Source organism: Hippichthys cyanospilos, chromosome 14 (genome assembly GCF_059441005.1).
Source record: "Hippichthys cyanospilos isolate Australia breed blue-spotted pipefish chromosome 14, RoL_Hcya_1.0, whole genome shotgun sequence".
Classification (NCBI taxonomy): domain Eukaryota; kingdom Metazoa; phylum Chordata; class Actinopteri; order Syngnathiformes; family Syngnathidae; genus Hippichthys; species Hippichthys cyanospilos.
This window is the reverse complement of record NC_142382.1, coordinates 12,002,380-12,124,275: the sequence shown is the minus strand read 5'-3', so window position 1 is coordinate 12,124,275 and position 121,896 is coordinate 12,002,380. Positions and strand designations below refer to the sequence as shown.

Genomic DNA, 121,896 nt, shown 5'->3' with positions numbered 1-121,896 from the left:
AGCACAGCTAGGGGAACCAATCAATCAAGAATTATGGCTGAGTTGTAGAGGATAAAATACATATCTTACTAAACAAAATGAACATTTATAGCTAGATTATGCACATTTGACTGATATTTATCGTGGACCAGTATTTTCTTTGCAGGTGAGCTAACACAAATTCAGCCGAGGAACAAATATTTCCCCTACAGTAGCCGACTAATATTTTATGGCCTAAACAAAAAACTGAGCACACTGAAAATGGTATAAAAAAAAAAGTTCAAGTTTATTTGAATATATCTCTATCGTACACATATTTAGATCATAAGAAAACACTGACAATAATGGTTTTAAAAAAATGCAGTCGGGAGTTTCATTAAGTGAGGTAACTGCGTATTCAAGCATGAACTCATCATCTATGAGCTGAATTTCCATTACGTGGAACAACTGCAGCAGAGTACTTCATCATAACGTCCGCTGTAACTGTGGAGGAGAGAAGATGCGTTAATAGAAGTATGAACATTTTCAATCAATTACTAAAATAACACACACACTTAAGCTGTAACAAATAGGCCATTGTCTGATTTTTTTTTTAATTGAGCTGCAATGTAAAACTTGGAGGTGATTTACTTTTAAGTAGGCTCTAAATTGACTGCAAAATAGGATTACAATGCTGGATAGCTGGCCCTCGTCTGTGTCAAATGGTAAAAGTAAAAACAACAACAAAAACCTATTTTCATCTTCTTTTTTTTAAATTGGGAAAAAAGGAAAAAGGTAGAAAGTAACGAAATATAATTCTTAATCATATGTTAGAAGAACGACACTTGGCGATTCATAAATGAAACGCTATTTCTTGGTTGAGTTGAGTTTTGATTCCAATCAGGACATCCTGGCATATATGGTCACAAAATCAGCCTATAACCTTCAGTGACAATGCTGATGGCACACTTCACAATCTCAAACAAAATGGGACTCACTCCATGACGGTGCAGACAGAACAGCAGAGGCTTGAGCAGTTGGAACACTGCCTGGTGCAGGAGGAGCAAGCAAGTCGCTCGCACTGCGAACAACAAGTCCGGCACGATGTTCTCTTCTGACAAACGCAGCAGCCAGCTGGAGGCGGACCTGGAAAAGGCAACAATAGCTTATTTGATTGTAAAGAGTCCATTCAAGTTCCACACTCTCACGGGGTCACAAGTGATCTGGATTGCTCAACATCTTTTTTTTTTTTTTTAATCATCTCTAAAAATCAATTTTCTGCAGCACTAGTGCTCATTAGGAGAACTTAAGAAAATGCTGTATGTTTTTGAACTATAGGGAAGATACACCATGGACTGGTTGGCAAGCAGGGTTATCCTTGTTTTTCTTTCTCATTTAAGATTAAGTTTTTATTTGGTTTTGACTTTGTTTTAACCTATGATTTCAATTCGTTTTAGGGATGGTTCATTGCGTTATTTAACTTATGAACATTGAGATGCCGTGTTTTATTACTCATCACAAAAAGCCCACAAAGACAAAAACAAGGATACTGTCACTTTTCCGTTTTTGCTATTGTTTCCCCACCCCCTTTCATTTTAGTTTTCATTATTTTGCTCGTTGGCGGCTCAGTGGCACAGCTTTTAGTACGTTCACTTGTTGAGTGAAAATGATGTCACAGTTGCTCAGGCAAAAAGCACCTAAGATGGGTAAAAGTGGACTTTGCTACTGAAAGGTTCAATAACATGGTATTTTTAAGTGTTTCACTGCTAAATATATGCATATATATGATGGAATCTTAGCTTTGGCCCATTGGAAATGAAATTTCTTACAAATTAAGAAAATAAGGATTTCTAACCAGAAAGTAAAATGGCTTAATCGCTGGAAACCCTGTCTCTTACAGTGTGGCTGCCGCACCCGCATCAAGAAGTTTTTCAACATGTTTGACCAAACATGATGAATAATCGTGATTAATAATCCTGATTTCAATAGCGACCAAAATAATTGTGATTTTTTTTTTGGACATAATCGTGCAGCCCTAGCACGGGAGGTTTGGGGCAGTGTTGAGGCAGTACGAGGGCCATCTATTGTGATAATGCCTCACAAAAGTTATGTTTATCTGTTCAAGTGGGGCGTGGTGAGAGCAGAATAAGCAACGATTTAGTCAAAATGCATCAATGAAGGAAAATAACACCTCTGAGGTTTTAAGGATGAGAAATTAACATTTTTACACGGTTTAAAGCGTGGAGGTTGAATTTCCAGGATACGGGCCCTTTAATTCATATCCCACAAATGCACTGTTATTTGGATTGCTGTGTTTGGAGTAGTGGCGCGCTGAACATATTGTAAAATCATTTTATTACTTGAATCCCCCTTTAAGATCCGCTTTAAAAAACTTTTTTAAAGTTTGCTTGCTTTATTGGCAAATGCGCCTATTTGATTCATACTAATGTGAGTGCTGCACCAGCGATAAACCCCACCCCACGTCACAATAGAGAACATAACGAACTCACCTTGTGTCTTGGATGCTTTCGTCAGTCTTCCATCAATTCCTATCAAAGTCTGTCCTCTTAGAAGAGTCTGTCCAGATGGCTGAGGGTCGCTAGTCTTCTCTTCGACAGACCAGAGTTTGTCCACCACAGCTTTGGCGCCATTAAAAAGCAAGTTTTTGGTCTTTTCTGTGAAAAGGGCGAAAGGAGATGAGACGTAAACATCTCTCAACCGGGTGGGATAGCTTTTTTTCAGACCGCTAGGGGGACTGAATTTACTACAACTACATTGCCGATTTTATTTCGGTTAAAAGATGGGAAATTGCTCACGTGACAGCATCGCCGATTGTCTTTGTATGTAAAAATGCAATTGCCACAGCCTCGTGTGATAAAGTTCACAAACATTTCAAAGTTAGCAACTTAGCACAACAACGAGGCTAACTAGCTAAGGTCGAACCGCATCAACACGTACTCACCGTATATTTCTTTCTTATATTTATTCCCCAACACGCTGGAATTACTCAGCTCATGCTGCCTAACATGTATTTTATACTGGGACGAGAAGGTTTCCGTAAAAGGGTATGCTCGCTTCGGCATGTTAGCAGCAGCAAAGTCCAAAACAACCAGAGTATCGCTGCTGTGTTGTACCACACTTGGGAAGTTGCGGGAAAAATGCTCCGTAGAAGAAAGCAGCCAATTGGACGCAGGATATATTGTCACGGGAAATGTAAAGAACCAACCAGAGGACTTGTAAATATCACGTGACTGAATATTACTTGCGGCTGTGCTGCATTCACGATACATGAAGGTGTTGGTATTTACAGGTTTGCCAGAGAAATTGAATGTCAGACGGCATGTTAGCAGCAGCAAAGTCCAAAACAGCCAGAGTATCGCTGCTGTGTTGTGCCACACTTGGGAAGTTGCGGGAAAAATACTCCGTAGAAGAAAGCAGCCAATTGGACGCAAGATATGTTGTCACGGGAAATGTAAAGAACCAACCAGAGTACTTGTAAATATCACGTGACTGAATATTAATTGCGGCTGTGCTGCATTCACGATACATGAAGGTGTTGGTATTTACAGGTTTGCCAGAGAAATTGAATACCAGACGTCATGGTAAAAACAGTAAAACAACAAATACAACCTTACGCTACAACTCTTGCTTCCATAAGAGTAAAGGGAAAAATAAGCTCGGATTCTGAAATGTAATAAGGTAAAAAAGTAAAACCTAAAATTGACTCATCGTTATTCTTCTAAAACATGTTTTGATTTGGCACAACACATTTGCTTTGTCATTAAACAGAACCTAAACTCACGAGTCAGAACTTTGTGTTAAAAAATATTCATTTGACTATATTGTAATATAAAACAATACAATCAACCGCATGGCTGGTTTTGTTGATTTAAGGGTGGAATATTTGTTATATCCAGTACCAGAAAAACAAGCAAATAAAGACCATAACAAAGCATAAACTTATGTAATATTTATTAATACCTGGTGATGAATAGATCACATTTAGAGCTAAAATGCCACATGATCTGTGCAATTGTAAATGAGGAGCAAGGGCTTTTCTCACTAAAACATCTGGATCATGCACTCCCTGGATTTTCCAACGCCGACCCACTTGACTGTTGGGAGTAAGAGAGAGAGAGAGAAAGTGGCACATGTAAACTCACTGACATCACTTTACTGCAAGGTAAAATGTGAATTTGAAGTAAACCTACTGGGAACGCCAATGTGGTTCTCAATGAAGCGGATGTAGTTTTGTGCCTTAACTGGAAGGTCACTCCACTTACGCGCTGCAGATGTATCTGTCTTCCACCCAGGGAAGGTCTCATACTCAACCTCTACTTTATGCAAAACATCCATGTTTGCTAGGAATCAAATACACATAATACGACTAAATCACTGACATCGATGTCACCTGCCCGTTCATCACTTCAACCAACCAAATCACCTGGAAAATGTGGAATTCTTTTTCCATTAAGTTTGTAAGCAATTCCTACTTTAATTTCCTCCAACACATCCAGAATGTCAAGTTTTGTCAAAGCAATGCTGCGGAAAAGTTGAAAAGAATTGAAGTGAAGAAAACAATGTTAAATCATGATTAACATTTTGCAGGGAAAATAAAAGTAAGAACCAACAATCCCACTCCACATAATGACTGTTTAAGAACACTCACGCAGTAAAGCCATTGATCATGTGTGCGTATCGGACGATGACAAGATCCAACCAGCCGCAACGCCGCTTCCTCCCTGTGGTCACACCCACCTCATGACCCCTTGTCTGCAGCAGTTCTCCGACTGCCTACAAAAAAGCATTAGACCATATATATGCACTGAGACCGTGACTGAGACCTTATAAGACCAATAGCATATCGGCGTTTCTGTCACATGTGAGAATAGTTATCTTTGTTGATGCAGCAAAGCGAAAAAAAATAGTGCGGACACACTGACCGGCATGTTGGATTGTTCGTAAGACGAAAGGTTTGTGCTTAAGAGGGGGACAAAAAACGCGGTCCACGTTCATAAGATGAAAAATTTGTAAAACAGGAAGTTTGTAAACTGGGGGCCCACTGTATACGCTTTACACAGGGAAAATAGCCTACAATGGAACATTAATGGGGAATAAGTTTAAACATTGCATCTCATGATATGTTCCCACAGTAGTAGTAATATAAGTGTTGGTAACTCAAAATGTATTCTGGACGTGACCTCTGGCCCTAAATTTATCCTCTTTGTGACCTGCATGAGAGCTGAAGTGTCAGTCATTCAGTTAACACCTCACATGCCCACTGGGCCAGCTGCCCGTGTCCAAGGCACATGGTCAGATTTAAAATCAGGTTTAAAGTGAGTATGTTACATAATCTATACAGCTAGACAAGGTCCACAGTACTGATTTTGCAGCATTTAATCGAAACACGATGTGGGGAAAAAACTCATATGTATTTTAATGTTCTTGTAGTGTGTGGTGTACTTGAGTGTACTGTACTCATAAAAATATGCCCACTGCCAATGAGTCCAAGTATGTCGATGCCTCATGACATTGAGACTGGATGTCCAAAAAGTTACTATGCATTTTCTTTTTACAATTTTACGATAGCAATTGGACACAGTGGTTGGAAACTCATTTTTACATAATTGAATAACTTGTGAAATGCAGTTATAAACACACAACGCAACCAACTCCTTTTTGTGTGTGTGTGTTTCAGGTTGGTAATCTTAATTGCCATTGTAAATATTGAACAGGTTAAACATTTACGGTGTGTCTTTTGCAACTCTTTCCTGAGCAAGTCAGTGAGCAAAATTACTCTCAACACACCCATCACCACAAAATAATCACTTAGAATAATCTTTCACGTCAAAGAGTCATGTCTTTGCTGACTTTGATCGCTAGGGAAAGAACATGTTCAAATGTGGCCATATTGTTGGTATATACGGTACTTCAGACTACATTACATCAACATCTTACATTGAGTTGCTCAGTGGGGAAGGCTCCAATTCCCACGCGAGTAGTGTAGGCCTTTGCTACACCAAACACATCACCAATATTCAGTGGAGGGATGCCGAGGCCGGTGCATGCCCCTCCCACAGTGCAGTTTGATGATGTCACGAAGGGATATGTACCTGGAAAAGAGCATTTCTCATTAGAGGTGTAACCAAAAAAAGAAATTCATAAAAGAACCAAGATTCTCATTTACTCTTCAGAATCGATGTAAATGTCAAAATATCTATTTTATACATGAAAAAAAGACAAAAAAAAAAAAAGAAATCCACTTTCTGTTGACTTCCAGAAGTCTGCCAAAGCATTAAACACTCCAAAGGATTTCTGTCTTTGTACAACAAATATCTATAAATGCTGACATATTTCAGGACGAATGATAGAGATGAAATTACTTTGATATTTTACTTAATTGCGATATTACAATCTATCATGTCACTTATGTTTATAATACCTGGTCAAATAACAAGGCTTCTGTTTTTGCGTCATTCTAATGGTTGTTATGTTAATGCATCAAAATAGGGTGGAGGGAGCCAGTTGTGGTCCTTATACTATTTTGTGGAAATAAGAAAATTGAAAATTTACTGTAGTAGCCATAAAAAAAGACACCCTTGTGTCTCCATTTGTCATTGTCTTGCAAAGCAGAATGGAGAAGAACATGAAAATTCTTTGCACATCTATAAGCGGAAATCACTACGAATGAAATCACTCTGAAAATTTGAACATTTTGAATTTAAAATCAAGTGTGTCGAATCGAATCGAGTCCCACACTTAATTATCAGCATCATTTTACAAAAGCAGAAAAAAATGAATTATTTCTACTTGAATAGAGTTTGAAAAATCCTACCAAAGTCAATATCAAGAAGAGCAGCATTGGCCCCTTCAACCAGAATTTTCTTTGGAGATCCATGAAGGGCTTCATACATGTAATAGACTCCATCTCTGACCATGGGTCGCAATCTTTCACCATACTCCTGCAGAGCAAAACATAGCTTGCATTTTGGGAGCAATTCCCAAAATACCAATTGTTACTCTCATTTCTACCCGAAGCCTTTTCAGTTGGTCCTCAACGTCGACTGTCAAGGTTGGATACATGGACTGATACTGGCGGACAAGATTCTTGAATCTGAAGGGAATTCATTTCACCATCATTGAAATAATGGACACGGAAGGAAACGAATGAGGTTGATGTTCTCGTCATACTTGCAAGAGAATTCAGTGAAGTCACCCAGAAGGTCACAGACACGAAGACCCGTGCGTGACGCTTTGCTGGAGTATGCAGGTCCAATACCCTTCTTGGTTGTTCCAATACTAATATAGAAAGGCAGATCAATGAAATATAGATATACTCTTTAATAAAGAAATATACAGCGTCAAACCTTACTTCTTTCCCTCTTGTGCCTGTCTTTCAGTTTCTTGTAACCCGTCGACAACCTGATGGAAATCAAACACTGAGGAAGAAAGACAGGTTCACAAAAAATACATCCAAAAAAAAAAAAACAATTGCACCATACGAACCAAGGTGAGCCCGATCTGAGACAATTAGTCTCTTCTCCCAGCCTTTCAACCCTGATGAATGAGATTAAGTATTAATTATGAGATGTATGTATGTTATACAGCCAGTCATTCTCAGCAGACCAACATGATTCAACGTTCTGCCTTTACAAAGATGCCCAATTATGGTAACACTGCAAAAGAAATGTTCACGCAACACATTGATAAACATGTCTTCAATTTCCATCAGAGTTGGGCAACTTGCATTTTTTTGCTAGTCCGACATTTGCCATTCGTCAGAGTCCCGCCCCCTTTCTGTCATCATTAATTCTTTTTTTTGTTTTGTTTTTGCCCAACCTTCCGCCACCACTGGAGGGCAACATGACTTTTTTTTTTTCTAGTCCATCATTCATTAGGCGCTATTCTATTTCTGTCGGCACTCATACTAATTCTTTCTTCTGTTTTGGTACTTACATTTAAAGTTAACACTATGTCTGTGGTTCTATGGTTACACTGCAGTTGAAACACAACACAGTATATAAGTGTAACACGAAAACAAAGCCAACTAAGGGGTTTAAGCCTAGGCTATAATACACCATCATGTTTAATACAATGTAATTGCAATCATGTCCACTGGACGGCATTAACATACTTTGCATGACTCTGAAATGGTGGATGTCGGTTCTCATTTATAACTGCTTGCCCTTCAATTACAGAAGACAGGTTCACTAACATTTGTCTAAATTTCATCTCACATACACTACAAGTGAAACTAAGTATTGCTGAGGTTGAATTTACGAGGAAAAAAAAACGTTTTTAATTTGTGAATTAAAACTTCTATCTTGCATTTCCTGGCCAAGATCTAATCAGAGAAACAATGCAAATTTGGTCTGCTGTCAACTGAAAATGACATCACATGGGCTCAAGGCACAGGTCACAACCAATCATGGCTCAGCTTGAAAACATCACATTACCAGATCCAGAAAACAGCTGAGCAGTAATCGGGTATTACCTGAGTCTTGAGCACATCTGAGGTCATTTTCAGTCAGCACCAATTTCAAAAGTGTTTGTTTGTAGGTATTGTACATGAGAAATTGTTTTCAAATGAATTATAGACAAAATATTGTTTTGTTTTGTTTGTACTGCTGAAAATGGCTAAGTTCGGTATCCCTTTTAAAAACATGATACCCGCAAATACAGATACACTGCAAACTATAATAAACTCTTGAAATATAGCCTTTGTTAACTTTCAATGACAGCCATTTCAAAGAAAGAGCTTCTGAGTCCCAGCCAATTTCTGACTGATATTGCAGTACAACATGGGCATTTTTCTGAAATTAATTTATGGCAAGTGACTTTAATTTTTGCTTGAATGACACCTCAAACATCTGAACATCCTTTTCTTGTAGAAAATACCACCAATGACAGTGAAAACTGCTTTTAATTGGGTTGATATAAGGTGGCATCATCCAAAAGAGGTACAATGCTAATTGTATTTAGTGTTTTTTCTCCCCAATTTTATTGATCAATTGCGAACTGACCAAACCGTTCTCTTCCCCTTAAAAAAAAAAAAAAAAAAGATGTCAGTTGACATTAACGGCAATCCTCATTACGGTCTCCAGTGATGTGAATTCATGTCAACAGTGCTCAAAGAGTTAATGCAATGACACAATATCTATGTAAAGGCAGAACTTCTGATTGAGTCATACCCTTCTTCTCATTTTTGTCCCCCTCCTCAAACAGGCCAGGCAAATGTATGACCACACCATTACCTACAAGATCAGAGAAACAGAATCAAAGAGGCGACTAATATGACACATTTGTAGTCATACGGTAATTCAATTGTTTCACTTTCTATTTTTACCAATAAGTGAGATGCTTTTGGGATTGATGATTCCACTGGGTAGGAGGTGAAAGTCGTACTCTTTGCCGTCCACCACCACCGTGTGTCCTGCATTGTTGCCCCCCTGAGAATCAAAAGCAGCAAATGCAATAAACCCACTGTTGATGTTCTCACTACCTTGTGCCAATGCAGCTCTTCTGGTGACTACTGTTTTTTTTCTCACCTGTTCATATTAAATTATTTTTGTGGCCATTAATTTTGCTGCGTAAAAGGCACAAAACTACTTCAACTTTAAGCATCACAGTAGTAGCCAGACCTTGATCCAACTGAAAAGGTGCACACCTTTGCAACAAGTTGACTAAATTACATGATGCAATACTTTCGTTGATGTTTGAATCTCAGGCCTGGCCTTCATGTGTTAAATTAGCATATTCTGGCCACGCTTGCATGTTTTTTTTTTTTTTCAAACAGTAAATTTGAGCATTAATGGGTGCTTTGGTTGTGCCCTGTGATTGTCTGGAAGGAGTGGTATTGAAAACTTATTAAAATTTTCTGATATTGGCCTTACATTTACTTTTCATTTTGAGTGTGGCTCTATGCATCACATGATTTTTTTTTCAACAGGTGTGCACTCATAAGAGTATTTTTAGAATATGCTATATGTGCCCCCATGAGTCTACACACAACATCCTGATTAATATTATGGAGTAGGGCTGCAAGTAATGATTTGTTGATTATTTTATCAATTATTCCATGATTTGGTAAGAAAAACCTGGCTTTTCCATCACTTTCTACAAAAACAGCTCATAATTTCAAAGTCATTGGTTTAATTCTTCATAAAAAAGGACAAATATGTTAATTGTTTTTCTAAAGTGAAAGCGTTTGAGTCAACTTTAAAGATAGAAGTCTGCCTACATGGAGGAGTATATTGGAAACTATTTACTGCTGAGAGCCTAAAATTACATAGCTTTGTAAAATTTGGAATAAAAGTAGTCCCACAATGAAATCAATAGAAAAAAGGTGGATTAATCTGATCAACTACTTGCCGATTCACCATTGCAGCTCTATTATGGAATATAAAATAAGCGGCAAAATCCACCTGTTTTTATTCATTTAGGGGCAGCCATTTTGCCAATCATAGCTCATCTTGCGAACATCACATGACCAAACTCAGGACACAGTTCAAGTGTGATGTCACTTTCAGTGGACAGCAAGTGGCAAAATTGCTGCCTCTTGAGAACGCATGCAATTTTAATCAGAATACAGTACCGTGTGTTGAGACTGTTCGGGCTACATACTAGAACATATTGCCAAGAAAAATGTATTTCCCCTTGAACATAGATGACTATCTATATCCACTGTAAACAACATTTAAGACAGTTGTTGACAATCCTTGGACTTTTCCACTTCACATTGAGCCTGCCCGGCCTATTTTAATAACCTTGGCTCAGAAGTTGGTGTCGGGCCCATGTCTGCTCCCCCTTTTGGCTCAAACCTGGCCTTCTCACATATCAAGTCACTCTGAGAATGTGACATGCTCTACAGTACACTTGGTGGGTGCAGGGGAGGGATCTTGCTTCTGCTGTGTGGAGAAAGTACAACGTGCAAGCAACTGTCGGCAGCTTGTCCAGAACTGGGCTGACATCTGATTTCCGACCAGTTGTAGCTCACATGCGAGTCACCTGAAGCCGACTAGTCTGAATGTTATGATAGTAAATCAAGGCACAACATTGCAATTAAATCGAATCTATTTGAAACGGAATAAATTGTTTTTCTGATTTTAGAAATAAAAACGCTTGCAAACGTTGCAGGTGGCTCCACTATAATATGCGAGCGGAACCGCACACTCCCATTTTCAACTTGTCCATTTAGAATTACCTGACATCTGCAGACAACGTCCGCTTCAGTGGCCAGCAGGTCAACCACTTTTCCTTTGCCCTCGTCGCCCCACTGCGCACCCAACACAACAGTCACTTTGTTCCCCAAGTCGTTTCGCGGCCGCTTGAGTCCCGTGGCAGCGGACGGATTCGTGTTTTTGTGCTCTTTGGCCGACCAAGTGAGCGACATGATGGCGGAGGCTTCGGTCTGGCCGTCTCAAGAGGACTAGCAGTCTCCAGGAGTGGGGCATTGCCATATCAGTAGGGCTGGTGACGTCACGGCCACTCATTTGCGCTTGTCTGCTAAACTCAAGCGCTTGGCATACCATGTGCACGCAAAAACAACAGTCAATATACTTTTATTAAAATTAAGCAGTAAAAGTTACAATTGTTTTGGCCGCCATTAACAGTAATAAGATTCAAAATGTTTAAATATCTTGCTTTTTATATCAGTGTCTCAAAACGATCAAAGCGCACATTCACTTTTACATACAAAAACATATAAAGCACATTGTTCAACTTTTAGGTTAGTCAAAAACAATTTACATTAAGTGACTTGTTTACAATTCGAAATGCTGCCAACATGTTTACATCCAAAATGGGGTCAACGTCCTAGCCTCGGATGAGTTCATTTGCTCTTCTTGGTCTAGAAAACAGTCTTCTGTAATCTCCAAAAAATTAAAATTGTCAATATTCTGGAGTCCTGCAAATGTGGTGACATCAACTTTTTCTTTTTCCTCTTGATCTCCTTTTTTTGGTCTCACCTAAAAGGGGAATATAACCAAGAGTGATTAAATACAATCCTTTTATTCTGGGACTTATTCATGTGCAATTGCTTGCTTGAAATGCAAAATATTTCGATCAGACAAAGACAAGTTTACAGGAAGCACATGGCTGTCGTTAGTAGAATAAAAATATCCCCAAGAGCAGCATTAAGAAATGGACAGGAAAATATGGCTGACACAAGAGTGACGGCAGTCATGAGGACTTCATTCAACAAGGACTGTTAACTGGAATGAGAAAGGTTGCTGCATATTTTAATCCATTGGGTTTTTGGTGAGTACAACCCCGCTTTTGTTAATCACAAAATAGATCAATGACTGCATCAGTGCAAGATAAGTGTTAAAAGCTGGACAACAGACAAATGAAATCCAGATCTCGGTTAGACCAACAAATGGTGTGTTTGCCACAAAGTTCGGACGGTGACTGAGTTCATTAGGATGATAGTCCGATTTACAATTTGCCGTCCCACCGCTTGACCTACCTCACTGCAACACACAGCCATTTTTAGGTTTAACGTGTCCTTTCCCACTGTTACCTTGTGTTTTAGAGAGTAAGAACGGAAAACAGAGCAAACAAAATGTCCATGGGTAAACAGAAGCATTATAGACTTGAAATCAAAATCTGCATCCATCGTCTTTAATTAAAACAGGCACATATTGGAAAATTCTCACAATCACCTACTAAAATAATAAAATGTACAAAATAGAATGCAATAAAAAGAAAACAAAAACAAATCTTCCTTGAAGAAATGTCACAAGACTAGCATTCCAAAGATTTTTATTTAAGTTAGAAACTTTACCTGTATTCTTCTTTTTGTTGCGTTTAAAGAAGCTCGGCTTTTTCTTTGGTTCGGGTTTTGACGAAGTCAAATCTTCAATCGCCGATTGCACGTCCTCAGATTCAACTCCGCCCGGGCCATCGTGCGCCAAGATCCTCTCCATCTGAGTCTTGTTGCTTTTTGGGTCTGCGTGCCTGCAGCTCACCACCACGTCCTGTCCGGGCGGTTTAGCGACATGAACATCGAGACCCGCTGCTTGTCCTTCAGCTTCTTGCAAACTAAAACTCATCTTATTACTAGTTGGACACTCCTCAGCGTCCTTTGTATTTCTTTCGGTAGAAGTGTTTCCTGCGAGTTGTACATTCACACCAATGTCCACTGGCTCCTTAGGGGTCAGCTTCTCAGGAAGCAAGCTTGAAGTTTCGTCCGACACAGCCTCTACGAGTTCCGAGTCCGACAACGAGGATGGGCTGAGTACGCTGGTTTCAGTTGAATCTCCAGAAAAGCCGTCTGTGAGGACGCAAGGCTTGGGTTTCACCTCAAGGTCAGTTTGGCGTGCTGCAGTCATTATTGAAGTATGCTCCTCCGACGGCGGCGTTTTCGGGGGTTCCGGTGCATTCGAGGCTGATTCCGCTCCAGTTAGTTGAGCTGAGGACGCCACTTGCGCCAGAGCCTGAGGCGAAGGAGTCTCGTTCGGTGAGCTGGTGAAGCCGTTCGCTTCGCCTGTGCTGGCTTGGTGAGCTTCTGTTGGAAGCGTGTTGGGAGCGGAAACGGTGCAGGCTACTTCGGCGCATTTTTCGCCTGCAGACGTCGCACTTGACCCTGAATGGGGAGATGTTGATAGAATTACTGGAACTGTTTATGAATTAAAAAGATGCTTTACAAAACTTGAACGGGACTGAGTGGAGACCTCTGCCAAGGTTGACTAAAAGTTGAAAGGGAAACAGGGTGGTTCCTTGTTAGCGGGTCTCCTGGGTTTACAGATGGGATTGCAATTTTTTATTTTTACTATTCAGAAATGGTGGTAAATTTCCAATGTCAGATTAACATTTCTTTTGCAGGAAGTGAAGGAAGGAAAGTTTGGGAAACCCTGCTGTGACAAAAAAAAAAAAAAAAAAAAATCTTGCTTTTGCCTTTGGCAGAGGTTATGAGTAAGGATGCATGGCAATACATTTACCAAGCGCGTACATATAAAAGCTAATTCAGGCTGAAGGACATAAGGGCACATGAAAGCAACAAGCCTGTGGCAGTTAGCGGAGCTGAAACTGCGGATGTGGGCCGCAGTCTCTTGTCCTTACCAGATGGGGCTGTATCCCTACTCATTTCACTATGAGGGAGGGTTTCCGTATCGCACCTTGGCCGGGTCTTTCTTAGGCTGAAACCCTTTCTGATGTCTGCAAGCAGATGGTCGATTATGCAGCCGTCGGTCTGCGGCACAAAGCCTTTCTTGACTGAGGGACAGGTAATATTTGGGGGGAAAAAAAAAAAAAAAAATGTCAGCTCAACTTTTTAAAATCATGTAGGAAATTTTTGCAGGCATAACTCACTTATTTTTCCATTCTCTCCCTTCTGTCTCTTGGACTCTTCCTCTGCCAGCTGCTGTTTTCTCTTCTCAGCTTTGGCTGCCTGCTCTTTCCTGGTCTTATTGTCCTGCATTTGTGGAGGAAAAAAAAAAAAAAAAAGGTGTTACTGGCACGTACAAATTGTCCACAGTAGCAAATTCTACTTAGAAAGCAACACATCAAAACATTTCTTTTCACACTTTTAATGACACCAGTATTATCCCCGACCTTCAGCGCCTTGATGAAAAGTTCCCGGAAAGTCTTGATTGTTCCAAAAAGATCTTCGAGCGACAGCTGATTGGCATCTTCACAAAAGTAGACCGCTAGTTCACTCCTTTTCTTGTCAATGTCCACAAATCTTTCACTCAAAGCTTGACACGCCTCCAGATTTTCCTGCAGCACAAAAATGAGGCATGAGACAAGACAAGCTTTCACAAAAAAGTATTACATTAGTTGCAGTATTTCTTGTATTCAATTCAACTCTTTTATTCATTTTATTATGCTGCTCACTAGGTCAAAATGTTTTTAAGTCCAAACAGTGGTAGCTATTGGATTTATGATGCAAATATCAAAGACAAAGATCCTCCAAGGTCTCCTTTTTTCATGGTGCTGGAGGATTGCTATGATTTCCACATTACAGTACCTAAATGAATTGCTTTTGGCTCAGCACAGTAAATTTGCAATGCACATAGCTCGCATCTGGCATTACCACTATTTATTTTGTATAGGGTTAGCATTTGACAGTTTGTACATACAGTACTTTAATTTCAGATTGGAGGAGTCACAAAAACATTGGAAACAGTTTTGATTTGCTGCTGTGGTTCTCTCACAGGGGAAACATGAGATTTTAACAGGAAATCTGAAAACTTTTCATGCAGTTTTATGAACAGTACATACTGTCAAATTCGAAGCAGATTGAAACATGAACAAACTACTAAACTGTCATTTAGTCACTACTTTGCAAAACGTTGTTTGCCTTTATTTTATTAGGCTTTACATTTACACTTTTTCAGGTGTCCAATAAAATATGGATACAGGATACTGTATGTGTAGGATGTCAAGCATCATGCCCTCTTCAAGTGAGGTGGACCAATTTAACAGCCAAGCAAGTACCTTAAATTCCGCTTCCAAAACATGCATGAATCTTACCTCAAGAACCTTTTCATATTGCTCCTTCACTTCTTCAAGAGATTTGGAGACTTTCTTTGATGCTTCATTCAGTCTTTTAAGTAATGCGTTGGCTTCGGACTGAATAGAACTCAGATTCACTCTGTAGTATGAAGAATATTTCGTAAATGGTTATTTTGCAGATTTGTGGGGAAAGTGGTGTTCAAGAACATGAAAAGTTGTACCCTGCGGCTTTTTGGCAGATTTCAATGTCCTCTGGCAGTGCCAATAGCTCTGGGTGGTTTATTTCTGCTTCCTTTCACACAAGTATGTTCGGTTGTTCATACATTTGTGTTATCAGGCAATAGGTTTCATTCTGCGTACCTCTAAAATGTGATGAAGCAATGTAATGCGGCTCTTGTTGGCCTTTGTCTCTGTAAGCTTGAGAAGAGAGCTGATCTTGAATCCCTCTGCGTTTCCTGTGTGGCTTCCCTAGTCGGAAAGTGATTGTTTAAAAAAAAGTTGCGGGAGGGGGTGAGGGCTTAACGAGATATCATTTAGGACAAAATATATGATCGGGGCTCTTACATAATTGAGAAAATTGCCCACGTCGAGAATCAGCCTGCAGAAAGAGGGAATAAGCGCGCTTGTCCTGAGAGCTGAGAACACAGGTTGTCAATTAGTTTTGAGGAAGCTGTACCAGGATGAAAAATAGGGTTAATTCCACACAAAACACAGTAGAAGAGAGGTACACTTACAATGACAGGCCTCCTCCAGCAATTTGACTTTAGGTTGGAGCATGTCCAAGACTGATGCAGTCTCCTCGCATAACAACATGCACTCAATCCTCAACTGATAACTGGAGACAAGCAAGACATTTGATGGCAGACAGACAATTTGGAAGAGATGTAGGTCACATTTGAATGCAGCCAAATTAAAAATCCATCACAAAATTTAATGGGTTCTTCTTTGGCCCATTTGTCGGTAACTAATAAAGTATACAGCTCACATGCACAAACAGTTGGGGAAAGAAGTTACCATTGGACAGCGAGGAGCAATGTGAAGAAACTGTCGACGTTAGCCAGCTTTTCCTTATCACCTTGGAAAGACTTCAAGTTTTCAATCTAGGCGACAAAGGCAACATCACGACTCAGCCATCGGATTTAATTTTCCCAGTGGGCCTTTGAATGACAGCTTTAAATCACTGCGTAGGTATTGACAAACCTCATGCTTCTCTGGCAGAAGCTTCAGGAGCTGTTTTAGCACCTCTACATCAAACCTGCTTCTGTCACCTTTCTGAATCATCATCACAAAGTCCTCATTTGAGCTGGACATAGAACATTTGGAATATTAAGACTGACGCTCGCTGACCACAGTAGGCACACATGAAAAAGCCACTGAGATACATTGTGAAGAGCTGTATAAAATTAATGTTCTTCCAGGCTTGGCATCTTCTCATTCAATGCGATCTCTGTATTTTCTTGACTATTTTCATTGCATACTCTCAATGAATTCACAAAAATGAAAGCATGTTTATATTGTAGTTTGTTCAAAATGGCAAACTCTGGTTACTGCTTTGCGCACCCTTGGCATCCTCTCAATGAGTTTCAAGTCATCCAAAGTTCTTTTTACTTCACCAGGGTTATTTACCTTAGTAGAATTTGTTGCTTGGTCAAAGGGGTTAGGACCATTAATTACGTTGCACACAATTCAAGTTAATACACAGCCAAAAATTGGACAACTACAAATTTTAGTATGTGATAAAACTGCAAATTAAGATAAACCTGGTTTATCAAAAATTAGGACAATTTTGAAAGAACCGCAGAAAATACACAAATTCGATGAGTTAGGTCTGTAACATCAAACATCAAAAATGATAAAATCATCTTCAAATAGATGTTTGCAAATGTTTTTTGATCATTGAAACTCTGAGGATTTAGACAAGTTCTAAATGATTCCCCTATTTTTTGGTCTGAGGGGCAGCAGCAATGAAAAGGTCTATTTTGGAAATTTTCATATATAGTATAGGGTGTATGTACAGTCCAGGTACTGGACATTAAGTAACCAGTACGGCAATCCATTTTCTAGACTACTGCTTATGAACTATAATGTAATTTAATTATTGATTAGGTTGATAACCAATGACCTGTCTAAAACACAGTAAAATTAATCTTGTGTAACTGTACCTCATGAAGCGTCCAATGAGTGTTTAACGTAAAACTGACCAAGATTCTGTGTTGTGTGTCTCACCATTTGAATTGCTTGAGGAAAATGTTAACATTCAGGCTTTTCTTGGGGTCAATGAAAGTAATCTAGAAGCAAATAGAAATAGGTAAATTGGCTGAGAAAATCCGTTTGTTTTGAATTCTCAGTTGCCAAGTGTTGACCGCACACACCTCTTTAGGCTCCTTCTTGACAGGAGCAGCTGCCCCCTTGTCTTTGTGCTCGGTCACCGGGAGACAGAAGAGCTGCTCAATACTGCCGTAGTCGGGCTCGGGGGAAGGCTCTTTCTGAACTGAAGCCCACATGGACTGACCATCTGTGTGCGAATGAGACAAGTGAAGAACCAGTCATGGCAGTTTTAATGTTTGCTCCTCTTTGAGCCTGAGAGAATGGATGTCAGGGAAAAAGATTAGATTTGATGCGACTATTAGATTTTCTATATAGCTTATTGAGTATAGGACTACAGGGAGCTTCATTTAAGCATTCTAAATCATTCAGTTGACTGTGAGAAAGGCATAATATATCTTGGACTGCCTGCCAGTCAATCGCGTGGCACACAGCCGCTCACTCACTGAATCGAGGTTGAACCCACGCCGCCTGTACAGAATTCCAGCCAAATAAACTACTGTACTTGGAACCATCAGTGAACATGTACAGGAGTCGAACGGCACTAGAACATGGGTGATTTGAGGGCGGGGATTGGAATTTACACAAGATTGATCAGATGGATTGGCAGGTATTGTACGTTCAAGCAAAATTAGCGATTGGCTGCATTGTCATAATTTGCCAATGACGTCTTTGATCAGCTCTGCAAAAAAGGACATTACCGTAAACACAATCTTGTTTCTGCTTTGTAAATAAAAAATTAAAAAAAAGATAAATTATATATTAAAAAAATGGGTATAATTTATTTGTCTCTCAATTGTGGGAACATTTAGAGGGAACTTACGCTTGGCTTTTTGGTCAGTACAAAAAAGCAAGATTGTACTTCTGAAAGAAAGCTAACGTTCATCCTGTGATAAGCGTGCCTAGGTTGCACAAAGTATAAAATAAAGTAATGAAAATTGTACTATTGATCTGCAAGTGGATCCAAACAAGAGTTTCATATTTTGTAACCCATTTTTCAAGAACATGAAGGTTTCATTTTCAACAATTTTGAAGGTCAAATGCCCAAGAATTCTGGAATGAAGGTTTATTTCTATGAAACTCGATAGATAGATCCATCCAATCGAATCAGTGATTTTTTTTACCCAGTACTTTTAAAACTCTGATCTGTAAAAACCTAATTGTGCAAAAACTAAACACTTCACTAACATAATGGGCATGCCTCAAATGTTCATTCATCCAGTTGAGAATTGGAACATTGTAGCATGGATGGGCAAATGCCAGCTCATGCCACGGTGACGTAAACTTGCACATAGACGTGATTATGGTCATGATACAGATCAATATATATACAGCAGCTACAAACTGATTCAATTCAAACACACTGCACTCATGTCATACTAGCTTCAAAAGGCATGAAAGAAAGCCCACTCCCTTTGTTCTTACTCACCAGTAACAGATCGGAGTTTCTGCCAGTTGAGCTTTTTCATCCTCAGAGTGGGACATGGGCTCACCTTTGCAGGTTTACCGCATCCCAAAGCATAGCTGCTCTGAGCCACTATCATGCCCAAGGGGGGAGGTGGTGGCGGCATGCCAGGTAAGGCAGGTGGCAGCGGTGGGCCGTTGTTCATACCTGGCAGAGGGGGTGGAGGAGGTGGAGGGGCCACGCCTAAACCACAAGGAAGTGGTGGTGGTGGTGGTACCATCATTCCAGGTAAAGGCGGTGGTGGTGGAGGTCCACCAAATCCACCAGGGGGAGGTGGTGGCGGAGGTGGCGGCGGCGGAGGTGGTGGGCACTGAAGAGCGGGTCCTGTCATATTTGGAGGAAGTGGCAGAGGTGGTGGTGGAGGGGGGGGGACAAAGTGTTTCTGTGGTGATGCTGAGCATTTTTCCAGCTGGTTTTGCTCTTGCTGACTAGTCTGCGAAGCCTTGTTTACTCTGACAGGCTTGCCATCCACTTCTTGAACACCCGCAGTGCACTTGCTCTTTGAGAAGACCAGACGCTCCAGGATCTGCTCTGATGACCCCAACTGAGCTGGAGGGAAAAAAAACACAACAAAAATCACACAAGCAGGATCAAATATCAATAAGAGGGGCAGCCTCTAGCGAGACATTTCCACGGGATGCCCCAGTAAATGCATCATAATGGTGCTGACTCACAGTCCTGGGCCAAAAGTATGGCTCGGTTAGTGACGGCCTCCAGAGCCAGCCAGATATCCGAGCGGCTTGGCCCCAGGAGGAGGAGTGTCTGCAGGATGGACAACAGCTGAAGAGAAGCAGGGGAGCTGCTCACCTGGCATGCATCAACAAGAAATAACACCATTTTTAGATGGGAAAGAGATGATTGTTAAATAGTGATGGACCAAAAAGTGGAACTTAGAACGTCAAGGCTTGAACCACGAAGCAAACCAATTGGATGGAAGGACTCAGAAAATCCATTTCACCATCACTAACAGTTATATGTACCACGACACTCACAATAAATGGAATTATATCAATAAACTATCAAGTCAATTGCACAGAACTCTCACCTTGTTGAAGAGCGTTGTAAAAACCTCCAGGTGATTACTCATATCAATCCCGCCGTACAGTCGCAAGAGCTCCTCCTCATCTTCAGCCATTGCCTCTTCAAAAGCTTCACATTGAATCATCAAGTCTTCATCCTCCTGTTCTCTGCGTGCCACACACAAGTACAGATCAGTAATGGCGGCGCAACACTTCACATTGAAATGTCATTTTAGCTCCCGGCACAACACTTCCCATTGAAATGTCATTTTAACTCCAAATAAATAAATAAGAGGTTGACGAATGACAAGTGAATAAAGTGTCAATGCTCACCTTAATTTTGGTAGAACATCAAGAAGCTGAAGCCCTGCAAAACAAGAAAACACAGCATGTGTCAGAATGTGGCCTTTTTGTTTTTGATTTTTTTTTTTTTTTTTTTTAAACCATGTCCAACATTAGAAGTGAAAAATTGGTATCTGACACTAGAGGATGTCTAACAAAAAGGCACAGGTGCATCGATTATAAAAGAGGCGTGGCCAATCAAATTGCTGATTGGTGGCAGAGCTGGGAGTCATAACAGAATTAGGTGGCTTTGTAAGGCGTTTTCTTCTTTGTCTTTTGATTTCAAAACTCAACAAACACCAGTCTGCTATGGAAATACTTAATTTTTGAGAGTGATTTTGACTTTGTACAACTGAAGCAAAATACATTTGGAAGTGTTTTTGAGTAAAAAGGTCAGTGTCTATCAATATTAATTTGGTAATAATTATTTTTCAAAAACACTGCTAGCTGCTGTCAGTGAAAATGAAATCCCATGTGTCACGGCTCGCCTGTTTTCTGGGTTTGGGCATGTGACGGAGCTGAGTCGTGATTGGCTGTCATTTTCAATGGAATTAATTGTACATAAAAAAAGCTATAAAAATAATTACAATGATTAACAGTTAAATTTGGTATCATTTTAAAATGTAGTGGTATGTAATAAGTTACAACTATTCGCCCAAGTTTTAATACATTGTGAGACAAAATGACCATTAATTTAACCTATTCTTAGATGCATTTTCACTAGAGCTCCTGTATTGTGCTTTGCATTCACTTTTCGCAATGATGCAAGAGCATACAGGAAAGTGACCTCATGCATTGTGTGAACAGCAGGCGGGACCTACCGATAAACTCCTTTCTCATCTTATCTCGCTGCCTCAGGTCGTCGGAGCCAAAAATGAGGGCGTTGATGACACTGAGGAGTGTGACCATGTAAGGAACATTGTCTGTGGCCTGGAGTTCGTTCATGATCACGCTGAAGCGATAGTGACGCGTCTTCACGCCCTGGAGAACAAACCACAGTGGGATTAGTCGACCTTATTATTCCTTGTGGTGTCATCCTTGTGAATGCAACTCGCCACAAGGGGGCGCTGTGTTTCTTTTATTTTTTGGGGTAAATTTTCTTGCCTTGTAATGGTCCAGAGCGTCCAGAGCAAGGTGATGACCTTCTTTTGAGAACATGCTGAGGGCTGCAAGTAGCTCAAACACCTGCTTCTTCACCATGGTATTGGAGGTGTCCAAAGCTGTGGAGCATCATTAGCATATTCAACACACACAAAACATCTATTTTCTCTATGGTGCTTCCTTTTTGGGTGAAGAGCTCAAAATGCCTCAAATGTTTTTAGGTAGCACAAAGTGAACTTTGTTCTTTGAGGATGTGGCAGCAGATAAACATGTTTGTGTTTCTTATCCAAAAATTCCAATAGAGGGAAGAAACTAGAAAGGGGCTTTTGTAATACATTTGTGAAGAAAATTTCAGACAGTGACACAGTGAAAAAAAATGTTCTACTCAATTTTATTTTGTCAAGCGTTGCATGAAATCAGTGGTTCTCAAATGGTTGGTATGGAACTACGAAGAGGGCATTTAGGGGCTATGTGATTAACACATTTCCTGTAGCAGCATCAAATCTAATTTATTTAATGCCTTTTGATGCCGTGAGAAGAATAGGACATTTTTCTTTTCAAATTAAGAGCAAATTATTTGGTAAATGAAATAACATATTGCTTGATTCTGTTATATGCAATGCAGCTTTTGGAGAAAATGTTTATGGAAAAAATGTTTATGGAAAAAAATGATGAGAACCACTGAAGAACACTATACATCAACTAAAATGATATGAATTGATTTATATTAGCTACACTATACGTCTACTCAATTTTAGCTGCGCACAATGAAATAGTCTAGATCCTGACACACTTAATTAGTTGTATAATATACCAAGTAAAAGGATTAAAAATGTGTCTGGAGTCAGCTTCATTCATTTCGTGCAACCACTTGACAAGGTAAGACACAGAAAATTCAATGCAACACTTTTAGGATCAACCTAAAATGCACTGTAACCTTTGCAAGTAAATTTGACCAGCTGTTTTGAACGCACAGCAACTCTTGAGCACTTCAATGCTTTGTGACGTGCTTGCTGTTGTTTAATGAGAAGCTAAACAGCAAAACTGACAACGGGGGTTTCCTCTGACCTTATTGTCCAAAGATTTCTCTATCTACTCAAACCTAATGACAACCTGTGACACGAAGCTCACTAGTCACTTCAATTTCAGAATATCCTGTTGTAAGACTTGCAATGGTGAGGTACTCTTGATCAACTGTTAGGCGTCACCAAAGTCTCATGTCAAAATTAGGAAGAAAGCTGTTAAAATACTAATTCTATGTAGTGTTTTCAAGAGATTGAAAATAATTGAGATTAAATAATCAAGATCTGCAAAGAACTGTACTAAATAATCGATTTTTAATCTCACTTAAAAAATTCTGAGGAAATCCTTAACCAGTTATTTTTTTATTCAATATGTTGGTACATTGTGGCATGAATACATTGGGCCACAAGGCAAAGCAAAAGATTCATATTCAACAAAAAAGTATCTTCAGTCATTTATGTTCTTTAAAAGACTGCAACCATTTACATAGCTTCTGCTGTATTTGAGATTATCCCCAAATGCTAACTGCAACCATTAGTTTCGATCATCACGAGGAATGGTGATTTCTTTTGTCAAAAGACAATTAGAGAATAACATTGACAAAACATTGGCCAGCCTATCCTTCGCAGACTTACTCAAACGTGGGGCATTCTCGTGATTAGTTTGGCAAAGAGCTTTGCTATGGCTTGCTACATTAAAGCTGCTTCTGTGATCAGCAAGCTCCTGCTTACAAAAAACAAACTATACTTTTATCAAAAGTGCCCTTAAGGTGTTTGAAGTCAAATTTTCCCCTCATCAGACCAAGAACTCTAACTTGCTCATCTATTTTCACATCATCCTTCTGCTCCTGAACTTCCCCTCTCACCCTCAAACACAAAAACAGACAATCACTGTCCACTTCAGTGTGATTGACTTTTGTTTTCGTACCCAATGCAGGAAAATTGATATAATCATCATAAAGAAATCACATCGAGATTAAAATTAGGCGAACATAATTTAAAACCATTTTATTCAAGACTGTAATTATTGATTACAATTAATCTGTTATTTCTATACTCCTAACTCAATACTGACCAAGAAATGTATTTGTCCATTCACAGATTAAAAACCTGTTGGGAAATTTGCTGCTCAGCCTCTTGTTAGTAAACAGGAAGTTGTGAAAAAAGTGCCCCAAAAACCTGTAACAGTTACTCATGTACATTTCAGGAGAGGTTCCATTAAGTTACCCAGAAAGGTTAATGTACATTTTATGTTTATCTGCCATTTACACTGAAATCGTAATACTCCTTACTGTTTTATGAGAATGCTAACAAAGACTACAAAATGAAATGTGTATTGCACAATACGTATTTCACTATATAAAAACGTAATGTTTTTGGGAACCTTGGGAGAGCTTGCGGATGTATCCCTCGTTCTCAATGATGAAGTGGATCCCAGCTGAAGCATTCATGACAGCGCGGACACAGTTGACGCAGGTGAGCTGCAGGAGGGCGTCTGCGATGCGGGAGCAACCTCGTCCCGAAAGGCGGTCCAGGGCCTCCAATAAGAGATCCAGCCCGCTCAGTTCCAGGAACTGGACCATCCATGTCTGGTCGCTTCTGTCCAGGCGGCGCTTCAGACCGGAATAGTTGACCACAGTGGGAACCTGGAGCAATCTGATACAGAGCTCCGGATCGGCATTCTCCAAATTGGCTTCGTGTTGAGTGTCCGAGTCCTGTGATGAGCCCAGGCGTCCTCGAACTGCCGCCCACTTTTTCTTTACCTCTGATATTCCTGATATCATTTTTGTAGCACCTGTGAAAAAAAAGGGTCATTATATCATCAATTCTGCCAAAAATATACAGTATACGGTCACAGCAGAATTAATTTTGAAGTCCACAAAATTGTCAGAGAGAAGAATGAATCCAAAGTATAAAAAAGCTCCATTGTGTAACAAATATGACGACTCAAAACACACACAGCCAACACAACAAAGGATTTCATCATGGGTCAAAAGTGGAAGGTTTTCAGTTGTCCATGTCAATCACCGGACCTTAACCTAAAAGAGCAAGCATTTTTTTTGATCTCTTAGAGACTGAAAGGAGAAAGCCATGGTAACCAAGAATTAAAGTAGGCTGCAGTAAAGGCCTGGAAAAGTACGGTATTTCAAATTGAGAATAAAAGTCAGGTTACAATAGTTGATTCGATTAATACTTAATAATTATTCCACCAAATATGAAATGGTATTCACATTAAGTTGCTAGATTAATGCATATTCCAGTACTTGTGCTCACTTGAAAAGTTGGGGGGCTTCAAACTAAAGTTGCTCTGTGCTGAATTGCTCAACACATCTAGATGTAAACTCCACAAATATGTAATCCTTCAGTATACAACAAAAAAAATGAAGGAAGTGGAATGTAATTTCAATGACCGGAGAGGAATGTACTTAAGCTTTCAATGAGGTGAAAAACCCCCCAAAACAAATTGACAAAAATATACAGAAGTATATTGCGACATCCCGGGAAGCGAGCAGACTGAACCAACCTCCGAATCCATCCTTGTTCACACACAGGAATATTACTAAAAAGGTATGATTTCTTCATCTGATTCAATTAAGAGTGCACCAGTCAGAACACGGAAAGGTATTCCATTTGGCTCATTTATTAATTGTGGTCTTTCGGCATATGCGCACGCAATCATAAACTTGGTGGAACACGGATGGTGCGCAGCTTTGGGTGAATATGGCAAAAAGAGCTGGAGCCTCACTACGAGTAGAAAGAAAAAAAAAACTGGCGAGGCATTCACTGACCGCACACAATGTGGCAAAATCTGAAACCCACTTAACTTAACCTGCAACAAATATAGAACAAGAATGAAAACAAGAAAATATGAAGAATTTACAAAGATTAGATTTATTCTGTTGTGCTACAGTTTTTACATTGTCACCAAACTGTTGGTGCGTCCTTTACACGGTAAAATAAAAAATACCAGAATTTGACACTAAAGTTAAGAGAATGTCCTATACACAGGTGCATCCTATATTTGGGGTATTGCGGTAATGATTTTATTTTGTGAAACTGTGCACGGCGTGATAAAGAATGATGCATGCAAACCTACAACCATGAGTTTGCCTGATGGAGGCTTTTCAGAAGATCTGATACACAACAGAAAGACATACTGAAAGACTGACTGATTTGCAGCAGATTTGGTATGATCTGTAACTACAGGATATGCTTTGAGTTGAGTTTACTGCTGCCAAAGGAAGCCGCACCAGTTACACAAGTTACTGAACTATAACCATCACAATTATTATCTTATTGTTCATACTTTTTCCAAACAATTATGTGACGTTTACCTGTGTTCTGTAAAATCTTTAGAACGATTCATTCATTTATTGTTGAAGCATACTAAATTTAATACGAGGTAAATCGACAAAATCTCAACACAATTGTGTGGAAAATAAACTCAGATTAAAAATGAACTCAAATCACTCACTGCCAGCCCCGTTAAAATGATTTGCTTCTATCGCTGTCAGTGGAACCCAAATGGATCTTTGCTATTAAGTCGGCAATGTTCCTCAATAAATTAATTAACTCATTCAATCCCAATCCTTTTTATAGTCATAGACATTCAATCCCAGGGATTTTTTTTCTAAAATTTTTAATTGGTTGGCTAGAGTAAGATCTAAAAAAGATGTAAATAATTACAATTAGTACATAAAAACGGAACATTATTGATTACTTTTAACTTAATGCCGTGGATGAGAATTTTCGCCATGTAAAATATTTAGGTTGTTTGCCAGTGATGACACCACATTTGTTTTGTTTTTTTTAAATGAATGAATGGACCTCCTCTAACTGTTTAGCGCCAAGCGTTCTCGGAAAAGGAAACTTCTAGAGGGCCAGTACATTTAGCATTTTCACTCATCTTTCAAGGCTAACAGAATATTGTGTGCTATGTCTATGTAAATGTCGGTGGTATCATATGAAAGATTGATTTCCGTTCCTTACTTTGAATTGCATGTAGTTAATAGCTATGTTGTATGTTTGGAAATACTGCTATCCAATGGTCGCATTTATCACTACAGGGTGTTAGGTAACCTCCATAAAAAATATATATTTTATGTCAATTTGATTATTTATTATTATTACTATTTGAAAAGATGAGAATTCTCCCCCATGGCACTGAAAGAGTCAATTACACACTAAAATAATCATTTTATTTTGTACCTAAGTACCGGCGGTAATTGATTACCTTAGTACTCATGTAATTGATGACTTAAGTACTTAACTACTTAAAGTCATTGATTAATTTAATGCTTCATTCAGTACAAGCCAATTTTAGAGCATCTTTGAGGCTTCTGGACTATCTGGACTTTTTAAACAATTCATTCTAAAAGCCATTTTAACAATGGCTATTTAAATGTTTATTATCATTTTGCGGCTACTTGTTAAAATGAATGGGAACATGTTTGGAACAATACATGCAATGCATTTCCAAAAATAAATGAAACTACAGTATACAGGAAGTTGCACACAAATGAATCTGAATAAACTGACAAAATACATTACGCCAATGAAAATACACGGTAACTTCCTTAAAATTCACTTAGTTTTGGGAAGTAAATCTTATTTGACATTCAGTGACTTTGTCCACAGAATGTACCCGCTGGTAAGCAGAGCAAAGACGGCAAGCCTGATCACAAAGGAAAAGAGAATAGGAAATGACAGCGTTGCACTCGGTGGGTGTGTAAACAACAATGTCAGCAGTCCAGTCATTTCCAGCAGCTATGCGGACCGTCCCAACTAAATCCTGCATAAAATCTGTCAGCCAAACAAAACTCCCTATAAGGTCTTGTGTCAGTGCACATTTACTTTACAAAGGATCCGTTTCATGAGAAACACTTAAACTGATTACGTCGTGACTATGTTGTAGTGTGAGCATATATTATGCATGCAACATGCTGCTTTCAATGGCATAACCACAGACAGCACAAGTGCCCCTTTTCACCAACCTGACTCTCTGGAGAGCTTCGAAAACATTCCCGTATGAGCAGAATACACATTAAGCCCAAAAAAGGGGAAGGCTCTCAGTAAAATGTCTAAATATATCCCCTCTAAATTGGAGTTGCAATATTTGCTTTTTGCTATTGAATAAAAAATACTTTAGGCGCTGCTGTCTGTCTGCTGTGAATTCCAGACTTGGGAAAGTGGAACGATGAGTATGTACAAACACAATGACTTGCTCTGACTCAGAGTTGACTACTTTGGGTAGCTTGGAAAGAAACATGCTAGCTTTTGCAAAGGCCCATTGTACTTGCTTTTCACTGCCTCTGTGCTTGACACTCACATATTCAAGTTCTACAATGTTACATAGATTGTGCACATCGACTTGACCTTCTGTTTTCACAAGATACAGTGCAGAATAATTCCACTCGTTCCAGCGAGTCAATGTAAAGTGACTCTTGGCTTTTGTCACATCTTCTTGCAAAGGAATGTTTTTCAGCTTAGGCTGTAGATTCCTGTTACGTTACCGTGGCAGCCAGCAGACTCAGGCCTTCTCATTGCGACTGGCATTGAATTCTCCCTTTCCCCAACTTTAACACATCACCCTATCAAACCATTGAAACACTCCCTGTATTTAAACTTCAGATACCTACTAGAAACAAATACAAGTGCTGTATAGCTAGAGCTTAAAATAATGTATGATGACAACCACGCTGGGATGATCTTACGTGAGACATCGTATCGCACCGCATCTTCATTTTTTTTTTACTATTATATTTTTTTTAAAGATAATCAGATGTTGACTTGCTGCTTTGTTATGTACCATTTTTCTACTACTGCACTGAGTGTTCTTCAGCTTGAGATCACAAACTAATGGATAAACATTCTCTCTCTGGATATTGTGATAAGCAGCAGAATTCATGCTTGTATAAATTACATTAAGTCATTCAGAAAAACAAAGATCATCTCACTACCACCACCATGTTTGGCTACTAGTATGATTTATTTTTTTTCTCCATCCTTCAATTTTCAAGAGCCACTTATCCTTACAAAGGTCGTAGTCTTAAATGGATTAAGAAATGGATTATTTAAACGGACAGTGTGTAAGATTCAGGACGTTTTTTCATGAAAAAAATTTAAATAAATGATTGTAAATTTAAAAATTTTGCAAATGAATGAGTTCTTAAAGACTAACAGTACCTTTTAAATATAATCATAGGTCTAGTTATCATTAAATTATATTATATAGGGGGTGGCACTTCTCCGGAGGCGGCCATGTTTGTTATAGCTATGGACAATGCTAAATACAGCACCTCCTGCTGTCCGTAATGAAAAACGGTCTAAATCTTACACACATCCCTTAAAAAAAAAAAATCTAAATTGATGTCTTACATTTGGGATGTAAAAAGACAACCACCTTCCAAAACGTTTACCTTAAGTTAAAGCTGTACTTCTCAGTTATATTTTGCCCCTCCCCTCACTCTAAATCAATGTGCTGATTATTATAATTATAAAAAAAAGAACAAGTATACCTAAACCTGTATCCTTTTTAACATTAACGAAAGAAAAAAAGCAATATAAATCAACTTTCAACAACTGTTCATACTTTTTTACAGCATTTATACTAGTTACAGCTTAATCAAAAACTGAAAAAAAATAACCAAATGTCTCAAAGTGCCTGTAAAAAAAAAAAAAAAAAAATCTTACTTAGTGCAATAACACTTGACATGACAAAAACAAAACCTTTTCTCTGGGGTCATCCGTGCCACTGCCCCACTATTTGAGAAGCACTGAGTTAAGTAAGATGTTCATTTTGGTCAGTAGTGTTTTTGTCCAATGCCTTCCTTTTTGTTGAGTCATGAAAACTGAAAGAAAGCCTGCGGTTCAATTGATGTTGTCATGGGTTGTCCACCTGAATGAGTCGTGACTATGCGGTTGGCGTAATATCTGTAGACTGGCCACCCTTAGGAAGGTTTACCATTGTTTCATGCTTCCTCAATTTGGGGACAAAGATTTTCATTGTGTTTAGCTAACATTTTTAAGCTTTAAGAATGGCCACTACTCCAGCCTGCTTTCCGAACCAGAAAGGCAAATGTCATTTTTTTAATTGTAATGGAAGTTTTCTTCCACAAAACAAATTAAAAATAGCACTCTATTTTGATTTATTCAGAAGAGACTTAATGGAAAATTCATTGTAGGTAAGTCAAAATTAAGTCAAAGTAATTTAGTAAGTAAATTAAGTAAGTCAAAGTAATTATTTCAAGATATCAAAGTCATTTCACACCCATTATTCTTCTTAGTGTCAGATTTCATAGATTGAGAGAAAGTCCACAATGTTTACACATTTGCAGTTAATGTTTAATGCAGATTTTTTTAATGGCAGTATGTTGACATTAGAGACGTGATGTGACGGCAATAGAAACAGAATCGTGAGTAGTAGTAAAGCTAGCTGGTAGAAGCCATCACTGTGAAGGTCAACTTCAAAACAAAAGCAAATTACAAACAAATTACACAGACACCCATGTTAACTTCGCTGCACTTATTTTGAAATTGACCTTCATAGTAGGCCGTTGGCGTGTGACGTGACGTTTTGTCTTTTGCTTGGTGGTGCTTGTCTGACGTACTTACACATAAGTCTACAAGAAGCGTTATTTTATTTAATTTTTTTAATTTATACAATTGATTTTGGAACATCTTATTTGGATTCTCAATCGTAGTAAATGAGTTTTGATTCTTTTGTGTTAACTGATTTTTCTGCACACCTCTAGTCAATACATTTCTCATTTATTCTTCAGTTTCTTCAGCTAGTGGCATTTTATAGAAGCTTTGTGAGCATCTTTTGGTGACTTAGTTTAAAAAACAAGGTCGATTTAATTATTTTGTGGTTGAACAGGTCTGGAGGTAGCCAGACTTGGGTGTGGCAAATGAAAATGAACTCACAGTGCTTTCCAAAAATTATGAGTTCAGTCATATTTTAAAAAGGGAGGGAATGACTTTTTCACACAGGACTAGGTAGGTTTGAAGCTTCTTTTTCTTTAACAAATAAAATCAACCTTTAAAACTAGCACTTTCTGTTTGTTTCAAAGGTGTTTCTAATATGTTTCTCTTTTCATATAGCTATGAAATCATCAATCTATAAGTGATATTTATATAAGTGCTTCTTAAAGTAGTTAAAAAACCCTTCAAGATATTTGTGATGTTCAATCATTTTCTATAGTGCTTGTCCTTATTTGGTGTGAGCAGAGGTTTATCCTATTATATGGTACGTATTGTCCGACTCTACTTGCAAATTGATTGGCTTTATAGCGCATAAAAAAGAGGATTTTTATGGCTGCAAAGTTTGTGTATTGTTACTTATTACATGCACCTAATGACCATGCAACAGTTGCAAGTAAATGCATCCTGTCTGGGCAATTTTTTTAGCAACTTACAAATTTTTTCTAAATGTATTCTAAGTCCAGGGCCGAGGGTGTGTCTGTGCGTCAGTCAGTGGTGCTGGGCAACCACGGAATTCTTCAGAAGGAAGGAAAATGGCTATTCCGGGACAGGAAACCAGATAATCATGCTGGCTTTCGCAGCACATGATCCTATTTCAAAACGACACATTTTGCTGATTATTTATTCCGTAATGAAGACAATTGATATACGAACATTGCTGGGGGAATGAATGAAAAATATTCTTTCTCTTAAATTGTTGATTGAAAGACATTTTCATGTCTGCTTCCAAATGCTCCCACATGCACCTCGAGCAGAGCTGATTCACAGTGTACAGGACAAACCCACTCATGTGTGCTCTGCTTGAGCCTCCTACACAACAGCCCAACTCCACTGTACACAACATTAACACTTAACCATGCACACCCACTGCTTCCTTTCCAATGAAACATATGCAAAGTCCAAGCCTGTAAATACTGTTCCATGCTTCATTTTGCAATGATCAATTTCAATGCTATTATTGTGTAATTACTGTTGGAAATGGTCAAATATCCTGAACAGAAGTGGCGGCTCAACCTTGATGAAATTAAGTCCATTTATGTTTTGCTTTTTATTTTTTTCTTTGATGCTACCATAGCAGGGGACCAGTGATGGAAAAGAGTAAACGTTTAATGAAAACCACAGAATCAGAAATGGAAGTTACTCGGACATAGGAAAGCTTCTGGTCAGTAAAATATGAGCAATATCAATCTTTAGAGGTGAATAATCTTACTATTGATCGATTGACATATTCCTGAAGAGGTTCCATTTTGATTCGTAGGAGTTCAATTTGATTCAATTATTATTATTTTTTTTTTATTCAATTCAATGCAATCCAATTCAATCCAATATTGATTATTGTACAGAGATTTATTGAACATCAAGTACTGGTAATCTTTTGACATTATAAAAAAAATAAAACAACCAAACATTAAAATTAAGGCTGTTCGATAAAAAAAAAAAAAAATCAGACTGATACCACTATTACTATCGCTACAAGTAATTGACTATTGACTAAGTAGTCACCGATCCTGATACAATGCACCAATACCACTTGTACTTTTCGATAAACAAAATTAACATCCAAAAACTGACAGATAATTTAAAGAAAGCCCTACATATTGCAATATAGCAGTTTCCTTAAAAACGTATTACAATTTACTAGTACTATCTTTTAAGATCTCAAAAGTGCAGCTGATATTAGCTGTCATTGCAAGGTCAAGTATTGGCCCAATATCGATACTCAGTATAAGTGTTTACCTGTTCCTAAGTAAATTCTAAATCAAAATCTTCAGAGTCAGTAATTGTCAAATGATTGAGCTCATAGTTGTTCATAAAAGTAACATGCTTAATAATCGCTTAAAGTAACATGCTTAATAATCGCTTAAAGTGACTGTAGAATATAGTGCCATCTATTGGTGAACGATTAGATTAGATTAGATTAGATTAGATTGTAGTGGTGAATGAAGAATGAAGAATGCAATGATTTTGAAGCATGCACACTATAGTGTCTCAGAGAACATGCTTTGCAACACTTTGGCAGATGCAATCAATGTAACATAACATACAGATGATCATATGATTACATAAAAAAAAGAATACTGACATGATAGAAAATATTTTTTTGCATCTAATTAACTTTACTGTGTTTTTAAAATGAATAATTTATTGCTCACCTCTAGATGTTACATATCTGTCCATTGAATCAACTTTGAAATATTTTTTTCAAATTTGAACAGTTTAGAAATCAGATGGCAATATGAACGGATCCTGGTGAGCTATGCGTTCATCTGTAGCTGTAGAATGGAGTGCTTTTATTTAAATATTCAAGTTTCACGCGAGTTCAAAGAGTACTTGCAGTAGAGTTGAGAACATCTGGACCTCATAAAAAAAAAGATATCTACACTCCTCTTCTCCCATCTCGCCTGTTTTTGTGAGCAACTTGCATGTAACAAAGTACTTGAGTGATATTAAAACCTTAAAACATTGCGTACACATAATTAAAACATAATTAACCTCTGTATTCACAAGAAATCCATGCAAACAAACGTGATCCAAATAAAACCCCTCAAGTATATTTTGGCAACAGAACACATTTTTTCTCCACTGTTTTTCCAGCCTTCCACCTCTCCAAGACGGGACAGATTTAAATAGGAAATACTCTCATCCATTGCGAGCATCGCCGACCATATTTGTTCCAAAAGAGCCACTTTATCTGCATTATCGACTGTACCAAACAAGCCAACACATATCCTCACTTTGGGGTGCGCCTTTGCAGAGGACTTGACCAGAGGAATAGTGTCCCGTAGCAAGCGGTGCAAGCAACGACTAAATGATCAAAATCTTAGATGAAACCCCCCCGGCCACCCACCCAAAAAAAAGAGGTTGAGGATGCGGATGATGTCTTACCTGGGTTTGTTCTATAAATACACTTGGAAAAATCGCGTCCGTCTGTGTGTTGAAAAGGGAGGGATACGAGATGACACACACACACACACACCGCTGTTTACATCGTCAAAGACGGTGTATGGATTTTCTTCAAATTAAGCCATTAGGGCGGTGGGAGGTCGACCAAGTCGGCTGGTGAGTGTGTGTGTGTGTTTATGTGGCTTTTAATCGTCACGGCCCTGAGCTCTTTCTCGCTCACTTGTTTAAAAGAGTGACATCAATTTGGAAGTAAACGCGAAATAGCAACATCCGCTCGTGCCTTTCATAATAAAGTATTGACGTTACTTCAACTCCCTCGTGTCTTCACTGGCGCATCAACGTGGTTACATCGCACAACGTTGGTCGGTAAATATTGCCTTAACATAGGCGGATTAGATGCAATTAACACGATGATCAAAAAAAAAAAAATGGAACTGAAAAATACGACTACGCGTTGTCCAGGCCGATTACAGGCGCTGATATGCGGCATTTTGACAAGTGTCAACACCGCCCAGACTTGTATAAAAATATGAAAGTCAATTTTCAAATTTCAGTCATTTAAAATCTTAGTCACTGCTGAATTCTCTGCAGCTTTTGTTCCGTTTATTATTTTTCTTTAAAAAAAAAGTATTAAAATTTAGGAAAACTATATTGTTGATGGGAGGCATGGTAGAATATTGGTTAGCACGCCCACCTCACATGCGGCGGCAGGTCAGGGTTCCGTCCAGGAATTTTCTCTCTGTGTCCGTGTGGGTTTTCTCCAGGCACTACGGGTTTCTCCCACATTCCAAAAATTATAAATGGTTGGTATATTTGACACGCCAAATTGTCTTTCGGTGTGTTTGTTCATCTCTGTGTGCCCTGCGATTGTCTGGCAACCAGCTCAGGGTGTACTCCACTTGCGGCCTAAAGATAGTTGGGATAGGCACCAGCAAGCCACCCTTGTGAGGACAAGCATTTCAAGAAATGGATGGATGGATGCTTATTGTAAAAAACTATGGAGGGTAATTTCCTTGTCTGATTTTTAATTAAACTTTTAAAGACATGCAAATCTGAAAAGTTGTTTCCTCAATGATTTGCAGTTTGAATTAAAACGACAACAATAGCGAGACTTGTATTGGACAGGCTAAATTCTCCTTAAGTGTGATTGGTTGTGTGAAAGGTTGTTTGTCCCTGTGTGCCCTGCAATTGGCTGGCAATCAGTTCAGGGTGTCCCCCGCTTACTGCTTGAAGCCCGCTGGGATAGGCACCAGCAAACCTGTGACCCTTGTAAGGATAAGCGGCTATTATTGGCCTCTGACCACTAATCGAGGTTTAAAAATAAAGCAGTCTTACCTCTAAATCATAAAAGTTTCATTCTGCAGCCCCTTTCAGCTTCCTGCGAAACAATCAAACCAAAAATGAATGCAAGAAACGTCTTTTAATCGTGAACATTCCATTCTTCAGCCATTTCAGCCTCCTGCAAAACAACAAAACGAAAAATGAATGCTGAGTCGATTTTTTAAATGCACTTATAGAGTCACTCAAGGTATTTTGTGTTTTATATGTTGTATTATTTTGAAGGTACTCAAATGCATTAGTTTCCTGCCCTAACCCACTCGCTAGTAAATCTGGAGATGTACAAAACAGTGAAGCGTTTAATGCCTGGTCAGGAGCTGGTCTAGACCGATCTTGTCTGAAGAGAACAGAGAGACATGGCTGCCAAGGGCGCATGCCAAGAGAGAATGTTTTTATTTTCACTATGACAGCAATGAAGATAAGCAAGCTAGAATGAGAAGCAAGTGGTTATTTGAGTATTCTTCTGAGTGGTTAAGACTGTACATTTTGCACAATGCAAAAGCAAACACCCAAAACAATGATTTTTCATTTTAATCTTAGAAATAAAACACTTAGATCAGTTAAAAAAAAAAACAGAATTCTTCAGAGAATGAACATGTAGGAGAACATACAAAACTAACATATGAAGTTTCAAGTCCAGAATCTCAGAATTGTGCAGCAGATTAGCACAGAGCAAAAATCAGAACGATATTCCAGTTATATTTTTGTGGTTCTCTCCTGGTAGAAATTGGATGATTGAAGATGCTTCAAACTGAACTCTTGCAGTGAAAGTAATTGCCTCATTGTGCAGCTGGAGCCGGCAGTGTAATCACAATGAGCGTTTACTCATCTGGAAGAACAAGAGGCCATTATTAGGAAGGACTGATAAACCACAAGTGTAAACACACACATGATTGCTGCAATTCAGGTTTGTGCAATGTTATATAGTTTATCTGCAAACACCATTTACTTAGGAGTTCTGTTAAGCTGAGACAACTGTTCCACCCTCTGTACATTTTGGACAGTGTACATAAGAACTCTACAAAATAACAGCTTGATTCTACCCAAAGGGTGTGTGGTCAAGTGATAATAGAGGATATATTGATGGATGCAGGGCTTCACTTATTTTATCAATGATAAAAGAGGCAGAGTTTGACATTTTACTTTGTTCAGTGAATGCATGAGCTCGTGATCTTTTGTTTTCCAAGTAGCTTTTAGAAAAGAGCAACTCCAACCCGAGTCAGGGCATGTTTGCTGATTCAGATCAGGACAGATCCTGCTGCTACAGGAAGTGTTGCAATAATGGATTAGCCTGGCTACTACGCACCGTCATCAGCGCCATAAAATGGCAGAAGTAAAAAAAAAAAGGTATATTTGTCATAGTTTTTCAGTCATCAGATTCTTGATTGGAATGATTGTGAAAGAGATGCGTGCCACTATATTATTGACGAGTCATATTTCAGACAGAGTTGCTGTTCATGTAGAAATATATTACTTCCGTTGTCCATGTATGTACATTAGTTCGCGTGTCTGCCTCACAGTTGATGGGATGCCCACTTCCTGCATGGAGTTTACACATTCTCGTTATTCTTCCATGGAATTTGACTAGGAACTGGCTTCGTCCTCAATTCCAAATTATTCATGTTTCTTATATTAAAGCATAGTTGTAAAAGTCTAGTCTTCGAAGGCCAGTATCCTCCACGTTTTAATTGCTTCTCTCCTAAACACATTTGGTTCGAATGATTTGGATAATATTCAAGCTTGTGCAGAGCTTGTTGATGAACTAATCATTTTAATCAGGTGTTCTGGGAAGAGGAACCTAGAGGACTTCGGCCCTCTCGGACTGGAGCTTGACACCTGAGTATTAAGGATCAAACATTGTTAAAAGGGGTACTATGGCCATAAATACAATACAAGTTAAAAGTATGGCAACACCTTTGAATTTAAATGGTCTCTAATACATCAAAAGGTCAAGAAATGCAAGCAAATAACTCTTGAAGATGCACTTCATGTCAGAAAGCTAAATCCACAATGTAAAACTGACAAAAAAGAAAGTGCAACACCAAGTGCAGAAGTTATCCAAATGATTCATATGACATTACATGACATGGCCATCCACCTCCATTTTTCATCACCTCGCACCCCACTATTTGAGGAGCACAGATCTATAGTATAATATGGTGGTGGTATTCCATTGTATTTATTCGTTATCCATTTATTTTATTTATTATTATTTATTATAATTATTTATTATTAATAATTGGAGCAGCTCCCAACTTTGTTGTATACCCGTGTAAAATGACAATAAAGGTACACTATTTTATTCTACTTTCCATATAGACCGATGTGAAGACATTATTTTTTTCAATACTGTTAGTCATTCCTTTCGAATTTGAAAATTGGCATCTTTACAGTCGGTCTAAGTTTACCCTTTGTCCACTAGAGAGCGGCCAACCACCAATTTTGGTGAAGCGGATAGAAATCCGAGAGATACTCTATCATTCCGTACCTTATTGGGAAAACATTCTTCCACTCTCCCTTACTTAAAGTCATTGCGAGTATATTTGTGAGTGCGTACATGTGTCAGAATTTGTGTGTGCGTGTGTTTTGCTCACCACAACAAATCGCTATGATACTCAAGTACTGAGAAATTTAATTAATATGTTTGATTCAGTGTTTATGTCTGTGAAATGCAAACAAATCTTTTAAGAACTTCAGATATTATACAACAATGCTTGACGCGAAGCAGCGCCAATAAAAAAACAACATCTCCCAGGGTGCTTTGTATGTTACGTCATTAGAAAGCGACGTGCTTAGCACAACAAATAGCAATTTTTGTCAAACAGGGTGTCCTTTTTACGGCTTTTATTGATATTTCGACATTAATACGGAAAGCAACAGTTGGTAAACATGTCTGGAAACAAGGCAAAGGATATTCTTCAGTTGGACCTTTATGGTTTGCTAGGAATTGAAAACACTGCTACAACGAAGGCGGTACGTTCAGCATGAAAATAGTCCACCGGTTGATAACGTTATACTGAGGAAAGTTATGTGTAACAACGATGAGATATGATTATTTTCAAGGTATTTGTTTGCATAAAATTGGGAAATGGTGCACGAATGAAATAAAGTATAACCATTACAGATAGTTCATGTGTGTTAAGCACTGAACTACACTGTGGACTATATAGTCAGTGTTCCGGTTGTTATGACGGTATACATACATTTTCGTCTCAAAGACTTACCTAGTAAGTAATTAATGAAGAAAGTAAAATCGAACAAAAAACAACGCGTATTACTTTGTGGATGTATTGCGTGTGTTTCATTCAAAAGGCCGCTAGATGGAGATGCTGCACCAGTTTTGGTTGTTCACGTTGACTAGGATAACATTAGACGTCACGTGCTCTTTATATTTTTATTTTTTTACTCTGAAACCAGCTTCCAAAATGAATTGAGTAACTTTTCAATATCAATGCAAATGTATTGCAGATTTACTTGCTGAACATTCTCCTTTTTTTTCATTAATAATTTCAGTTGTAATTTACATTAAGAGCGCATACATTTCTTTAGCCTCCGATTACTTATTTCTCTCTTCATCTTCTTTCACATTCCATAGTGGTAGACTATTATACAGTCAGCCCCTTACTGATCATCTCTCCTCCAAACAACCAACATCTAAAATCCGCAAACTAGATGGCAAATCAACATTGATGCCAACTAAGGAAACCAATCAATTACTTAATTGGGAAAAAAAGTCCCGTCTTTTACACAGGATTGTGTTGCAAGAACTTAGTGGTTGGGGCCAGAATTAAGATTCTGAAACACAGATGAATAGTTATGTGAGGTCTGCTGATTGCTGTGAGGGATGTGACATTTTTGTGGCCAGTACATTCAGTCTGTGGGGCTTCAATGAAGACAGATGTCAGCTGATGGGCAGTTATTTGGCCTGCTGTTCGACCACTGCTATCTGTCATGTTGTGTATCACATAGAAGAGACACAGTTCATCCCAGATCATGTTTCTGTGGGCTTTTTTTTATGGCTTTTAAAGCTATTGCATTGACATAAGAGATTTGCATTCCTCGTATTCTGCTTCCATTTTGTTGTCACTCCTGTCAACTGATGATTACTGTGGTAGCTGGCTCGTTAGTTCTATGATTGGTCAGTGTTTATAATAGTGGGATGTAGCGATGTATAGTATACTTTGTGCCAATGTATATCAACAAGTGTTAGGTCACAATGATCTTACGGAAGAATTAACCTTCCACTAATTACTTGGTGAGATGAAGTCAACATCCACCATGTTACAACAAATGTCTACACACCCCTGTTAAAAGCCAGGTTTTGCAATATAAAAAAAAATCATGTGGCAGAAATAGGTTATTATATTTTTTTTTTCACAAATTATGTGACCTATAACCAGTAGAACTACTCAAAACCAGGTGACTCCGATTCAGATGGATGCAAAACAAGATGGTATTTAAATCATCTATGGTCCATTTTTATATCACGCAATACTGGCGTTCAAATGGTGATGTGTATACTTTTTATATCCACATTATCATGTTGTGGGTTGTCTGTTAAACATGGAAATACCTGGTGTGTTGCATTTAATGGACAGGCCACATCTTTAGAAGATGGATTTATTAACTAAGAGCATCTGACATTACTTATTATTTGCAATAAATGTGTTAAAGCCTGCTTTATGGAGGCCATTTTTTTTTCCTTTTCGTTGTACACATTTTTTTTTATCATACTTTATGTTCTTTCTTCTTATGTACGCACTTCCTTCACAGTCCGATCTCAGTACATATAATTGATGTTGTTTTTCCCAAGCAGAACGTGCTCATAAAAAACAAAAAAAACTTTAGTGCGCTCCAAAAATATTGGAGGCCACAATTGATTTAAAACAGTTTTCCCCCAAAGAAATGTGTGCTCATGACAAATGAGAAAAAATGTCTCTTTTGCCATGACATTGACATATATGGTGCTTAAATTAGAGCTAAAACACACAGCGGTTTTATCTATTACTATGGGTCGCTGTCAACTTGACTGTCAATGAAAAAGCAGTGCTAAGAGTTGTTAGTAGGGGTGGGAATCTTTCACTCTCTCTTGATTCGATTCCGATTTAGGAGCCTTTGATTCAATTCGGAATCGATTTTCGATTCAAAACGATTTTCCATTCAATTCCGCATATGGTATTGCATTGTCTCTTTGGGAGTATTTTTTTCAGCCTCTCTTTTCAGTCTTTATATTTTGTTCCGCAAGCTTTCATTCTCCTCCTTCCTCCTCCCGGTTGTGACTACCAGCTGATGAAGCCTTGTAAATGGTTGAAGCATTGTAATTAAGGCGGCACATTGGACGAGTGGTTAGCCTGTCAGCCTCACAGTTCAGAGTCTCGAGTTCAATTCGAATTCCAGATTTCTCTGGCCTCCCTCTGTGGAGTTAGCATGTTCCTCCCACGTTCCGAAATTATGCACGTTAGGTGTATTTGACACAAAATTTTCCGTAGGTGTGATAAGGTGCATGCATGGTTGTTCATCCCTGCGTGCCTGGCATCGCCTGGCAACCAATTCAGGGTGTCCCCCGACTACTGCCCTTAGACAGCTGGGATAGGCACCAGCAAGTCAGTGACCCTAATGAGGATAAGCAGCTCTAGAAAATAAAAGTGAAAATCCATGTGTTAACTGTATCCAAGAGCTGAATTGTGTTGTGAGCCAATGATAATGATGTGCAACATAGTTGCTGTTGCCAGACTACAATACTGATGATAATCTATTAGCGAAACTGCTCATCTTGTCCAGCTTGCTCCACGTTGTCAAACATCTGCTAGCTTTACAAGAGATGAAGGGACATGTTTTGTCTACAGCACTTGCTGCAGACGAGGATAAGTGTATGACAAAGAGTTGTGAGGATTTGAAAATTTTAACTTGAATTTTTTTAAAATAATATACTGCATATGTATGCAAGTTTTCCTCAAGCTTTAATAAGTTTTTATTTTTTATACGCAAATTGTTTTAACTTGCTCAAAAACAAATATTATTTGAAGACGTTTTTTTTTTAATTTACTGTAAAAATGAACTTTTCCTTCCTTTAATTCGTGATTAAACATGTCTTGTTCCTAACTGTTTCACAAATATTGTTGAATGTACTGCTTTGTTCCACAATTTAGCATTGTTAATTTCACTGAGGTGATGTAGACCGGGCTCTGACCAGCAGCGGCAGTGCTACATGGTTGCCGGTGGTGGCTATGGCAACCCCCACACAGGGGAGAATTTTGATGTCATTTTTCTGCCATTTTTCCATGCATGCAGTATCCTTAGACCCCTTCATGCGACCTACTATAAGTTATTTATATTTAGCCTGTTTAAATTTATATGAGATTTGTTTTAATAAAACCAGGCTTATGTCTCAGAAAATGAAAGCTGCCCTATTAATATATTCTAATTCTATACTTAATTCCCTTTAAAATGATACGTAATATCTGTCAGTAACTCAAAAATTGACAAAAGTTACAGCACTTTGATTGTTAAAATTCCTAGTTATGATAAAAACATGTTTCAAGTATTGGCACATTTATTTTCCAAATGTGCATAGTAACCAATACATAAGGAAAAAGATTCGCTCGAAACTTTCTGGAAGCATTGACTGACCATTGGAGAGTAAATTCCAATTCTGTCATCTGAGATTTGAACACTTAAAAACTGAGGAGGTTTAACATCTCAACGGAGGAAATTGGGCAAAAAATGGTGCTTTGATTTTAAAATGCTATAGCAGGCAAGTTTGAACAAAGTTTAAGTGTTGCTTGATGCCCCCCCCCAAAAAAAAATATATATATATATAAAAAGTTTTTCGTACCATTCCATTTAATTTTCTGAAATGTGCCCTGGCCAAGTGTTTTTCTAGAAATATTGGAACATCAATAAATTACAATTTGATCCAATATTCAAATATCAGTAAATTACATTTTGTTCCGGCTTGAAGTTTATGGGAACACAGAAAATTGGAGGGAGTCGAAAAGGGCAAAGTAGGCTTAGATCAACAATAAGCGCGTGGCACCATTCCCCAGCTTTGCGTGTCAGTTTAGAGCTGTACGAAGTGTTTGCCAAGCATCAAGGCGAAAGCCTCCCTAATGATGACTAGTTTCTCCTTGAGTTATTTATTGTTTGAAGCATACTTCAACAAAATGGGAGCGAGAATAAGAAAAACTTGTGGCTCTGACCATCCGCTTCCAAGTAAAGTCAGCATGAAGAAAAAGCAGTACATTCATGCCAGGGGGCTAAGGTGTGTGTTGTAAATGACTAATGAGAGGTGCTTCACTTGACCTGTAACATATTGGCAAGAGATTGATTGATGCCTAAAGGAACAATTTGAGCATAATTCAGAACAGAGGCAAAGAGTGTAATTAGGACTTGTGCAAAATAGTTAGTTTTAGTCCAGAAAGCTCCAGTGTCACTCCATCATCATCTTTCTTCCCTTATTGGGAGTTACCTTGACCTAAACTAGTCCCAAGGTTGATGATAGACTTTTTAAGCATCATACAACATTTTTTAAAATATTACAATGATTAAGTTTTCATAGCCTCTCAGGTTTTGTCTACCTGCCCGAAGGGGTGACATTCCCATGTTTATTCTACTCTTGTTAAAATGCAGTTGTTCATTAGCAGGGACTTATCGAATGTAATTTAAATAAAATCTTTGACTTGACTTACCTTTTAAGTTGTACATTTATATCATTTATTCAATTTATATATATATATATATATATATATATATATATATATATATATATATATATATATATATATATATATATATATATATATATATATATATATACTGTATAATTGAAAAGCACTGCATTAATGTGTCAGGAGGACAGTAAACTGGATCACCTGTTTATTTTAAAAAACATTACACTCCCTGGTTTTAATCCAAACATCTGAAAGACAAGTTGACTTTTACTTTTTCTGAAACCCGTGCCAAGGTGTACTGTATTATTTGGGTTTGCATTGGTTTTCTTTTTTGTGAAGTTCATACTGTACCTTTTTCAAGCGCTGTTCTTTTCATTTAGATCAAAAAAGCCTATCGACAAAAAGCTCTGAAATGCCATCCAGACAAGAATCCCGACAACCCGAAAGCAGGTAAGTGAATTATCTTTTGTGTGTGTGTGTGTGTGTGTGTGTGTATATATATATATATATATATATATATATATATATATATATATATATATATATATATATGGGAGAGAGGGACATTGTTGGGGTTGGGGCTTGAGAAGAATAATGTAAAAGCAGGGGGTCGGTTTCCCAGAAATGGAAAAGAAGCAGTTTGAAGGCCCTTTACACTTGGACAGTCTTTGTCCCAATCACACGAGACTGCAATCATTCTGGGATGTAAAGAGAGGTCATGCTTGGTTTTGTTTTTTGTTTCTTTTTTTGGTTGTGGGTCATACATGCACCCCCGGCCCTACACCCAAACGTTGTGACAGATTGAGATGCCTCTTGGGCATGGCAGGTCTCTCCCACTTTCATTTCATTGTAGCCTGTGTGTATAGGTAACCTGACCTCTGCTGGCAGGATGATGTTCCTGTTCGTTAGAATTCGCCAATCCCAATTGGGAGTAACCATACTGCCTGGCCAGACCTCCCATGAGAGAATAATTAAGTTTGGCTGTATAGTGCAGTAGCGTTGCATGCTAGGGAGCACTTGAGGCCTTCTTGTGTGCGTGCATGTGTGTGTGTGTCTGTCAGATGACAACTGAGGCGGTGGGGAATATCGCGTGGCAGCGATGATTGCAGCACTGGCCCCTCTAGGCGCGCTAATAGAAGACATGGGGCCCGTGCACTATTCCAGGGTTGTATGCACTTTGAGACATCAAGCGCTAGCCTTTTTTGAAACCTATGCATCACAATTACAAATTGAGCCGTTTATTTTTATTAAACACATCTTGTGGTTTTCAGTGTCGATATTTAGTTTTATTACTTCTATCTCTGCTTTTCTCTAGCGGAGCTCTTCCATCAATTGTCTCAGGCTCTGGAGGTGCTCACTGATGCTGCTGCCAAGGTAATTCCACTGTGTCTCCTTTACCCTTTATGTACAACTTGTGATATGTACACTCTCAAATCATTTATCCTGGCATGTTGGCGTTTTCAGGCCGCCTATGACAAGGTTCGTGCTGCCAAAAAGCAAGCAGAGGAACGGAACCGCAAACTTGATGACAAGAGAAAGAAGATTAAGCTTGGTAGGTTTCCTGTAGAAAATGCCAATTGCAACTGGTTTGTGTTGCAAATCATCACATCATTTGAGTTTGAAATTTTATATGATGTTATTTGTTTGGAACCACATAAATAGGGTTGATTCCCTTTATCTGCGCTTGACAGACCTTGAAGCAAGAGAGCGACAAGCAGAAGCTCAGACCCAAGATGAAGTGCAAATCACAAGAACACTCGAAGAAGAGGTGAGAGAATGATTGGTTTAGGAGAAAGTGTAGAGGATGAAAATACAAATTTCACTTGATACGTTCTGATACGATAGAATAAAAAGATGACTTTGGAGCTTACCTCAGTGTTTTGTTTTGTTTTTCAACTTTTTTAATTCTTATTCATTTGAATGCTTCCAAGGTTTGCAACCTTAAACAGATGCTCCATCCTTTCACGACCATTGCATAATTATTCATCAACCTATCAGGTGATTTTTACATTAGTTTGGAAAGGCGGTGATGAGTGAAAAAGGTGTGCATGCTTCCAGTTTGAGGCATGGTATATGATGCACTATGTCTTCTTGCCTTGGGAGAGAAAAGCTCACCATTAGGGGACGTTATTCTAATTCAGTCAAGTTTTAAAATGTCTGTTTTTTTTTTCAACATACATTACAAAGTTTTTTTTTTTACATATAGCAGCTATATTTCATACTCGGTTATGATTTAAATTTATTATTTGCAATCATGAATGCTGGAATTCTGTTTACACAACTGTAAACTTCATTTGCGGTAATTGTATTATTATTTTGCTTTTTTTGTAAATGTGATATTGACATTGATTTATTGTTGCAAAACGAAATGCCAAGATTCATCTTTTTCCAGCCCTCTAAGTTGCTACATCTTTTTTTATTGTATTGTCTTTTTCCATCAGATTGCTCGTTTAAGGGAGGAGGGTTCCCGACAGCTTGAGGAAGAACAGAGGCTCATCAGAGAGCAGATCCAAAGAGAAAGAGAAGAACAACAGAACACAGGAGACTACAGTCACAGAAGTACTTCCATCTTTGATGTATAACGTGAACAAATGTAATCGTTTGTAAAGTAAACAGAGTTTGAGTTTGCACTAACAAATTCGTTATAGTTTTCATTTGAATGAATCCCTGTAATCAAACTGTCCGTGGAACTGTCAGCATTCACCAGGCAGCCTATAGGTTTGCTACATATTACATACAAAAACAATAACTAGATGTATATGTGAATTTTTTGGCATAGTATCACTAAAATGGACAACTTTTATTGTCTTGGCAGGTAGACATTTTGGCATGTTTGTATAAGAATGTCAAACATCAAACGCACAGACACTCGAACTCGACCTCATGAGCATATTTTTGCACGAAATCTCATGTGTTCCCATGTTAGAGACATGAGAGTGGAAAAAAAGAGTTTAATAAATCAATTGTATGGATGTTTGTGAAGGTAAGGGAAGTTGGGAGTATTGGCCTGAGATAAAACCTCTTTTTGTGGTAGTGCAATTATTCATGCAAAGTCAGCACATCTTCAACTTGCACGCAGTCAGGCCCCCCAAAGTTTGGAGCTGCACTCACTCGCACAAGAGAGGCACTCTGTAGATCACAAGTCTGTGGCATTCGCCATGTGATATCCAAATTTAAACGCCATCCACATACATTAGTCCCCTGCCTTTGTTTTGTTATCTTTTACCTTCTTCAACTATTGCTTTTTTTCTTCTTCCCCCAGACTTGGGATCAGGAAGAAGTTCCAGAAGCAGCTTCACCCCTAAATTGAAGGTAGATTTATTTGAAAGACAAGGCTGTGAAGAGTGGTAAATACATAGGCTTAAGGACATTGGTTAAACTAATCATTGAGCTCTAAGCCCGGTTGCTTGTTGATATCAAAATACATTTTAAACAGTCAAAAGAGAATGTTTATATATCCGCCTAGTGTTGGCCTGAAATATTAACAGAGACTAGGGATTTTAGCTAATGTTTTTAGACTTTAAATCTGGTTTTAAAATTTGATAGCTGTCCAGTGCAAGAGGGAATTCCGTTACATTTTTGTGCTCACTTAGAACAACAAACTGCAGCCCCATAGCGAACAAGTCAGGGCCCATGTTCATGGACATGAAGCATTAGTGCATTGTATTTTTTGCGTACTGGGTTTTTGTTGGAAAGGCTGTGTTTTATATGTGGTCAGATCCAAATTCCTTTATCAGCGTCTCATCCTTGACAACACTTTGAAATCTAAATTCTTTTGTTATTCCCTTTTGATATAGGTTTTGCGATTCAGTGTTAACATTTTTTCAATTGTATATTAAATTTGAGCCCAGTGAGTTTTGAGCTGAAACCTTAGACATCACATCAAGCGAATAGTTGACATTTCACTTTCACCATTATTTTGGGTAAAAAACGCTGCATAAACATTCACATTCCCAGAAATCCAGCTTCTTCTTTGACAGCAAGCAGAGAACTGGAGCTGAATCAATACTTTGTGCTTGCCATTTAAAATAGTGCTTTATTTTGTGATATTTGCTGGGCCATAACACTGTGATTGATTGGAGACGTTACGCAAGATCTGGTTTGAGCAGCACAGGAATTTATGAATATCGTGTCTGGGTTGCAAGCTTTTTGTGAAAGCTACTCTTCTGCAAAGAGGACTTGCCCAATAATCTCTAAAACAACACCATGTAAAATCGTGGGAATCAAGGCTCAATTAAAAATATAGAACTCCTCTCTCTCCCTCAAAAATAAGTTGACCATCATGCAGGTGGATATTCAGCTTTGAAACACTCTGCCATAATACTGTGTATCTACTTCCTGCAGCTCTTGATTGCATGATAACATTTTTTAACACATTTCTTTTTCATTCTTGGTATCATTCACTTGAATCTCCTTTTTTTGTTCTCTTTTCAGTTGAAGTGGAAGTGTAAAAAGGATGACGATACAAATGGCGGCTACTGTCAAGACTTCATTCTTAAACTTCTACAAAAGGTAATAACAGATGACAAATTGCAACACTGATCACACCCTTGATTCAGGGAAAGGGCTGCTGAACCGTTTGCACTTACCTACTCTCTTCACCATACTGAGATTTTTGCATAAAATATTGCAGGAAAAATATGGGTATTTTGCCTCAACAAAATAAAGCATCCATTCACATCAAATTATCTATAGTTTGTGGACTTTACAAAATGTTTTTGATTCTTTTAATCTGTGTCAGTGAAGTGCACCAAGGTATCAAACCTTCTTATAAATATGCACACAATTTGAGCTGCATGACTTTGATTTGTGGATATATTTTTTTTTCTTCTTTTTAAACAAGGCTCATTAAGTTTTGTTGCGGGGAAAGTGCTAAGGGCCATGTTGCAGTGCCCTTTTAAAGTTGTGCACGCATTTGTTCATGCTCCTCTTACCAGGTAATTAAGCCGTGCCAAGAAAGGCATGAGAAAATGTGCTCTTCTCATGCAACGCATGCACCACCTTATGCTTCAATCCCGCATATGGCGATTGCGGGGCATATGCTGGACTCAGGAGAGGTTAGGGCAAGTGTCACTGACGTCAAGCTGCGTGGAAAAAGCCGTATGAATTTCTCCTTAGCACGCACTCAATTAGGATGAACCTAGGTGGGATGGCTGGGTTAGGGTCAAGACTGTGGAAAATGTGGCTGCCTCTTTATGAAGAACTGTAGCCGGAAAAATTTAATGTTTGACATGGCAAGCTGTAGCGAGTGACAGTGAATGGTTTGAGTAAGAGAAATAGCCACCGCTGTGTGGGAAAACAAGCATGGAATGTGGACTTTTTATGTGTATATATATTTTTCTAAGGTCTATGCAAAAAAAAAAATAATTTAGCATTTACAAATATATTGCCTAAAGAAATTAATGTATATGTTTTGCATTAAAAAAACCTCGCTGCACAACCAGAATTAGCAGAAGTGGTGTCATTGTGGTGGTAGTTGTGGGAAGCAATTATCAATAATAATGCCTGCAATCTGGAAATATTTTAATGTGGGAAGCGGAGCCAGTGCTATGCTGATTTGAAATGTATCCAACACACAGAGTTGCGTTTTAACACATCTTATTTAATATGTCACCTGAAAAACTGATACCCCCTCCCACCAAAAAGTAAAACCTTTAAATAAATGTTTTACTTGGTTGAAACTGCTCCTTCACGGCCTTATAAATGATGTCGTATAAAGATGTTTGTTAAAGACAATTTGGATGTACATGACTCCTATTCATTGCAATGGTATGTCATTGGAACTTTGTATCAGCAGATCCTCAAAATCAGGTGACTTGGGCTTTATTTAATTCCATATAGGATTTTTCTTGTTAAGTGTTAAAAAAATGTTTTAAATTTTATGTTCATCTTTTCTCCCGATTGACATTGCTCCCCTCTTCATTTCTTCCTTCTAGTACGGAGATGTTTTGAATGTTATTGTATCAAGTAAGAAGAAAGGAAGCGCTGTTGTTGAATTTGCAACCGTGAGAGCAGCTGTAAGTGCCGGTACATAATTCTCATTCTAGCAGTCCTTATTTTGTATGTTAAAATGATTATCTGATGCCTTTTGCATAAAGACACTTTTTTTTCCACTGGCATTATTACTCCTAGTTCATTAACTTTAACATAGTCTGAATGATCCAAATCACGACACAAAACACTGATGCACCTACAGGAAACCTATAGGAAAAAATCTGTGATGACTCTTGATATTTGGTTAGTAATTTTATGGAAGGTTTCATATTGTTCTCCAACATATACAAATGCAAACCTTCTTATAACATGGACTTTTTGTGTGTGTGTGTGTGGGGGGTGATTCCTGACCACAGCATTTGTTTTTGCTCAAAGTATATTTCTGCCATGTATTTCTGTGTCTATTTTCGATGATAGATATTGTCCATATGTATATTTTATATGTAAAAATCTGCCAATTCTTTTATGTATCTGGAAGTCACAATAACAGTTCATTTTTCCACAATCACCTTAACCTCTGATTATTTTTATTTTGTTATACTTAGGAGCTGGCAGTAAAGAATGAAAGGGGCCTGAGTGAAAATCCATTAAAGATTTTGTGGCTTGAAGGACAGCCAGAAGTTGGTCCTGCATCCAACTTCATGTCTACCCAGGTACAGACGTACAGTAACCTGAAAACGTTGGGATTCTATCCCCTCCTCATAATGTACAAACAGCTATTTATTAGAAATATCTTCTCATGGTACTGCTTCCCAAAAAATACAATTTCTTAAACACTGTCCCCCCCAAAAAAAAAGGTATGTAAACCTTCTGAGACTTTATTTTGTATCATTGGTGCAAAGAGTGCAGCCAGGCATCAGCCTGTCTTCGAACAATATATTTGGTGAAATGATCTTTAGTTTATTTGCTTTAAAGCTGAGAGCCTCTGGGCCAGTGCCGGCGTCAAGGCTCTTGGTCCGCTGTTCATTAGTGATCTTGACCTAGAGGGCCCCAGGAATGTTGTTTTTCACATAGTGACCCAGGGTGTGCACTGTGCTATAATGTTAAGACAGCACGTCACTAAATGGTAGCACTGCACCCCCCACATAGCTCCTGAAATTGATACCCATTTTTGATCATTTAAATGTGAACTTGTGGATTTTAGAAGAAAGGAATGTATGTACTCTGCATTACTTTACTTCATTAAAGGGAGAGTCAACCCCAAAAAAGTATTAATATTATGTACTACAGTATGCGGCCCCACTACTCCAAATGGCAATTAGGATTAATGCCCAATGGCACTCTGATTATATTGTTGTTGTCGAGTATGAATTTAAGAACCAAATAATTGGGTTGAACATGGGCGTCGAGGCGTTCATATAGTGTCAAAATTCATATAGTGATGATAATAATAATAATAATAATAATAATAATAATAATAATACGTCACTTTTATACGGGCGCGTTATTCGACGCTTTATGATGGACACTTTATTCATGCACTCACACATTCATATACTGATGGAAGTAAACTAAGTTGTGTAGCCAAAGCTGCCCCGAGGCAGGCTAACAGAAGCGTGGCTGCCATCTTGCACTTACAGTAATCACCAATCACTGTAGGCAATGTGGATGAGGTGTCTTGCTCAAGGGCACAATTAAACGTGACTCAGACAAATGGCCGTCCCGGAGATGGATAACAAACAGTTCCATTTTGATGCTTAATATACATTCCCCCAACTTAACATTAATCAGAATGCCATGTTTGAACGAGTGGGAGCTCCTAGAACACATTATTGTAAACAATACTTTTGACTTAATTTCCCCTTTAAGCGTTTATGATATATCTTGAGCTTCTTTTTTAATTTTAAAATGTACAGTGTTCACAATTGTTTTAACAAATACTTTTATCAGGATTTTTGCACTTACATATACCAAGAGACCAGAGTGTATCAAATTATTCAACAATTTAAATTACCCCCCCATCTTTTTCATTCTCCAGCTATAACAAATTCAGCTTCACCCTCTCTAGCTTCCTTGCCAAGAGAGTTGTATGCTTTTAGACTGGGAATTGTCACACTAATCTTTTGAAATGTTATTACAGTAACTTAGTTAGCCTTTCAGATACCCAAAGCTGATTGCTTCATAGAGTTAACGCTACACCCGAGACTGAAAACAACACAGTTGTAGGGGGATTTTCAAATTAGTCTTCTCTGGGAAGTGTTCTCAATAAGGAGGCCCCACATGACATAATGTTGATCCACATCTGTTTTAAGGTCAGTGGCCAAAACCTTAGAGGACCTATCTCATTGGATATTATCTGAAATCAGACAATCAGATCCCTCTCGTCTTATTTATCCTGCTATCACCTTTTCACATCAGCCAGCTGCAAACACACAAGGAGAAGCTTTTGTGAGGAATAGCTTCCAGTCCAAATGTAGTGTTCTCTTTAGGGAGCACATGCACCATACACACATACACATTCAGGTTAATACTTCAGACTCACAGCCCAAAAATGAGGCCTAAAAGAGTGCCCTAATTATTATTGCAATGTATTGTTTTTAGTGGCGAACACAGATGACACCTGCTGTTTTTGTCATTGCTGTGTTTGTCCAGAAATCAGATAAGAACCGATTAAACAGATGCATGTTGCTCTCAGGGCGGCTCGATGGCGCAGCGAATAGCACGTCTGCCTCACAGTTAAGGGACCCGAGTTCAAATCAACCTCGTTTTTGCCATCTTGTGTGGAGTTTACATGTTCTGATTGGGTACGAGAATGGTTGTTCGTCTCTGTGTGCCCTGCAATTGGCCGGCAACCAGTTCAGGGTGTCCCCCGCCTACTGCCTGAAGCCAGCTGAGGTAGCCACCAGCAACCCTGTGACCCTTGTGAGGATAAGCGGCTCTAGAAAATGGATGGATGAATGTTGCTGTCGCTTAGTTTTAGTTACTATTGAGATTACAGAGATGAAAATCCTAAAAGGGAAAATTTCCCATTTTGTGTGTAAACATTTCCGTGGTGTACATTTAAAAAAAATATTTCTGGTAAATTGACCAAAGGAAAAAAAAAGTTGTACATATATAAAACAAAGCAATCTAGTTTATTCATTAAAAATAAGCATTTGATTTAGTATCTGAAAAGATGGAGAGAAGCTACAATCCAAAATCATCTTGAACGAAACTATCCCACTTTATTGAATATATGAATAATTATAGATAATTGGTCTCTTACATACCCAAATTGTATTTCAGTGATGTGAGTGAGTGTACAGTAAAACTCCTCTATACCGAAACCTGCATGTGCAAAAATACCTCCCAGTGTGAAAAAATCTTCATGCATTGAAGCCTTTCCATTTTTCTTACTTCGCTCTAAAAGGAAAGTCCCCCTCTTGCATAATACATTTGCCTTGCACTGAAAATTCACGACAGCGAAAACAAGCCTGCAGCACGAGTCTAGCTTTGTTTATTATGCTTGACGCGCCGACACGCGTTTTGCAGCACTTTATACTCTGTGCGGCTTTCCCCCAAAGTCAGATGATATTCTGCCATACTTTAAAGGGGGCAGTAAATGGAGTCTCTGTCTGTCTGTCTGTCTGTCTGTCTGTCTCTGTCTGTCTATCTATCTATCTATCTATCTATCTATCTATCTATCTATCTATCTATCTATCTATCTATCTATCTATCTATCTATCTATCTATCTATCTATCTATCTATCTATCTATCTATCTATCTATCTATCTATCTATCTATCTATCTATCTCTTTGATGGTTTTGTTTTTAACTTCAGATTGTTGATTGCACAACATCTTTTTTTATGTTTACGTACGAGACATGGATTTGCTCTTGTGAAATGTTCCCTGTTGTGAAAATTGTCTGGCTGCAAACATTATTTCGTTGTTGAGGAGTTCTACTGTACTACTGGATATCAAAATTGAAGTGACTCCATCATATAAGATTTATGTTTGTGCATGTCCATGCTTGATTTATTCAGCTAAAAGTGAAGAGGCATTGCTGACTTGTCATGACACAAACCAAATCATCAGCAGATCATCCCCTTTTCTGGGATTGTTGGTTGTTGCGTGAATATGACACCTTTACCAAAATTAGCACTAGAGTCAGGAAGGAATTATCTCCATGTACGTCATCAAGTGTATGCAGTGTCATGCACTGCACAGCCTGACCTAGCACCCCTTTAAATATGAGTGGTGGATATTCACTGCGTTACAGAATAAAGAAAATTCTTTTGACAAACTCATTTCGTATTGGTAATGTGCTGTTGGGTGTCAAACGAAGCAAAACCCTTGTTTATAGGATGAATGCACTGATTTTAATTTGTGTGAAACATACCGATTTAGAGAAAAGATATGTTTGCATTGTTATCAGTTTTGAAAATATATGGTGTAATTTTAGTGTGGTCAAGAGAACAGAATGATTGTGTTAAGAGTCTGTTCTGAATATGTTATGAATTGCTTTAATCCCAACCGTCTTTAACCTGATATAATGTTCTGACATGACTTGACAGACAGCTCAAACAATATCAATTTCGCAACATGGCCATGTGTGTGTGAAACCTGAAATATATTTCAGTAGCATCAAGTTGTGCTGGGAGATGTGAGTACATTAGAAGGACACATCTCTCATTTGCCAAAACAATATTTTCAGTGTTTAGTTCGTCCTTGACAAAATTCATAAATCATAAGAGCTACTTTCAAAGGCATGACTGTGCTTTTGGTATTCTGTGTGACAGCAAGTTGAGATGTTTGGATGGAAAGAAGCAGTACCAGATGTGATTGAGATTTGTGCTGTGCAGGCAATATCATTGCATTTAATTTAGTCAATCATGTGGCTGACCACTTGTTGAGGTACAGTTGTGTGATTCGTCACACTTTACCTCCCCAAATATGACTTCACATGAAGTGCCAAGATTTATTGTATTTGCCTTTTCAAATATAGCTTTACATCATCGGGTGTTAACGTTTCATAGTTCTTTTGTCTGACAAACACACTTTGATTAAAGGGCCCTTGGAACAGACAGGAAATTAAGCCTACATCATTACATGCAAAATGCCATACTAGTAGTTGAGCTTTTTGTAGTACCTTATTTGAACACTGCTGAATGTACAGTGGCAAAAATTGGTCTTAAAATATGATCTGATCATTAAAATCAGAAGAATAAAGAAACAGCCTGCTTGAACTAATACAACCAAAGTACTGCAAATAGAATACTGTATATTCTTACGTTTATTGAAAGTAACTTAACCATGCACAGGACAGGAAGAAAAAGGAACGTCAAGTCTTGGATTTAACAACTTTTTGACCCTCTTTTGGCAGCATTAGCCTCAAATACAGTAAATACAGTTTCCTGTAGTAGCAAATCAAACAATCAATGGTTGAAGTTTAGACAATTCCTCTTTAAAAAAAACTGTTGCAGTTCTGCAAGATTCTTGGGATGTTTGGTGTGAAAGGTTCTCTTGATGTTATGCCACAGCATCTGAGTCGGGTTGAGGTCAACCCTAACCCTACCAAGACAAGCTATCTATAAATTGAGAAAGTTTAGCGCTGTTGTTTCTGCCAAGGAGTAGCCAAGCTATAAAGAATTGCAACAGCGCACATGGGTTTGCGATGCTACCTCAGGACCTGGGCAGCTACCTATCATCAACACAAAATGTATTCACAAGTCAATCAAGATATTTTGCAGAAGAACCTGAGGCCATCTTTCCAACAGTTGAACCCCAAAAGACGATGGGTGTTTCAGCAGGACAACAATCAAAAACGCAGAAGCAAATCAACCACAGAATGTTTTCAGAATAAGAAAATGATCTGGAGTGGCTCAATCAACGTCTTGACCTCAGTGCAGTTGTGATGCTGCGGCATGACCTTAAGAGAGCTACTCATGCCAGACATCCCAGGAATTTTGTTGAACTGCAACAATTTTGTGGAGAGGGATGGTCCAAACATCATCTTGATTGATATGTGTGTCTTATCTGCATCTACAGGAAACAAATGGTTTAGCTTATTGCTGTTTACACTCGAAAAACAGGTGGGTTAAAAATAACCCAGTTATCGAACACAAAAAGACAAACCCAATATTTGGGCGGATTTGACCCATCTGGGGTATTTTGCACAAAACAAGGCCAAACCTGAGTCATTTTGTACAAGACAAAAAAATAACTATAAAACAACCCAGAAGTTGGGTCAAATTGCTCCAAATATTGGGCTGGCCTTTTCTTGACCCAGAGTTTCTTTTTCCTACTTTTTCTATGAACGTTTACTGGATATTTTCATTAAATACATGAAAACATATACTGTAATTGTGTGGTATTGGTTAAAGCAGGGTCTGTTTTCTTATGATTTTGATGTTGACCTATTGTACCGCTGCAGTTTATACTTCTATTTTTAAAAAGTGAAGTGAAGCTCCTTCATTCTGCATCTACGTTTTTTCATTAATTTCTTTAATCATGTCCAAGACGAATTTCTTTACAATTGATTTTGATTGTAAAAGCTACAACAAAGTCTCCTTTTCTGAATGTACTGTTGACAAAGAGTAATTCCGGCCACAAAACAATCAGACTCGGTATTTTAAATATGCATAGCTTTACTTCTCTAAAATACAAAACAGTACATTTCCCGATCCAGAAGTATTTCACAATCTTGTTCCTGATTTCAATATAAAAAAAAAAAAAATCAGGGACAATGACACTCAGATTAAAAAAGAAGCAATCCAAAAGGATACCGTGCAGAAGTACCCACAACTCGACTGTTTCTGTTGGACATGCACAAAATTCCAAGTGCATTTCCTAGCAATGAGACTCTTGTGGTTCGCACATGACCCGTGTGGCACCTTGGTATGTGGCTCATTGTGGCTTTAGCCCCAATTGGATTTCCCATCTTTCCTTCTGCTTTGAAAGATGACTGACTGGAGATGTGCGTATCTTCTCTTCTTCATTCCTTATGTGCCCACATTCACATGTATTCTCTTTCTTTTTCATGTGGGCAAGAGTGTGTCATAATACAAGCATATATTTTTCATGTCAGAGGTTTGTTTTGTCAGAAGGTTGTGCTTAAATCCTCATCAAGACTTTCACAGCTGTAATGGATGTCTCTGGTCCTCTTCCCTCAACACCCCCTGCATGTGTGGAAGTATCACTTTACCTTTTTCCACTTTCTCTCTTGTGTGACATTCACTAGAGTATTGGGGGACTCTGTTTGCAGTTAAGAAAACAGCACACTCAGGTTTTATTTCTACTCTCTGAGGTCTTAGACATGTGGCTGTGCTTGGGATACAGTGAAACCTGCCACTACTGGCACAGACTTTTATTAGAAGCAGAGCTAAGTGTTTGTTTTCACTACATTGAAAGAGAAAGGGGGGTACCTTGGTATACCTTTGAGTGGGGCCTCAGAGATGCGTGCGGAGGAAAAATTGCCCTCTGCACACAACAGATTAGAAGGCACGCCAAGATACCACAGCTTCTTGGGTTCCAGCTGCAGCTTTTCTTTTCAAAACGCTACACTAATTAAGCCTTTACAGTTGTCAAGTATTGTATGATGTGGTTTCGCAAATAATGGCAAAGGGAGTTCACAAAGGTGAAAATAGACTACTCAAAGTTCAGCATGGGTAGTGTCTCCACAATGAGAAATATGAGGCAGACTTTAGTAAATATTTCTTTCTTTAAAAGAAAGAGATGTTCATACTTGCATCTCTGAATATGATTTGCCTACAAGATTACCACTATTCAGGGATGAATGCAGATATTTTCAGCAAATTTATCTCCCATGTTTTGGCTGTTAACATCCTCTTGCCAAGTCACGGTGGGCTTTTTTTAACTACAATGAAGAGATCATGTTATGTCTCAAAAAAGACTGGCGTTTGATTGCCCACTTTTCTCTTTTTCCCACTAGCAATTTCATTCACTGCTGAAGTCTGTCCATCACCTGCAGAACATCGTCCAAAATGGAAGGACCCAAATCAAGGCTAAAAGAAAAGCTACTGTCCTCCTCTTTTTGTTGTTTTTCATTGTTGTCGCCATCTACCGATGTGTCTCCACTCATGTCTGCACTCAGATCGCTCCATCCAACTCTGAAAAACTTGTTGGTAGCAACGTTGTTCCCACTTTCATGGCTGTCCACCAATTCAGTCTCATCTTCCTCATTGTCCAGCAAGGGCATAGAGCTGCATTTCTTTCTCTTCTGACTGGCATTGTCCTGGCAGTCCACAGGCCAGCCAGGGCTCTCCAAACCCTCGTTCTCCATATTCAGACGAGGGGGCTTTGGCGGTGGAGAGCAGGCCATGAAGAGATTTTGCTCACTTTGGGAGCTTTGTAGAAGCATATTGTGTCCTTTTTTTAGGAAAGAAAGGTCTCCAAAGCTGTCTCTTTTGGCGTCATTTCCAATATGGGATATATGTCGGAAGTCGGCCAGTGGTAGACTGATCATATTGACAGAGAGAACCTCTCTGCGCTTTGAGGGCCTGCTTGACCAACGGCCACTTGTTGACTTTCTATGCAAGGATGTTCTAAGTGGCATCTTGTCAGTCTTTTATAAAGTGCGGTGTTTTTATATATCCTTCAAAGATGATCAAAGTCGAAGAACCCTTTTGTATTTCCTTCTTTATTCAACAGTCAACACTTGGAATCCGACATTTTGGAAGCATTGTTGCCCTCTGCAAAGACAAAAAAAATAAATAAATGTCATTATTTCCAATCTAACATTTAATTTATTTAGTACAGTATATGTCAAATATCTTTTATAAATAACTTAATATAATGGTTTGGTTTAGTTAATGCGGGTGCTAATTCTGTTCGTGTTATTGTGCAAGGACCTGTGAAACAAGTGGGCTTTACCCATTTTCTCAAAATGAATTGGCAGCTTTTATGTAGAGGTTGCACCTGCTCCACTTGATTTGGGTTGAATGAAATTCTGAATTTTTTGGCAGCTGTGGGTGTTCTATGTGTGCTTTGAGGCTTTAATTTTAAAATATTTACTTTTCAAACCCTTAAAAGCAGGTGTGGTTATTTGTGTATCTTTCAGCGGAAGTCTGTTTGTCAGCCCAAGACTTCCAGTAAGAGTTGTTTCACAAATTAGTTTCTTGCGTGACTGTGAAGCTCATATTTTTATTTACTGTTCTTTCTGTAATAGCAGCTTGGAACACTATCATGACAAAATTGTTTTCTTCATGAATAATTTAAACTGAGTTCTAAATTCTTCAAGACTATATTAAAAATAACTGTGTTGGTTGCAAACAGCCAAACATGAAGTAAATATTAAGTGTTGAAAGAAAATGAAAAGCCTTTCAGATTTTGTGAGTTATAATTATTGTAATAAGTAAAACCAAACTGAGTGGACCATAGCTGGCGTAAAGATTAGATAATCATGTCAGGGTCTGTGATTTTACGGTCTCCCAAACAGCTTTGCCCACATTAGAGCTGTGTTCGTGACTTGAAACACTCACTTTGTAAATTTGTAAGCCACTATAGCAAACAGACTTTGTTGGCCCATAAAGGTTTTATCGGCACTTGAGTAAGCAGCAGGAGATTGGAGCGCACGGACACAGCAGCATTCCGATCGCAACATGTCAGTTTGGCCAAGGAGGAGATTCAGCCATGCGTTTTTGTCCAGGAAACGCTCCATGTAGCCAAGTTTAAATTAAAGAAGCCCATCAAAGCAGATTGGCCAAGAAACACTCTAAATGATCTCTAAATGCTGCCATAAATGATTCACCTTTAAGATTAGGAATCCAGCCCTTGAAACTATGAGCCGACATTCAACAATAAATTATTCAAAGCGTTTCCTTCCCCAAAAGATTGATTGGGTCTTACCTATGTTCTTGAGCAACAAATGGATATTTGAACTCCACGCCTGCAAACTTGAAACTGCCATGAAACCTGGCTGTGCCTCATACCTGAACACTGAAAAACACAACATGACGGGGCTTGTTCCAGAGTTTCACAGAAGACTTCATCACACAGCCTTGGGACATTCACCAACTTAGATAACATGGGTTTTTCCTCAGTGGCACAACAGTGCTTTTGCCTTAATTTGTATAGCTACCTTTTGCATTCGGTCCATTGAAGCTCTGGTCTTTTCTTCAATAATCCCTCCTTTTGCCAGCTCCCATTTTCTTTGTGGACCTCTTCAGGTGTGTTGCCGTTGAAAGTCTTTGCATGAGTGATAAACCAGGTGAGGTCAGAGTCCAAGCACGTCAATGGCTCCAGGAAGAAGTGCTTTTTTTTTTTTTTAAAGATATCTCTTACTTCGCCTTACACTCATTCTATTCTCTGATAGTTGCCAGGCGTCTGATGATATCCAGGTTTCCAAGTAAGTCGATTGCTTAGTCACCAATGTCACCGTCAGTCCTGCTGGATACTTGCCCGCACCTATTACCTATGGAAGAGGCTGGGCGCAGGGTCAAAGCTACTGATTATTTGACTAATCTGGCATTCGACTGAAGTACACAACTACTGCTCAGTGTGTGATTGCATGACAGAGTGAAAGGGGTGAGAGTGGTTGAATTTGAAAAGTGCAACAAGTTGTGTTTTAGAGGCTGCATGCTGCATAGCGTGTGTGCGCCTTTGTGAAAAGCAGGAAGTCACGGTCAGTGAGCAAACAGGCCAGCTACCCAGAGGAGGAGGTTAACTGATCCCTAATCTCCATGTCATTGTCCCTCTGCTCTGCTGATTTCATGATTTCCTGACTGCCGTAGGTTTGTCTAAAGCCCCTAACCACTCTGCAGGCCCTTCTGCCTGAATGGAGGCCTACAGCGTCAATGCGTAATCAAAGCACAGTATCGCACACAGGCATGTGTGTGCAGGTGGCAATGGTTACACAAGACAGATAAAAGCAAAAGATAACTGGTTACAGTTCTAACAGTCACATCTCCTGACTTTGGAATGCTAAAGTGATATAGGAATGGAAATAGCAGAAAATGACAGGGTATAAGCCACCATTGTTGTTTTCTTGGCAGCTATTGCACCCTTGCGTTTGAATGCCTTTTGAGCTGCTATATTTTTTTCTATTTATTTTATTCAGTTGATTGATTGATTGATTGATTGAAGTTGCCGCCCTGCTATAAAAGTAACATCATGTTTATAAAACTATGAGTTCATCCATATTCAGTGCTTTCCTTTTGTTCAATAATATTAAACATGCAGGCAATGCAAATGGACAAGTGGTATCCTTCACATTGATCTAACAAACAATAGGCGTTGCTCCTCGTGTTCTCTCACTGCACGCTCTTGATGCCAGAACTCCAGATGCAATTTCTCACGCAAATGAAATTATCATAACATTTACTCAGTGATGAAATACAACATTAACTCATTCCCTGCCATTGACAGCTATATATATCCAAGTTAAAATTTTACTGGGCTGACTGTGAATAAATTACTTTCTTCTCCGAAAAGCCCTTTCCTGCAATCACCTAAAGCAGAAACACAAACTTGATTTCATGTTCTCGTCTCGCAATCAGACTGAAGCCACTGTTATTTGAGGTATTTGGGATTGAGATCACATGGCCCCTGACTCACCAAGTATGTGCATAATGTGTTAAGTTTATTGTCATGCTATATTGCCTGTGGGCTGATGCCTTTAGCCGTGACTGTTTTTTTGTGTAAGCCTTCTGATCAAAGCGGCCAGTGTGGTGGATCCAGCAATGCTAGGACTAACCTCTTGGATGGTGTGTCACAGGATAAAACTATTTTCAGAACTTGGTTTGACTTATGTAGGAAACCCAAACTGAGACTTTTCTGCATTTTCTTTTCGCTTGTTTTTGTGTTTCACATTTTTTGTTTTAAATTCTGATAGGCTTATGTCTTGGAAAAAACATTTTTTCTGCTCAAATTAGAGCGACTCAGTTGAGTAGCTGAGTAGTTGCTGGGTTTATGTGATCGTCTTCAAACACATTTTTTCTTGGTAGTTATCTTTTGTAATCTCCTTGCAGTAATTCAGATGAAAAAGATCTCAGTGAGCGTTCGTCATCACTGTTTGTCTCCTGTGAGAGGACTCAAGGCCTGATTTGTTTGACAACGCTCCAAAAGAAACTTCACAGAAAGGAAGTGCGTACATTCTGCAGCATGTGTCGGTCACAAAACCGACTAATCCATCTATTGCCAAAGTCCAGGTTTGGCATTATTGAATGTGAGGGTAAGACTCTACAATGCTTACAGTAGCCTCTAATCAACTCAGCAAAGTTATACAAGAGCGTGGTTTTGGGAAGATGAATAGGCTTAAATTTCGAGCAGTGAGACTCTACCAGAAATGCTGTATTGTGTCTTAATATGCATTGATGGAAACAGGAAAAAAAACCCACAATACTCCATCGCTCTATGGTATTTCATCAAAAACATGTCAGAACAATAATGTAAAATAATTCATTTTAAGTATATCAAAGAGAGAGAGAGATGCTTGACCCAAACGATCCAAAAACGGACTGACAAAGTGGAATGTTCACGCTGCTCGAGGTTAGTCACTCTTTGTCAAGGTGTCAAAAGTCAAATGGACAGGCGGCCAAATGAAGTAAATAACTACAAGTCGAGGGTTGAATTTATCGAATGTTCATTTAAGACCTAATTCAACCTATTGAAAACATAACAAATCTCTACATGATTGGATTGACTGAATAAAGCAGTATTCTCTTATGGCGTTGTCATCCATCCATCCATTTTCTAGAGCGGCTTATCCTCACAGGGGATCACAGGCTTGCTGGTATCCCAGCTGTCTATGGGCACTATGCAGGAGACACCCTGAGCTGGTTGCCAGCCAACTGCAGGACACAGAGGGATGAACAACCATACATGTACCCAATCAGACCGAAATACAATTTTAGAGTGTCTTATACACTTGGCACGCATGTTTTTGGAGTGTGGGAGGAAATCGGAGAGGACTCGTGGGCTCAGGGAGAACCTGCAAACTCCACATAGGAGGGCTGGAGCAAGGTGGATTTGAAATTGCAACGATTACCTTTGAGGCGGACATTCTTCCACCGAGCCGCGCATGTCTCTCAGTAGTTTTTATTATTCAACAGGTGCAAAAGACAAACTTCCTTTTTATAAAAATCCACATCACATGCACAGTGAATGACTGAGGCTGTATTATTCAAGGCACCAGCAGTATGTTTTCTCAGGGAAATGGCAAAAGTAGGCAAAATCTTTCTTCAAATAAATAATATCAGCACTTTTTTAATCAGTCACGTAAGGGAAATATTTTTAAAATGCAATTGAAAAAATTGTGGTAATTTATTATATAAATCACAGTATTTACTGTGCATTTAGGAGAGCTTTTAAGTAAATGGCATGCAGATTGTGCATAATGGATATATTTCCACCGGTTCTGCTCTGTAAACAATAAGATGTCCTTTTAACATGGCAACACAGACTACAGGCACTACTCATTTGTTTATTTGGAACTTGCATTTCATATTTTCTGCCTGACCTCTTTGTCACATCTCCAAGGCAAAGGCTTCATTTTTCCTTGTCCTATAGCCGCTTTTACTTTAGTCGAAAATCTGTTGTAATCAGAGTTTTTCCTGGAAGGCAAAGACGTGAAAGACATAATTTTGCTTTTATAACGATATATTGTTGGCTATTCAGGAAGCCAAACCCCCCACACACTTGCTATTCTGGGATCCCTAAGCCCATCCATCATGAGAAATGCCAGGGCACCAGGAGTTCAGGCCTCTGTTGTCATTTCTCTTCTCAATGTTTGTTTCCTTTGCCCAACAGTTTCCAAACAGCTCTGTCCAATAGCCTCGTCCAATATTATGACCACATGCAACCCTGTGCATACACGTCTGCACGTATGCATTTTTTCCCTTTCTTACTCTTCTCACTGTTACAAAATCTGCAGTCTGCACGCAACAGTGATTACCTCTACTCAATCGTCTTTCACTTGTCACGTCTTTGGGGAAACCACAGACAAGTTACTCTGCAGTGAATATTATATATATATATATATATATATATATATATTATACATTTGGCGGTCATGCTGTGAGGATTTCTTGCATGCCAGACAGACGAGGTAACTATAAATGCACTTGCCACGGGCTCTCCTCGGAAGTGGAACTACTGCAGTAATTATATCGACACTTTGAGGAGCAGACGTGCACCAGAACGTTTGAAATATCTTACCTTGAAACCGTTTATGATAAAATAAAATAAAATTTAAAGTGTAAAAATCTCTGATTATGTACAGATTTGACTTTATTTCAACATCCGGGCTGCTGCTAATATGACCGCAGCTGCACGAGACTTCAAAGTATGGAAAGGGGTAACTGTTCATTTACTGTACAGTGTATAAGGTTTACTCATTTAAGATTTAAGTAAATATGTGTACTGCAGTAATATTTGTCTTAAATAATATGTAAAGCATGAAGACTTTTTAAATATAAAACAATAAAAACAAACAAAAAATACATTTATAATTCATATTTACACATCATATAATATCATATAGTATGTATTTTCGATTCAAAATATGTCACTTTACATGATGCATCTATTTCAAATATGCGTGCTGCATAACTCGTTGTCACATACAATAATGATGTTCATTGAGACCTTGTTCACAGAATATTTCTTGCTTTTGCTGCCTTATCAAAGGCGGTCTTGTACTGGAATTCCATTCAGTAACCAGATGTTCTCAAAACATGCATGTGAATGGTAAAATGCAGGAAGTAGATTTGGACCTTAATCTTTGTGTGGTGTTTGTCTTTCACCAACACAAACACTGTAATCGACCAGACCTTTGGGGGTTTATGTCTGCTGAATTTCATAATGACCGATGATTAATCCTCTACCATTTCCAGAGCTCTGTCTTTAGAAATTCTCATTTTTGCATTACCCCTGCTTGCCTTCCTTTAGTTTAGCACGGCACACACACGCCGTCTCTCCAACGTTTGCATAAATAATCTCTAAATGAGGGTTCACACAACATAAATCATACTCTCCATATCTCTGTGACATGAACAGTACTAGAAAGACACACATGCCACCAGATAAATAGTTCCTTGATTAAATTCAGCCGTGTTCGTTTGAGGCAGAGGAGTATGTGCACACGAAGCTTCCATTTCTTGGAAGTGTTGCCTGCAAATTTCGTTCTTGGCTAAAGGATGATTTTGTTTGTAATTTATCTAATGACTTAAATTAGTAATCTATTGACAAATAAAACCTGAAGAGCTTTGTGTCCTCAAGGTTAGAAAGCTATAACCATGTAATATTTAATCGAACGCACTTACACACAAAGGAATTGACTCTAAAGTTCAGCTTTGTCAACAAGACCTTACGAAACTTAAATCTGTAAGAGATGCTTGAGTCAGGATTTTAAACTTCTGTTTAAAAGACAGCTTGCTACACACAGAGGCCCTTTTGGTTTGTTGTTCTGTGTTCATTCTTGGAAAAAATAGTCTAGAAGCAGTCAGATATCTGATCTGACTAGATTTCAAAACACATTTTTCTATAAGGGAATAATCGTACTATTACTTTACTGACTCTGTCCTCATAAAAACTTAAAAATTAATCTTCTTAACTTTCCTGCATATAAGAAGAAGCACACATCTCTACATATCTAATTAAGTTTGCTACAATCTATGATGATTTGCATTCAGGCAAGGCAATGTAGGTTGTGTTGAAAAAAAAAAAAGGAAAAAATGCCAGCTCTGTTAGTTATGTATCAATATGAGTTGCTAAGTATTCTTCCCACATTCTTCTCTTTGCTTTTTTTAGGTTAATCCTACATGGAGCAAAAACAAACTACACCTTCAGAAACTGTATGAGAGCATTCCGCTATTAAAAAATAAGAATTAAAAGTAGAATATCATTTTATGGGTTAACAGGTTCCTGGTATCATATCATTTGCTGTGATCATTCAGAACAATAGAAAAGGCTGTGTAGTTTAAATTTATATGCATTTTCTTTTATTTTGTGTTTGTTTGTTTGTCTGTTTTTTCTTTGAGGGTCCACAGGGTGACAGTTCTCCCTCCCAGTTAAAAGGTTCTGAGTAGAGATAGACCGGTTATCGCCCGGGCCGATTATCTGTGCCAATATTTGTCATTTTAAAGATTATCGACGTCACCATTTTTCAAATCTGATGGTAGAAGATCACTTTTAGACTGTGTTAACCTCAGGAACCAATCTATTTAAAATTTCAGTGAACAAGAGATTCTGCTGACCTTAGTAACATTGCAGATTTTTCTCTCGTTTGAAATTAAAGCGAAATTTCTGTTATTTAGATGACTCGATTTACTGTTGAGTACTATAGGAAGCTACTGTTAAGTTTTTAGCTTTTTAAGACATATAAATGACCCTGGGACCTCTCTCAACATTTTAAAAGCATTTTACAACAAAGGTAGATGTTGTTTAAAATGTGTTAAAAAAAAAGAAAAAAAATGACATTTTGATGGAGTAAAAAGGTGTAAGTAAGTAAAATGTAAGTAAAAAGGTGTTCAAATAAACAGAAATGTTATAAAGGTAATAATGTTTTTTTTTTATTTATTACTTTGATGCCCCTATCTTCCTCTCTACTAAAAATGAATATCAACTCAAATATTGGTTATCCGTCTCCTTGACTGTAAATATTTCGTATTGGCCCTGAAAACATATGTCTTGCTCTAGTTCTGAGTTTAAATTATTCTTGTGTTTTTTGCACGTTATTCTTCTGCTTAGGTATTCTCGTGCGTCTCCTACTCCTCCTAAAAACATGTATATAATATGTTAATATTGTTTAAATTGTGAATCGGTGTGAATGACTGTCTTTGTACCCCGTGTTTGGCTAACCTGCTTATCACCAAAAGTCATCTGAGATTGGGGGAATGGATGGATAATTAGATTCTGCCAAAATATTCCACAATTTACTACGGTATTTTTTTCAGGCTAGTTCCTTCCTCACTCAAACACTGTATGCACACTGTTCACCACTGCTGATCTAACAACTTGTGTTAGAGGAACAGAGTGGCCACCTGCATCATGAGCTGCCACCTGCTGTGTCTGAGAAGGAGTGTCAGACTATAAGCGTCTATTTGCACACTCTACTGACTCACAGCACAGGAGGTATTCATGATGTCATTCCTGGCCTGGGGTCAGCCTGGTGTGTGCTGTTTTGAGGCCTCGCCATGTGCTGATGTCACAGGGCTAATCTTCAGCTTGAGTCAGTGTGCGTGCGTGTTTGTTTTACTGCCATCCTGCCTCTGCGGTGGCCTTGTTCCCGCCTCCCTTGACTTTGCACAGGCCCCCTTGTTTGTGTTTTGCGGTTTCCTCCTCATTGTGGGCCGCAGCATTATAACAACGCACACATGCATGTATATGTGCACAGCAAGTGTTGCATTAACAGGGTGATGCACTGGCTAAACATGTACGTTGTTAGTTAGCACCGTGGGCAAGGAAACATCATCCATTCTTACAAGAAATGTGTCCCACTGCTCAGAAAAGCCCTAACCGCCCTGGCATGGCCCGGACGTAAAACGACCAGGGGCCTCGTCAGAAAATGATGAAAATCTCCTAACCTTTATGCCACCTTTCAATCACCTTTGTTGGATGATGATGTCAGGTAAAGGAGAGATAACAAGTGTTTCCTTTCCAACAAAGGAAAGGACAGCGCTGATTCATCACATGATGAGAAGTATTGCTGATGTCTTTCTTGCATATATGCAAATAACAAAATATTTTGTTGAGTAACATGAAAGAAGTATCTTAAAAACCAAAATACATCACACCCTAGTGTATATCATACTTATGTACCTACTATACTGTTTATATATAGGGCCTACATAGATACTGTAATTGTTGTTTTTGTGAAGGGTCCCCTGAAGATATTTTTATTGATATTTGAAATTGCCCATATAAAATAAACTATAAAGAGATGTTGAAAACATATAATTATAACCACTAGTTGAAAACGTTTTATTTCTATTTTTTAAACAAAATATTTATGACAACAATACTAATATGTATATTTTTAATCCTTAGTGTGGTACATGCAGAGTATTTCAACAGTCAGTGCCCTGTTGCTTAAAATATTGCTGCTAAGAATGGAACAAGACACAAATCCCACGAGAACAGATATCTCATGAAATTGGTGCCACAAGCATGAGACAAAGTTAGATTTTTGCACATTTTGTAATATAAAATAATGCCTGACATACTTTTCTCAGTTTTCACAATGTTTGAGTTTTCCTGAACATACAAACCAAAATATAAATAATATAACCAAAACCAAAATATCGCCTCCAGGTGATTTGGAGGTAATTGAAGCATCCTGTAATTCCTCCTGTAAGGCTGGAGATATTGAGACTGTGTACGTATTAGGTAAATTAAATATATACATTTTTTATTTATCTGGGTGAAAAACAAATATAAACACAGAAGCCCAAATTCCACAGTTCCACTTAATTTAGAGTGATTTTATAATTATTTTAAAGAGCGTTTTTTGGATAAGGTTTTTGATAACTCTCCCCATTGATAGATTGATTGAGACGAAGTGACGTCAGAACCGCGGAACATACATTTGAGTCAGCCAGGTTTATGCGGTTAATTTATCCTATAAGTCATGGTGAACTCTGGCAACAGAGCACAGTAAAATGCCAGCATTTTTAACTTCCTGAATAGGCGATTGAATGTGATTTCAGAACTACGTTGTGTAGTTTGTATCGAATCGCGATCCGCAACTTTCCTGCCGCATCAGGTTGTGCCGAATTACGTCAGCGATTGTTGCAACATACTTTCTGGTAACAATTCAAAATAAAAGCCTTCATTTTTAAAGACGAACATTGTGTCCATATAATATTTGCTTTGTATGGTATGGTAATGTTTATTTTTTTGTTTCACCAAAATTGACAGCGCTTTCTTCCTAGATCTGTAACAGGCAATGCATTCGTTTGTCTACTTTGGTGCGCAAAAAAACAAAAAACAGCCAAAAGAAAAAGGATCTTATGCTGTGCAGGGACGAGATCTCACAAGATTTGGAAGCCACAAGGTTTCTCGTCCCATCTCTAATTTCTGCCTTTAAAAAAATGTGGGTATTATGATTTTGGAAAAGTTAGCCAGGAGTAATTAAGGTGGCATAAATATTGCATCCAGGCACTCCTCCAAGGCATTTTTAGAATTCTCCTGATCTATCCCCCAAGTACTTCCGGATCATCTCATTAGACTGTATAGGAAAGAAAATGTCCTGTCAAAAATATCAAAATGAAAATTCAAAAAGCCGTCCCGCATCTGTCCTGACTTGCAAGCCACCAAAGCGACCAATAGAGGGCGAGGTGGAGTGCGGCTAGTTTGCCAAAGGGGTCTATGCATTTCCAACAGCTTGCTTGTATACTTGCTAGCGTCCTGTTTAATTTGAGGATGCAAGAGGTATTTAGACTATCTAATGTCGTTTGCGTGATATTTCATAGTTACGTGTCAGACAAGGGCTTGAGCTCACATCGCTGGAATGATAATAGCAGCTTTCCTCAATCCAGGGGCCGCATGGCGAGGGGAGTCGTGGGGAACTTCCCCTCATCGACCCTCTCATCTTCCTCAACACTTACCCTCATTCGCTCAGCACATGGATGCTGGAGTCCCCCGTGATGCTTTCCAGATGCCGTAGTCCAGTGAGCGCATTGACAAAAGCCTAGCTCTCCTTTTTGGATCACTAGAGCTCTCCCCCAGACCTTCATGCACAGACCCACTTGATCTGTCCTGCAGTACAATGTCTCATTAAAGAGACACTTCCTTGGCCCGCCAGACATTCTGGCTATGATCATATGAAAAGAACGGCGTTCTCTGAGGACACTTGGCCTCCAAAGCCTGAAGAGAAATAGTCAATTATGCTCACATTAACAATAATTGCATGTCTTCTGCTATGTAGTCCATCTTTGGGCACTATGGTGTTTCCACTGTTCTGTAAGTGACATCAGTGATCAAATTGTGTTTGCGTCCGTGAGTGAGTGTCGAAATAGACTTGTGACATTTGGTCTTTGTTCAACTCCATTTGATTCGCTCTTAACTAGTGACCATTGTCATTTCTTTTCCCTCTTTCTGGGTCTTTTGGTCACTTTCTGTAAGCCCAAGTCCTGCAAAGCAATCAAGCATAGACTGTTAGAGGCCAGGCCACTGCCAGGCCTAATGCAGTCTGTGTAATGACCTCCGGTAACGGAATTACCCTGTCACACGAGCTCTCCAGGCTGCTGTCTCGTGCATGTTCACTCGGCTTGCTGTCATGGCGATGGTTAGAGGGATGAGAGCATGCGGAATGGTCGTGAAAGCAAACATACAGTGAATGGTGACAGTTATGTCATGTGGTGCCCTGTGATGCTGTTTCCATAAAATAAGTAAATTAATTAAAAAACCTGGTCAAAAACCACCAGTATAACATTTTTGGGGAAGAAATGATAGAATATGATATTTATATCATATGATATTTGTTTATTTATCAGCCAAGTTGCCCCCAACCAATGCAAACCAATCTTGGATAAAAGAAAAAAGAACAAAAAAAAAAAAAAACAAGACTCAAAACGGTGCAGTGACATCCATACATGATTTATTAAACATTGCAACTCCAATTTGTTTAAAAATCCAGAAAATGTAACATTGTGTAACATCATCTTTTTTAATTTCTGGTTGCGAAACATCACAAATGAACTGCACGTCCTTAAAAAAAATTAAGAAAATAGGCATACACCTTTTTTGCAAAGGAGACACTATAACACAAATCAGCAAAACAGTGTTTCATTTTCCAATTAATGTACTCTTAATTTGATAAGAAAAAATGAAACCTTATTAAAATCCCACGTTCCGCTCATGTGCCCTCATGCATCAAAGGGATACTCATAATTCTATTTGAGAACTGCTGCTCTATAAATACAGCCTCATTATATTAGTGTTAAATAAAAAGTTAAAAGTATCAGCTTTTTCTTTGGTTAAAGGGAGTACTGTATGTGTAATTTTTCGCCTGCGCAACTCGAGAATGTTTTGCTTGGATGGCTGGAATTGCCATTTATGATACTTGGCAATAAAGCTGTTGTCACTGATATGGGGCATCTTTTTGACCATATGTGTGTGAATGCTTCATCTCCAGGGCTCCCTGACCAGTGAACGCGACTATGAGAGTGTGGTGATGATGAAGATGAGACAAGCAGCTGAGCGACAGCGGCTTATTGAGCAAATACAAAAGGAGGACGCTGAAGAAGCAGCTGCGTCCTAGCACCAGAGAACCTTGCTCTGCATTGGACCGTAGCCAATAAACAGAACACCTGTTTGAAGGTTTCATTTTTCTTTGTGTTGTTTTGTGCTGAATCAGATAAATAAATAAACATTTATCGACCACAGAAAGTCTATGGTTTTAATTTGCATGCTGTGTTTCTCCCCTAGTGAAGAGAGGGCACTCGTAGGATTCTGTTAAGTCATAACGTCTCAGAGATGACAGGAAGCAGGTATGAAATGTGCAGCACAAAAGTGACGTAGAAAATCTGATCACATATTCTCACGCACCATTGTTAAAAAATCTGACAATGAATACATTAGTTAAATGATTTAATGAGTATACAATCCAGTTGCAGTTCCGTCATTGTTAAAACCTTAATGTACTCCAATGGGTATGAGTTGTCTGGCAACTTTAATGTAGCCAAAATCCTTCTGCTGTGTCATGACTGTGTACTTGTCCAGTAACTCAGTGAAAGCAGCTGAGACACACAGCAATCCAAACCACAATCCGTGTCTATATAGAAGTCATTTCTCCCCCACAAAAAAACATTAAAAAAAAACCCATGGCAACTAATGAAGTTCTAAGGATATTAAATCTTGTCATATCTGTTTATGTTACTAGTATTTAAATGGGTGTCATATTTAACATTTTTACCTTTTATGTTGCATTATGTATTTTATAATTTTTTTTCTTTTAGATTATGTTTCCTCTTTGCACTTCTCACCTAATCATTGCTTGTAAAAATTAAGATTTGCTTTGTTTTGACTAACAGGTCCGCAGAATGACCTTGTCAGCAATATTTTTCATACCGTATATATCAAAGGATACATGGTATAAATTTATGTGTAGTAAATAAGGACATCAGTTATTTATATACAACTGCTCTAAATGGTTAGAGTGCACGAGGTAAATAGTTAAAATTATCAGTGAATATTGGCCATTTGGCCAATTATTGTAGGCTGATGTTTGAAAGACCATAATTGGGTGATTCAATCAGCTGGACAGTGAATCGGTCAGACCCTAAATACAAATTTGCCAGTCAAAACCTTCTGACGCAGAAGTCGTCTGTCGTCCATGACCTAGTAAACCATCATGAAATAGCTTTGTTTTCCATTTTTCAGTTTTTTTTTCCTTTTTTTGGTGTAAATTAGGTCTTGTGGTGGCTTTTTCTGCAGACATTGTGTTATTTTTGACCAACATGGTGGCTTCACAACATTCAACCTCTCCCTGCCACTCCCACCTCTGCTGTGCGGCTTTGTTACACAATGTCCAGCTGTGGAACATGGTCGTGCGGTGGAAGACATCTGCTCTTCTCCTTCAATGCCCTTCATCACATGAGTTTATTTATGAGTATCTTTTTTTTTTAACAGCAGAAAATAAGAAAGGTCCAGGAACACACAACATAAAAAAAAATAGATCTGGTCAAAAGACAACAGAGGAAATGCAATTACCGGAAGCTGATCCATTGCCAAACCTGCTCTTAGCCTGCAGTGGCTCGCATGCGAACCAGGATGGTAGGATGGGCTTGGTGAGTTGCCTTCTTTGTCAGGCTTTACCGGCAAACTCTTTGTGAATCTTTTTTCTCTCTGAAATACTCATACTGCCTCTACTGAAGATGGGAAAATCCTAGATAAGGTAAAGTAAAACTAAATACAATTTGTAATGAAAAAATATTAAACTTACTGTATATAACCATTTACATCAGTAAGAAATGTAATATTTTATATGAATTTGATGTTATACATATTTTTGCATACAATTAATATCTTTAAAAAATGCATTTTACCACATACTATTGATAGAAATTGTTCAAGGCTCATCTGTTTTCTGGGTTGTTACCTGGGCCATCAGTATATGTGATGCCATTTTCCTTCAACAACAAATTGCAAAATGTGTTTTGAAAAGAATGACTTGTACATTAAAAATAATTTTTGATTACACGGTAAAATGGTCAATGAACATTTACTTCCATAGCACGTTCCTTTCTTTTTGACATCAGGAGCAACTGGGGGGTTCATTGTCTTACACAAGGACACTTTGACATGGTCAAGGGATCAACCCCACAACTTCTCGATAGTTTGACGGCCAATCGACCACTGAGCCGCACCGGCCCGCTAAAATATATGTGTAAACAAATAATGTTTTTTTTTTTTTTATAATGCTGATAATAATTGATACATTTAGTATCATTTAGTGTTTCACAATTTTTAATGTTAGCTTTATACTATGGAACTCATGTCGGCCTTTCCTCATTAGAATCTTTAGTGACTTTGACCTTAACAGGTCTTTCATTTTCCGTCCTTTATTCTGCAGATACCCTGCATAATGTTCCTTGATTCTATGTAGTTTGTTCTACACAATTACTCATGCAAGAAGTACACAAAAAACACATGTAAGTTTTTAATCGTAAACAGTTAAGACATCTGCAAAGCATTCACCGATTTTACTTTAAAATTTCAATACAAACTTATTTTGCCGTTTCACATGTTTACATTGGTGGTTTGTACTATCTTTAAATACCCATAGACAGCAAAACTAGCTCACACGTCCTTATTGTCCTGTACATTTTGGTCAAAGTGAAAAGTGAAATGAAATCAAAGGAATTAAACATAATTACAATATGTAGGATCATATATCACTTTTCTAAATTAGTGAAGGATGTATTTACCCTCACACCCAAAGTCTGCTACAGCAGCCTCCATCTCATCCACAACCCTAAATAAGGACAAGCACCATAGAAGATGGATGATTGGATAGATCATTTGGCAGCATTGAAGTTCTTGGCATGTTTCCACATCCACCTATTCTAACACCACTGGATCCTGGATCATCACTGGATCCTTGTGAAGGCACCACACAAGCGTTTGCCCCACCCCCGTCATGGACAGCATGCGGTAGCCGATCTTCTCCAGCTTGTCCAACACCAAGCGAGGAGGCTCGTCCACATGGTACTCGGAACTAAATGAGACAAACACAGTTAAGCAACCGGTACTGTTCGCACATGTGGGACTCTCACTAAACTTTGTTTGGAGGGTTGAATCTTGTTAATTGTCCTGCCGTTTGTTCACTTCCTTCCACACCTTTGTCCATTTCCCAGCAGTGTTTGGATCCGGTTGCCAATGACAACACCTCGCCAAGTCTGTTTCCCATCACACTGATGGCCTTATTCAAAATGTGCAAAGCAGCACTCTTCCCTTCGTAGTGCATAAGCGGTGGATGTGGATGTGCTCCAAAGAGAGCACAGACATGTTTATTGCCATGTTCAAGTTAATGCCGATTCGAGTGAACGGAAATTAAAATAAAAAAGAAAAACACACACAGAATGCCAGCGAGCATAAGACAATAGACTTTATTTTCTTTATCCTAGACCGATTGACAGGCCGAGCTATTGTTGGTTGACCGCATGACCACACGACTTGAAAAATAAAACAACTGAAATCAGTCGCGATGCGTCGCCTGATTTTGTTGTTTTCTTTTAGTGCCCTTTAATTGACAATTGAACACTAATTCGGAACAAAACTACATTGCACCCGGGGCTTCAGAACAACACCGTGTTGTTTACATCGAGAGCCGCTCATTCTCCGGAACAAAGGTTTAACAAGGCTGCTGTTGTGACCATCCTTCCGTTTGGCTGTTTTTCTATAATGCAGTGGCTTGACATTGTCCCTCTCTTTCGTTGCACTTCTGGTCCAACAAGCTAAAAAGCTTGATCGCGGAAATTTGGCTGCTGGAAAAGTAGACATCAGGGCAGAAATTTTGGGCACCCTTGAACTGGATGATGCAGCCTTCAAATATATTTGTATAGCAGTGCAATGATTAGTCTATTTATCGACAACTCATCAATTATCAAATGAATGTATCTAAAAAATGTAATCTAAAAATGGCTGTAATAAGTGATATAAGTCACAAACTAATCAATTACTTTAGATAACTAAGCACTTACTTTTAACTTGAAAATTTGATGTCATGAAAAAAATGTCATGGGTTGAATGTTCAGACTCTTAAACAAAACACGTAAACATTTGTCTTTAGGATTGAATTAATTCACCTTAAAATTAGGGCTTTCTGGTAACTTTTTTCATACCAGTACCAGTATGAACACTCAACTCCTAAGTAATCACAAATACCAATATTAAATATGAATACCACTGTATTTTTGGCACTTAATAATTCCCTCAAAAAGCAATGACAGATGGATTTAAAGAAAGGCCTATATTTCCCATTATAGCATGTTTCCCTTATATTATATGAAATGAATGTCTTTACTTAAAATTTCATGAAATAATGACAGTTATTCAAATTTGTAATCTCTAATGTAATTTCAAATTTGTTCCAAGACAGCAGCCAATAGTAGCATTGGCTCCCATCGTGGCATCAATACCTTTAGATAAGGCTAGGTGTTGGCCCAGTACTACTCATCTGTCCCTAATCAATTTACATTTCTTTTTAGCCTTTGCCAATTTTAAATAATTTTGTTTTTCAATTAAGCGATACAATTAAATTATTAATTAAATATTTTTTTAAAGAATTTGTTTAAGAATAGTTTAAGAATAGTTTATCATTTTTAAATTGAAAATTTGTAAGCAATTTCACTTTCATTTACTACACGCACAAAAACATCCTGTTTTTCAATAAAGCAATCGAAATGAAAATGTCTTTTTGGCAGATGACTCATTAGCAGCCCTATATTTTTACAAAGTTATTCAGTGGTAAACTATTACCTGCTGCATGTTGCTTTATAAAATCCGCCTGCAAACAAAGGGGAAGCACTCATTTTTAGTACTCACAAATTATTTCCCAGCATGGTTGTTTTTCTCGCTCCCAAGTAATTCATGACAGCTGGATCAGAATACTCATCTCCCACATTGGTTGGGCCGTTCTCCTAAAAGACAGCAACAACGCATGCTTACTTGGTTTCTGCTAACTGTGATGCCAGGGAGTTGTTCAACTCAAGTTTTCACTGGCAAGTCATCCTAATCCCCAAAGAAGTGGACTACCTATAAATAGGTGATCCAATCCTCACAGCTATGCAGCTGAATTAGGTGGTGTGATTTGTGCAGGCAACAAAGAAGACAAAGACCGATATTGATGTAATATTTAACTATCGTCACTTGGATATAACTGAAATGCAATTATGCAGTGAAAAGAGCACAAAAATACTTTGAACACAAAAATGTTATTTTGTGATGGACAACAATTTGGCATTGTTATTGTAGTTTGACATGTGTGGAATTCTAATAATAATGTAACATGTCATTTAAAATGCATCGATTAATCGACAACTAATCGACTATCAAATTGATCAATTATTTTGATGATTGCGTAATCGTTTAGAGCTATTATTTCACTTAAAAGTCCTTAAAATTCAAATGCTTCAACTTCAGCCCGTTGACAGGAAGTATTGTGATTCATGTAATCTTTTGTAATAGTAGTCTAATTATATTTTGTCTCTAATCAAAATAAGATCCTTACAAGGATTTGCTTTTAGTTGGGAAAATGAAGCTTATACCAGAGTTTAAAATATGCTGGCTCTCTTGTGTGATATTGTATAATTTAAACAATTACACAATATCGCACAAGAGGGACTGTTTTTTACTTCCAAATAAATACCAAATAACAACAGGTAAATAAACTTAGATTTGGAAAAACAAATTTGCTACCGCATACGATAATGATTTTCCAGTTGATTAATCATTCGAATATTCAATGGAAAAATAATTTCTAAAAATGTTCAATATGATAGCTACATGTAACATTCAATTTACGTCGTTTAAAATGTATTAAAAATGTGACAAATTTTTATTCCATTTTATTCTAATTAAAAAATGTGAGGTTCAACTTTGTTACCTTTGTTTATTTAAAGAAACCTGCCCTGTCTACTATTCAAAATCACTTTGTGATATGCTTTTTCTTTAGTCAGAAGAAATATGGATTAATCGATGGAATATTCAATGAAAATAAATACTGCATATTCACACATCTGTCTGTGTGTCCGTCCGTCCGTCCATCCATTTAACTATAATGTTAAGTTTCCCCGTACACAATGTTGCAATGCCACTTACAGAGCATACTTAGCTCCACCCACAATAAACAAGCACAACACGAGACACCACAAAACTTGTAGACTGTGTTTACGCACCAGTCTGATCTGCGTGCTGATCAGGATGTAAGGCATGTCTCCTCCGTAGTTTCGCACCCTTTTATTCCCCCGAGTGTAGACACCGAGGAGGTTCCCCCGATGCGACAGCTCCCCTCTTGCTAGTTGCACTTCTGCTGACAGCTATTTGCAGAATGCGGAAACACCCACCACGAGGGACCAATCACAGCGCGCCTCGACGCGACCGCGCATTTGACAGGACACTGGGGATTTATGCATTTAAAGCAAACATTCATACATTTTTTTTCTATATTCATAATTAAGAACTATGTTTCATTTTTCTTCACATGAGGTGTATTATACGTCTTAGCATGCAACTAATAAATTACTGTTATATCATACTTTACATCTCGCAAAATATTTGGGTTAGATTCAATCAGATTGCGCAGCTGCTTTTAGAATTTTGTCTGATTAGGACATATTTTCTCCATAGATTTCCTCTCGGACTAACAAAAACACCACATTAACACATCCGTTGTACATGATGTGGTTGTAGGTTTGCTACTGGCTCTGGCCCTCCTGTGTGGAGCTTGCACGTTGTCCCCATGCCGTGTGGGGTTTCTCCAGGTTCTCCACCCATATTCCAGAAACATGCAACTGTAAATGAGCGGCCAGCAACCCTCATGAGGCAAAGCGGTAGAGCATAGAGGGTTACATTCACATGCTAAATGTTGAATTTTACCATCTTTACATTGTATTAATGAATTTGTCTAATTATTGTTGCATTTTGTGCTATTGGTGTTACCTTACATTAACAGTATCTCTGGACATGTAATTTCCTCATGGGTGGGTGCATTTCCTCCATGGTGCCCGATCACTCCTGATAGGAGGAAATGAAAGCCCACAGGCAAACAACCAAGGCTGGTACTGATAAAATCAACAATAAATGTGCTGGAGAAAAACAACAAACAAATATATAATATGGCCATAGATGTGTCAGTGTTCTGAGAGATAAAGGATATTTCAAATACAGTAAAGCTTAATTATTCAGACTGTAGGTGGACACCACATCTCATCTATCAATCACTGACAAGTGCTATGCTTAGTATCTGACCCTTTTTTTATTTTTAAATCATATATGATCCTTTTTCTCAGGACACAACAATGTGACGACCCATCAGAATATTTAAGAAGGTTTCAATCTGCTCAATCACAGAAGACCTACACAGGTGCTGCTTGAGAACAGCTGAGAATAGTGCCACCTACTGGCTTCTCATATCATTGTCAGTTCACATCTTGTACAGTACTATACAATACTTTCTACTTTACTACCTTCAGCCGTAGTAATGGATAACATTACACTTAAAGGAGGAAAATGCAAAATGAAAATGTGAAAAAAAGGGTTAGGATAAAGGACTGTTTTCAAATGCTAACAATAAAAATAAAGTCATCAGAAAAATAAATGCTTGAGGGACAGATACCAAAATAATACACGGAAGTACTAGTAATAAAGTGTTACATTTCACTGAAGACATAAATGCTTCCAGCTCAACCACGATCATCAAGGATGTTTTCTCTCTGTTTGTTAGTAGAATTGTGGGGGGAAAAAGCATCCAATTTAGGACTGTTTAGCTTTGACGGAGGTCTGTTTTAGTTAATGAAGTGTTTTGTCTTTTAGAACAGTGGTTCTCAAACAGGATACTTGTACTCCTGGAGGTACGTGAAGGCGCTTCAGGGAGTATGGGAGATTTTAACAAGATTTTGGTAAATATCAACAAATCCAATGTGATACATTTTAATGTTGTAACGGGATCAGTATAGCTTTCTTTTCAAATGGAGACAATTAATTGGAACATGAAGCAACCTTTTGCGAAATTGTGGTGGTCCTTTACAAAACATTGGATGCGTTTGTGGTGAATTTCTATAAGGTTTGAATTGGTTCTGGCCCAGTTGCGTTTCCAGAATCAGCTCGGTTGGTGATGAAAATGAAGACCTCTCGGACTTGGCATCTTAGTTAGAAAAAGATTGTATTCCATAGATACATACTGCATAAGTTAAAAGCAAACTCTCGTGAGGTCAAGATGGCGAGTGCGCACGCGGCTTCCCGTTTTCTTCTTATAAAGCCCTCTAATAATTTTTCTACCTCTATCCTACTCAAATTACATTTCTTACAGTAGTCCATCTCTGCCAAATGTGGCTCCTGGCCATTGGTGTAACTATTAGGTGGGGTCAGGTGTCCAGTAACCCCCAGCACTCAGGGCTGCTCCGGGAGAGAGGAACGTCTTTGTTCACACTTATCTGGCCTAGAAGTTGCACTGACAGAACTACCACAAGGAGACGTCAGCAAAACACCACAAAGTCAATAAAAAGTAAATGAAGTCTCAATGGTCATATCCCAAAATACACTCCACCCTTTTTATTTATTTATTTTTTTATTTTTATACACATGCGCATTGTCATTGGTGATTCAGTTTTCTGGGAGACCAGCTAAAAATAAAACAGTCCACGTTGCATGGTCTATGTTGCGGAATAAAGCACAGCTAGCGATACCATGACAAATATAACTTATATAGTATAGTTCGCTGAAAACTTTCTTCATATGGGGTACATAATTGAAAAAAGGTTGAAAACCACACTTTTCCGGTATATTTACTTTCCAGGGCTACATCTTTAACACGTGACGCTTCTAGTAGGCGCAATCCTTCTTAATAAAACAAACCCTGCGTCTGGTAATGCCAAATTCGTCCTGCTTCAGACACCCCCGTCCCCGCAGACGCGCACATCGCACTGACCCCGTCGTGATGAATGCGGCAGGCAGTTTTTGTTGAATACGAGTGGGTGAAAAGCCGACCTGCTAAAGCCATCGCTTTAATCAGTGAGCGAACTGGGATGGATTCCATAGCGCTCAGTGTGCATTTAAAGTATGATTTACCGTAGGTGTATGCTGGAGTGATATTACAATATTCGGCAGACAAATTTAAACTGTGGGAGATGCAAGACACCAGTCAGCCCTCTGATAAATGGGGTGTTAGGGTTATACACCGTATAGGTTTACATCTCCTTAATTGTGATTAATCACTATATTGGGGAGCCATGTGTTTCTTCTTGAAACTCCTTTATTTGGGCCTTTATTGTTTCCCCGTGAAGAGCTTCGCAAGGAGATAGATCACCAACCCCCTTTCCTTTGCTGTTTTACAGATTACACCCCACATCTTACGTAAAGTGTCTCTGAGCTGATGCTATCCAGCAGCCTTTACTCCTCCTTTCAGCCGCTTCGCTCGGTTCTTTTTTCCCCCTCTCCATCCTTAGCTCTACGCCTTCTGTCCCTTTTTCTGATAGATGGTTACACAACGCAACACATGATGGCTGTATGTGCACAGCGCTGTCAACAGGTAAACATTTGTCTGGATAACATCAACATCTGATGCCAGTCATCTGTTCTGGGACGCTTGATCCAAATGATTACAAGCAGTGATGTCAGGAAATTGAAACAATACTTTCACACGCATGCGTCCTATAATCTCAATTCAGACCTCACAAACAGAATTGGCTGGCATCTTACCAACAAGGAACAAAATGCACAATTACCGCAAGGCTTGTTTATCTTAGTTACGGCATGTACTATGAAATTAATCCTGTTTCATTTCCAACACAAGTCTTCTTGTTTGAGAATAATTGTTATTTATTTATCTTTTTGTATCAAAATGTTTTTGATAGGCAATGCATACATTTTTTTTTTTATCCAATTTTTTTCACGGATAATTAATGTACATTTTTATACAGCAAAAGGTCGATCCCTGTTAAAGTTTATTTGCTATGGTCGGAAAAATAATAAAATGTTCATATTTTACGGTCACATTGCAATTGTAATTTACACGATAAAAACTTTCAAGAGTAACATTAAAATTGCCCCTCAAAACCTATGCAAATGAGAAGTCTATATTCATTGACAAAGATTTCCTAAAAATTCACTCTTGAAAAAGCAAATGCAGAGGCTACACTTTATATTGTCTCCGTCAGAAAACAACAAGATTAAGGGCACGGGATGGCAGTACGGTGCAGGCTTGCCCATATTTGGCATTGGTTGCTAAGTGATCAAACAGGAAGTAGCCTGGCGCCTTCGCCCACTGGTTTGGACATAAAGTAGGCTGCAGCTTGGTAATATGTACTTGTCACTGTTACAACGGAAAATCCTCTCTTTGCTTATAATGAGGAGGAGGCATAATACAAGTGAAGCAGGAGTGGCTGTTTCATAGTTTATTTTAAGCATTTTTTTGAATAAAATAATAAAATCGCACATCTTAGCACTTATAATCGGCCCGGCTTCTGCTTGCACTCGAGAACTCCACCAAATGTTTTGCTATCGTCACTCTGAAATCACTCCGTCACCATTGCTCCGATTTGATGTGCCGAGACGTCAGAGCACTGCACCTACTGCGGTGGATGATGTTCAACGTGTGTGTTGCCAGGCTTCTCGGCTCGGCACAATACTGTTGTGCCACAGCAGCACATGTGGTTTTGTGCTATACATGTGACAATAATTCTCTACAATTTACAATACACAATGGGGTACTCGGTAGCACTGTGCTAAGTGCAATGTCAGAAGAAGGCTTTTAGAGTTCCAGGATCATGACTAAAGACATACACTACATAAAAACAAAATACATGCTTGCATCCAATATATACATGTTTAAATTAATGTAATCCTTATGCACATTTAGTTGAAGTAAGCACAGTTTAAGTATGGACATGGGAATCAAAATGAGAAGGCTAATTGGAGAAAAGAATGACAGCATGGATGCCTACAACACAGCTTGAGTCACATCATGATTCCCATCAGTCCCATGGTCATCTCCATAATTTTATTATAAGGCAGCAGCATGTGGTTTTTGTTTACGGACAAGTTGGGAGTACGTAATCTGCTCAGTGTATCACTGCAGCCTCACTTCAAGAGGAACGGCTTCTCTTAGAGAAACAACTCTGACAACGAGCTTGGCAGCGGGGATAGGACAGCTTGACTTTGTTTAATGCATAGCAGGCGGCTTTCCTACTTTGTACCAAGTGGTTTACACTGAAACATTTCTAAACACTTGTACGCCAGTGTGTGTTGCCATTATTCCAGGAGCACTTGATGTCATGTATTTCTTTCTTCAGTCACTATAGCTACTTGTTATCTACTGCTGAACTCTCCACCTGAAAAGAGGCCTTATGTGGATGAGATTTATTTGAACTAATAAATATTGTGCGTCAGCAGACATAACATTGTTCCACTGAAGGCCTGACTTACTTTTCCATTAACAAATCAGTGGATGGATCAAAGAATGGGCCCTACTGTCTGCTAACTCAATGACAAGACTTACTGTATAAAAGAAGAGCATTTCAGATGCACAGATTTATAAAGTAAGACAGTCGTCAATGGCTGAGGACCTTTTAATTAGCGTGGCATTTTTTGCCCTGAAAATAAGGATAGAGAGACAGTGGGACTATAAAAGTCAATGTGTCAGTGACGTCATTCAGGTTAAGATCAGTGTCCTACGTCTTTCACGTGAGTGACGGCTTCCCAGAAAATTTGAATCCCAACTTTTCAGTGGTTAACTAATTCAGACTTTTAAAATTGTAATAACAATAATAAATCATGAAATTCTGGTCAAATACATTTTTTTATGGATAGGAGCTGATATACTTGGCTAATGCTTACCTAATGTAAGCCAATTGAGCACTGTAGTGATAACTGTGACCATTGGATGTCAGTGTTTCCACGCTTACAACACAGCTGTTACCTACATGCAAGTTTAACTGAAGAATGGAAGTCAGTCTTTCAATGGCAGCACCCATATTTACATAGACAAAGCACATAATTTTCTGTTGGCCTTGAAAGGTGAGTGAAAATGCTAAACATACTGGCCCTCTAGAGGTTTTCTGTTCCAATAATGTTTGGCACTGAAAGAGTAAAATTTCCCGTGGTCGCAAGGCACAAGATTATATTTTAGATTACTGTGACAACACTTATACATCTATTTATTTATATGATATGCACTGTGAAAGAAGACATACCAGAAAAGACTCAGCAAAAAAATCAGATGGCGACATCTACTTTGAGGCTAGCTTGACTTGTCCTCATTTGCTTGACTTATACTCGAGACTGTGTTTTTGCCATCACGCCACTAATAACATGAACAACACACACCTTTAAAAAATATGTATTCAATCGCTGATTCAGGCTGTTAGGAAACTGCTAGTCAACTACCTTTTCATAGTACGATGCAACACAAGTCTCCAGCATGAGCACTAGATGTGATGCATTCAAACACAGTCGGACATTTCTAATTCAGAAAAAAAATCTTCAATGAATGAAATGTTAACAATGGCAAATGTCTAAACAATTTTGTTTTTTATCAATCTACAAAAGCTGACGTATATCTAGAAGAATGATGGAGGTCAAATTAATTGATATATAATCCTACGATTGGCTGACATCAAGTTCAGAGTATACCTTTCTTACTGCCCGAAGATGGCTGGGAGTTTTGCCTTTGCTCCATTTACCACAGAAAATTGAGCAACGTTGCATTAATCCTCTTTAAACAGGCATTAAAACACTGAAGAAGAAGAATCTTCAGAGCTAATGTGTGTAGTTTTATTTCAAATTCATCAGTCATCTGAGCTTTAATGAGTTTCTACACATCCCCTTAAAATTGCTCTCGCTTTTGTGGTAGGGAAACACAGCATTTGAGGATTTAGTCACAGTACAAGATTTGGCCCCATCTGTGTTAAAAATAATGTTCCCCTCTTACTGTATACTTTTTAACCCTTTTACCCACAGTTGCTAGTAGTCTGGATGACTGTAGCTTTATATGGACACACACACACACATTCACATGCTGTTTTCATTTGACAAAATGATAGATGACGTTTAGGGGAGAGAGGCACATTCTTAAATATAGTGTGGTTGCTTTTTTTCCAGACCAATAGTTCCCTGACACTTATTTAATTCATAATTTACCACCATTATTACAGACTCATTGAGGTACAAGGTCACTGAGAGGACATGAACACCCACACTGCCATACACACACTCACACGTATACGTGTTATATGACTTTGGGATCGTCACTAATAACATTGTGCGACACAGGCCCGCTTGACAATCAGTGTAGAACATGGACAGTGAGCTATTTGTGTAGACTTTTTTTTTATCTCACCATCTGTCTATCGCTCACTTTGTTAGACAAATAAAGCAGAAAGCTGTGAAAGGAGGCTCAATACTGTCTATAATCCAGAATCCTATCTTATCTTCGCTCCCCTGTTTGTTTTCTTACCCCCTTCCTCCCTTCTAGAAGTCTTCCAAGAAAAGAGTGTCTTCAATTTTCCTGCCCTTGTTAAAAAAACCACACATTCCTGATAGCAATAATTCAGATCCTCCTTATCTCCTGTCAGCACTCATGGTGGTGAAACAGCGACAGCATTGCAGGAAACTTGACGATAAAACTTGTTTGTTTTTACTTTTGCAATGACAACACATGGATGTAAATGGTGCTGCCAAGTGAAGATAAGGAAATTAGAATTATTGAGGGGTGGCCGTTTGCTCATTTTAGCTCACCAGTATTATTCAAAACATTTTTTAACGTTAAACAGCTTATCTTACCTTCAGCTGAACAGCCAAAACTGAAAAATTGAATTGGACAAAAAAGAGAGGAAGTAAAAAATAAAAACCTCAAATAGACTGTTTGTCTGTGCGTTTCAGTTCCAACAAGAAATCCTTTTATATCGTATGTTTTAATTTGCTCTAAAAAAGCCAGACAATGACCGTGCTACAGAAGCACAGGACACAGGGATTGTCAGAGCCATACAGCCAAGCTTGCTTGACCTGCATAGCAAGCGTACATGTCATGTTAAACGTGAGGCCTTCTAGATGCCCTTAAGTCGCCACCTTGTGACCTGATTGGCTATTGCAGCTGTCTACTAACTCTATGTGCCCGTTCACTCACAGGGCACAGACGCTCAGAACTGTTGATTGAGCAGGTCTGGGGCAGATTTCATACAGCCTGGGGACACATGTTAGCTGAATTCTGAATGGATACAAACTGTAATTGACTTTTATTATAATTATGATCAAATATGATTATGTTAGGCCAGCAGAGAAGGCCTTGCTAGCTCTGACGGCCTACCACTGAAATGTAGTAATTTAATTACATTGATTTTGTTTTACCAACCTAAACTTGGTCCTTGCTCCTTTTGTCCGGCCAGTTCTTCAATGCCTTCTGGAGAGGTCTTTGATTTTCTTTTTTATCTGTGAATCTTTGTAAGTTTTGGACATGGCAAAGATCGTTAAACCATGGCAAAAATACTTTACTATTGTATATACATATTATATGCGTATTTTGGTTGATGAACAGCATACCAATAATAGTAGTAAATAAGCAAGGTATTTAAATAGACATATTATTTTTATTATTATTCTATTATTATTTTTAAACTCGCTAATCAATAATCTTGATCATCCCAAAAGATGATTGTGTAAATCCTAACATGATTGGGTAATCCTGAATGCCGCTGCCTTCCCAGTTGTAACAGGGTGTGCCCGATTGTAATAACACAACCGCCATTGTTTATTTTTTTTATCTCCTCTGCAAAAGATTTTGTTCTCTTTCATCTGACTTGTAAAAGTTAACAATCACTTTAATGGTGGGAAAAAGTTTTGAAATTATTTTTATTGGTCTTTTTAATATAACACAAAATCCTGGCAATTGTACAGGGGGTGTTTAGACATTTTATATTCACTCTGCTTTTATTTTTCCTAAATGGAATCGGACAACACACACTGATACCTTTAAGTCACCCAAATATCTTCCCTTCAATAAACATTAAACATCATATGCTACATAGTGGTGTTTAGTTCAATTTGTGGAACTGTTAAACTGTTTTAAAAATTCTTTTTTTTTTCCAATTGTAACATTCACCCTTTATCTGTTGCGCAATCCTTTTTCTTCACTTAAGAATGTTGTGTAAAACGGACCCCATACTTCTCTTTAAAACATCCCCCATATAATTAATGGTATTGTAATAGTACTCTTTACAAAAGTTTGAACCCACTTCTTCTTTCAAAGAGATACGTCACAACTATTATTGTGACATTAAAAAAATGACAATTTACAATACAGATTTATACAAAATTTTTAGCTGTTATTCATGGGGAAAAGACGAACTTAGAATTTTTATCAGTCTGGATGTCTAGACAACAAACAAGCAATACTGCTAATTAATCATTAATATGAACCAAAACCAGAAATATATTCATAAAAGTCTAAATAACAATAAAAAAAAAAAGCCTGGTACTTTGGCGCAAGTAAACTGTTCCATTCAGAGCCCGATAATGGGTTAATCAGACCAAAATATTGAGCAATGTTTTGGCACAGCATCCCCGTACTTGCATTACTGAGACTGGACCAACATCAGACAAAGTTGTTTGCAAGATGACCTTAGAAAGAGTAGTCCACAATATTATTCTCTTCTGTGCTGAAATGTCCTGTGGTGTTCCAGGAAAGAAAAACTTGTCTGGGAGTTGTTGTACTCAAAAGCACAGATGGCCCCCGCCGTCCCCTCGTCCCCTCTCCATCCCTCCATCTGCGGGCCAAACCTCTTCCCCTCCAGCTTGTCCTCTTTTCGCATCCACTTCTCCCGTTTGAAATCCTCGGCTTCTTATTCCACGCCGGAGTCATCCCAATTGGGCCACAGCTTAATGAATCATTTCCTCTGAGATACAGTAAGAACATCACTTTCAGATTTTGAAGTAATGGCGTAGATGCACCATGAAGCCTGTGTGCCCTCTCGTCTCTATTTTGTGGTAGAGCCAGATTGTCTACATATGCACATCCAAACAAATCAACAAGGCGAGGACAAACAATGTGCATGTATATTTTGTTTTTATATCCTAAGCAGCTACTAAAAGCCACACACATGAGAAAAAACGTTTGATGCTATTTGAACATATGCATATCAGATGTGTTTGCTTTTCTGTAAGTGTACACTCTGTCCCCTTTGGTAAATGGTAAATGGTAAATGGACTTTCACTTATACAGTATAGCGCTTTTCTACCTTAGGTACTCAAAGTGCTTTACACTAACTAGTCATTTACCTACTGATGACGCAGCATCAGGAGCAACTGGGGGTTCAGTGTCTTGCTCAAGGACACTTAGACATGGTCTTGATGGTCGGGGGATCGAACCCACGGCCTTTCGGCTGGGAGACGACCATTGACCACCACGGCATTGATATTTATTCTGTGTTAAATATTCTTCAAGCACTTCAGTTTGTAACGTTTACTTGTCTGTATATCTTAATGTGAAATTTGTGTTTTTAATCTGGGAGACCGAGCTGTATATCCATTTTCAGTTTACATTCTCTGTTCCTCATTCAACTGCATTGACAGCAATTCAAACGCGTCGCTTGTTATGCCGTCCACGTAGTCGGTCTGAACCAAGCATTATTTATTTTCTCAAGCCACGCAGAGCTGCGACATAAGGATGAGCCGCAGATTGCCGATATACGCTCTAGGGCAAACATATCAGAGATGTTCTTTGCTGCTACGCCAAAAAATGACTTCTACACAAGCAAAATGTATTCTCTGAGTGACAGCGAGCCAGCGCAGAGACCCGACCGGTACGGTTGATATGGACATACTTGCTGGGCTGAGAAATGATCTGAGCAACAGTGTTCAGGTCTCAGCTCTTGCGTGAAGGCCATTCCAGTGGTCAAACTAGCTCAAGATACTGTATATCCAAGTATGATTTTAATGATGAAGCGTTGATTTTAGCTACAGTATGTTTCTGGGGTGCAAGGCATCATTGTGAAAACACACCGCCACTCATCATATACACATAGTTTGGAGACGTTTATGCAATCAGTCACACGGCCCTGATTGAACCTCTGAACGGACTCGTACAAACATCCATGCTCAGCCTGCTTTCTGTCACGTACCATCCCCCTGGCTTTGTGGACCTCCCTTCCGCACAAGCTGTGTGACTTGGCAGTACTTTGCATTGCACTGGAAACACAGCGCACAGTTGTATGTTCTTGTGTGCGTGCATGTGTGTGAGTAAAAAAAGAAGAGAAAGTTCATAGTAGAGATGCAGAATGCATTCAGCACTATTAAATCTGTATAGCATGTTTGTGTTCAGCTTTGGGAAGAAACTAATTACATGTGACAAAATTGCATCATTGAATTACAAAATTCATCACTAATCCATTATAATAAATAGAAGAAAAAAAGTGATTAGATAATGTCCATATATATACATTAGGAGTGGGAATCTTTGTCTAACTATTTGGTTAGTTTATGATGTTTTGGTGTACGATTCGATTCAAAACTATTTTCAATCCAAAATGTTTTGATTTGATTCAATTAAAAATGGTTTCTGCCTCAATCCATAGTTGTGCAGATATTTATTGTTTTTATTTGAAAATCAGCGAGTGGACACCTGAGGACAACTCTTTGACGTAAGGTATAAATTGTATAGCTTTTATACTATAAAATAATCCATCCATCCCTTTTTTGTTGCCGCTTATGATCTCTAGCGTTGCTGGATTGCTGGTGCCTATCCCAGTCATCTTAGCGCAATAGGCTGGGGACTTCCTGAACTGGTTGCCAGCCAATTGCAGGATGCACAGAGACAAACGACCATTCACACTCACAATCACGCCTACAGACAATTTGGAGTGTGCATTATACTTCCCATACATGTTTTTGGAATGCGGGAGGGAACCTAAGTCCCATGCGGACAAGGGAAGAACGTACAAATTCCACACAGGAAGGCTGGGGCGAGCTGGAATTGAACACAAGACTTCTGAACAGTGAGGCTGACGTGCTAACCACGCTTCAATTGTGCTACCAGTATAACAACAATAGTATAACTACAATAAGAGGAAAGTGCATCTGTATAATAAAATAGGTTGAACGAGATACCTTGTCTTTTCACAGGCATTGCAATACCACATTATATAAAAAACTTTTCAAATGAAAAAAAAATCTCAATAAGTTTATGATGGAAGCCGACAGGAAGTGGATATGTTTTTTTTTTTTTTAGAATTTTAGTTTTGAGACGTTTTTAATAGATATTGAATCACGGTCAATGAGAATCTTGATTTTTTGACAGCCTGTCCACTATCCATCAACTGGATTGGAACTCACAGGTTTCTCTTTGGCCTCTCTTTGGCTGTTTGACTTGGCCTCTCGCCCGAATTAGTGCTCACATTTTGCCCCCTAGTTATGCTCATTTGAGAGGATTTTTTTTTTTTTAATGCATTTGCTGCCTTCCTGTGTACAGCCCTACTTCGTGCCACTAATCACTATACTATCTATTGAATGCCTGGTGAGTCAGAAAAGGAAAATAACATGAAAAACATTCCGAAACCACATATGCATCAGTATGAATTTAAGAAATCCATTGAGGCAGACATGTACTGTATCGTGATGGATAAGCAATTGGCCAAATCAAGTCAATCAATTCAGCAAAGAAATCTTTTGTTTTTGTCAAATAAAGCCTTTTGGAGGAGAGTAAACATTTTTATTATTAAAGTAACCATACATTATTAGTATATTAGCCCCCTCCCCAAAAACCCCCAAAAAACTCTCCAGTTCCAGGAAATTTCTATGAACTCTAGCCTGCCTTTTGGCATCCAATGAGTACCAGAATGGTAAATGGATTCAAATTTACTTTGTGTTTGCTGTTCCGTCATCATCCAAATTCAGCTATGTGAAGGTTAGAAGATTTTATGTACATTTAGTCCTTTACATAAATATTTCCATTCCGAGACGCCACCGTGAATAATTCAGTCGGAGTGGAGTCACTTTCAATACAAAAACATTATGGCTTTATCCTACAGTGCCACCAATGCTGCAAGTCATTTTAATGAGTCTATAAAGTAGACACATTTTGCTGGCTTCAGTGTTTTGCAATAATCATTTGCAAATGTGTGACTGTATTGGAATGTAACACAGACCTGATGAAAGCTCACTTCCCTTTTCAAATACACAATTACACATATTGGTTAGCTACATAAATCAGTGCTTGGACACCTAACTGAAAGTCATAATGATGTGTTATGACATATGAAGCACTATCACCCGATTGAGTTTGACTGCTCATAGGCAAGATGATTGGTTGTAATTTATTGTATATTATCATCTTATTTTGGTTTGGGAGTTGTTGTTGGCTAGGCAGCTCGACTGGAAATGAGGCTGATGATGAGGACAGTGAGCGTGAAGAAAAAGTGGTGCTGGAGACAGACGACGGGAGCTGAAGGGACTGTGGAGTCATTGTAGGCATATTCCTGTTTTTTCATATTCTGATTTTGTGCAAATTTTCTTGAGAAGCAAAATAAGCTAAATAAACTTTCAAATTGATTACAAAATAATGAGGATTTTAGTGATCCATTCAGTGCTTCCTATTGAGGCATCTCGCAGTAAAATGTGTGATTTATTTAATTAATGTGGAAAAAATGAAACAAATGCAAGACCTTTACCAGTTCTTATGAGAAAGTCATCTATTTTTTTAAATGCCATTTTCCATTTTCTTTGAAATTAAAACAAATCTTTTAAGTTTATGGAACATGATATGGGTGAACTGGAGCCTCGAGTATATTTTCCTTGTGAAATCAGCCAAAATCTTTGTCTTCACAATCAGCGCTCACCTCCGTTATTACTTCGTTTCAATGATTAGTATTAAATCACTGATGAACTGTATGCAACAGCCTTTTCGTGCAGTGTTTTCTAAATTAAGGAGAAGGTGTGACGGCCACATGGGGACAATCCTAACGAGTCCTACGGGACGTGAGCGCTCGAATTTCATTGTTTCCAGCGTTTCTTCACATTGCAAGTTGTGTAGAAAGTGCTGTTTTCTCAGCTGCTCTGTTGGGGAGGAAACAAGCAAGCTCCTAAATGTTTGCACGTCCAGTGAGGAAGCAAGGATGCATAGTAATCATCGGGGATCCACAGGCTGCAGCGAAGATTCCTCTTATCAATGCATTGATGCCAAAAATCAGGTTTTGCAGCTGTCTCGTCAGTGCCCACGATTGAGTGCCAACCAGTCGCAAGTGCACCCCTCCTCTTGAGATAGAAAGTTGAAATATGGTCTCGGTTTTATTCAAAACTAATGAGGAAAAGTGCTGTAGAAACAATTGAACGGATAGAACTTTGCAGAACATTTATCTTTCGTTTTCCCATCTGAGCCTCAAAATTTCTGCGCTGCTTTTTTTCCAGCAATCCTCGGAACGATCCCATGTCCCAGGAATAACAAATAGCGTCCAAATTTAGGTACACTTGTCATGATTTTGAAAAGTGGCTGCCTGGGGATTAAAAATTTGGAATCGTGATTGGATTCAGGTCAAAGTTAGGAAAAAGTTTACTTTGAAGCATGTTGTTGTTGCTGTTACCATTAGAGCTGGAGGCCTTACAGCCTGAATAGGTCAATTACATGTTCCTACAACCCTTATTTTATGTGTGTGTGTGTGTGTGTGTGTGTGTGTTTGTAAGTATCTGACGTATTTCTACGCCCTGATATTTGTATATTCTTATCTCACATCTGTGCTAAAGACTTTGGCTAAGTCTCCTTTTTAAAGCGCTGTCTTGGACTCATTCTGTCAAAGTAACAACAACGCAGGCAACAAATGCTCCAGTGTGTTCATAGTAACATATTTTTGACAACACAAAATCGGTGGGCCCCTTTCTATATAAATTCTACTGGGCCACGTCCAGAAGCCAAAAGGGAAAATGGGGGCAACGTGGATTGAACTATTGTTGGCTGCAGCTCCTGGCAGCTTTTTGGCCATTGTGATGCAGAAAGGCGGGATGGAGAGAAGGTGAGAGAGAGTGAAAGAGAGCGCAAAAGGCCTTATTTTTGCTGGCAGAGGAAAGGACGGCTACCTTGGAGGCAGTTCTCAGCAGAGACCCATACGTCTCCGTTCCTGGCAGACAACACGGCGGGGGGTGGGAGTGAGCGTGGGAGGAGTAAATGGAATAGAGCGGGGAGGGTTGCGGTGGTATGCCGCGACGCCTGTGCTACTGGAGAGTCAGCCAAAGTCCAGCGTTGGCTAAATGGTTTCTCCCCGCAATGTGATGCTGGTTTGGAGAATTGGAGCAGACACCCCGACTCCCGTCTCTAGGGTGCGCTCTGGATTACGCTGTTTTTTTTTTTTTGTGGCGCGAGGGGAGTTTTCGTAAGTCTCGTTTCGCCACGGGCACCAGTTGACAGTACCAAATTGGCAACAATGTGTCATTGATGACCTTTGTTTTGAGTGGAGGGACCTGCTGTAACGATTAGCCCACTGCACTCTGAGCGAAGCAGACGAACGCAACCGAAAGAAAAGTAGAGGAAAAAAAAACAGCTGATGACTCGCACCTACACACGAAGCAATTGACCCTCACACACATACCCAACTCGCTGCTGCAAAAGAACTGTGACCTCTTGAGGTCAAAACATTTTGAAGTCCTGCATACTATATACTCCTGCATTATTATTATTTATCCATTTATTTTTAATTGAAGCTCAAACAATTTGGCATGATTGTCCAGGATGTCCTGACACCTGTAACTAATTAACCTGAGCTGTGAGCAATCAATGCCTGAAAAATGTGGCTTTAAAAAAAAAAAAACCTCTAAAAAAGAAATGTTTTTCAGACTCTACACAGTACATTCTACTGTAAAAAGACTACTATATTGGTCCCAGTCTAAACAGAATGAAATTCCAAAGTAAACTTTACTCTTGGAAGTAAGTAAAATTCAGAGAGTAAATCTGACTGTAATTTTTGCTCAGTTTTGAGTGGAAACAAATATAGTCATTTCACAGTAGGATATACCATGTAAAATAAAAAAAAAGCAGCACAGACAACCCCTAGAGTGAAAAAGATTGGGTTTGCTTGAAAAATACATGGAAAACTAAACTAATGTATAGGCATGCTGTATGTTCCTTTCTTAGCCTAAACAGCACACGCAACTATTTATGATTACGAATTTACGTAGACATTGTTAAATGGGTAATCTAGTCTCTGCTACGTGCTGTGCAACATGCACCTGAATGTCTGTGTTGTTGCTGTGTGGGGGTCTGGCACAGGCCCAAATGAAAGCATTACACAGTACTATGAAGTCACACATTATGCTGTAATGTGTATTTGTTGTCATCTATTATACTGTTCTTCATTCAACAGTTGAATCCAAAATCTTAAGTGGTTGTTGCTGATGATCTGGTTGTAATAAATAACTAAGCGTAAAGCTATTTTTGCATATGACAGATATTGGCACTGCATGGCTTTGACATGTCATATTTTTCCTTTGGCTTACTTTGGTGGACACAATAAGGCCACATAAATAGTCAAAGCGCGATCAGCTTTGGTGTCTCCTCAGTTTTTCCCTCGGAGGATTAGAGCTGGGCTTCTCACACTGGAGGAGCGTAGAACCCGAGCCAAGGCATCTCATGCTGCCAGGCGGAGTCAGCGCCGTCTCTAAACCCTCGCAACTATCATCCCCATAAGCATACTTCATCCTCACTCTGTTATTCTTTATGATCCACACCTCCGCCGTAGCTCAAGTGGTTTTGTGAGATGTATTCTATGCATCCTAAATGGCTTCCATACTCCCTCTTAGATGGAGTCCTTCACGAAGATCCTCGGAATTGCGCAATGACTGAGATGAGGATCAAACGTAGATGTATTTGAGTTGATACAATATGTGTGATTTTGTTGGAAGAACATTTATTATTAAATGAATAATAAATAGTTGAAGAAGTAGTAATAGTAGTAGTAGTCCTTAAATAAATAAATACATCTATTATGTTGTCGATTCATCAATGAATCGATTAAAAGGACAATTTAATTTCCATCCCTTTATTTTTTAACAATTTGACAGTACAGATATTTCACTAACTGAAAGTTTTTAATGTCTGAAAATTGGCAAACATGTTTATCATTGTTTTTCCAAAGTTGAAGCAGGTGTTTACTATTGCCTTATGCCAAATCACACTATACTAATCCGTCTGCTTTCATAGAGTGTCAAAGGAATCTGAGAATGGACAGGTTTTCATTTAGTAATCAATTAGTTGCTGATTTATCTATTATTTGTTGCATCTCGAATCTCTTGAATCTGTTGCCACCATTGTTGATGCTCCTTGGGTTAGGTTTCAATTCGCGTTTTTGCTGCAACAAGTATCTCAAGTCATGAATGATTTTTTGCAAAGTAAGGTTTAGAAAGTACATTTCAAAAAAATACGGAGTCAAAAATGAAATACCAGAAAATCAATTTCTGTCACAAAGTATAAGCATTTTTCTTTCACTTTTTCTTTGACTTTGGACCACTGCATGTGGCACTGAACGAACCAAAACAAACACTTGACTTTGTAGCGTCAGAATTTTGTTTTACAGCTCTTGTTTTAGCTGGTGTCTAGTGAGAGTAGCTTGTTTTTTTTTTTTTTTTTGGTTTCGCTGCTTGCTGAATAAAGTAAGGTGCTGTACATTATGGTTCCTCATGACTTCATGTTCAGCGGACAGTGCACGGTTCAGGTGCATCTCGAGGGAAAAAGAAATATCGAGAGCGAGGCGTTGGCCGCACCGAAAGAGGAGACATCGTCTGCGGCTGTAAAATAACGTGCACTTTCGACAAAACCCATGGCTATTAAATGCAAGAGGAGCTGTTTGTTTGTAGTTCTTGTTGTTACTGCAACCAAGACAACCAAGCCATAATATTTCCCTAACCCCAAAGCGTTTTGGGGCATAAGCCTAAACAGGAAAAGCTACTGCAGACATTGCCAGGGAATCTGCGGAAATATTATACAATTGACCAATTATGCTGTGTAGGTACATATGAGTAGTACTCATTGAACATGTTGAAAAGCAGTATGTTATTTCCCTATATGATGGGATCTTTTTTAGTCAACCATCAAAAATAAGCACAGTAAAGTGAAAGTGAAGTAAAATTGTGATTCCATAGTCATTCTGAAATAAAACCACTCATACTGTCAACAACATGCCTGCATGTTTTAAGTCTTAACAGAGCGACATATTTTCAGTGGAGTGGTCAGCCGTTGTTCCCTCAGCTAGTGGCGGGAATTCTGTCAGGCAATAGGAAAAGACAAAAGGAAAATGTGAAAATAAGCGAAAATTAAACGCTGCAGATGCAAATAGCTTATTGCTGAATTGTTTTGGTCTGGCTCCACGCATTGCTGAGAGGAGAGCTTGGAGCAGAGTAGCGTGAAAGTGACAGACAGGGGAACGCTTATGCTGCAGTCGAGGCGATGAGTTATTGGTGGCTTGTTTGCTAAGGGGCCGAGGTATCCACTACATATGTGAGGACACCCTGAAACTAAACTATGTTATGACACATGCTGAAACTCCTCCATCGCAGTCCATAAATAATCCATGTCTTGATGCCGCAACACATTTATCATAAATTGCGTATTTATAAAAAAAATATATATACATATATATATACATATATATATATATATATATATATATATATATATATATATATATATTTTTTTTGTATTTATATATATATATATATATTTTATATATATATATATATATATTTATATATATATATATATATATATATATATATATATATATATATATATATATATATATATATATATATATATACATATATATATATATATATATATAAAATATATATATATATATATATATATATATATATAAATAAAAACATTTTTTTTTATATATTTATATGTTTTTCAAAAAGATTTTACAAAGACTTTTGTGTAAAATACATAAAATTTGAGCTGTGTTTATTGACTTTGTCTTTGCTTTGTGTTTTTCATTATTTATTTACATATTATATACATAAAAATGTAATTTAAAAATTGATGATGCATAACTAATTCAGTGCAATTTTTTTCAGACTCACCTTTATCTGAATAACAAAAAAATACTGTAAAGAAGTATCTATAAAGGCATATATGGGATTGAATGGGTTAACGTTATTTGTCACATACGCATGGCTAGCTAATTTTTGAGGGTGCTCAAGCACTCAAAAAATTTGAGAGATCTTTAGATATCAATTATGTATTGTGCCCTTTATTTGACAAGCTAAAAAAAATCTTAAACTATACAATTACTTGATTGAAATTAAACATTTTAAAACAGCCATATTTTAAACTTTACAGTTAAATATGTGCGTACAAATGATTAAATCTTATACTCAAAAGAGTGATATCTCCTCCCATATTGATAATTGCACTGTAAAAATAATTTGGTACCTTAATTTTATTCACAGCGACTCAAATCACTTTCAACATCCGCAGTAAGTGTAATTCATCAACCTTGTCAGCTGATGATTTGCAGAACTTTAAATTATCAATATGGGAGGAGATATCACTCTTTTGAGAATTTCTCAATGTTGTTCTGTAATGTGATATAACCTAGAGAGCTATAAACTCACCAAAAATTCCAAAACGTATTTCAAAACACATCAGCCACCTGCTGCTTTCCTTGAACACAATCCACTGTGATTGTCCAAAGGAGTGGAGCTGGCAATTCATCATGATCTGGGTTAACTCCTTCCTTCTCTGACACTGCGCAAGATTGACGGCCCTTCAACACTGCTGGACCACCAGGCGCTCCTGCTTTACAGTTCCACGAAGATTTATTAGGAGATAACCAGAGTCATCAATTATTTGGGAGTGGGTGAGTTGTCGAATTCCTTTTCTGTCGTAGGTTTGGGGTGTAAAAAAAAAATGAAGTTGTGTTCACCTGAGGAAGCAGAAACACATAGTGATATAGGCCCATATTAGTTCTTTATTGTAATTTGTTTTAAATAAGACAAATGCGGATGAATGTGCCAAAACTTTAATCACGTTTTTCTCACAACTAGGATTTTCACAACATTCAAAATACTGTAGCAATATCTCAATTTTTATTTTCAAAGAAACAAGCATATACAGTATAGTAAGTAGTATAGTATAGTATAGTATAGTAAGTAGCTGCTTTTGTAGAACTGCATCGGATTGAGAAACTTTTTATCTGAACTTGGTCACAAGAGAAGAAAAAAGATCTATAAAAAGAATTTTGTAATATTCTATGCAAAACTAGCCTCAACTTAAGTAACCACCTTTCATCATTTTGAGGTTGTGTATTGGCTTCCATTGGCAAGTGTCCTTAATGATGCGGTCGGTCAGTGTTAATGGCAACATTGTTGCTATGTTTCCATACCAATGAAAAGAAGAAACACACCACTTAAACATTGACAAACAGAGTTCATGTTAGCATTTGGCCACACTGCCCAACATGGACCGGTTTCTTCCACGCCACGTGAAAATAATAGTTAGGAAAGTATGGAAAGAGCTGTGACGGACAAAACCACACAACGTGTGACTTTATAAGAAAAGCTACTCGGGTGCCCCGCCCCTAAAGCTGGGTGAATGTTTGCTAATACGGGTCACTTCGGGTCAGCTTCAGCACTGGTTGACTTCCAAAACAGGAATAATTTGACAGTTTATTGTTTATTTGACTTGCCGTAGAACATATAGATTAAAGCAGACAACAATATAAACATTTTTTAATTCAGTGTTAAAGACATATCATGCCAAAATAATAACAACAACGTAATAATAATAATAATAATAATAATAATAATAATAATAATAATAATAATAATAGTAATAATAATAATAATAATAACATAATCCCACAAGAAGGGAAACAGAGGAATTGTTTTGTTGGAGGGTAACCAAAAGAACATCACACAAAAACAATGGAGTTTATGGTCAGATTGCAAATTATGATTTGTTAAGGGATTTTTTTTTTTTAAACCTTGCAAATCACTCTCATGGAGGAATGCAAGACTATAGTCATTTTAGGGTTCTTTGTGCTACCAATTTTTTATTATTCCAAATGTTCAAATGGTGCTTTTGTTGTATATCTTTGTAAAGGCTGATATCTTTTTTTTTTTTTTTAACAAAATGTTTATTGTGGTTGAAAAACAGTGATGTTAATGATGCGTTCAAGTTTTCTCTTATTTGGTACTCAGTAGGGACACATTATTTTATAATTGCTTTCCAGTAAGTCTATATAAATATTTTAACGTAGTTAAAACATTTTCAGTTGTAAGCAGGAATGCAACCTGTTTTTTTGAAAGTCGAATAACTTCATGGGTGGATTTGTAAATAGTCATGTCCATCAAATGGCTTTGGTTATGGCTAATTTTATTTTTAGTGGTCATGTTCCTTTTTTTATGCTCTCCTGGTGTGTAATCGTTGTTGTATTTGTTATATTTACTTCTTGTAAATAATTTTGTGGCAATGCAAGATAATTTGGTGTTCAGTTTAATGGCTCCCCTGATAACTTAATATAGTATGGTAATATGAGTGGATAGTATTGACACGGCCCTTATATTGAACCTTATTGTTCAACGACCTTTGAGGAAGATTGATCCGTCAGCCACGTGAGCTGAGTTTTGATGAACAGATGTACATTTTTAAATTGGTCGTAGTCTTACAATCCTTACTGTAACGAGACGAGCTAAAGGTCAGACCTCAGTTGGCTGTTAGCATTAAGTGCCTGTTGCAGCTAACAGCAGCTCGTGTTAGCTGATGTTGTTATATTCAAAAAAAGAAGCGAGCAGACTGAACCAACGCTAGAGTCCATTCTTGTTCACACACAGGAATGTTATTAAAGCGGCGAGGACCATGTAAAGGTTGCGATGTCTCCAACTGATTCAGTTAAGAGTGGCACAAGGCTGTGCGCAATTGCTCAAAAACACAAAAAGGTATTCCAATGACATTTATTCATTTGAAATCTTTTGCCTTATACACACCCAATAATAAACTTGGTGGAAGAAGGATGGTGTGCAACGTGAAGTTTTTATGGCAAAATAAACTCAAGCTGCATTGCGGCGAAGAGGAAAAACAAAAGCTTGGAGCGCATTCAACGTTACACTGGCGCTGCGTTCATTGAATGCTCACTATGTGGGAAATCTGAAACACGCCTGCAACACTTATGGATATGAACGTAGAAAATATCAGAATTTGACCCTAAAATTTAGGGTACGTCCTATACACAGGTGTGTCCTATACTTAGAGAATTACTGTAATTCTTATTGAATGCATACGCTTGATGATGATTATCATTCACGATGCTGATGTAACTGTCACTTATCTTTACACTTTTAACACTTATTTTTTAAACTCATAGCTTGCAGTACCACGCGTTAGGCTATGGATAACATTTACATCTTTTTTTATACAAAAGTGCGATTCATTCTGTTTTGATGTTTGTGCTTTGGCTCGTTACTTGCAGAATTACAGCTGTATTTTCTTTTGTCGGCAGCAATTTGGATAAGAAATGAAGTTGTGGTGAATGCGTTGCCGTTGAGGGCAGCCTTGTAGGAAAGACTGACAGACAGGAGCCAATACGCAGGCACAATTTTCCGCATGTGTTCCAGTAGAAGATGAGGGAAGAAATAACTCTACCCCACTGCGTGTCATCTAGAAGTGACTCTAGCGTGCGTGTTTAAAAAAAAAAAAAAAAAAAAAAACTGGCAGAGCTCAGACAGCCGCGCTGGAATGGTGTTAGCGGAGACAACCGTGTGGGAGGTTACTCCGCAGCAATGTGTATGTGCCTCGTGTGTGTAAGCCCCAAAAAGAAAACTGTCTGCTTGTACATATTTTTTTCCCCCAAGTTAAAATTTGCAGGTCATAGGCTTCAGGGGGTGTGTGGCGCAAAAACTCAGGAGGTGAAAGGGAACTTTTCAACAGACCAGATTTCATGGATGTTTTGGGAAGTTGGAAACCGGGGAGGTCGGCCTGCCCGTTCCTCCCTCTGAGGTCCTTGCGGTGTCAAAGGGAGAACATGATGGAGAGCGCTTGCATAAGACAGAATGTCAGCAAAAACAAGCTTCCTTCAAGTGGATTTGGCAGCAGGTAAAGCAAGGCCAATGTCCGAGTTTTGATGAGAACGATAAGCCGCTAAACCATTCTCGAACCAATATTGACCGACTGTACTTTAAGATAGGACATATTTGGAACAGCGGCTGGTTTAGGAGTTTCTGCGAGTAAGCAAAAGTGAAACCAAAGCTGTTAGCGCCTTAAACATCAAAAAGAAGCTCTTTAACGGTTGCATGGCTTTAATTTAGTATTAATATATTTAGCTGCTGTTATCAGCCTTATAGGGATACATACAGGCTCACTTTCATCTTATAAGGGAAATCAACACCAACATTTTCGTTACTGTAATATGTGCTGTGCACTCCCACTTGTCTAAATACACATTCTAATTAACATTGTGTTTATGGAATGTTAATTTAGCAGCCAAAGCAACCCGTTTTTATACTTCATAGGTGAACATGCTACTTGCTACTTCTTGTTGACTGAAAATGACATCACAGTTGCTCAGAGCTCAGGGATTGACCAATCATTGCCCAGTTTGTGAATGTCATATGACCAAACTCTTAAAAGCACCTTTGTTATTAATCACCTGCATGATTCAACAACAATAAAAAGAAACATAGGGATAGTGTTCTACCAGAAAGACATATGCAAAAGTCAGCCAAAAGTTTGTTTTTTTTTTTCAATTTTTTTCCAAATAACTTGCAGGAGCCAGCCAATCAAAGCTTTTGTAGTTTCTTAAAGTGTTGGACAGGACTGCTTGTCTTCCATTTGTCAAACGACCCAGACTGCCTTCCTTCATCAGTCACGGCAATAATTCAACCTTTTTCTATGCAAGCATATAAAACTCAAACTGGTTAAGACAAAAATGGACTGAGAGACCTGTATTAAACATTAATGCCTGGCTGAAGTAGAGAGTCACAGCATGCCCTTGGTAAGGGTTCAGGGCAGGAGCGACCTGGGCCAGTAACGCATATGAATCTTTTACAACATAGGCCAGACATGAGGTGTTATTATTATCTCTTTGACCTCGCTAGACTTTTTTCTTTCTTTCTTTTTTTTTTATTATTATCCTTTCTGCCCCCAATGACACTCAACACTTTCCCTTGTAAGTCAGCAGAGATGTTTATTTTTCCTGTGTGGTTTTAGTCACACTCCAAAGTACATATTTGTCAGGTTTATTATAAGAAATAACTGTTTATGCACAATATATGCAGCTCTTTTCTTATGTAGTATTGTAGATCGTGACTATGCAATTCACAAAGTATAAATCAAATAAAATAGTTTAGCTAGTACCCTGGCCACAAAATTAGGTACACCAGTTTACTGCACACTGTATGTCTTTATAAAGATAATACTACAAAGCGATGATTAACTCAATTAACACTGTATATCTCAGATCGGGGTGTTTTGTAAGATATTAACGAAACATCTCGATCTGAGATATACAATAAGAAGAATAACTTTTTAATATGACAAAATTCTAACCATAATGACAAACGTACATTGTTGTACGTTTTGCTTTTTGTGACATCTGTCTTGCTGATAAAAAAAAGTTTAATTTTTGTTGTCACATACCTAATTATAGTGTGCAGGTCGACCTAATAAAGTGGCCAGGGATATATCTGTGCTATGCTTACTGAGTATATAAACACATACAGTACATACATAAATATGTACATATATACATACATTACATACATACTGTACATACATACTGTAAATACCTACAGGGTTACTTCATACAAACATTCTGAGAAATTAATTAAAATATAAGACATGGGATGTCTGGAAATGTACTGTAAAAGATTATAAGCTTATTGCATGAATTTCTCTGTGGTGTGACAATAATTCTTAGCTTATCTCATAGGTGAGCTTAAACTTTTTGACCACCTTCTGTGAAAAAGTTCTCTCGCCTGGGTTTGACAGTGATTTTGAAATCCAAAGGCCTCAATGTCAAACCGTAGGCACAATTTAAGGACAAGTCTTCATCGGGACATTTCTCAAAGTGGCATTGCTGAAGAAGGATTGCGAAGAATAAGAAGATCTCCACCTTGGCAATCTGGTCACCGATGCAACGTCTTTTTCCCGCTGAGAAGATCATCACGTTATTGGTGAGATCCTTGTCTAGGGAGCCACTCTTGTCAAGGAACCGTGAGGGGTCGAAGCTCTGCGGGTCCTTCCACTTCTCTGGATCGTGATTGATGGACCACTGATTGATGAAGACCACCGTGTCTTTTGGAATGCGTAAACCCTCAATGGTAACATCGGAGGTGGTAGAGTGGGGGATGGTGACTGGCACGAAACTGCTGAATCTCATTGTTTCGTAGATGAAGGCGTCCAGATAGGCCAGGTGACACCTGTCTTCAACAGAGGGAAGTCTGTCGGGACCCACCACCTTGTCCACCAGCGACTGGAGTGTCAGTTGGATTTCAGGATATTTCACCAGGAGTAGTAGTATCCAGTCAAGAGCGGTGGAAACAGTATCCAGACCTGCACCGATGACATCTGCCACTGTCCCCTCAGCATAGCCCTGAGTGAGTCCCTTGTCACTCTCGCTCTCCTCAATAACCCCGATGAAAGCATCGCTCATATCCCGGGTTACCTCGGGATCGAAGGTCTTTCTGTGCTCATCTACCTTTCCCTGAACAAACTTGAAAAACTCATTGTTCAGGTGTTTGAAGTTCTTGAAGACACTGCGGACGGGATTGGGAAAGGACTGAAGCCACGGCATCACGTCCACCAAGCTGCCAGCTCCAACAGTCTGCCCAAAGTCGTTTACCCTCTGTAAAAGGGCCCTGAACTCAGCATCGTCGTGTCCGTAACGTTTTCCAAAGCACAAGGCACAAATCACATTGGCTGCAGCCACTGTTAGCTCGTGGGCGGGATTAAAATAATGACCCTGAGAACCTCGTTTAAGGAGAATATCGACCAGTTCTATGGCTTCGGCTGTTATTTGCCACTCAAAAGCTTTTTTGGTTTGGCTGTTTGCAGATGAGAATGCTCTGATGGTGGATTGAGCAATTTTCCTGTGCATCTTCCATTCCTTGCTGTAACTGGTGAAAGTCAGGCTTTTCCCTCCTGACACATACTGAAAAGACACAAAGTTGGGCCTGCCGGCAAATTCCCTGCTGTGCTGAATCAGAGCCTGGCGTATGGCCCTGTCGCCATTCAGGACCACAATGTCACTGCAACCAAGCCTTATCTGGTACACGTTTCCATATTTCTCAGCTAGTTTGGCAAAGGTGATGTGAGGCATCTGGCCCAGCTGCATGGCGTTGCCCACCACGGGCCAGGCGAAGGGCCCCGGCAGTCTTTTCTTGAGCCTCAGGTTCCTCAGCCAGAGGCCGACCTCCAAGCAGATAAGAAAAAGAAAAGTTGTAAGCAGAGCAGGCTGGAGCTGTCCACTCCACTCACGAGCAGTGCTGCTGCTGCCCTTCGCAGCAAACTCCGCGTCCATGTGAGCCATCGTCTTATCTTTTGTTGGATGTCCACCTTTGCGTCCAAAGAAAAGACTGCTCACTTCCAATCATTCTGGGAGATTCTTCTTCAGTTAATGAAGTCACAGCCAAGGCCTTTCTTGTGTTAGGTCATTCTCGATCAAATAAAAGCAGCGCTCACGATCTCACACTTAGACTGAGAAGTCAGCCGTGGCGCGACTCGTCTTCAGATGACCTGTTTAGAAGAAAGCAGATTCAAGCCTTCACTTATATGTATCCCTATGGTGGGAGGGGTCCGTGATTTTTTTTTTAAGGTTACTCCCCTCCCTTTTTGACCACAGTTTGCAGACCTTAGTCCAACTTAGGGCTCCTTCCAGCAGCATCCCCTGTAAAATGACAGCTAAGCAGGAGATGCTTTATACGCCCGGTTGCCAAAACTAGGTATTTATGGTTTATGGTGTGAACGAGATAAACACTGTGAACGAATCAAATATTTCTACCCAAATGAAATATAAATAAATTCACTGAATTACACAGTGTGTTTTGGAGGCTGCTTGATATATTCTCATCCCTGCTTTCCTTCAAACATTATACATTTTAGCAGGTTTGTTCTCAAACATACATTGCCATAAAAAGTTTTAAAATGTGGATATTATACAAACTACATGCTATCTCATGACCCTGTGTAATGTGTGGTCAATTAAAAAAAAAGTCTGCTGTCTGTATTGCACTAATTTCAAACAGAGTTTGGAACACAAGTTTGTCGCATGTGTGCAAATGAGTGCTTTTGCAACAAAATAGATTGCAAAGTTATTGTCTGGTGGTCAGGTTACATGCAGCCACAAATCTAATAGCAAACAAATAGACAATAGTGGCATCATTTTGCTGCCACATGTTTGATTGTATGGCAGACATAATACATTGTGCAACTTCACACAGAAGACTCGACTTTGGGATTTCATCTCATTACAAAGAATAACATGAAATTAAACCCAGACACGCAAAATATTCAAAACTTTTTATTAAGATAATCAGTATTCATTTCTGATATAGTTTATTTTGTCATCATTTAAAGCTATCACATGAAGCCCCTACTGGGTTGCAGAAGCTACACAAGCACCGAGTGAGACGGCGGCAGGAACATCCGTGTAGCTTTGAAAAATTTGTAAACAAACATAATCATGATAATGCCTCATGGGGAAAAAAAACATGGCGCACATCTGTGCTGTGTGCATTGGTGGGAGCAGTGTTTGGCAGGCGGTGTTCGGGGGAACACTGGCTTCATAAAAGTTCGTGCACATTTTCTCTGATGAATGTTGATGAAAGACTTCCTCTTCACTTCCAACTTCTCTTTTCTCTTTCACCATCCCTCTTTATTCAATGTCTTCACATGCTTTGAATACAGTAGATGATACAAGACAAATAACATTTATTCTTACGGTAATTATTCTCCTAAATACTTACAAAACTATGTTGCAAAAGTGAACAGTTTGGAATAGAGGTGCAATTTATAGTTGACAATCGGTCACATGACAAATTAATTGATCATTATTTTTTAGACTTAAAATTGCCCAAACGCTCAGAATATCAGTCTCTGGATTACAAAGGTTCTCAGATTTCTTTTTTCCTGTATGTATGAAAGCAGAGTGATTATCATTGAAAACATTTGCATAAATCTGCTTTTACTTTGGATAACAATGGTCAACATTATTGCTGATTTTTTTGACATGCCAGTAAAGCAAATTAGTCACCAGTTCATGAAAACCAAAACAAACAAACAAAACTATCAGCAATTTTAATTTGAAAACTGTCCTAGTCCTGATTAATTATCCGCAAAATTATTGATGGATTAATTGTTTAAATGATTGTTAGTTGCAGTCCTGTATAATATGTTACAATGAGAGCAGTGAGTGTAACATTCATAAGCATTTCTTACATTAACATGTTAGTTTTAATAGATATTAAAAAGTCCATAGATGCCCCTGTGCAGATCCTACAACTTCATGCAAACACACACATTTAACTCTTAACATTGTGTACAAAATTTGGAGAACTTTTTTAACCTCTTGCTTTGCTGCCAAAGGTCCAGTGACCAGAACTCTCCCGGTGTAAAATTACACATTTGACTGCACACACCCAATGCATGTTTAAATACATTAAATAGGAACATTTTATAGGACTTTGTGGAGGTATGCTAGCGCGCACTTTTTAACGTCACTGGTTTCGAAGTGTGAGGGAGTCTCTGCTGGCCTTGAGTCACATTGCTGATGCATGCGGCTCACGCTGGGGAAACCAAGCCAAGTAACTTTCCTCTGAGCTTAGCAGTGACACAGTATCGGAGGGGCTTCAATGAGAGCCCGTAGGAGCAATCCTGGGTGACGGGCTGAGAGGGATCGCTCTTTAAGGCACACTGGTGCAACAAGGCGGCCGTGAATAAGAACACTTCCACCTTGGCAATCTGGTTACCGATACATCGCCTCTTACCTATTGAAAAAATCATAACGCTGTTGATGACGTCCTTATCGAGGGTCCCGTTCTCAGCCATGAAGCGCGAAGGGTTAAAGATATGAGGATCTTTCCATTTCAGGGGGTCGTGGTTGACAGACCACTGGTTGATGAAGACCACCGTGTCTTTGGGGATGCTGAGACCTTCGATGGTGACGTCCGAGGTGGTGGAGTGAGGGATGGTGAGAGGGACAAAGCTGGTGAAGCGCATGGTCTCGTGGATGAAGGCATCCAGGTATGCCAAGCTGCTTCGGTCTTCAGTTGAGGGCAGTCTGTCTGGACCCACCACTTTGTCTATGAGGTCATGCAACTTAGCTTGCTCCTCGGGATATTTGACCAGCAGCAGCATGATCCACTGCATGGTGGTGGATACCGTGTCTTGTCCTGCTCCAATCAGATCTGTCACCGTGGCTTCTACGAACTCTTTGGACAGGCCGCTGTCTTTTACATGCTCTATGACATTGATGATTGCATCGCTCATGTCTCGGGTCACATCTGGGTCGAAAGACTCTCTGTGCTCCGCCACTTTATTCGTCACATAGCCGAAAAACTCCTCGTTGAGGTTCTTGAAGTTTTCGTAGATGCTCCGGACCGGGTTGGGGAAGGATTGAAGCCAGGGCATGACATCAACCAGGCTGCCCGCTCCAACCGTTTCTCCAAACTTGTCCAGCCTCATCAACATGGTCCTGAACTCCGCATCGTCATGCCCGTATCGTTTGCCGAAGCAAAGAGCGCACAAGACGTTAGCGGCAGCTACAGTCAACTCATGAGAAGGGTCAAAATACCGTCCATCTGTGCTGTGTTGCAAAAACGCCCGCACCAGATCCATCGCCTCAGCCAGAACGTGCTGCTCAAAGGCTTTTTTGGTCTGGCTGTTTGCAGAAGAGAAGGCTCTCAGGCTGGACTGGGCAATTTTCCTATGCGCCTTCCACTCTTTGCTGTAATTAGTAAATGTCAAGCTTCTTCCTCCTGAGATCATCTGGAAGGAGGGAAAGTTCGGTCTCCCGGCAAACTCCTTGCTGTGCTGTATCAAAGCCTGACGGATGGCCCGTTCTCCATTCAGGACCACAATGTCACTGCAACCCAGCCTTATCTGGTACACGTTACCATACTTTTTGGCCAGTTTGGCGAAGGTGATGTGAGGCATCTGGCCCAGCTGCATGGCGTTGCCCACCACGGGCCAGGCGAAGGGTCCTGGCAGTCTTCTCTTTAGCCTCAGGTTTCTGAACCAGAGGCAGGCTTCCAGACAGAAGAGGAAGATGAAGGATGCAACAAGAGCTGGTTGGACCTGTCCACTCCACTCTCTCATGATGCTGCTGCTCTTCACAGCAAAGTCAGGGTCCACTGCCATTGGGATAGATGTTCAGACACTGCTTCGAAAAAGAAGTAAGGGGGGTGTCTTTGGTATAAAACTCTATTTAAAATATGCTTTTAAATTGTGCCCAAATTAGAGACTAAAATTCAGAAAAGTTCATCAAATGCCAGCCAGTTTACTTCAACGGACTTTGGCTAAAGTTTTCCCCTTTCTTTTTTTTTTTCAGATGATTTAAGGTTTGAGTGTCTTACTATTCCTCCCTCCACCTTATATATTTTGCTGTGAGTGGGCAGGGCTCGAAGTAGATGTCATACTCCTCCCATTGTGGAAGTCCTGCAGACCCCCTCTACATGATCTCCCTGACTCTGAGCGCTCTCAGAGGCGAGCGTCATAACGGGAGTGCGCTCGCTAAACGAGCGCGGCTGGATGGAGGAGCAGAGACTTTGTAACTGGTGAAAGATTTAGTGGAAAACGTGTGGCGCCAATTTGTTTTGCTAATTGGACAACTGGCAAATGTTTGCAAATCTTTGCAACTTTTTGACTTGCTTTTTCAATTCCTGCTTTTTTGGTCTTTGGAAGACTGTGGTCAGAAAAATGTTGAAAACGGTTTGTGTGAGCTTTGGTTTGCAATTGAAGTTAATTTGTGCAATGTGGGTGACTGATTTAATGTGGTAAAAGTTTGTTTGATCAGTGTGGACTTTGAAGATTGTGCTGGCTGGTGTTTGTTGCTATTTTGAATGGGGTTGTGATGTGGATTAGTTTAGAAATCAACACTACAATATAGCTTTAAAATATGTTTTCTCTGTGTAAAATACCTCGATTTCCTAAAGTCGTGCTGAAAAAGGAAAGTATGTATTAACAAATAATTGAAATAAATGAGATTTGAGCTTTTATTTTTACTTTTAAGAAAGGCTACAAAGAAAAGATGTTGTAATATGCCATTTTCTGTTTACACCTAGGTTTGCACCTGCATTTTCACTCGAAGATGAAAAAAAACGAGTTAAACACAAAATCATGACAGGCAGACAAAGTGATCATTCTGTTTTTTGGCTACAAGTTGTTGACTGACAATAAACAACCACAATAATTAAGATAAGGCAGTATCGGTCACACTGCAAAATATAATATCATGGAAAGGAAGGGGAAAAAAACAATAAAATCACTGCATGAAAAATACTTTATGTGCAGACATATCAAATATTGATGCAGTACTGTATCTGACTTCTGCCACATCATCACTTTTCTTGCTGCACATATATTCTAAAAGATGGGTTTCTTGATCACTGCACTGGTATGTTCAGATGGCCCACTTTTATTTAGTGGCAATTGATAAAAAAAAAAAAGGCGAGATAAAAAGCTTTAATCCTCCCTTGAAGCATGGTGCAAGAGTGATTCTGATACCAAATGTTTAAAGGTACAATATCATGTCAACTACAGTATTGATTACAAAGAGGAAGTCAACCCGCACGTTTTCTTGAAAACAATATGCTCTATGCGCTTCCAATTGTCTACATACAACACTCGGATTAATATTGCGTTTCTGTAATATGAATTAGTATCTATATTCAACCGCTTTTATTCATCTCTGCCACTTTCTGTCAACTGAAAATGATGTCACAGTTGCTCAGGTAATGACCAATCACAGCTCACTGTTTCCTGAGTTTGGTCATGTGAGTTTAGCAAGATGAGCCGGGATTGGTCATTACTTGAGCCCTGAGCAACTGTGACATCATTTTCAGTTGACAGAAAGTGGCAAAATGGCTGCCCCCCGACGGACGGGGTGGATTTTGGTGCTTAATTCATATTTCACAAGCGAGACATTCGAATGCCATGTTTACATGATTGGAGATGCATAATACGCCTCTCTTGCTTGTTAAAAAAATGATGCTCAGTAAATAAATAAAATACTAAGGGCGGCACATGCCCATGGTGTGTTGCAAAACTTTTGCTTTTAATTAAACAATAACGTCATCATGCTTAAATTACGTAAACAAACAAGAAGGCAACAATAAAACTTGAGTCTATCACAAAATCTTTGATGTTAATTTCTCAAAAGAATGCATTTATAGATATGGAATTGTGCTGATTCCAAGCCTGGGAGCCCTGTGTCTGTAGAAATGTGGTGTGGCTAAGAACCAAAGCATCCACATTGATTCCTGGCTTAACCATAGACATAGCAATATGAATACACTGCACTGGGGATGACTGTTTCTTTTCTTTTCCTATAGGGGAGACACCCCCCTCCCCTCCCCTCCCCTCACCTCAGTCTGCTCCTCGCACACATGTGGCCACTTGCATCCCCGTCATGCTAATTCGAGCCAGGTTTGTGGCCGGGAAAGAGGGCGGGTGGGTGTCGGAGGAGGGGGGTCGTCACGGTGGCGGGGGGTGTCATGTGTGCATTTTGCGTGTGGCTGCCGTGTTTGCCTGTGATTACCTCTTGTAACCTGGCTGTGGGAGGCTGGCCCTGACCTGACGTTGACTCTTGCTTGAAGGCATTGTGTGCATGTGTGTGTGGTTTTGGGGGTGGGGGGGTTGCGTTCTATACATTGCATGTGCCGGTGGGTGGGGGCAGTCAGTATTCGGAGAGGAGACCAATGGCAGAGCAGGCTGCTCTGGCTCTGGAGCTAATCATTGTTTACTAGTCTCATTTCCACTTCTCAGTGAGCTACTGTCACGCACAGCACCCACAGGGAGGAAGGAAGAGGGGGAAAGGGGCTCGGGTTTTGGATCGGACCGGGGGGGTTGCAGCGGTGAGAGCGAAGCCAGGGGATCCGACAGGCAGTTGGGGAGCTGGCGGGACTTTGGAAAAAGAAGTGTGGCGTGCATATAGAAGCATTTTTTTGGAAAGGGGGTGGGGGGGTGATGGTGAGCCCAGACTGAAAAAGCTGTAAACACACCAACAAAAACATCCTGTGGGCAAGCACCTCCGCAGACAACCAGGAGGTAACCACTGGGCATTTGTGCTTGGACTTGGTCACGTCTTTACATGCCAGACCGCAATCTGAACGCAAGTTAACTGGGGCACATTGTCAATGTCAGACATGATTGTTGTTCGTGTGAAAGGGCATTCGAAGTGATCTAAAATGGTATGTAAGTAGTATTTTGTTACATGCTTAAAAAAGGAGCACCCCCCACAAGACTGAAAGAAACTCTTCAAGGACTGCGGTCAGGCTCATGTGCCAGTCTTGGTTAAATGCAAATGTAAAATGTTAAAAATTTGGTTCCAAAGAATGTCAATTTGTACCCTTTTGCTGTTGGAATGTAATGTGATGTCCCTTTTTTTTTTTTTAAATATATTGGGGTGCTTAAATCTTCCTAATACTTTCATAATTTGGAGTTGAAGCGTGATAGTTTTTTTGGCCAACCAGTGTGATTGTACAAAGCGCCCTTGATCATTTGCGTGCAGCTGTACATGCAACCTGATATAAGATTGGCTCAATTACAACGTCACTGAGGCCTCGGGGCCCTGTGTTCATTTGGAACAAATAAAAGCCCAATGAAACTGGTTATTGTGAAATATTTATTTCATTTGTGTCAGACCAAAAAAAAAGAATCAACCGTGACCAAGAGAGACGAGCATTTTGGAAAATGGTAGGGATGGGTTCAAGATCTGCCTAGCCTTTCCAAAAAAATCTCTTTGATGAGGTCTTGTCAATTAATATAGAAAGAACAAAGTGCAAAGCAGGTCATGATTTTTTTTGTTTTTTTTTTGCGTGTGTGTGACATCTACTTTACTCAAGGTCATGTAGTAACAGGACTTTTTGACATGAATGGGTTCAAGCCATTCAGTCTGTGGCCTGTTTCCTTCAAAAGGTCTGGCTTTCGTGAGATTGACAACTAGTACTAACTAGTAGGCTGTGTGTTTGCGCTGCTGTTGTCATGTCATCCCCTGTCTTGTTCAGTTACTGAGTTCCATGAGTGGAAGCAGACCTCAGACTGTCGAAAACAAGTGAGTTCCCTCAGCTTAAAAACAATGATACTTGTAGCAGTTTTTTTCACTCATACAGCAGCTCATCCTGTTTATGGGACACATTAACACATCATCAAACTCACGCATGCATTTTCCCACAGGAACTGAGGAAAAATAAAACCGTCACCATCATTAAACCCCTTAAAATTTATGATTATTTAAAGTGTAACTCCGGCGATCCCAAATTGATGTCCTGATGGGTAAAGGGAGCAATATTGTAAAGTTTTGTATTGTTGCTGTAAACACTAACTTGCAGTGTATAAAATACAAGAAAAATGCACTAAAATACTTAATCTTGAAGGCTGATTTACCCGCAAACCTCAGTGTATTGATCAACGAATGTGTGCGTGCCCCACTGCCGTCTAAGGTTTTCGACAACGCATACTGCCCTTTTTCGTTGAATTGTAATCTAGACATTGCCCTGCTTATTTTGCGGTTCAGGGCTGTACAGTATATTCCCCACTTTAACGCTTTTCCAGCCAGGCTTGTACAAAGAGATAAATCGAACGCCCTGGCCCTTTTTTTTTTTCAATCCAAGCCCTTATTATGGTGCTAAATGCGCTAGCAAGGTTATTTTAGCATGGCAAATTTGGCATGGCACTTTTTCATCACCCCTTCTCAGTTTTGCTATTCATTATGGAATGTTTTGGCTTTGTTTATAGATTGTCTTCAAAACGACTGAATTCCTATCAAATGGGTAAATTTTGACCTAATGTCCTCTACCAATGCGATAGAACTGCCCCTCTATGATTACTTTAGGCACACAGACGTAGTCTTTGTCTTTTTTTTTTCTCTTATTATTGGGGCATGCATACGCTTTGCATTGCGCGTTTATAGCGTTCGTAGACTGCAATCCTTTGCAAGTTGGTACAGCGTTGCCTGTGGCAGCTAATAGCATTCAGACTTCCATATCAACGATTCTACGTCACGCTCAGTCTCCAGGAGAGGAGAAGGAGCAAATATGGCCGCCATGGCATCCCTGACAGAAGTTTTTCATAGGCTTGTATAAACTTGCTCTCATAAGGCCAGTGTAACTAAATAAGATTGTATACAATTTTTCCTGATGAATCATTTATATTTTTCTTTCGAAGCTCTGGAAGGCACACTTTAAAGTAAAAAAAAATGTACCATGTGGCCCTATTATTATAACTCAGTATTCTGATGGACATCACATAAAAAAAAAAAAAAAAAAATGCTTTCCTTTTTTTTACTGTCCACTTCAGGGCCACCGTACTTATGAGGTTTCCGCCCGAAGCCAGCGATATGCCAACACAAAAACAAAATGACATTATTCTATTTTCGATAACTTGAGTAAAGACATCTATGGTGACACTGGAATTTACTGCTTTGAATGTCGGCTTTTTGCATGACTTCTTATGTATATTCTTTTTTTCCTCATGTCTCATTGGTGATGTTGGCCCTTGTTTTCAATCTAGGCATCGCAAACAAACCACAAAAACTCAAGGGAAAAGAAAAGACAACCCCAGAATGAATCCTTTGATGATGATGATGATGAACTGGGCTTTCGTGAGGAACAATGACATCTCGCATGATGTGCATGACAATGAGAAAATATCAGACAGGGACATTTTAATAGATAGTGTTTGTCTTCTACGCCAGCTGTTTTTCGGCAACACGTCATTGAAATGTTCTCCAGTCAATCAACCGAGAGCACATCGACAACATTCATCTTCCCACCTATGGACAATTCAATCTTCAATTAACAAAACCTAGGAAAGCGCAGTGGATGTGGGCATGCAAACTGAGGCAAGAATCAAACCGTTCAACTAAAAACTGCGTGCCAGACATGCTAAAGACTTGGCTGCCCTGAATTTCTCAACATTAGGTTTAAATAAGATACTTAGTCACTCACTATAAAGTTGAAAACTCCCACAGAGGCGCCATTAAGTTCTGGTTTTGTTGTTAAGTTGATAAAAACTGTAATTGAATTTCACTCTTCCCTTGCGCTATTTGGGCACTTTTCACCTTCGTTGCATGCAGGCTGCGTGAGAGAACTTCACTGCGTGGCACCCAGCACAGCAGCCATGTATTATGTACAATAAAGAGATATTTCTTTCTAATGCCGGCGAGTTTTTGCGTGCTTAGGGAGCCGAGCGGGCATGAGCTTGCGTGCCGCGCCGGCCTGGCGTGCACGGACCTCGGCCACTGAACTCCGGCTACCCAGGGGAGCGGGGAGTGGGGGCTTGCGTGAAGGAGGGGGTGCGGCGCTCCACCGAGAGATTAAAATGAGACGAGGGGGAGAATGTGAGGAGAAATGGCTTCCAGATGACCCTGCGTCTGTGAGCTCATCAGACGGCACTTTTAGGACACTTTGTTAGGTGTCTCACCTCTTGTCGGAATAATCCAAATGGAATCACTTAAGCAATGAACAATGCGGAGGTCTCGACCCTATAATACAAAACAGATTAGAAATCCCTCAATAATCATGATATGGCTCTATCATTGTTTAATACCTACTATTATATTTTTATGAAAAAACAATGTGTTAAAGGTTTGTCCTCGAATGGGAGCTACAGATGTCTTTAAACTTGTCAGTCCATCCGTATGTGTGACAAATAACCACGAGAGGGGTTTTCATCCAAACGTATCCAATTTTAAAGCAAATTTTGCGAAAATGTGCAAATGAATGTGTGATTTATGCACCTTTCCATTTGTTATTATTTTGTTACTATTGAGAGAGAGTACTGCTCGATATCATCTCTTGAGAGCGTATCTCTACCACACACATAGGCTGAGTGTCAAAAAAAAGTGATTTCTGATCGAGCTTTCGTGTTTTGGAACTCTTGTCATAGTTTTGTCAGCATTTACCGCATACAAAGCACTCTGGAAAGTGACACAGCAAAGGAAGATTGTTTATTGGTGTATAAATTCTCCATTTGTATGGAAAAGCAGGCTTGTTCCCATGATAATTCATCACTTGTGTTATTAATTCCTGAAATATTTTAATTTCTTTGTACCCCCAAACATGCATGACTATCATCCACCACTATTGTTTGTGACTGCGGTAAATATGTGTGATGTAATTGCCCGTCAAAATGGTCGTAATTTTATTATTTCGCAAAATACACATTTGGCTTTAAAGTGACAATATGTAAGATTTAGACCGTTTTTCATTAAAATGAGTAAATTAAATTCCTATAAATTTCAAAAACGTGCACATATTTGTGTTCTAAATGTTCAACAGTATGTTTTAGATCATAGGTCTAGTTGTCATTAAATTATATTACATGAGGGGATGGCACTCCTCTGGAGGTCGCCATGTCTGTTATAGCTAACGACAGCTGGAAGAATAGTGTGTATTGCTGCATTTACCAGGCGCTTGCGTAAAATTACATATACTCCCTTTAACTGATACACTGAAAAATCCAGTCCAAGTAAAACTATTTCTTTTTTGGAAATTTACGCCCTTTTTCAATTTTTATGGCATTTTCATTCAGGTTTATTTTTTCAATTTTAATTCATAATACGTTTTTGTTTAAATGTTTGGATTGAAATCTTACTGTGCTGTTTCGTGACATGTTTTGTACTACAGTATACAAAACATAGACCAGAGGAACCAAAGGAGCGAAATTGTACTAGAGTGTTTAAATTTAGGTTGAGAACATCTCCAAGCAACTTGTCTCATTCATCCCTTAACCTTCGTCTTCTAAAATCATTAGCGTGAGGTCTATATTTCTCCAGTTCAAATGTGTTGACAACAAAGCCAGAATTTGACATGAGGATTAAAATAATTGCTTTCAACACAAGAGAGTGGAATAAGTGAGTTCCAGGATAAACGTCACATCTTGGTCCCACCAAGTGGAATTTCTGTCTACACACTAGTGGCATCGCTCTGCTGTAGCTTTCAAGGCAGAAAATTCTCCAGATCACCCCCCTTATCCCCATTTGGTGTCATTGAAATAATGTGGATATATTGAATATCCACAGTGGGGAAAAAAAAGAAACAAACATCCAATTGAAAGGGGCTGCATACTCTACCTCAGAAAGAGGAATGTACTCGAGTCAACTCTTCCACTTCCGTGTCCTCACTTTTTATGTACCGTATTTTGAGCACTATAAGGTGCACCGGATTATAAGGCGCACCCTCAATTAATGACATATTTTAAAAACCTTTTCCATATATGAGGCGTACCGGATTATAAAGCGCACCCTCAAGTAATGACATATTTTAAAACTTTTTCAATAACAATATAGTAATCCTCAAAGTACAAATAACAATAACAACTCAAATAATAACTCTAAACTCTCAATAGCATAATAACTCAATGTCAATATGACCAACCTTGTTCAACTGTAAACACAAAAGAAACAGGTAAAGCTTACTTTATCAGTTCATTCCCCCTCTACAAAACCCAATCTCAATATTGATCCATATATAAGGCACACCTGATTATAAGGCGCACCATCAGCTTTTTTAAAAAAAATAAGGCCTTTAGGTGCGCCTTATAGTGCGGATAATACGGTACATTGATGAAGACCAGCTTGTGCGGACAGTGCAAAAGCATTATTGAGTTCCTGTATTAACTTTGGACATAACCATTTTCCATAGACACTTACTGTATCCTAACTAGGTTCGCTGGCAGGCATGCTGATGCCTTTCCCAGCTACCCCAGCCAATCGCAGGGAAGAGAGACAAATACCCATTCGTACCGTACTGACAATGACACCTAAGAGCAATTTGGGGTTTCCATTTCAGCTACCATGCATGTTTTAGAGCGCGGAGTCCGGCGTCCGGAGAAAACCCACATGCGCATGGGGAAACCACGCAAACTCCACACAGGAAGGCCGGAGCTGAAATTGAACCCGGGACCTCTGAACTGCGAGGCGCTTCCACCGTTCCGCCTGTTACTTATTTCTAATGGGCTAAATTACTCCATAATTATCAACAGTTTGTTAACTGCGGAACCAGACAGTGTTTTCGTGTGACAAAGCACCTAATGAGTTGACTAGACTGCTTTTTAAACCCAGTGCATGCTAATGTTGTTTTGCTCATATTTGTTTGTTTTGCCGCTGTTTGTTGTGATGAACTAGATCGTCGTCATTGTTATGAAACAGGACATTGCTGGTTTTTTTTTCATCATTTATTCTTTACTGATTGGCATTTTTGCTGAGCTCCTTTGTCTGTGTCTGTGGAAGGCTCGGCAGGTGGGGAGGCAGAGGCCAGCGGCTCAGCCTCAGGCGCACTGAGTGTTCCGTGCAGTATGGATACGAGCAGCAGGTTGCTCTCCTCATTGTGTAATTGGGCGGATAAAGTTTCGTGATTCCCTCTCTTTTGCACCTCCATGTTTTCTGCATGAGCAGCTCTGTGCGTTTTAGTATCCTGAAAATGAAGCCGGGTCAGTGTGCGGTCACGTTATACCCCCCCTTCACTGCTCCAATTCTGCCGATGAGTGGATGGAATTGCCATTGCCGCAGGATTGGGGCAGTGCAGTGAGGGCAGAGTTCATTCACAGCCCTTGATGCTTCAAAGCGATGTTGTGGCCCTACAGCTATTCTCGCTTTATTACAAATGGCCTGGGAATTGTTTCAAATCTGCAATTATTACTAATTGCCTTTCATTTTAAATCGAATGATATTTCTCCCGGTGCTCTGGCATGTAAAAAGGAGAAGTGTTTTCATCTACTATTGAGGCACCGGCTGACTATTTTAATGCTACCATCCATGCTAATTCTCAATTGTTACTTTGCATTACTAAATCAAAAGGGTGAGAATAAGCTGAATTAGGGGTTGGAATCTTATACTGTCTTGGCTCCAATTTGATTGACAATCATTTTTTTCATTAGTCCAGTCTGCTTGTGTAGTCTGCTAGTGCAGTCTTGCATGACAGAATGGCAAATGGAATTATATGAGCAAGGGTAAGGAACTCGAGAGGCATATCCTGCCTGTTTTTGATGAGTCTCACTTTCAACACATCATCAACGTCAGGATCGTTATCAGGCTTCCACAGGGCTTGCTGCTGAGCTGATTATTTGAACAAAGTGTGAAAGGCGAGGGAGACGTCGAAAATTGTCAGGATATGCCTCTGCAGGAACCGGAGTTCCCTACCCTGTATTATAGTGCTCTTTTTCTTATTTATTAAGCTTTGAATTTTTTGGAAAGTGGCTTTTTTCTTTATTTGGATTCATTGACACACCAACGACAAGAATTGAAGGCGGAAGCCTTGTTCATTGATTAGGTATAGTAAACATGAGTAACCTGATGGGCCATTTATTGTAATTAAATAAAACATCAACATAATTCCACCCCATCATTCTCATTCTTAATTTATTTCAGCTTTTATCATTAATAAAGAGCCCACATTGTTTATATAAGACTTCTATAACTATAACTATAAATAGATAGACAATAAAGACATTCTATTCTATTCTATTGTATTCTATTCTATTCTATTCTATTCTATTCTATTCTATTCTATTCTATGAGTTTAATGCACCAACGGACCTTTTTTCTGTCTGAGTTGGAAATGTCATACTGCATCAGAATGCACCACAGAGTTAGCGGCTAGTGCTAAAGCTAGAAGTTTGTGCATTATCATACAATGACCGAGTAATTGACTATCGATTTCTTCGCATGCTCAACTGGCAATTGAATATGATTTTTTTTTAAATGGTGGTGTGTAGATGTTGATAGAGATATGATGTGATGGGTGTAAAAATAGAGTCACTTGGAGGAGTAAATCTATCTGATAGTAAGCACCGCTGCAAAGGCCTTCCAAATAAAAGCAAACTACAGCTATTGACTATCGATGTCCATGTATTATTTAGTGTGTTTTCTTGAAGTTGGCCGATGCAGAATGCCGTTGGTGTATAAGGGGATGTTGCATTCTTGGTAGTGCTCGTTAGTACAGCATAGTTTTAACGGTAGCCGAATTGTTTTATTCATTTTTGACATGAAATCAATTTGGGGGTGTTTTATATTGAATCTCAATTGCATAAGTCATTCTCACAGGAGATGAGACAAGTGTTTCGATAAACTACTTTGTGAAAGGACTAAATGTGCACAGTCTGCTGCTATGTACACTTGTAAAAACTCTTTGGAGCTACTGCTACTGCTACTTCCTGAAATCATGATTAAATGATTTCACATTTTTGTAAACAATTAATTTTAACCATTCACTAGTATTTAGCAGTTTTCGGCGGGTTAGTTTGGCTTTTTTCCTGACAGTTTTATTCTTCTGCTTATATTCCTGCTATTTGGGGATAAGAGAAGCAGCTGATTTTTTTCCTTGGTACACTGCATGTCCTCAAATAACTGAAGAGCCATCACAGCAAGATGATGGATAACAACAGCGTGAACCATGGTGATGACATCTCTTATGGCTTCTTGTCCTCTGTTGAACTTCACCTGTGTGATGCATCATATTTGCTTCCAGTTGACTGATGAGGGGCCTCTTAGCGCCTGAATGTTAAACGTTCACGCCTTCTTGTTAGCATGGAACATTTCATACATGACCTCGTACGGCTCTTGTATTTTTATGTTATAGCGTGATCTTGTTGGCCAATGTAAATTGTACATAATAAATGGATCCTTTTGGGGACACATGAAAAGCATTTGAACCATCCTTAACCAACAAAATTCACAAAACTACACAGGTACTAATTTTGTCCACTCAAGGTTACTTTCTTCATGTCTTACAGCACTGCCAATCTGTAATAACTGATAATGAATGTGGGGGATTTTAAAAGGCAGTACCTATTAAAAGAGACTATGGTGAAGTCAGTCCAAAAGTTTTCTTTTCTACAACATGCTCCATTTACTCCCACTTGTCTGAAGATTAATATAGTGTTAGCAGAATATGAATTCAGCAGCAAAACTCATCCATTATTATTTATTTCAAACGTCGGCCATTTTTCCACATGTCTACTGAGAATGACATTGATTGTTGTAATTTCCCAGGGTTCAAATAATGACTAAGCATGGCTTTTTCTGAGTTCGATAATGTGATGTCCGCAAGTTTAAATGTGCTATTTTTTTGTGTACCGAGAGTTATCTATCACATATCTCATGCAGCAGGTTGTCACCGCCAACACTGTACTGTAGTCATTTTTCTTACTTTCATTTTCCAGTGCATGTTTGGCCACCATTGGCATGATGATGTTTTCAAGGCGTTAGCCTCACGCACACACATCACATTTGTGTAACTTTACATCTGCTTGCATGAGTGAAGTTCATACTTTCCACTTCACACATAGTCAGAATAGTTATAATCAGCCAGGAATTGAGAGAAGGAAAATACATTTAGTCTCTGTATCTTCGCAGTGTGTGTTCTTGTCTACATTTTGTCTCACAATATTAGGTATTATAAATTACTTCTGTCAAGAGATTTAAAAAAAAAAAAAAGATTAATATCAGTAATTGATTAATCTAATTAATGTCATCTCAATAAACCCAAAGCTTTATGAGAAATCCCTCAACCAACACAAAAATGGCTTCAGTCCTTTATTCTATTTCACAAATGCAATTGTATTTATTCCTAGTTGTATTCCATCTGCTGTATTTGAGACGAGCCTCAAGTGCTGCCTGCAAACTTGAGGATTGACCATCAGGAGGAATAGTGTTTTTTATCGTTATTTGACAATGACAATTTATTATAAAATAACATTGAAATATACCATAATCCATCCTGTCTGTCACAGACTTGCTCAAATGCATAATGCTTCAATTTAGTTTGGCAAAGAGCTTTGCAATGATTCTCTACATTAGCGCCTGTTGTGCTATCGTTAGCAGTGGCTGCAGTTGCAGCTGAGTGCTTTGCATTGATGCAGTAGGTTTAACTTGAGCTGCTTCTCTTGTAAGTGAGCTCCTTTTTACAAAGAATGAATAATCACTCAATCTGTTTAAAGTCAATGTTGGCCATCATTGGATCAGAACTCTGAAATGCGCTTCCATTTTTCCGTATATATATATATATATATATATATATATATATATATATATATATATATATATATATATATATATATATATATATATATATATATATATATATATATATATATATGTGTGTATAGTGTGTGTGTATAGTGTAGTGTAGTAGTGTAGTGTGTATATTCGTCTTACGAACAATTGGACATGCCGCCGGTCAATGAGTTTGCACAATTATTTTCGTTTTGCTGCATCAACGAAATTAATTGTTCACGCTAGTCACGGTCACGCTGAACGCTATTGCTCTTACAATGTCACAGTCACTGTCTCAGTCACATTGTCAGTCACAGAGTCAGTCACGGAGATGCCGATATGCTATTGGTCGATTAAGGTCACAGTCCCGGTCTCACTCATGGAGATGCAGATATACTATTAGCCGGCGTCACGTCAATCACAGAAATGCCGATATGCTTGGCCGAACGCCTTCATCTAGCTCAGTGTTTCCCAACCTTTTGATCACCGCGTCACATTTAAAGCCTTGAGGGTGCTGTCCGCGGCACAGTCAATGCCGTAAATTTAGACGGCGGACCGGGGGGATAATTTTCCGCGGCACAACTGACAATATCTGTGCCGCAGTGCCGCAGTGCCGCGGCACGATGCCGCGGCACACAGCGGTTGAAAAACATGGATCTAGCTTGATGGCACAGCTGGTCGGTGTGTTATGAAGACTTTGCAAACTTTATCTGTTAGACGTGGCTGCTAAAATTGCTAGTGGCGGTAAAGGAAGAAGTAAGAGGATGATGACAATAGAAACGAAGCAGGAGATAATAAAAAAGTTAAAAGTTAAAGTTAAAGTAAAAGTTAACCTTGTTCGTGAGTATGGCCGTAACCGCTCGGCAATCTTCTAAGGGCAAGACTTTCCTTGCCGGGGGACGGGCCTCGGTCGATAACAAAATGGAGAGGCTTATTCTATTATGGACTAAAGAGAAGGAAATCGCTGGTGATATGTTCTAGTTTGAGAAAAGTTCCCGTTTAAGAAAATAAATAAATAAATTCTGCGGGTTGGTCTATGCTCCCTTCCGCCTCCACCCAGCTCAAGTCACGTCGCCCCAAAGATAAATGTCACTTTTCCTTTGTATATGTTATTTAATTTAACTGTACAGTAGATTATGTTACTCATTTTTAATATGTGTATAAAGTCGTGATGTTTTTACCTAAGGTTTTTGCACGCGTTGCACGCATTCACTAATTAACATAGGTTTGGATTGCCCATCATATGAGCAGTTCGAGTTATGAGCGTAGCCGCTGAACGGATTAAGTTCGTAACACGGGGGCCCACTGTAAATAAATTCTGCGGGTTGGTCTCTGCTCCCCTCCGCCTCCGCCCAGCTCAAGTCACGTCGCCCCAAAGGTAAATGTCATTTTTCCTTTGTATATGTTATTTAATTTAACTGTACAGTAGATTATGTTACTCATTTTTAAAATGTGTATTAAGTTATGAGCGTAGCCGCTGAACGGATTAAGTTCGTAACACGGGGGCCCACTGTATATATATATATATATATATATATATATATATATATATATATATATATATATATATATATATATATATATATATATATATATATATATATATATATATATATATATATATATATATTCACTCCCACCCAAAGAAAACCTCCAGAACGGTCTGTTTCGACTAGTAATTACAATAAACTGTTTGTAGGAAAAATAAAGAAAATGACTGTGAGAACACACAATCTGATGTTGCTGATTACAGTATATATTACTTGTACATTTTTAATTCCATTCTGTCAGAACTAGCTCACAGCATAGCATCAACAAATAAGCTATTATACTGTTGTATAAAAGGCAAATGCGAGTTCGAACTTTTTCCATTGAGTAAATGGCCATAAATGTTCTGCCTTCTCCTATAGGTCATTGGCATAGATAATTAAACAAAGATACAGATTTCCTAGTACATTTAAATAAAAATGGAGCTGTATGTGAAATTGTATTTTGTACAACACGCTTAATGTGCAGTGGCACAATAGTTGGAAATCAGCAAAACATGTTAATTTCACTCAAAGGATACTTTTCAAATAAAATAGTGCACACACACTCAACTGAAGGTCATCTGAGAATGAAGGTGGTTCTGTTTCTGCTCTTTATACCCCCATATTATGCACGGTAGTTTTTGTTTTGCCCCCTTTTACTTTTGGGACATGCTTTATTGTCTACGTCGGCCCTTAACTTGGCGTGGTCGATGTGGTCGCTGCATGACAAGACACGTCTGGGCCCCTGCGTGAGAAGGCCGGCTCACTCTTGTTGAGCTTGTTTTCTTTGCGTGACCATGTCCCTCAGCTCTGACACTCCTGGCACCTCCCTGCAGGACCCCCCTCTGACCCTGTTCGTGCCCTCGTTAGTTGGCACGGTGCTGGTTTATTTGCTTTGGCCGCCCGCCCGTGTGAAAGGCACATTCTGTGACAATGCTCGCAGAGGGGTCATCTCATAGAGCGGAGCCATGGCGGAGGTGTTGCTAGAGGTAGCCGTGTATGGATCAGGAGGAACTTTTTGCGCTGCAACATATTTGAGTGTGTGACATGCTGTCTGGTCAAAAGGAACAAAGGTCCACTCCATCTACTTTTGAGGAGTGGCATGCACAAACAGGTCAAACAGAGTTTACTGTCCCACTTGTCCCATCCACCGATGAGGAAAAAAAAAAAGGGAACACGATGATCATTGGGAGGAACTTTTGCTTGTTCCCACTGATGTAATCCACCAAACGCTCACGCTAACATTCATGTCTCCTGCCAAATGTCCTGTATTGTATTCTGAGTGACGATAGCAAGAGATGGCGCTACACAAAAGCTTCGCACAATGATTTCCTGTCTGTTGACAATTTTGGAAACATAAAAACTCCATTTATTGCTTGTTAAATCAAATCTTAAATTGTACAGGCTGCCTCTTTTCTGGCATTTATAAATGGCTCACGACAATGCAGGATCACTACTTGAACATATATAGAAGAACTATCGTACAGAAAATTACGATAGGTAGCTCATCTGT

At 38.8% G+C, this 121,896-nt stretch overlaps 6 protein-coding genes and 2 pseudogenes across 10 annotated transcripts; 1 reads left to right on the top strand and 7 right to left on the bottom strand.

Moving 5' to 3' along the window:
- Positions 1-241: 241 nt before the first annotated feature.
- siva1 (SIVA1, apoptosis-inducing factor) lies at positions 242-3,111 on the bottom strand. Its single transcript, XM_088433439.1, has 4 exons — positions 2,921-3,111; positions 2,469-2,633; positions 957-1,104; positions 242-462 (listed from the first exon to the last, which is right to left on the bottom strand). Exons 1-4 carry the CDS (start codon positions 3,039-3,041, stop codon positions 414-416), a joined length of 483 nt encoding a protein of 160 aa, XP_088289565.1. The 5' UTR covers positions 3,042-3,111; the 3' UTR covers positions 242-413.
- An 802-nt stretch (positions 3,112-3,913) lies between these two features.
- Positions 3,914-11,392, bottom strand: adss1 (adenylosuccinate synthase 1). The gene is made up of 13 exons (XM_088433142.1): positions 11,162-11,392; positions 9,305-9,407; positions 9,150-9,212; positions 7,465-7,515; positions 7,331-7,397; positions 7,150-7,257; positions 6,991-7,072; positions 6,794-6,920; positions 5,917-6,071; positions 4,628-4,752; positions 4,403-4,500; positions 4,170-4,319; positions 3,914-4,073 (listed from the first exon to the last, which is right to left on the bottom strand). Exons 1-13 carry the CDS (start codon positions 11,348-11,350, stop codon positions 4,021-4,023), a joined length of 1,371 nt encoding a protein of 456 aa, XP_088289268.1. The 5' UTR covers positions 11,351-11,392; the 3' UTR covers positions 3,914-4,020.
- A 111-nt stretch (positions 11,393-11,503) lies between these two features.
- On the bottom strand, positions 11,504-33,774 carry inf2 (inverted formin 2). Of its 3 annotated transcripts, XM_088433876.1 has the most exons (23): positions 33,558-33,772; positions 24,073-24,483; positions 21,670-21,785; positions 21,387-21,546; positions 20,557-20,590; positions 20,250-20,391; positions 19,879-20,011; positions 19,169-19,753; positions 17,787-17,929; positions 17,641-17,702; positions 16,615-16,717; positions 16,429-16,514; positions 16,149-16,249; positions 15,979-16,049; positions 15,775-15,882; positions 15,636-15,706; positions 15,433-15,553; positions 14,512-14,676; positions 14,269-14,371; positions 14,020-14,172; positions 12,743-13,543; positions 12,425-12,478; positions 11,504-11,924 (listed from the first exon to the last, which is right to left on the bottom strand). In XM_088433876.1, exons 2-22 carry the CDS (start codon positions 24,470-24,472, stop codon positions 12,426-12,428), a joined length of 3,711 nt encoding a protein of 1,236 aa, XP_088290002.1. In that variant the 5' UTR covers positions 24,473-24,483; positions 33,558-33,772; the 3' UTR covers positions 11,504-11,924; position 12,425. The 3 variants fall into 3 exon arrangements, with proteins under 3 accessions (XP_088290002.1, XP_088290003.1, XP_088290004.1); XM_088433877.1 differs by lacking the exon at positions 12,425-12,478; XM_088433878.1 differs by lacking the exons at positions 11,504-11,924; positions 12,425-12,478 and having other exon boundaries at positions 13,113-13,543; positions 14,076-14,172; positions 33,558-33,774.
- Positions 33,775-37,690: 3,916 nt separating this feature from the next.
- Positions 37,691-71,659, top strand: dnajc17 (DnaJ (Hsp40) homolog, subfamily C, member 17). Of its 2 annotated transcripts, XR_015867788.1 has the most exons (13): positions 37,691-37,886; positions 42,964-43,033; positions 43,899-43,957; positions 44,048-44,135; positions 44,275-44,351; positions 45,025-45,142; positions 45,846-45,895; positions 47,018-47,095; positions 48,520-48,600; positions 49,123-49,230; positions 69,594-69,778; positions 69,887-69,948; positions 70,895-71,659. XR_015867788.1 is itself a non-coding variant. In XM_088433304.1 (11 exons), the coding sequence occupies exons 1-11, from the start codon at positions 37,803-37,805 to the stop codon at positions 69,717-69,719; spliced, it is 939 nt and encodes a 312-aa protein (XP_088289430.1). In that variant the 5' UTR covers positions 37,691-37,802; the 3' UTR covers positions 69,720-69,841. The 2 variants fall into 2 exon arrangements, 1 of the variants encoding a protein (XP_088289430.1); XM_088433304.1 differs by lacking the exons at positions 69,887-69,948; positions 70,895-71,659 and having other exon boundaries at positions 69,594-69,841.
- On the bottom strand, positions 55,141-58,744 carry LOC148413003 (cdc42 effector protein 3). Of its 2 annotated transcripts, XM_088433306.1 has the most exons (3): positions 58,599-58,744; positions 58,367-58,456; positions 55,141-57,210 (listed from the first exon to the last, which is right to left on the bottom strand). In XM_088433306.1, the coding sequence occupies exon 3, from the start codon at positions 57,072-57,074 to the stop codon at positions 56,460-56,462; it is 615 nt and encodes a 204-aa protein (XP_088289432.1). In that variant the 5' UTR covers positions 57,075-57,210; positions 58,367-58,456; positions 58,599-58,744; the 3' UTR covers positions 55,141-56,459. The 2 variants fall into 2 exon arrangements, with proteins under 2 accessions (XP_088289432.1, XP_088289433.1); XM_088433307.1 differs by lacking the exon at positions 58,599-58,744 and having other exon boundaries at positions 58,367-58,488.
- Positions 71,660-72,106: 447 nt separating the features above from the next.
- On the bottom strand, positions 72,107-76,023 carry gchfr (GTP cyclohydrolase I feedback regulator). Its single transcript, XM_088433308.1, has 3 exons — positions 75,859-76,023; positions 74,507-74,601; positions 72,107-72,677 (listed from the first exon to the last, which is right to left on the bottom strand). The coding sequence occupies exons 1-3, from the start codon at positions 75,892-75,894 to the stop codon at positions 72,521-72,523; spliced, it is 288 nt and encodes a 95-aa protein (XP_088289434.1). The 5' UTR covers positions 75,895-76,023; the 3' UTR covers positions 72,107-72,520.
- A 23,844-nt stretch (positions 76,024-99,867) lies between these two features.
- On the bottom strand, positions 99,868-102,369 carry LOC148413000 (cytochrome P450 1B1 pseudogene; annotated as a pseudogene).
- Positions 102,370-103,190: 821 nt separating this feature from the next.
- Positions 103,191-106,172, bottom strand: LOC148412999 (cytochrome P450 1B1 pseudogene; annotated as a pseudogene).
- Between the last annotated feature and the right edge of the window lie 15,724 nt (positions 106,173-121,896).

Coding starts and splice junctions, on each gene's coding strand:
- LOC148413003 (XM_088433306.1), bottom strand. CDS start 57,074: ATGCCACTTAGAACATCCTTGCATAGAAAGTCAACAAGTGGCCGTTGG.
- dnajc17 (XM_088433304.1), top strand. CDS start 37,803: ATGTCTGGAAACAAGGCAAAGGATATTCTTCAGTTGGACCTTTATGGT. Junction 43,034..43,898: donor TCCCGACAACCCGAAAGCAG/GTAAGTGAATTA, acceptor GCTTTTCTCTAG/CGGAGCTCTTCCATCAATTG. Junction 45,896..47,017: donor GCTTCACCCCTAAATTGAAG/GTAGATTTATTT, acceptor TTCTCTTTTCAG/TTGAAGTGGAAGTGTAAAAA.
- gchfr (XM_088433308.1), bottom strand. CDS start 75,894: ATGCCTTACATCCTGATCAGCACGCAGATCAGACTG. Junction 74,602..75,858: donor TCAGCACGCAGATCAGACTG/GTGCGTAAACAC, acceptor GCTGTCTTTTAG/GAGAACGGCCCAACCAATGT. Junction 72,678..74,506: donor ACCATGCTGGGAAATAATTT/GTGAGTACTAAA, acceptor TGTCTCATTTAG/TTCCGAGTACCATGTGGACG.
- adss1 (XM_088433142.1), bottom strand. CDS start 11,350: ATGTCGCTCACTTGGTCGGCCAAAGAGCACAAAAACACGAATCCGTCC. Junction 4,753..5,916: donor TCCCCACTGAGCAACTCAAT/GTAAGATGTTGA, acceptor GCTTTTTTGTAG/GCAGTCGGAGAACTGCTGCA. Junction 4,074..4,169: donor GAACCACATTGGCGTTCCCA/GTAGGTTTACTT, acceptor TACTCCCAACAG/TCAAGTGGGTCGGCGTTGGA.
- siva1 (XM_088433439.1), bottom strand. CDS start 3,041: ATGCCGAAGCGAGCATACCCTTTTACGGAAACCTTCTCGTCCCAGTAT. Junction 2,634..2,920: donor ATATAAGAAAGAAATATACG/GTGAGTACGTGT, acceptor CCCTTTTCACAG/AAAAGACCAAAAACTTGCTT. Junction 463..956: donor TCTGTCTGCACCGTCATGGA/GTGAGTCCCATT, acceptor TCTCCTCCACAG/TTACAGCGGACGTTATGATG.
- inf2 (XM_088433876.1), bottom strand. CDS start 24,472: ATGATATCAGGAATATCAGAGGTAAAGAAAAAGTGGGCGGCAGTTCGA. Junction 15,883..15,978: donor TGGGCAATTTTCTCAATTAT/GTAAGAGCCCCG, acceptor CTTTCCGACTAG/GGAAGCCACACAGGAAACGC. Junction 15,707..15,774: donor TGCTTCATCACATTTTAGAG/GTACGCAGAATG, acceptor CTTGTGTGAAAG/GAAGCAGAAATAAACCACCC.